This window comes from Oncorhynchus nerka, linkage group LG27 (genome assembly GCF_034236695.1).
Source record: "Oncorhynchus nerka isolate Pitt River linkage group LG27, Oner_Uvic_2.0, whole genome shotgun sequence".
Classification (NCBI taxonomy): Eukaryota; Metazoa; Chordata; class Actinopteri; order Salmoniformes; family Salmonidae; genus Oncorhynchus; species Oncorhynchus nerka.
Window position 1 is genome coordinate 61,352,311 of NC_088422.1, and position 144,179 is coordinate 61,496,489.

The window sequence follows — 144,179 nt, forward strand, 5'->3', positions numbered from 1 at the left end:
AATTAACTGTTTATAGATGTGATAGGTTAAGACATTTTAGAGTTTAATTCAGGAGATGGTAACTCTTTAAAGAACCACTCTCGTGGTGTCCCTGATCCTAATGAGTTACGTGATTAATTTAATTGGGTAACAATTAAACATAGTTAGGTAATTAGATAACAGTCTTCAGATTAATGTTAATATCAAGTCACAATGGTGAATGCGCAATCACTGGAGAATAAACTGGATGAGCTCCGTTCGAGACTCTCCTACCAATGGCACATTAACTGTAATATATTACATTTCACTGAGTCGTGGCTGAATGAGGACATAGATAATATAGAGTTGGCTGGGTTTTCCGTGCATTATCAAGACAGAACAGCAACCTCTGGTAAGATGAAGGGTGGTGGTCTGTGTCGATTTGTCAATAACAGTGCAATCTCTAAAATTAAGGAAGTCTCAAGTTTTTGCTCACCTGAGGTAAAGTACCTCATAATAAGCTGTAGACCATAATATTTATCAAGAGTTTTAATCTATTTTTCATCTATTTGTCTATTTGTCTATTTACCATCACTAACCGATGCAGGCACTAAGATCACACTCAACGAGCTGTCATAAGCGAACAGGAGAATGCTCAAGTAGAAGCGACACTCGTAGTGGGCAGGGACTTTAATACAGGGAAACTTAAATCCATTTGATCTAATTGCTACCAGCATATCACATGTGCAACCAGAGGAACACAAACTATAGACCACCTTTACTCCACACACAGAGATGCGTACAAAGCTCGCCCTCCATTGGCAAATCTGAAAAATTTCCCTCTGCAACTGGATCCTGGACTTCCTGACAGGCCGCCCCCAGGTGGTAAGGGTAGGCAACAACACAACTGCCATGCTGATCCTCAACACGGGGGCCCCTCAGAGTTGCGTGTTTAATCCCCTCCTGTACTCCCTGTTCACCCATGACTGGGTGGCCACGCACAACTCCAACACCATTATTATGTTTTCCGACGACACAACGGTGTTAGGTCTGATCACTGACAACGATGAGACGGCCTATAGGGAAGAGGTCAGAGACCTGGCAGTGTGGTGCCAGGACAACAATCTCTCCCTCAACGTCAGCAAGACAAAGGAGCTGATTGTGGACTACAGTAAAAGAAGGGTCGAGCACACCACCATTCACATTGACGGGGCTATAGTGGAGCGGGTGTCCTTGGTGTCCACATCACTAGCAAACTATCATGGTCCAAAAACACAAAGACAGTCATGAAGCGGGCACGACAACTCCTATTCCCTCTCAGGAGACTGAAAAATGTTGACATGGTTCCTCAGATCCTCAAAATGTTCAACAACTGCACCATCATGAGCATCCTGACTAATTGCATCACCGCTTGGTATGGCAACTGCAAGGCATCCAACTGCAAGGCGCTACAGAAGGTAATGCGTACGACCCATTACATCACTGGGGCCAAGCTTCCTGCTATCCAGGACCTTGGTACGAGGCGGTGTCAGAGGGAGGCCCTAAAAATTGTCAAAAACTCCAGTCACCCAACTCATAGACTGTTCTCTCTGCTACCTTGTGGCAAGTGGTACCGGAATTCCAAGTCTAGGTCCAAAAGGCTCCTTAACACCTTCTGTCCCCAAGCCATAAAACTGCTAAACAGTTAATCGAATGGCTACATGTACTATTTGCATTGACCCCCTTTTTTTTACGCTGCTGCTACTCGCTGTTTATTATCTATGCATAGTCACTTTACCCCTGCCTATATGTACATATTACCTCAATTACCTCGACTATCCTCTACCCCACACATTGACTCGATACAGGTACCCCCTTACCCCCTGTATAAAGCTTCATTGTTATACATGACTCCCCCCCCCCCCTCCAAAATGGTCTTACTTTAAAAAATAATGCATTGTTGGTTAAGGGCTTATAAGTAAATATTTCACTGTTGTATTCGGCACATGTGACAAATAAAATTGTATTTGATTTTACATTTCATAAAGGTAGGCGAGAGACCAAAGCCATTACCTCAATGTCAATGAATGAGGCACAGGGAACGAGTGGAACATGATTTATAATCCAGAGGGTTGACTGTGTGGATATGCCCGAAAAAAATTCTCTATCCAAGAACGGATGAGATGATTATAATATAGTTATGCAGTGGTCTGCATATTAACTCAGATATTACACTGTAGATTAATTAATCAAGGTTTAACGACCAGTTTACAAACGGGTTTGTCACAGACAGCATATTTTTGTTTGTTTAGGTTTAATAATCCAAAAGGCTATTCGAGACTCCATTGGTTTTTATATCAAACATAATAGAAAGCATGTTTGTTGATCCTGTAGTGTTGTGTAATAGCCATAATGTGTGAAACGCTCTAATGAATCGAACCACAATTGAGGCATCACAAAGCAATTCCCCTGTGCACAGGTGCATTCGCCATGCGTCTCCGCTATCGCATTGACATGTTTGATGGGCTAGTGTGTCTGTCTGTCTGCGTGTGTGTGTGTGTGTGTGTGTATGCGCATGCACCCCCGCGGTTAACCCCTCCCCCCAAACACCACCTCCATGTGACAAGAGAGCTGTCCGGCCCCTTTCGATTCCCATAGATCGAATTACTGGCTCTGCTCAAGCCGCAGCACAGCCCACTGCCTCTTCTCCAATCACCGGTAAGCCTCGCGCTCCCCGGGTAGGCCTACTCACCAACCTACTGTCTCACATTTTGATACATCACTCCGGAGCTATTACCTCTCATCAACCCCAACTCGATTTTTCCTTGCTATCCGAAGATGAGAGTGTACATCGCGGTGCCCTCTGCATGCTTTACCTCCTAACTCGGGCTCTAGACCCGCAGCTGGGACCAGAGAGAGAGTAACCTATCTCTTCTCTCATCATCACTCGCTTGGTGTTCTACGGACACCGGGACCGAGCCGACAGTCGACCACAATAATTGTACCGTATTTGTGTATCATTTCTCTTTCTTCGTCCTCATCCTGTCTTTCACGCTGGGCACAGACAGGGAAGGAGAGAAGAACAAGGCTTCGCAATCGCTATTTCTACCGTGGAAATACATTTGGTGGGGTTTTGTGCCCTGTCCGTATTTGGTGAACCCTGGATTTAGTGAACATGGAGACGGTGGAGAAGGAGTGCGGGGCGTTAGGTGGACTATTCCAGGCGATTGTCAATGATATGAAGGTAGGTCGGGCATCATTATGACCGAAAAATGTTTTTGTTTGTTGCCTGCATTTGTGAGCTGCTTGTTTTCACCCTCGAGGACATGGAACCGTTATTCTGTCACAGTGCGTCGAAAGGCTACCTACCTGATAGTAACTTCCCCCAGCAAGGTTTGCGCATTCTGTCGCGTCATTGCTTTGGAAATGTTGCTTTGACAGCTACTATAATTGAATCCAATTGCTCGATCACCATTGCATGTGCTTTGTGTGTGTCAGAGCGTTGGTTTACTCTGCATAGATCAGGTTAAACCTAGTGCGTGTTAGGGTAAGCATGTGCATTCGAACACGATATGGATTATAACCATATGGATAATTTATGATTGAATACATGTGCATGTATTCGGCTTTTATTATTAACACAAAATAAATGAATGTTAAGCTGTCAGATTTAACCATGCCATTTTCACATGTCCCATGCTTTTTGTTGTTGTTGTTGCGTGCCGGTAATAAAAACCGCTGTTATAAGCTCTCCCGTTTTGTAGAAAGCAGCACCATTGATTTTCTGCCAAGCTGATTTTTCTTTTAAAGAGACCGTGTGAGGTAAGCATGAGCTCCTCGAAAGCCATCACGCGTCCAGCAGTGCACACCGCTGTGCCTGTCTGAATGGCCCATGGTGTCAGTCTAACCTGCTGTATGGTCTGGCCTTCTTCTCTGGGTAGAGCAGCGATGATCCAGATGAGAAGACAGCAAGACTCCTAGCTACACCCACTGTGACTAACCAACAGATTACTTGGCATACTTAGTATGTGGACAGTCTTACTCCTTGAACAGGAAATGGTAGCGCTGACTTGGGACCAGTAACACAGCTACCGTTGTTTCCATCTCATCATCTGTGCCTTTCTTTCCACTGTGTGAGAAATCATGGGTTTGATGCTGCATCAAGGGATTTCTACGTCATCCGAGCCCCAGTCTCATGTGAATAAGGTTGGAGTAAAGCTGGTGTTCTGCGTGGTTACGGACCATCTGTATCTGTGAACATCATAGGGGTTTGAAGGAGATGGGGACACGTCAAACTGCAACCTCGGATTAACAACATCCTAAAGGAAGAACCGGTGACAACCCCCCTGCACTCATGGTTACATCTCTCTATCTTTCTCTCCCCCACATCCACCATTCTCGCTCGCTCTCTCTCTCTCTCTCTCTCTCTCTCTCTCACGCTCTCTCTCTTGTGCGCTCTCTCTCTCTCTCTCTCTCTCTCTCTCTCTCTCTCTCTCTCTCGCGCGCTCTCTCTCTCTCGCGCGCTCTCTCTCTCGCTCTCTCTCTCGCTCTCTCTCTCTCTCTCTCTCTCACGCTCTCTCTCTTGTGCGCTCTCTCTCTCTCTCTCTCTCTCTCGCAGCTCTCTCTCTCTCTCCCTCTCTCTCTCGCTCTCTCTCTCTCTCGCGCACGCGCGCTCGCTCTCTCTCTCTCGCGCTCTCTCGCTCTCTCTCTCTCTCTCTCTCTCTCGCTCTCTCTCGCTCTCTCTCTCGCGCACGCTCGCTCTCTCTCGCGCGCTCTCTCTCTCTCGTGCGCTCTCTCCATCTGACACACTCATCTCATGAATTATTTTAAGACACATTTCCCATGGTCTTCATCGGATCTCTTACACCATGATGGAAGATACTAACATACGGGTCAAATGGTCACTTCCGCAGCATCCATCCTCCATGGGTCACTAGGCGTCTCAGGTTGGCCATTGCAGTGGTCTTTAGTGGGTGTCCCCACAGCAGAGTGAGATACCACACGGTAAGATCTAAGCCACTGGCTGACTGCTGTGCTCTCATGTAACCCCAGACAACCTCATGACAACCTCATGTTGTCACTAATGACCCACCTCTCAAAGGACTGCTGTTGTTGGTGGCAGAAGAGAGGAAAACACAAACAAACATACACACACACAAATGGAGACCCGAGGATACCCTGTTGTTGGACAGGGATTGTCATTGCGAGGAGGGCCTCCGCTATTTGTGTCTTGATGGCTGGCTATGCTTGAGATGTTATTTGCACTGAGTTTAACAGTAAACTGCCGTCTCTGAACAATTATTATCCTCTCCAGCTGATATATGCCCCCATGACGGCTCAAGACAAAACATCTCTTCACTGAGCAATGAAATGCAAATATGCTGAATGATGCGCTATAGACTTAACACCTTGGGGAGCGCATGCCTTATGTGTGACGGGTCACGTTTACATACGCATGCAATTGATCCATGTCCGAGTAAAGTGTTTCAAGGATGTTTCCCCTCCCTCTCTCCCTCACTATCCCTTTGTTGCAGGGGGATTGACACCCCCATAGGGCATGCACAGTCACTTCTCATATGTGTCTCCTCTCCTAGAATCACTGGCTGTTTACCGGGCTTCCTCTTTGTTCACACCGCAGTAGACATGCCCAGTACAATAGCTGGCAACGCAACTGCACTAACGACACAGTCGACTACATGTAGGAAACCTCTTAATTGGACGGTACAGCGCAACACAGCACAGTGCCATGATGAGTGAACTGGAGGCCTCTCTTGACATTAGCATACAGTACATGAGTCAGATGTTTCACTGAAAAGGAATGCACATTACAACCACAATGACATCAAAGAGACCCCCGTCTCCCCCTCTGTTCTCCAGAGAGAGACCCCCCCCCCACACACACACACACACACCGTATGGTATAATGTGGAAGAGAGGGTGAGTAGTCCTTTGTTTGCACATCTTACTTGATGAGTGTATAGGTGGGGTGTGTGTGTGTGTGCCCCTTTTAAGGAGACACAGACGGGAATATATGTGTGTGAGGGGGCTGGCTGTCTGGCAGTGTTGGCTACAGCCCTCAGGGCTATGTCTTGTTATTACATGGTTATTATGTGTGGTGACAGAGCAAGGATGGAGAGGATTTGATTTGAAAGCACAGGGTGTCACATTCATGGTCAGCTTGTCTCTCTATAGGCTGGCCCAGTGTGTGCTGATCACACGCTCAGTGCAGTGCCAGTAGAGACAGACAGACAGAGTCAGGGGGTACCTGGGACTAGAGTGAAGACGGGAGGCAGGAGAAGTCCACGACGTGGTCTGTTTGCCAGCTGGACTGTTTACATTCTCAGGCCCCGCCACACTTCTTTCCGAGGTGTGCATACCAGTCTGTCTCAGACAGGCATGCTGCCTTCACATAACGAGACACGGCCATCTGGCTCAGAGTGTTTATGTGTGTGTGTGTGTGTGTGTGTGTGTGCACCAGAGTATTCTGGAATGATTGCCTTGTCAAGTTGCGTGTCTTTTTGACGATTCATTGTTTGTGTGTGTGTTATTGGTCATGTGGTAGTCGGATGTTTATTTTCCCTCTGATTGTCTTCTTTGTAGCATGGCTTGTGAGTGTTTGTCTATGGATAATGTTGTGTCGTCTCACCTTTGTGTCAGAGTGGCAACAACGTTAACAAACAGATGAATGTGGGATGAACCACAAAGCTTGTGCTTTCCAAAATACATGCAACGGTTTGACAGTTTCTTCCCATGACTTAGAGAATTGAAACAACCCCATACAGGCACAATGTGTGTGTGTGTGTGTGTGTGTGTGTGTGTTGCCTGGCTAACTTGGGGAGATCCCACAGCATTTCTCAGAATGCGTGTTAACTGCTGCACGTGTGATCCATTTCTGGACACTGCCTTTGGGCCGAGAGGCAGAGGACCAGAGAGGCCATCCATCCTCGTGACTCATGTGTCCGTGCTCCCCCAAAACTATCATCCCGTTTGTTTGGGGCCATTGATGCCATAACAACGTGCAGGGCCCTAGCTCTCTGAATGAGCACCTGTTCTCTTGTCTCTCGTTAGGCTCGTTAGAGACGAATCGACTGGTTTCAGATTGAGGAATCACATTGGGACAGTGCCAGTGGTTCTCAGTGCAGGCTTTGTCGGGCCTGTCAAACTCATCTCATCACATTCATTTGTTGACTGTAAAACCACTCAGCGCATTGATAAGTAAAGAACGGGGGAAAGAAAGGGTTTCAAATCACACAAAAAATTGCACCGTAAAAAAATGACCTACTGGAGGAACAAAATCCACTGTCCACTGTTCTCTCATGCAAAGGTATTTAGTGTGGTTTTCCATTCACCATACCCCTGATGTTACTATGGGGCTACTGGGTCCAGCAAAAAGGAGGATGATGCTGACCCTTATCCTCAAGTACACCCCGACCTCCAACAAGACACATCTGCATTCCTCACTGTCTCTGCATGATGGACAGCCGTCGGCGACCATCCCCACCAATGAGAGTGTGAGGATGGTGTGTTTTAACGCCACGATATACAGTATCTCGGAGTGGTGGCAGTCAGTCACACGGAGGACCTCAGTGAAGACTCCCATTTCAATTAGGCTGAGTGGTGCACCCACTGCCACTACACAAATACAACTTTGGAGACCTGGGACAACTAGACCTGGGATGGAGAGGGAGATAGTCAGTTAGAGAGGTAAGATGGATGACTAGAAGAAAGAAGGGAGATGATGGAAAGAAAGGATGAGAGAACACATGAGGTAGAATGAAAGGCACAAAGTGATACAGAAAGAGACAGGCATATAGAGCGAGAGAGAGACTGACATGGAGGAAAAAGCTGTGCCTTTTCCTATTAAGCGATTTCCATTATTCATTTCTGCAAGGCTGCAGGCTACTGTGGTAAATGGTGAAGAGGGAGATTATCCCCCCCTCCCCCCCACCTCCCTCTATCAATCATTCACACTAGCAAGTCCGATGCACTGTGTGGGTGGGGGTTATGAGATTGAACCAAACCTGCTATTTTGATCAAGTGCCTGGCTTAGCTTGACACTACTGAGACACACTGGGCAGCCCAGGCCCCAGCCAGAGACACCTATAGTCATCAGCCTCCACCGGCCATCCCTCCGTCTCTCTGGGGAGCTCCACTCACCTCCATCCTCATCTCCCATTTTTTTTTATGGCTGAAGAAACAAAAAGTAAGGAGAAATTAGTGGGAACTTTGGGTCTCACCTTTATCTGCTTGTGATGTCTGGGAAGTATAAGGTCAAGCTCAGGAGAATGTAGCAAATGCATTCACATATTTAAGAATTCAACAGAGACTATGATTAACCTTGTCCCATGGTAGAAAGGCCGGGCAGGATAGTTTTGTTTTTATTACTATGTTTGGATTGGTAAGATCCTCTTCCTCCTAGATTATGCAACACGCAATCTTTCTGTTTCATCTGACAACAACTTGCTGCCTGTATCCTGATGTCATTTGAGAGCAATGATTTGCCAACATGATGTAATGGTAACCTAAGGGAAATGTGCTTTGACTCGGATTTTTCACTTTAAAATGTAAGCCAAACAAAAACCATCGATTTCAAAGTTTAACAGACCGTACCACCACGCACAAGGACAACTCTGAACAATTTACACAGAACATTTCACAAAAACACATGTACTGAAAGCACTGTGCAGAAGTAAAGTTCAACCCTAGTTTTTTGTGACCACATTTTCCAAAAACTCCGTTAGAAGCCCAGTGCAGTCAAACATTAGATTTGTACTGTTTCATATATATATTTCCACACTAAATGGTTTGAATAATATTGTGAAAATTATGATATTTCCCTTTAAATGTAAGAGCTGTTTGAAAAGACCGCCTGACATTTCCTGTTTTGGTGGGATGGAATTTTGGCCTACCCGGTGACATCACCAGACAGTACATTTGTTAATTGACCAATAAGAAATATTGTTCTAAACCTCTGCCAATAACAACTCGTTTTCAGTTTTGCCCTCTCCACTCCCGGACAGTCCTACTGGGGACAGTCCTGTTTATTTTTGACCATTTTAATTGTTACCCAGAAGAGAGAGAGTTGGAGACAGGGAAAGTGAGAGGGATAGAGAGAGAGTTGGAGACAGGGAAAGTGAGAGGGAGTGGTTGTCCAGACTGTTTTCACAGTTTTGCTTTGACTACCAGATGACAGAAAGGGGGGGAAAACCAACAGTTATGAGCTGAACATTAAAAGTATGCCAGTGGAAGGGAGGACAGTAGCAGATGACCCAACTGTGGTTTGTGTCATTTTGTTACTTTCTTAATGACTTAATAATTCATTAACAAAACAAAATGTAATAATTAATAAACAAAGTTGGTATCAGTAAAAACACTATAACTCATTTTGTAGGTCTACCTTTACTTGTTACTTCTGTGAACTATATTATCCTCCCTCACGAGGGAGAGAAAAGAGAGAAAATATCTGAAAGATATGCAGGTTTTTGGTAATGGAATTACAAGGCACAATGTTTCTTGAAGTCACAGAAGGGGATCAGTTTCTCGTAATAACAGAGGCACGTATTTGTATCTCACAGGCACTTTGAGATTCCACATAGTATCTATCCTCCGGTAATGTAAACGTTACTGAGAAAACTCCAACCCAGTGTTTGCGTTGTTCATACCAGTAGTGGAGACGTTCTATCTTTGCTCCTGAAACTTGACATCACACTTAGTGCAGTGGAGGCTACTGAGGGGAGGACGACTCATAATAATAGCTGGAAAGGAGCTAATGGGATGGCATCAAACACATGGAACCCGAGTGTTTGATGTGTTTGACACCATCCCACAGATTCCCGCTCCAGCTACTACCGCGAGCCTGTCCTCCCCAGTTAAGGGTGCCACCAACCTCCTGTGACATAGTGAACATTTCTGTTCAAGCAAACTTGTCAGGTGCGTTGCCCGCGTCCAGCCCTCCAGCTGAACACATTTGGTCTGCTGATACGGTAAAGCCCTTGGCGGAATCTATTTTCCCGGGTCGAAGTAGCAGGAGCTCCCCTGATCTGGAGATAACGCATGGCGAGGTAGTAGACGTCGTGGTGGCTCGCGGCTGTACGCGTAGCTCTGCTTCCAATGACTTAATGAAGCTTAGCCGTATGCGTCTATTAACCCTTTGCCCTTCCCAGTCTGTGCCCTGTCCTTGTTCCGACAGCCTGTAAAGGGGCTTCCTAGTAAGCTAGGGAATCACCATTCGTTCCTTGTCTCATACAGTTGCTATAGAGGGAATGTCTACAGTATCCTTTCCAGCACATCCAAAATGGGATCTATTATATTAGCATAAAGACCTGTGAAATTAGCCTCTATTGTGTGGATGTTTTATTTCTCTTTAAAAGTCTGAATTGGCCCGATTTGAAAGAGCTGGAATTGGGCTAATCCACGGTTTATGTCATCCTCCAGAGAACAAAGGAACAAAGAGATGAAGCTGTGAGCTTTTCATTTGCTCAAGTAAATATGGTTGGTTCGCTCAACAACAGAACAGAATTCAAGTCCGCTGAGCACAGATATAGGCCAACTGGACTGTAAACTCCCTGGACAGTTCCACAGAGTCCAGCTAGCCCATCATGTAACCTACCACTGTTAACCTTTTGAGGAGTTAGCGAGAGCTGGTGGAAGGGAGAGTTAATGCGCTGCATGTCTAGGGGTAGTCAGGCATGAGATGTGTTACTATGGGGTTTTCTGTGTGCCGTCACTACTGTGAGGATGTCTTTATGTGCAGAAGAGGAAGTGTTGATGCAATAGCATGTTATCAGTGGCTGAGTGTCCTTTTGAGGAGTGGCAGCCAGCATGCCCTGGCAGAACACTGTCACTCACTCTAAAGGTTCTATTAACGTTGCAGTTATGTGATGCTACTGTTTGAATGCTTTGACTTCCAGGGACGCAAACAGCAATGTAATGTCAATGCTGCAATGTAATGTAATGTGGACCCGGAGTGGCGCAGCCGTCTAAGGCACTGCAGTGCTAGGGGCATCACTACAGACCCGGGTTCAATCCCAGGCTGTATCACAACCAGCCGTGATTGGGAGTCCCATAGGGGGGGGGGCACATTTTGGCCCAGCGTCGCCTGGGTTACGGGAGGGTATGGTTGGGGTAGAATGTCATTGTAAATAAGAATTTGTTCTTAATTAACTGACTTGCCTAGTTAAATAAAGGTAAAATCAAGATGCAGAAAGATGTGTTGTCTTCACTCTGCATCATCAGTCTGCCTCTGGATTGTTTTTCTTTCTGATTAGAGTGCACCTTTAATGGCTCTGTTTTTTCCACTTGGTTAAGCTAAAGGAAAAATAGCCTGCTCTCTTTACTTGGGAACCATTCAGGCGGCTGGATGGATGGAGAGAGGTACTTATCCCATTGTTTGTGGGTCAGGTTGCAAGTCGAGTAGGAGTGAGTGAGTGATTCATTGAGGAGGATTGGAAATAAAATATCCCCAGGCCTACAATGAACCTAATAAACAACCGTTACACTATCAGGCACCGCCAGGATCCCCTCAATTGGATTAAAATGGCCTAATATGGTGATGAGGGATGGGCTGGTGTGATTGTAATGGAGAAGAGGCGTCGCCCGCTCCGTATCTCCTATCCACAAGGCCTCTCCTGACAGACGTCAGGCTTGCAACATTGCAAGATTAGAGCACTTCAAACACAGACGGCGGACCGCAGGGAAATGCTGCTCTGATTTCGGGCCAAATTAACTGACGTCAAACACCAGGAATGAGACGTCAGATCAAAGGGCCCCCTGTCGCCCCCGTGACATCCCAGCTCCTCTGCTCCGGTCGGGTCCTGCCCATTAAATGCTCCTCTTCATCCTCTCTCTTTCCTGTCTCCCTCTCTTCCATTCTCTTTCCCTTTCCACCATATCCCCCTTTCCCTTCTCTCCTGTCTCTTTTGTCTTTTCCTCCCGCTATCTCCCTGGCTCTTATCCCCTCACCCCCTCTCTCCCTGCATGCTGGGGCTTTGGAGACGGCAGGGGGACTTGGGTGCACTTGCTCATGTAGATCTCCGACCCCCAGCTGTGCTGTGGAGTGAGGCTTATTTCAGCCTTGGACACACAGCGGTCTGATCTGCTGCTCTCAAATCCGGGCCGGAGCGTCTGACAACAAAGGCAGAGAGAGGTGCGGAGGGCTCGAAACACACTCTGCCCTGCAGGTAGAAGAGATGTTATAGTCAACATGTAACACCATGTACTCACAGGAGGTTGTTGGCAGCTTAGTTGGGGAGGACGTGTCCGTGGTAACGGCTGGAGCGGAATGGGTGGAACGGTATCAAACACATGGTTTCCACCTGTTTGATGCCGTTCCATTCACTCCGTTCCAGCCATTATTATGAACCGTCCTCCCTTCAGCAGCCTCCACTGCATTTACTACTATTTACCTCGTGGATCATTTGTGTGTGATAATGGGTGTGAACAAAGAGGAAATGACACGTAAATAGGGGGAAAGAGAGAAGAGAACTTCACAAGGTCATTTTGGGGTGCAAATATCGTGTTTGATTTGCGTTGCCATTCATTGCTTCCTTTGATATCTGCCCGGTGCCGGGGGCTGGTGGAAACAGAGGATGTGTTGCCCAATCACAGACAGTGATGACTCAGACCAGGGAACACAGACCTTTTAGCAAGAATATTCTGCTGCTCACAGGAGGTGCAATGCTGCACATAAAGTGCTTATTTTATGTCACACTCTTTGAAAAAAGGGTTCCCGTAGGAGAACCCTTTGAAGAACCATCTACACGGAACCCAAAAGGGTTCTACCTGGAACCGAAATGATTCTACTTGGAACCAAAAATGGTTCTTCAAAGGGCTCTCCTATGGGGACAGCCCAAAGAACCCTTTTAGGTTCTAGATAGCACCTCATTTTTCTAAGAGTGTAGTGCGCAAACACAGGTCTAGAGCATACAATGTTGACTTGTGTTGTATGTGAGTTGTGAGTGAAAACGGTGTCACGCTTTTCGTCCTCCTCGTCCGAGGAGGAGTAGGAGAGATCGGACCAATATGCAGCGTGGTACGTGTCCATGTTAATTTATTCAACAGAATACTAAACAAAACAACAACGGAGAATGAAACGAAACAGTTCTGAAAGGTGACATACACTAAACAGAAAACATTCACCCACAAAACACAGGTGGCAAAAGGCTACCTAAGTATGATTCTCAATCGGAGACAACGAACGACACCTGCCTCTGATTGAGAACCATACCAGGCCAAACACATAAACACAACCTAGAAAAACGAACATAGACTGCTCACCCCCAACTCACGCCCTGACCATACTAACACAAAGACAAAATAGAGGAACTAAGGTCAGAACGTGACAAACGGTCAAAGGTCCTGTCAGATGTTTGTACAGATCATGCACCAGTTGCATTGCATAATGTCCTTCTAACGTGTCCCTCTTTATGGATTTATTCCCAGTGTTCATACCCAGTGTGGGAAGACTTCAGTGCCAAGGCCACCAAACTGCACTCCCAGCTCAGGTAAGCCCCAGCCACTGTCCTGTGTCTACTAGAGCTGTGCCCGTCAATGAGATTCTCAGCCAGTGCCATTGACAACAATGTAATCCCCCTCTGTTCTGTTCTGAGGCGCCAGATCTGCTGACTATGTTTGTTTATGTTGAAATGACTGTGGTTGTGAACTGGTGCCAATCATGTGTCTGTCCTGTCTGCTCTGTCCCGCTCTGCTCTGCTCTCAGGACCACAGTGCTGGCAGCTGTGGCCTTCCTGGATGCCTTTCAGAAGGTGGCGGACATGGCCACCAACACCAGAGGTACGTGAGCTTCCAGATGTGTGTGTGTGTGTGTGTGTGTGTGTGTGTGTGAGCGAGCTCGCTCTGAGGACACGGGAGTTGATATGTGCGTGTGTGTGTGTGTGTGTGTGTGTGTGTGTGTAGTGTGAGTTCTGAATGCGTCTGTGAGTGTGGGGATGGGGGTATCCCAGCTGATTTGGGTTAATCTTTGGAGGGCAGCCTTTCCAGAGGAGGATAGAGAGACAGATTTGTGATTAGAGGATCACTCCTCCTGTTGTTGTGTGGACAGATTGTCATGCATGCATCTAGTTAAAGAAGCCACAGAATGAAGTGTGTGTGTGTGTGTGTGTGTGTGTGTGCCTGTGTGTCGGTGTTCCTTTATGTGAGTGAATAATATCAGTTCTACTTGGATACGAGTTAAGGGAACAGATCCTCTTACGTCACACTCTGTGCCGATAGGGATGTGGTTTTTTATTGACAGTCACTTGATAGGATGTTATCAGCTTTAATACATTAGTTTACTGTTTCAAAAGTTGTTTGACACCGTGCTTGAAGTTACATTCTCTGTGAACTTTGAGGAGTTTTCATCCCTGAATTAGCTGTGTTTAGGGAGCAGAGATGGAGATGAATGGAGCATCATCCCACCGGATAATGTGAAGAGGGGAGAACAAAGGCTTGGTTTATAGGACAAGAGAGAGATGTGGCAAGCGGCTGGGCAGCAGGGTTCTTTTTAGCTGGGGGCTCTGGGCATTGTTAGGAGACTGTGCTGAGCTCCTTTCAGCAGTCTTACTAGGGGGAACACTCAGGCTTGTTTTATGGCATGAGCAGAGGGACAATACAGACTGTAGGCCTTATAATGAAGCTACATTTCCTAGGGATATGGAATACTGGGCCCTATTGGGTGTGGCTCTTGTACTGAATGTGTGTGTGTGTGTGTGTGTTTATGGATGTGTGCCTGTGAGTGTGTGTGTGTGTGTGTGCGGGCGTTTGTGCGTGTTTGCCCCCCCCCCTGCGTGTGCATTTGTGTGCAAGTGTGTGTGATAATACAAGTGCGCGCATTGGTGTGTGTGAGACCCCACCAGGCGTTGACATTTTTAATGAGCTGACAGGGTTGGTTGCTTCCTGTCTGGCCTGTAAAAGCAGTGAGGGGCACATCCTAGTGATCCTACATCCTCCAGAGACCACAGGGGCCCACCTAGGGCAGGACACACACACAGACACACACCGCCGGGGACAGAGGGAGGAAGTACACTATAGTGTAGGAGAGGAGATGTAGGAAAGGAGAGAGAGAGATAGGAGGTGGTTCAAGGACACAACGAGACAGAGCAAGGTATTATGTCAGAGACCGAAGAGGAAGGAGATTGAAGATAATGTCCTTTTTTCCTCTCTCTCTTTTTGCTGTAGTAGAAGAGTGTGAGGATTCAGCAGTAATGTATGGAGTTTAGAAATCTCCGGTGCGTGTGTGTGTGTGTCTGTTATTCCTGCCACAGTCCAGTTGTGGCCGTGACTGTGGCAGATGCTAGCTGTGATTATTGGAGATTTGCGGTGGGGACCGTGGGGCACTGCTGCCCCATCGAATGTAGGTCACAGACCTGTGGGCTCCACATGGCTCATCCATGGACACACACACACACACACACACACACACACACACACACACACACACACACACACACACACACACACACACACACACACACACACACACACACACACACACACACACACACACACACACACACACACACACTTGCACAGCATCAGCAGTCAAGGCACATCTGTACAGTATGTTTATCTGCTGCGCATTCCAACACGCTGCATGAGATGTTCTCCCTGTATTGGAGGAGATATGTGGTAACTACAACATACAGTAGAGCAATCATTCTCAATGAAGTGACTCAATACGAACGCACAATTCTCCCTCTGACTGCCTCGTGTGTTCTAATAGACCTTTCCCATGAACGAAGCCAGTTCAATGGTGTCTCCTAAGTAATTGTCCCTTCTGGCCATTTAGAATATGAATGCCTGTATGTATGTGTGTGTGTGTGTGTGTGTGTGTGTGTGTGTGTGTGTGTGTGTGTGTGAGAGAGAGAGAGAGAGCTCCGTCTGTCTGTCTGTCCCAGCCCCACAGGGTGAAGCCGCTCTCTCTCTCCCATGCGCTGTTCTCAGAATACAGTACAGAACATAGAAATAGTTGGTTCTAGTTCCGTGCTACAGAACACCAGCCTCTTCTCTCAAGGAGTGGTGATGTTCTGTGGTTTTCTGTTCTAGAAAAAAAAGAAACAATCCTCAGGTCCATGTGGAGCTGTTGAGCCCAGTTCCCTGCTCCATAGCCATGCTCTTGGCCCAGCTTGAGGCAGATGCTATGCTAAACCTGATCTGGATCCCCACAGGTCCAGCTGTAACACATCTAGATGTTCTGTAGAATCGCGCGTGTGTGTGTGTGTGTGTGTGTGTGTGTGTGTGTGTGTGTGTGTGGAACTGCTCAGATCCAGTTGGAATGCATACAGGTGTTGTGTGGGGATGGCACTGGAGCGAGCCGGGGCTAACAGAGGTTGGCCTTTGGTCAGGGGCCCTATGTAGGCCTCTTCTCTGAGGAGACTGACTGTCAACTAACAGACTGCAGGATCAAACAGACTAGACTGAACCGCAGACAGGACCTAGAGGTAGGTATGGAATGAGACAGAGTCTGAATGTTGGGAGTAGAGAGCGGAGATATGGAGCGAGAGAGGGCGCTATGAGTGAAGGAAAACGTGAGTGTCAACTCCCTGACAAGGGGCAAACCAGGCTTTCATCTTGCTGGTCGGGGGCCGCTGTGGTCCGGGTTGGTGGTTTGGGGTGGGGGTGGGGGGGCATGCTTCCTGTCTCTAATAACCTGTCCTCTGCCTCTCACTGAGCAGCCTTTTACTACTCATCTTCCTCCTCATCTTCCTCCACACAGCTGCACATTTGCACATTTACTGTTACTTTTCTTCTCTCTCTCGCCCACACAGGGATTACTAATTATTTTGACTGCACATTCTCTTTTTAAAAAAATATATAATTTGCCAAACCCTCTCATTTAACATTACATTTAAGTCATTTAGCAGACGCTCTTATCCAGAGCGACTTACAAATTGGTGCTTTCACCTTATGACATCCAGTGGAACAGCCACTTTACAATAGTGCATCTAGGTCTTTTAAGGGGGGAGGGGAGAAGGATTACTTTATCCTATCCTAGGTATTCCTTAAAGAGGTGGGGTTTCAGGTGTCTCCGGAAGGTGGTGATTGACTCCGCTGTCCTGGCGTCGTGAGGAGTTTGTTCCACCATTGGGGGCCAGAGCAGCGAACAGTTTTGACTGGGCTGAGCGGGAACTGTACTTCCTCAGTGGTAGGGAGGCGAGCAGGCCAGAGGTGGATGAACGCAGTGCCCTTGTTTGGGTGTAGGGCCTGATCAGAGCCTGGAGGTACTGAGGTGCCGTTCCCCTCACAGCTCCGTAGGCAAGCACCATGGTCTTGTAGCGGATGCGAGCTTCAACTGGAAGCCAGTGGAGAGAGCGGAGGAGCGGGGTGACGTGAGAGAACTTGGGAAGGTTGAACACCAGACGGGCTGCGGCGTTCTGGATGAGTTGTAGGGGTTTAATGGCACAGGCAGGGAGCCCAGCCAACAGCGAGTTGCAGTAATCCAGACGGGAGATGACAAGTGCCTGGATTAGGACCTGCGCCGCTTCCTGTGTGAGGCAGGGTCGTACTCTGCGGATGTTGTAGAGCATGAACCTACAGGAACGGGCCACCGCCTTGATGTTATTTGAGAACGACAGGGTGTTGTCCAGGATCACACCAAGGTTCTTAGCGCTCTGGGACGAGGACACAATGGAGTTGTCAACCGTGATGGCGAGATCATGGAACGGGCAGTCCTTCCCCGGGAGGAAGAGCAGCTCCGTCTTGCCGAGGTTCAGCTTGAGGTGATGATCCGTCATCCACACTGATATGTCTGCCAGACATGCAGAGATGCGATTCGCCACCTGGTCGTCAGAAGGGGGAAAGGAGAAGATTAATTGTGTGTCGTCTGCATAGCAATGATAGGAGAGACCATGTGAGGTTATGACAGAGCCAAGTGACTTGGTGTATAGCGAGAATAGGAGAGGGCCTAGAACAGAGCCCTGGGGGACACCAGTGGTGAGAGCACGTGGTGAGGAGACGGATTCTCGCCACGCCACCTGGTAGGAGCGACCTGTCAGGTAGGACGCAATCCAAGCGTGGGCCGCGCCGGAGATGCCCAACTCGGAGAGGGTGGAGAGGAGGATCTGATGGTTCACAGTATCGAAGGCAGCCGATAGGTCTAGAAGGATGAGAGCAGAGGAGAGAGAGTTAGCTTTAGCAGTGCGGAGCGCCTCCGTGATACAGAGAAGAGCAGTCTCAGTTGAATGACTAGTCTTGAAACCTGACTGATTTGGATCAAGAAGGTCATTCTGAGAGAGATAGCGGGAGAGCTGGCCAAGGACGGCACGTTCAAGAGTTTTGGAGAGAAAAGAAAGAAGGGATACTGGTCTGTAGTTGTTGACATCGGAGGGATCGAGTGTAGGTTTTTTCAGAAGGGGTGCAACTCTCGCTCTCTTGAAGATGGGAGGGACGTAGCCAGCGGTCAGGGATGAGTTGATGAGCGAGGTGAGGTAAGGGAGAAGGTCACCGGAGATGGTCTGGAGAAGAGAGGAGGGGATAGGGTCAAGCGGGCAGGTTGTTGGGCGGCCGGCCGTCACAAGACGCGAGATGTCATCTGGAGAGAGAGGGGAGAAAGAGGTCAGAGCACAGGGTAGGGCAGTGTGAGCAGAACCAGCGGTGTCGTTTGACTTAGCAAACGAGGATCGGATGTCGTCGACCTTCTTTTCAAAATGGTTGACGAAGTCATCTGCAGAGAGGGAGGAGGGGGGAGGGGGAGGAGGATTCAAGAGGGAGGAGAAGGTGGCAAAGAGCTTCCTAGGGTTAGAGGCAGATGCTTGGAATTTAGAGTGGTAGAAAGTGGCTTTAGCAGCAGAGACAGAGGAGGAAAATGTAGAGAGGAGGGAGTGAAAGGATGCCAGGTCCGCAGGGAGGCGGGTTTTCCTCCATTTCCGCTCGGCTGCCCGGAGCCCTGTTCTGTGAGCTCGCAATGAGTCGTCGAGCCACGGAGCGGGAGGGGAGGACCGAGCCGGCCTGGAGGATAGGGGACATAGAGAGTCAAAGGATGCAGAAAGGGAGGAGAGGAGGGTTGAGGAGGCAGAATCAGGAGATAGGTTGGAGAAGGTTTGAGCAGAGGGAAGAGATGATAGGATGGAAGAGGAGAGAGTAGCGGGGGAGAGAGAGCGAAGGTTGGGACGGCGCGATACCATCCGAGTAGGGGCAGTGTGGGAAGTGTTGGATGAGAGCGAGAGGGAAAAGGATACAAGGTAGTGGTCGGAGACTTGGAGGGGAGTTGCAATGAGGTTAGTGGAGGAACAGCATCTAGTAAAGATGAGGTCGAGCGTATTGCCTGCCTTGTGAGTAGGGGGAAGGTGAGAGGGTGAGGTCAAAAGAGGAGAGGAGTGGAAAGAAGGAGGCAGAGAGGAATGAGTCAAAGGTAGACGTGGGGAGGTTAAAGTCGCCCAGAACTGTGAGAGGTGAGCCGTCCTCAGGAAAGGAGCTTATCAAGGCATCAAGCTCATTGATGAACTCTCCGAGGGAACCTGGAGGGCGATAAATGATAAGGATGTTAAGCTTGAAAGGGCTGGTAACTGTGACAGCATGGAATTCAAAGGAGGCGATAGACAGATGGGTAAGGGGAGAAAGAGAGAATGACCACTTGGGAGAGATGAGGATCCCGGTGCCACCACCCCGCTGACCAGAAGCTCTCGGGGTGTGCGAGAGCACGTGGGCGGACGAAGAGAGAGCAGTAGGAGTAGCGGTGTTGTCTGTGGTGATCCATGTTTCCGTCAGAGCCAAGAAGTCGAGGACTGGAGGGAGGCATAGGCTGAGATGAACTCTGCCTTGTTGGCCGCAGATCGGCAGTTCCAGAGGCTACCGGAGACCTGGAACTCCACGTGGGTCGTGCGCGCTGGGACCACCAGATTAGGGTGGCTGCGGCCATGCGGTGTGGAGCGTTTGTATGGTCTGTGCAGAGAGGAGAGAACAGGGATAGACAGACACATAGTTGACAGGCTAGAGAAGAGGCTACGCTAATGCAGAGGAGATTGGAATGACAAGTGGACTACACGTCTCGAATGTTCAGAAAGTTAAGCTTACGTAGCAAGAATCTAATTGACTAAAATGATTAAAATGATAGAGTACTGCTGGGGTAGGCTAGCTGCGTTGTTGACACTACCCTAATCAAGTCGTACCGTTGAGTGTGAAGTTTCTACAATGCTGCTTTTCGGGAGCTAGCTGGCTAGCTAGCAGTGTTGGTTACGTTACGTTGCGTTAGGAGAACGACAATAGCTGGCTAGCTAACCTAGAAAATCGCTCTAGACTACACAATTATCTTTGAAACAAAGACGGCTATGTAGCTAGCTACGATCAAACAAATCACACCGTTGGGACTGTAATGAAATGAAATGAAAAAGTGATACTACCTGTGGAGCGACGCGGAATGCGACCGGAATGCGAAAGTTCTATTCAGTAGACGTTGGCTGGCTATTGGCTAGCTAGGAGTGTCTCCTACGTTAAGGACGACAAAATAGCTGGCTAGCTAACCTCGGTGAATTAAGATAATCACTCTAAGACTACACACTCTAAACTACACAATTATCTTGGATACGAAGACAGCAAAGACAACTATGTAGCTATCTAATACTACACTAATCAAGTCGTTCAGTTGAGTGTGATAGTTACTACAGTGCTACGGTAGCCGGTGAACGTATGCTAGCTGGCTAGCTGCTAGGCAGATAGGAGGCGACGAAATACGATAATAACGCAATTATCACTCTAAGACTCCACACTCTAAGTTACACAATTATCTTGGTTACGAAGACAGCAAAGACAACTATGTAGCTAGCTATGTAGCTAGCTAACACTACACTAATCAAGTTGTTCAGTTGAGTGTGATAGTTACTCTCGTGGAATGATAGTTATTGAGAGCTATAATAAGTACCAGGGTGAGAGACATGTCCACTGAAAGGCTGAATTAACGATGGCCATCGTGTGTATGGCCCTTTTTCGAAGCTGATAGCCTTTTTCTGTCGGATAAAAAGTCAATTCATTTCAGAGAATACAAATAACAAAAGCTTTTTTGCCTCATATTCTGTGCTCTCTGTGTACACATTTCTCTCTCTCTCTCTCTTCAATTCGTTTCAATGATTTTTTGGGGCATGGGAAACATCTGTTTACATTGCCAAAGCCATTGAAATAAGTAATAAAAAAAAGTGAAATAAAGAATTAACAGTAAACATTACACTTACAAAAGTTCCAAAGGAATAGAGACATTTCATATTATGACTATGTACAGTGTTGTAACAATATGCAAATAGTTAAAGTACAGAAGGGAAAATAAATCAACATTTTTATTTTTATTTATTTCACCTTTATTTAACCAGGTAGGCTAGTTGAGAACAAGTTCTCATTTGCAACTGCGACCTGGCCAAGATAAAGCATAGCAGTGTGAACAGACAACACAGAGTTACACATGGAATAAACAATTAACAAGTCAATAACACAGTAGAAAAAAAATGGGCAGTCTATATACAATGTGTGCAAAAGGCATGAGGAGGTAGGCGAATAATACAATTTTGCAGATTAACACTGGGGTGATAAATGATCAGATGGTCATGTACAGGTAGAGATATTGGTGTGCAAAAGAGCAGAAAAGTAAATAAATAAATAAAAAAAACAGTATAAAAACAGTATGGGAATGAGGTAGTTGAAAATGGGTGGGCTATTTACCAATAGACTATGTACAGCTGCAGCGATCGGTTAGCTGCTCGGATAGCTGATGTTTGAAGTTGGTGAGGGAGATAAAAGTCTCCAACTTCAGCGATTTTTGCAGTTTGTTCCAGTCACAGGCAGCAGAGTACTGGAACGAAAGGCGGCCAAATGAGGTGTTGGCTTTAGGGATGATCAGTGAGATACACCTGCTGGAGCGTGTGCTACGGATGGGTGTTGCCATCGTGACCAGTGAACTGAGATAAGGCGGAGCTTTACCTAGCATGGACTTGTAGATGACCTGGAGCCAGTGGGTCTGGCGACGAATATGTAGCGAGGGCCAGCCGACTAGAGCATACAAGTCGCAGTGGTGGGTGGTATAAGGTGCTTTGGTGACAAAACGGATGGCACTATGATAGACTGCATCCAGTTTGCTGAGTAGAGTGTTGGAAGCCATTTTGTAGATGACATCGCCGAAATCGAGGATCGGTAGGATAGTCAGTTTTACTAGGGTAAGCTTGGCGGCGTGAGTGAAGGAGGCTTTGTTGCGGAATAGAAAGCCGACTCTTGATTTGATTTTCGATTGGAGATGTTTGATGTGAGTCTGGAAGGAGAGTTTGCAGTCTAGCCAGACACCTAGGTACTTATAGATGTCCACATATTCAAGGTCGGAACCATCCAGGGTGGTGATGCTAGTCGGGCATGCGGGTGCAGGCAGCGATCGGTTGAAAAGCATGCATTTGGTTTTACTCGCGTTTAAGAGCAGTTGGAGGCCACGGAAGGAGTGCTGTATGGCATTGAAGCTCGTTTGGAGGTTAGATAGCACAGTGTCCAATGACGGGCCGAAAGTATATAGAATGGTGTCGTCTGCGTAGAGGTGGATCAGGGAATCGCCCGCAGCAAGAGCAACATCATTGATATATACAGAGAAAAGAGTCGGCCCGAGAATTGAACCCTGTGGCACCCCATAGAGACTGCCAGAGGACCGGACAGCATGCCCTCCGATTTGACACACTGAACTCTGTCTGCAAAGTAATTGGTGAACCAGGCAAGGCAGTCATCCGAGAAACCGAGGCTATTGAGTCTGCCGATAAGAATATGGTGATTGACAGAGTCGAAAGCCTTGGCGAGGTCGATGAAGACGGCTGCACAGTACTGTCTTTTATCGATGGCGGTAATGATATCGTTTAGTACCTTGAGCGTGGCTGAGGTGCACCCGTGACCGGCTCGGAAACCAGATTGCACAGCGGAGAAGGTACGGTGGGATTCGAGATGGTCAGTGACCTGTTTGTTGACTTGGCTTTCGAAGACCTTAGATAGGCAGGGCAGGATGGATATAGGGGCAGGGCAGGATGGATATAGGATAAAAATGGGTTGTATTTACATTGGCGTTTGTTCTTCACTGGTTGCTCTTTTCTTGTGGCAACAGGTCACAAATCTTGCTGCTGTGATGGCACACATTTCACCTAATCAATAAGGGAGTTTTTCAAATTGGATTTATTATCAAACTCTTTGTGGGTCTGAGTAATTTGAGGGAAATATGTGTCTCTAACATGGTCATACATACATGGGAAGATGGCGCTGGAGAGCACGTATTTTACGTATTCCTAACCAATGTAGTTTTTTTGTTCGTTTCTGCGTTGTTTGTAACTTATTTTTTTTACTTATTTTGTACATAATGTTGCTGCTACCGTCTCTTATGACTGAAAATAACTTCTGGACATCAAAACTGCGATTTCTCACCACGGACTGGCAGAATATTATTTTCCTTTAACGAATGATATACTGCTTTCCCGGGATAATGCAAATAAAATAGATGACCTACGCAGAAGATTAAACTACCAACGGGACATTCAAAACTGCAATATCTTATGCTTCACGGAGTCGTGGCTGAACGACGACATTATCAACATACGGCTGGCTGGTTATACGCTGTATCGGTAGTACAGAACAGCGGCATCTGGTAAGACAAGGGGCGGCGGACTATGTATTTTTGTAAATAACAACTGGTGCACGATATCTAAGGAAGTCTTGAGGGACTGTATTGCTCGCCTGAGGTAGAGTATCTCATGATAAGCTGTAGACCACACTATCTACCTAGAGAGTTTTCCTCTTTATTTTTCGTAGCTGTCTACATATCACCACAGATTGACGCTGGCACTAAGACCGCACTGAATGAGCTGTATTGTGCCATAAGCAAACAGGAAAACAGTCACCCAGAGGCGACGCTCCAAGTGGACTTCTAATGCAGGGAAATTTAAATCAGTCTTACCAAATTTTTATCAGAATGTTAAATGTGCAACCTGAGGGAAAAAACCTCTGGACCACCTTTACTCCACACACAGAGACACGTACAAAGCTCTCCTTCACCCTCCATTTGGCAAATCTGACCATAATGCTATCCTCCTGATTCCTGCTTACAAGCTAAAATTAAAGCAGGAATAACCAGTTCAATAAAAAAGTGGTCAGATGAAGCAGATGTTAAGCTACAGGATTGTTTTTCTAACACAGACTGGAATATGCGATGGCATTGAGGAGTACACCACATCAGTCATTGGCTTCATCAATAAGTGCATCAATGATGTCATCCCCACAGTGACCATATGCACATACCCAACCCAAATTCCAGGCAACATCCGCACTGAGCTAAAGGCCAGAGCTGCCGCTATCAAGGAGCGGGACTCTAACCTGGAAGCTTATCCCGCTATGTCCTCCGACGAACCATCAAAGAGGAAAAGCGTCAATAAAGGACTAACATCGAATCGTACTACACCGGCTCTGACGCTGGTGCGATGTGGCAGGGCTTGCAAACCATTACAGACTACAAAGGGAAGCACAGCCGAGAGCTGTCCAGTGATACGAGCCTACCAGACGAGCTAAACTACTTCTATGCTTGCTTCGAGGCAAATAACACTGAAACATGCATGAGAGCACCAGGAAGACTGTGTGATCACACTCTCCGCAGCTTATGTGTGTGATACCTTTAACTTCTTGGCGCACACATCCCGTTAGCGGATTTCATTTTCGTCAACATCCGCTGAATTGCAGAGTGCCAAATTAAATTACAAAAAATATTTAATTTTCATGAAATCACAAGTGCAATATAGTAAAACACAGTTTAGCTTGTTGTTAATCCACCTGGTTTGTCAGATTAAAAAAAATCTTTACAGCAAAAGCTATCCAAGCGGTTATGTTAGGACATCTCTCTCAGCAGACCAAAACATTACATACAGCTAGCAGCAAAGTAGATTGGTCACGAAAGTCAGAAAAGCAATAAAATGAATCGCTTACCTTTGATGATCTTCGAATGTTTGCACTCACGAGACTCCCAGTTACACAATACATGTTCCTTTTGTTCCATAAAGATTATTTTTATATCCAAAATACCTCTATTTGGTTGGTGCGTTATGTTCAGTAATCCATAGGCTCGAGCGGTCATGACGGGGCAGACGAAAATTCCAAATAGTATCCGTAAAGTTCGTAGAAACATGTCAAACGTTTTTTATAATCAATCCTCAGGTTGTTTTTACAATAAATAATCGATAATATTTCAACCGGACCGTAGCTTTTTCAATAGGAGAGAGAGAGAAAATGTTGCACATGCAAAACTCTGCTGGCACCCAGCCATCCACTGACGCGATGTGATCTTTCTCGCTCATTTTTCAGAATAAAAGCCTGAAACTATGTCTAAAGACTGTTCACACCACGTGGAAGCCATAGAGAGGGGAATCTGGTTGATATCCCTTTAAATAGAGGGAAGGCATGCAATGGAACATGGAGATTTGTTTCTCTTAGGGACTTCCTTGTTGGATTTTCCTCAGGTTTTCGCCTGCAATATCAGTTCTGTTTTACTCACAGACAATATTTTGACAGTTTTGGAACCTTTAGAGTGTTTCTATCCTAACCTGCCAAGTATATGCATATTCTAGATTCTGGGCCTGAGAAATAGGCAGTTTCATTTGGGTACGTTTTTCATCCAAACATCAAAATACTGCCCCATACACACAACAGGTTAAACAGGTCAACGTTCCCAAGGCCGCAGGGCCAGATGGATTACTAGGATGTGTACTGCGAGCATGCGCTGACCAACTGGCAAGTGTCTTAACTGGCATTTTCAACCTCTCCCTGTCTGAGTCTGTAATACCAACATGTGTCAAGCAGACCACCATAGTCCCTGTGCCCAAGAACACTAAGGTAACCTGCCTAATGACTATCGACCCATAGCACTCACGTCTGTAGCCATGAAGTGCTTTGAAAGGGCTGTCATGACTCACATCAACACCATTATCCCAGAAACCCTAGATCCACTCCAATTTGCATACTGCCCTAACAGATCCACAGATGATGCAATCTCTATTGCACTCCAGCTCAGCGTTCAACACCATAGTGCCCTCAAAGCTCATCAATAAGCTAAGGACCCTCGGACTAAACACCTCCCTCTGCAACTGGATCCTGGAATTCGTGATGGGCCACCCCCAGGTAGTAAGTGTAGGTAACAACACATCTTCCACGCTGAGCCTCAACACAGGGGCCCCTCAGGGGTGTGTGCTCAGTCCCTTCATGTACTCCCTGTTCACTCATGACTGGACGGCCAGGCACGACTCCAACAACATCATTAAGTTTGCCGATGACACAACAGTGGTAGGCCTGATCACGACAACGACGAGACAGCCTATAGGGAGGAGGTCAGAGACCTGGCCGTGTGGTGCCAGGACAACAACCTCTCCCTCAACGTGATTAAGACAGAAGAGATGATTGTGGACCACAGGAAAAAGAGGACCGAGCACGCCACAATTCTCATCGACGGGGCTAGAGTGGAGCAGGTTGAGAGCTTCAAGTTCCTTGGTGTCCACATCACCAACAAACTAACATGGTCCAAGCACACCAAGACAGTCGTGAAGAGGGCACGACAAAAACTATTCCCCTCAGGAGACTGAAAATATTTGGCGTGGGTCCTTAGATCCTCAAAAGTTTCTACAGGTTGCATCACTGCCTGGTATGGCAACTGCTTGGTCTCCGACTGCAAGGCACTACAGAGGGTAGTGTGTATGGCCCAATACATCACTGGGGCCAACCTTCCTGTCATCCAGGACCTCTATACCAGATGGTGTCAGAGGAAGGCCCTAAAAATTGTCAAAGACTCCAGCCACCCTAGTCATAAACTGTTCTCTCTGCTACCGCATGGTAAGCGGTACCGGAGCGCCAAGTCTAGGTCCAAGAGGCTTCTAAACAGCTTCTACCCCCAAGCCTTGTTACTTTAAAAAAAAAAAAATATTCACATTTTTTTTATTTTATTAAACTGCATTGTTGGTTAGGGGCTCGTTCACTGTAAGGTCTACACCTGTTGTATTTGGTACATGTGACTAATACAATTTGATTTGGCAAGATGTTAGGAAGTGTAGCTCAGTTTCCACCTCATTTTGTGGGCAGTGTGAACATAGCCTGTCTTCTCTTGAGAGCCAGGTTTGCCTACGACGGCCTCTCTCAATAGCAAGGCTTTGCTCACGGAATCTGTAGATAGTCAAAGCTTTCCTGAATTTTGGGTCTCTCTCTCTCTCTCTCTTTATTTATTTATTCTTTGCCCCCACAGTTGAAGCACTAAAACCTGGGGCTATCCCAAAAGCCTCGCTACCCACAAAGATTGGCAATGTAGCCTGGTCATAAAGAGTCCACTCAGATGTGCTCAGTGCAAGATGAGCTCGTACACGACTTCATCTGGGTGTTTTACGGCCTGCTTGCATGAGTTGAATAGGAAGGCCTATAATGAACATCATAAATCTGATTCATACACGAGGGGGCAAAATGACTCCCTCTAGAAGGCAGAAAAAACATGGCTGCCAGCTCAGCAAATGGTAGCATGGAGCCTAATGGAGGGAATGAGGAGCAAAACGGTGTGTGCCTGTGTGTGGTGACCTCTAAAGAATGTTATTTGTTTTTATTTGTTTCTCCCGTTCTAATATTGGCTTGAGCGCTAAATGCAGGCTGACATTGGACAATCACTGAGCTCCTGAGTATGTAGTCAAAGACATCACATAAAATTGGAACATGTTGTGTTTCTGATTGCTTTAGCAGTTAGACATCTCTAATCCCCAAACATTTCAATGTCCAAAGCTGAGTCCCAGTGTAGCTAGGCACCATTATATCTTTCAATAGCAGCCTTATGACTGGAATGCACTTGGACTGACATGAAAATGAAGAACACATTCATTTGCAAAGAAAGGGATGATTACAAAAGGCACAGACTGGGCCTGTGCAATTTAATTTGAAGGGAGAAGGCATTTGTCTGCTGCTGTTGCTGCTGGCTCAGATCAAGACAGAGAAGGATGTTGTGTAATTGTTTCTGGGATAGAGGGAGAGAACGAGAACATTCTATTGGCTGGAGTCTAGGTCAAGAGGCGACCCTGGAGGTTGTTAGCCTGTGTTGTGTGTTGACCGGGGCATGGAGTGTGTGTGTGTGTTATCAGGCCATGTTAGAGGTCTGGTGGCCTGTTCCTTCAACACTCCCTCATTAGCCAGTGGAGTGCCGGGCGGGTGTTTGTTCTTCATGTGGGCTGCACTAGGACCAGTTAATACCACTGACATGATCACAGTTGTCCTGACTCAGCCCCTCCATGGCACCCCCCTCTAGGGAACACTCTCTCCCCTTGTGAGAGGGAGTCGATGCTGGGATCAGCAGTCTGAGGCATCGCCCTGGGCAGCTCACCCTATTAACACAACATAATTAAGATTGAGACTCAACACAACCTCGTCACGGACCCACCAGGGTTTATTGTCGCAGCGCCCGGGTAAAGAAGAAACAACACTGTGCACTCCGGGTGAGACAGCTCTCTCATACAGACTAAACAAGCCTTTGTCGTAGATTGGTAGTGTATTAGTGCACTGTGTAGTGCTGCTGTCAAGGCAGAAACACGTTTCTTTCAGCTCGTTATTTGACTCTTTTTGGGACACGTTGTAGCTATACTTTGCGCTCTTTCTCACACTGTGTTAGCAAGACAGGAGGTTGGTGGCACCTTCATTGGGGAGGACGGGCTCGTGGTAACGGCTGGAGCGGAATCGGTGGAACGGTATCAAACACATGGTTTCCGTGTGTCTGATGCCGTTCCATTTACTCCTTTCCCAGCCATTATTATGAGCCGTCCTCCCCTCCGCAGACTCCATTGGTTAGCAACTCGGAGGATAGCGAGCGCCATGTTGAGGAGAGGTGGGGGCGGGACTGGAGGGGACGTGGATATTCTTTAGAGGCCATGATGACCTCGTGATGACCTTTATGGCCTCGCAATGACCTTTGAGTCCACGTGGGTCAGACCAGACATGTCCTTGATCTAGCACATCATCCCATAGTGCCTTGGGTGGGCGTTGCCTCGGCCTGGGGGGCTAGCTGCCCCTCCATACTGTCAGCACTCTTTTACCTGGAGTAATCCTGTTTCCATGGCAAATGGATACTTCTGATTAGCATTACAGTACAGAATATGGTTCAGAGAAAGTATTGTTTTAATAGACATGCTACGATCCCCCCCAGCCTCTGGAAATGACAGAGGGCAGTAAAGGAATGAGCAAGAATCACAGGATTATAAGGAAAGACCACTGTCCTGTCCCCATAGGTCGATTGACTGTGGTTCCCGGCTTTTGTTAGGAATGATGTAACGTTTGCTGCCGTGAAAGTGCCGATGGCTGTTAAATGTGGGGGAGAACAACCGTGTGCGTGTGTTTTTAAGATGGGTGTACACCACACGATTTTGGGACTGATTTAGCTGTCCCAGACAAGTTTTTGCTATCGGAGACAAAAATCGTTGCTTACTCGGGGCGTGCGGCTGTCAACGACTCTCATTTAATGCGAGCGGATCAGAGACGCCAACCCGAGGGCTACTGATCCTGTCTTTGAGCCGTCCCGATCAGCAAAAAATCTGCAAAGCCCTTGTAGTGTGAGGTGCGCAACGACACGTTTTGAGAACGGTGATCATCAGCAATAGCAATGCTTTGCGAAACAGATCGTTCTAGCTACGTTAACAATCGAATGACATTTCGTGTGCGCACCGCTACGTTGGGAAAGACACGAAAAAGAACTAGAGGAAAGACAGTCGTTTCATGTGAGAGGCGAGGCGAGGTTGGGGGTTTTGAAAGTCGTGTAGGGGACACCCGGCTTTAGAGTGTGTGTTTTTAGTGGTCCTTTCCCGAGGAGGGACAGTCTGCATAGGTTGGTGTGATTTCAACCTCCAACGCTCCTCATAGAAAATGTCATGAAGACTGGAAGGAAGTCAAGCATTGTGGTTGCAGCGGTGGAAACATTTGGGAAACATGGGAAACATGGGAAACATTTGCCAATATGCTTTGGCGAACATTGCCAAAGCAAGTGAAATTAGATGATAAACAAAAGTGAAATAAACAATTAACAGGAATCACTGCGCTTCCAAAAGTTCCAAAAGAATAAAGACATTTCAGATGTCATATTATGCATATTTGTAATGAAGTGCAAATAGTTAAAGTACGAAAGAGAAAATAAATAAACATATATATATATATATAGGTTGTATTTACAATGGTGTTTGTTCATCACTGGTTGCCCTTTTCTTGTCGCGACAGGTCACACATCTTGCTTCTGTGATGGCACACTGTGGTATTTCACCCAATGTATTTGGGAATTTATCAAAATATGATTTGTTTTCCGAATTCTTTGTGGCTCTGTGTAATCTGTGGGAAATATGTGTCTCTAATATGGTCATACATTTGGCAGGAGGTTAGGAAGTGCAGCTCAGTTTCCACCAGGCAGTGTGCACATAGCCTGTCTTATCTTGAGAGCCAGGTCTGCCATCGGCGGCCTTTCTCAAATCAAACTTTATTTGTCACATGCGCCGAATACAGCGAGTGTAGACGTGTGTAGGCTTACTTACAAGCCCTTAACCAACAGTGTAGACCTTACAATGAACTGCTTACTTACAAGCCCTTAACCAACAGTGTAGACCTTACAATGAACTGCTTACTTACAAGCCCTTAACCAACAGTGTAGACCTTACAATGAAATGCTTACTTACAAGCCCTTAACCAACAGTGTAGACCTTACAATGAAATGCTTACTTACAAGCCCTTAACCAACAGTGTAGACCTTACAATGAAATGAACTGAACTGCTTACTTACAAGCCCTTAACCAACAGGGAACCAACAGGGGCGGCAGGGTAGCCTAGTGGTTAGAGCGTAACCGGAAGGTTGCGAGTTCAAACCCCCGAGCTGACAAGGTACAAATCTGTCGTTCTGCCCCTGAACAGCCTGTTCCCAGGCCGTCATTGAAAATAAGAATATGTTCTTAACTGACTTGCCTGGTTAAATAAATAAAATGCTTACTTACAAGCCCTTAACCAACAGTGTAGACCTTACAATGAAATGCTTACTTACAAGCCCTTAACCAACAGTGTAGACCTTACAATGAACTGCTTACTTACAAGCCATTAACCAACAGTGTAGACCTTACAATGAAATGCTTACTTACAAGCCCTTAACCAACAGTGTAGACCTTACAATGAAATGCTTACTTACAAGCCCTCAGCCAACAGTGTAGACCTTACAATGAAATGCTTACTTACAAGCCCTTAACCAACAGTGCAGTTCAAGAAGATTTAAGAAAATATTTACCAAGTACACTAAAATAAAAAGTAATAATAAAAAGTAGCACAATAAGAATAATGAGGCTATATTTAATTTTTTAAATACATTTTTATTTAACCTTTTATTTAACTAGGCAAGTCAGTTAAGAACACATTCTTATTTACAATGATGGCCTAGCAACAGTGGGATAAATGCCTTGTTCAGGGGCAGAATGACATATTTTTACCTTGTCAGCTCGGGGATCCGATCTAGTAACCTTTCGGTTACTGGCCCAACGCGCCGCTAACTACTAGGCTACCTGCCACCCCAGGGGGCACCGGCACCGAGTCAGTGTGCAGGGGTACAGGTTAGTTGAGGTAATTTGTGCATGCAGGTAGGGGTGAAGTGACTATACATAGATAGTAAACAGCAAGTAGCAGCAGTGTACAAAAAGGATCAAAGTAAATGGTCTGGTGGCGATTTTATTAAGAATTGCTCAGCAGTCTTATGGCTTGAGGATAGAAGCTGTTGAGGAGCCTTTTGGTCCTAGACTTGGCGCTCCGATACGGCTTGCCGTGCGCAAGCATCAGAAAATAGCCTATAACTTGGCTGACTGGAGTCTCTGGCAATTTTATGGGCTTTCCTCTGACACCGCCTATTATATAGGTCCTGGATGGCAGGAAGCTTGGCCACGGTGATGTACTGGGCCGTACGCACTACCCTCTGTAGCACCTTACGGTCAATAGCAAGGCTATGCTCACTGAGTCTGTCTCTCTCCCCCTCTCTCTCTCTGACCACCCGCCCCCCATCTCTGTCTGTCTCTCTCCCCTCTCTCTCTCTGACCACCCCCCCCCCCATCTCTGTCTGTCTCTCTCCCCCTCTCTCTCTCTGACCACCCCCCGCCCCCATCTCTGTCTGTCTCTCTCCCCCTCTCTCTCTCTGACCACCCGCCCCCATCTCTGTCTGTCTCTCTCCCCCTCTCTCTCTCTGACCACCACCCCCCCCCCCCCCATCTCTGTCTGTCTCTCTCCCCCTCTCTCTCTCTGACCACCACCCCCGCCCCCCCATCTCTGTCTCTTTCCCCATCTTTCTCTCTCTTCATCTACTTCACTGTCTGTTTCCCACCCTCTATATCTAATGGTATCTTGCTGAACGATTTTGACAGCACAATATGGCCAGCATGCTTGTTATAATACATGAAGCCCTGTCGGATGGGGAGGCGGGGCAAGGACTTGGCAATGGCAACTGAAACATGCATGACCAATCCTTACTCTCTCTCCTCTCTTCTCCCCTCTCTCTCTCTCTTTCTGCTTTCAATCAACCAACCAGAGAAGAGGTGGATCGCAGGCCCAGTTGCCAAGCAACAAAGCCCGAGAGTGATGGCAGAAAAATAGCTGTGTTGCCAAGTGAGAGGAGTAATTTGAGAGATGACATACAGTATTTTGGAAAGAATAGGTCGATCGTGGTGAAATGTAGAATTCTAAAGCAATATGGAATAGAGATTATGATGGTCGGTCTGAATACACGGTTCTTGATTACTGGGTGTTTATGGATAGTAACCTCCAAGGCTCCAACCTCAGTGTGTACAACCTGTATATAGCACCCTTTTTTATAGTCATAGGCTTTGGTTTAGTGCCTTTATTGATTGTCCGTTGCCTAAGAAGAGAAAGGCAGGCTGAGGCTGAGCCTGGGGGCTGGTGAGGGGAGATGTGGGAGGAGGACGTGTGGCGTGTCCCCAAACAGCTCTCTGTCTCTCTCCCGCCCTCTCCCTCTCTCTCCCTCCCAGCAGCAGTCTATTCTCATTAAGAGGAGACTTGGCCTTGGTGTGGACACTCAGTGTTCTCTGCTTCCCACATACATAGAGCTGGCCTTGTGCTGGCCGCCTGAGGGACAAAGGAGGACTGTGACACCCGGAAGTGTCCTCACAGAGCGGCCAAAGGCACGGAGGTAGGAGGGAGGGAGAGAGGGAGGGAGAGAGGGAGACAGAGAGAGAGAGAGAAATAGATGGCCATTGTGAGTGTGGCTTAATTAAAGACAATACTGTTGTTTTTGTACCACTCTCTCCAAAACAAAAGGCAATCTCAGGAAGGTGGAGATGGCCTAATTAGTATGGGGAGAGAGAGAAGACACAGAGAGAAAGAAAGAGTTGTTGTGTGTGAAGTCTGTTTTGATGCTGTGTTTTTGTCTCCCCATGTGACAGTGTGTGTGTTATAAAGCACAGCCCCTTGTCCCTGACAAGGTGACCCAGGCTGACCAGCCTTTAGACAGGGGGTGATTGGTTGTGATCCCCGGGTTGATGGAGGTTGTTGCCCTGTCTGGTTTTATATGGTTGGTGCTGTTGCTCCTCTCAGATCCACAGTTAATACGGGGCTGAAAGGGTCAAAGGCCACAACGATACTCAGGCCATGTTTATGACCAATCTTGACCTCTTTAAATTGATTGACAACCACATATTTTTGTGGGCTCCCAGAACCTTTAATTGTTTTTTTTCTGTCAACAAATGCTGAATAATGCCAAGAAAACATCATTCGGAGAAAATTTCGGATCAAGCCAATGAGGTCCTTGCAGAGAGAGACTGTATCTAGTCTGTCATACATCCAGATCAGCTTGATCAGTGGAATATAAAGTGTTCAGTGTTCAGTCATGCCTGAGGGTGCTGTGGCCCAATGTCTCAGCTCTAGCCCTGCCTAGGCCAGACCTGACCAGGCTAGCCAAGCGGCAGCTTCCCAGCCTACATTTACATTACATTTAAGTCATTTAGCAGACGCTCTTATCCAGAGCGACTTACAAATTGGTGCTTTCACCTTATGACATCCAGTGGAACAGCCACTTTACAATAGTGCATCTAGGTCTTTTAAGGGGGGAGGGGAGAAGGATTACTTTATCCTATCCTAGGTATTCCTTAAAGAGGTGGGGTTTCAGGTGTCTCCGGAAGGTGGTGATTGACTCCGCTGTCCTGGCGTCGTGAGGGAGTTTGTTCCACCATTGGGGGGCCAGAGCAGCGAACAGTTTTGACTGGGCTGAGCGGGAACTGTACTTCCTCAGTGGTAGGGAGGCGAGCAGGCCAGAGGTGGATGAACGCAGTGCCCTTGTTTGGGTGTAGGGCCTGATCAGAGCCTGGAGGTACTGAGGTGCCGTTCCCCTCACAGCTCCGTAGGCAAGCACCATGGTCTTGTAGCGGATGCGAGCTTCAACTGGAAGCCAGTGGAGAGAGCGGAGGAGCGGGGTGACGTGAGAGAACTTGGGAAGGTTGAACACCAGACGGGCTGCGGCGTTCTGGATGAGTTGTAGGGGTTTAATGGCACAGGCAGGGAGCCCAGCCAACAGCGAGTTGCAGTAATCCAGACGGGAGATGACAAGTGCCTGGATTAGGACCTGCGCCGCTTCCTGTGTGAGGCAGGGTCGTACTCTGCGGATGTTGTAGAGCATGAACCTACAGGAACGGGCCACCGCCTTGATGTTATTTGAGAACGACAGGGTGTTGTCCAGGATCACGCCAAGGTGTCAGAATCAGGAGATAGGTTGGAGAAGGTTTGAGCAGAGGGAAGAGATGATAGGATGGAAGAGGAGAGAGTAGCGGGGGAGAGAGAGCGAAGGTTGGGACGGCGCGATACCATCCGAGTAGGGGCAGTGTGGGAAGTGTTGGATGAGAGCGAGAGGGAAAAGGATACAAGGTAGTGGTCGGAGACTTGGAGGGGAGTTGCAATGAGGTTAGTGGAAGAACAGCATCTAGTAAAGATGAGGTCGAAGTCGAGGTCTCCCAGAACTGTGAGAGGTGAGCCGTCCTCAGGAAAGGAGCTTATCAAGGCATCAAGCTCATTGATGAACTCTCCGAGGGAACCTGGAGGGCGATAAATGATAAGGATGTTAAGCTTGAAAGGGCTGGTAACTGTGACAGCATGGAATTCAAAGGAGGCGATAGACAGATGGGTAAGGGGAGAAAGAGAGAATGACCACTTGGGAGAGATGAGGATCCCGGTGCCACCACCCCGCTGACCAGAAGCTCTCGGGGTGTGCGAGAGCACATGGGCGGACGAAGAGAGAGCAGTAGGAGTAGCGGTGTTGTCTGTGGTGATCCATGTTTCCGTCAGTGCCAAGAAGTCGAGGGACTGGAGGGAGGCATAGGCTGAGATGAACTCTGCCTTGTTGGCCGCAGATCGGCAGTTCCAGAGGCTACCGGAGACCTGGAACTCCACGTGGGTCGTGCGCGCTGGGACCACCAGATTAGGGTGGCCGCGGCCATGCGGTGTGGAGCCTATGTGGGTTATGGTGGCTGGCTGGACAGGGAGGAGGTAGGAGTAGGGTGTGTGTGTGTGTGCGTGTACATGGGTCCATGTGTATGTGCGTGTCTGTGCGAAGGATCAGACAGGCCAGGCCAGGACCAGGGTAATCCAGGGTATTAGGTGTTAGCAATCAGGCGTGATCTCCCAACTGCTGCTGCTACTGCTGGCTCAGCTGGTGCTATCATCACACATTTCATTAACCCTGCTCTCTCTGGCCGCCTGCACTCTGTCTGTCTGTCTGTCTGTCTGTCTGTCTGTCTGTCTGCCTGTCTGCCTGTCTGTCTGTCTGCCACACTCCCTCCGCTCCTTTCTCCCCCTCTGCCTTTCTCCCCTGCTCCTTACCTCCTGTTTCCTCGCCAATGAACCACGTCTGTAACACAAATACACTGTTTACGCCCCTCATTTTTCTCTATTTCATGTTTTACACACGTAGGCTGGGCGTTGGTTCGGAGGCGCTCCTCTCTGCCCATAAAGGGAGATTTTAGAGATGAAGGCCAGTTGTGCCTATCGTCCTTCAGCCCAGGCAGTCCCTGAGGCCTCTGGGGAAAGGGAAGGGGGACCAGACCACACTAGTACAGAGCGCTGTCCATAAACGTCTGAATATACTATAAACAGTCTGAGCGGTGCCCGATGCCAGACATATATACATTTATGGCATCAGGGGTTTCTCTTAGGTGGCCACAGAGAGAGGAAATGGTTTCTGTAAGAGGGCTGTATTTTGGGGGGTGAAGGGAGTAGTTGGTGGGTATACATACAGTATTAGATTAGATGGGTATACATACAGTATTAGATTAGGTGGGTATACATACAGTATTAGATTAGATGGGTATACATACAGTATTAGATTAGGTGGGTATACATACAGTATTAGATTAGGTGGGTATACATACAGTATTCGATTAGGTGGGTATACATACAGTATTAGATTAGATGGGTATACATACAGTATTAGATTAGGTGGGTATACATACAGTATTAGATTAGGTGGGTATACATACAGTATTAGATTAGGTGGGTATACATACACTTAGATTAGGTGGGTATACATACAGTATTAGATTAGGTGGGTATACATACAGTATTAGATTAGGTGGGTATACATGCAGTATTAGATTAGGTGGGTATACATAGAGTATTAGATTAGGTGGGTATACATACAGTATTAGATTAGGTGGGTATACATACAGTATTAGATTAGGTGGGTATACATACAGTATTAGATTAGGTGGGTATACATACAGTATTCGATTAGGTGGGTATACATACAGTATTAGATTAGGTGGGTATACATACAGTATTAGATTAGGTGGGTATACATACAGTATTAGATTAGGTGGGTATACATGCAGTATTAGATTAGGTGGGTATACATACAGTATTAGATTAGGTGGGTATACATACAGTATTAGATTAGGTGGGTATACATACAGTATTAGATTAGGTGGGTATACATACAGTATTAGATTAGGTGGGTATACATACAGTATTAGATTAGGTGGGTATACATACAGAATGAAAGAAGGCGTAGGTGTTTAGACGGGGGTACCGCCTGTTACACAGTATCTCCTTCTATAGCTCTGTCTCAGTCCCCGCTCTCTTCTCTGTCCCTAAGGACAATGTTTATAGCTGCTTGATCTCCCAAGTGGCTGTCTGTTTTTCTCTCCTCCCTCCCTCCCTCCCGCTTCTTTTTTTGTTGTTGTCAACCAACACTCCATCATCTTGGTCTCCACTCCTGCCGTCTTCACCCTATCGTTCTTCCCCTCTGTTTCCCTTTCTTATCCACCCTCCTCTCCGGTTCTCCCTCTCCCCCCCTTCCTCCCTCCTCCCCTCTGCTCGTTTTAAAGACAGCGTGGGCTCACGTCTATGTAGCTATTCCTCTGGGTGTGTTGACATAGCAACCGTGGCTGTATTTTACGATGCAGATGTAGTGGCTGGGTATACTCTGTCTCGTCTTTCTGGGAACCTTTGTTTCCATTTGTGACACAGCATTGGTCATAATATGCATTTGCTCTTTTTTTTTGTGTGCACTGTGATTCATTTTGGCTTTGTATTTTTTATTTTTTTCAGATTTAACCAAATATAGCAGTAGGCCTGTCTTGTTCTCTTGTCTCTCGTGTCCTTTCTAAGCTCTGCATACCAGTCCTTAGTCATCATTGCAGAGGGCTAATTGCAGTCTTCCTGCTCTTCATGCTCAGGTCCAGTCTGTCCTCGCTGGTCTGTGTGGAAAGAGAGCGAAGCAGACTCACAGTGTGGGGGCTTTGCTCTTACAGGGGACTGTTTGATATGTGCTGGTTGTTTGGGAGAGAGATTTTAACTTAGCTGTGGGTGTTGGTAACCCCTCTCACACCCTCAGGGCTTCAGCGGAGGAGTGGAGGAGTTGGGATGCGATACAGATTCTTCCTCCAGGGGGGCGAGGAGGCCCGGAAAGGACCTCTTTTCTCACTCCTGGTGTATTGCCATTGTCCCGCAGCGCTTTAAACGCAGAACACGAAAGGTCAGAGGGAGCTGCTGTTCTTCAGGCCTGATGAAATGATTAGACTGGTCTGGAGTGTTAAGTTGTTTCCCACAGCCTGTAGAAAGACTCTGGAGGGCAGCCAGCCAGGGGCTGCTTTAAGCAGATCTGTTCTCAGGGAAGCTGCCTGGCCCCCTGACCTATCACAGGGGAGCTGTGAGGGGGCGGAGCTATGGGTTCTATTCTGCTTGTTTGGGATGATGTTTTGGGGCCTTTCTCTCTGACTGCTGGATGTTCTGGTGGGAACTGTTACTAAAGCGCCTGCTCTCTCTCTGAGGGGAGTCAGCTGGAATCTGCTCCTGCTTGACTTACAGTTCCTCTGTCTACAATTTTCTAGTTCATTTTCTCATTCCTCTCTCTCTCTCTATCTCTCATCTCTCATCTCTGCTCTGCCGAGAACAGCCGCTCCCTGTCAATGTGTGACAGGAAGAGTGCTGGAGACCCTAACCCAAACGTCCGTTCTGTCTCCCGTCATCTTCCCATAATTCCCCAGTGCCCCTGCCACAGTGTGGCATGACGCATGCTGGATGCCTGAGGTGACACCAAGGGTCGCGAGGTCATGGGCCTACAGAGACCTACACAGAGGACACAGGACGAAGAAACTATCCAGGAAACCAGCAATTATTCGCTCTCCAGGGGATGATACAGCACGGCTTTGTTTACGCGTTTTGCTCATGTGTACGATAGTCCAGGTTGGGATTGTTTTGATAATTCACTCCCTACGCACTCTCTCTGAAAACACGTGTGTATGATACAGAGGAAAAAGTGCAATGATGTCTCAATGCAGTCTTCGATCAAGCTCTGTGATCCAGCCGTACGCTGTGACGGTGAAACGAGACGCGGCTTGTGTGCGTCGACAGTGGAAGTGATGTGTCAAAGATGTGCCTGTGAGTGTGGAAGCGAATGGATAGTTGGACTGAAAGTGTTAGTATTGCTCCTTGCCCCATGTAAGAGCTTCTTTACACTCCGGCTGAGCCTGTCCCTGGCCAGGCATACATCCTGTATTATGCCACTGTGTTATCCCAGAGGTTATTTTAGGCTTTGGGGTTAGGTTTAAGGTTTAAGGTTAGGGTTACAATTAGGGTTAGATTTAAGGATAGGGTTAGAAGTTAAGGTTAGGTTAAGGTGTAGGGTTAGGGAAAATTTGAATAGGAATACATTTTTCGGTCCCCACAAGGATAGTAAAACAAGCGTGTGTGTGTGTCTGTGGAGGGGGCGGTGCATCACGCCTGGAAGCTGCTCTCGTGCTCCTGCTGGGCAGATGGCATGTTACCATAGGAACCATCTGTACAGGGCGTAGTAATGTGTGTGTGTTTATGTGCGTGTGCAAGCATGTGGATGTGATGTACAGTGGGGCAAAAAAGTATTTAGTCAGCCACCAATTGTGCAAGTTCTCCCACTTAAAAATATGAGAGATTGGCCTGTAATTTTCATCATAGGTACACTTCAACTATGACAGACAAAACGAGAAAATCGTTTTACAAATCACATTGTATGATTTTTCATGAATTTATTTGCAAATTATGGTGGAAAATAAGTATTTGGTCACCTACAAACAAGCAAGATTTCTGGCTCTCACAAACCTGTAACTTCTTCTTTAAGAGGCTCCTCTGTCCACCACTCGTTACCTGTATTAATGGCACCTGTTTGAACTTGTTATCAATATAAAAGACACCTGTCCACAACCTCAAACAGTCACACTCCAAACTCCACTATGGCCAAGACCAAAGGACACCAGAAACAAAATTGTAGACCTGCACCAGGCTGGGAAGACTGAATCTGCAATAGGTAAGCAGCTTGGTTTGAAGAAATAAACTGTGGGAGCGATTATTAGGAAATGGAAGACATACAAGACCCCTGATAATCTCCCTCAATCTGGGGCTCCATGCAAGATCTCACCCCGTGGGGTCAAAATGATCACAAGAACAGTGAGCAAAAATCCCAGAACCACACGGGGGGACCTAGTGAATGACCTGCAGAGAGCTGGGACCAAAGTAACAAAGCCTACCATCAGCAATGGCATTGAAGATGAAACGTGGCTGGGTCTTTCAGCATGACAATGATTCCAAACACACCGCCCGGGCAACGAATGAGTGGCTTCGTAAGAAGCATTTCAAGGTCCTGGAGTGGCCTAGCCAGTCTCCAGATCTCAACCCCATAGAAAATCTTTGGAGGGAGTTGAAAGTCTGTGTTGCCCAACAACAGCCCCAAAACATCACTGCTCTAGAGGAGATCTGCATGGAGGAATGGGCCAAAATACCAGCAACAGTGTGTGAAAACTTTGAAGACTTACAGAAAACATTTGACCTCTGTCATTGCCAACAAAGGGTATATAACAAAGTATTGAGATAAACTTTTGTTATTGACCAAATACTTATTTTCCACCATAATTTGCAAATAAATAAATAAAAACTCCTACAATGTGATTTTCTGGATTTTTTTTCTCATTTTGTCTGTCGTAGTTGAAGTGTACCTGATGAAAATTACAGGCCTCTCTCATCTTTTTAAGTGGGAGAACTTGCACAATTGTTGGCTGACTAAATACTTTTTCCCCCCACTGTAGGTGAACACGTACGTTCTGCCATCCATGAATGCAACACGCTACCTGTATTTAACATCCAGAGCGAAGGTTTGCCATAAACTGTATTTTTCTTTGTTATTATGTTGTCTCGAGCGTAAGCTAACTATTCCCCTTGTTGAACACGCCTTAGGCTACAGCTTTCTGCCTCCGTCGGTTTTTGTTTCCCACCCAACATTGCATTTCTGAAACGTTTTTGCACTTCAGTCCCTGTCCTGTCGCATAAAGCACCATGTGAATGTGATATGCAGCATGTTTGTCCCCAGCCCCTTTTCTGCTCCTACAGAGAGCTCGTCCTGCTGGCTTCACACCACAGACTAGGTTAGCATTGATTGAGTGGCATTAGCCAGGTAATACAAGTGTTCCCTCCCTCTTGCACCGCCAGAGGCTTGTGCCTCTCTCTGTGAAGGGCCATAGAGAACAGTTTTGACACTCTCCTCTGAGCTGTCTACATATGTAATACTTGCCTGCAGATTGTCACCCTGGAAGCACGTGTTAAAACTCAGGGGGTGGGGGGGCTGTTTATGTAATGTAGATGTTAGCTTTTAGGGTGAATGACCACTGTTTGAGCTTGATGTACCCGTTATCCTTTATTAAGTAACTTTGAGTCCGCTGATTTGAGGCCCTTCATGTGACTAGATTGGCTCACATTGGCTCTGCTCTGCTCAGCGTACACAGAACCACCCCACTGGATAAAAACAGGTTAAATCAACATTGTTTCCACGTCATTTCAACCCCAAAAATCAATGTTATGATGTTGAGTCAACGTGGAAAGCTTATATCATCAACACAAGGGCATTTCGTCTTTTTTTCACCCAACCTTTAACCTAAATCCAATGATATGGTGAAATGTCTTGTTGATTTCAGGTTAGTTGAAAACTTAACCAATTGTAAATCAAAACTAGACGTTGAACTGACGTCTGTGCCCAGTGGGAAGTCTATTCTCACAGGTCTGATTATTTCAGAGCCATTCTTATGGGGCCAGCGGGTTGTCATTCTTTTCCACAAGGTCAGCACTGCTCTTGTCCAGGTGGTCTGGTCTCAGACAGACGTTTCCACATTTCCCCCTGAGCAGCAACCCGGGAATCCTAGTGTAAATCAAGTTCAAGGCCTGGATTATCTGGAGAGACGAAAGCAGGAAAACCCTCTTCCTGTTGGAGGGTTTTCTCCCCACCCACCCAACCTCGGGGACCTTGACAGGAGAAGATAGGAGAGGAGAAGATAGGAGAGGGGTAGAGTGGAGAGGAGTAGAGAGGAGGGGAGAGGAGGGGAGAGGAGTAGAGAGGAGGGGAGGGGAGAGGAGAGGAGTAGAGAGGAGGGGAGAGGAGAGGAGTAGAGAGGAGAGGAGTAGAGAGGAGAGGGGCAGAGAAGAGAAGAGAGGAGTAGGAGGTAGGGCAGTGATGGGTGGAGATGCATCAAAGTAGCGGGACTAGAACTGCTGATCTGTACAGGAAGTGGACAGGCTAATAATCAGTCCCATCAGCTTCCCCTCAGAGCAGAGCGGCTTATGTGTCTGGACTGTCTATCTTGTGTGGCATTGCAGTATGGATACTGAGACCAAACCCATCAGACCAGGTCCTACTAAACATTAGCGTGATCCTTGGAGTAAAAATATACCTTCCTGGTAATATAGGTGTAATTGATCGGAAAACATGTGCGCAGGAATGGTTGGCACAGTGAACACGTGAAGTAAGATACTATTTGAGTTGGGTAGTGGTAACAGTGGTATTTAAGGATTTGGTACTACTGGCTATAGTTCCCAGTACTGACTACTGAATATAACTCTCCTGCTCTAGTTAGTATTGTGTACCCCACTAACTAAGTGGTGACGGGCCCAGTGTCCTTCACAGTTGTGGGGTGACCTTCTCAGCTTGTAAATCCGGAAGGAGTGTGTTGAGTATGTGCTTAGTCACAGCAGGCACACACACACACTCAAACATACACATTCACAAACTATATACACACTCCGAGTGGAGTGTATAAACGCAGTTGCTCACAATATCTAGCCCACACACAGGCTATATTATCTTGCCACTGTTAGACACTGGCGAATCACTTAGTGTACTTGTCACGGCAGTGAGTGTCTCAGTGTTACTTAGAGATCATGTGTTGTCTGGAGCCAGAGCAGCGCGTACAGTTAAATCATTACACAGTGTCCTGGGGCCAACACTCACATTGAACTGTGTTCACTAACGTCAGACATCAGAGATGTAAAGAAAAGGGTCTAGTTTACAGGGGAAACAAGGTTTTAAAATCATTTCAGCGTTGTTAAGACTGCTTTACTGATGTGGAATTAGTTTGGAATGATGAAAAGTGGGAATAAAAGGGAGAGGAAGAAGTACACTGTGGTAAGAGAGATTGAGATGGATCTGTATTTACTTGGTCATTTCTTTGACATTAAAGGCGGGGGAAAACAGTAAAGTCCCCCTCCTATCATGGGAGTGGGTGAGTTTCAGGGGAAGTATTGTTTGGGAAACATTTCAGCAGCATTGTGGAGGCGATAGGATCAGCAGCCTGTGGGTTTGGTGCTTTCTTTGGGCTGGAGATAGTGAGATCACGTCCTGTGGGCCTTGTTTATGTAGCCTACTGTACACGCACAGGGCCTCCACCGCTCTAGCCATGAAGTCAGCGGCTTTCCATAAATACCGTAGCAACCATCCATGACGAGAGACGCAGAGAGAGAGAGAATGCGAGGGTGTGAGCTAGTGAGTCCTGTTGATCGTTCTGTAGTCGCTGTCAGGGGAAAAGCTTTCCTCTTACTTTCTTCTCTTTATCCTTCTTCTTTTCTGGTTGTAATGAATAGCCCACCTGGTTGGTCAGTGGCAGTGTTGGGGTATTTTTAGCAGTAATACTGTCCCCTGCCAGGAACTTCCTTTTAGAGTAAATATGGAGGGTATTTAGTCCAGTCTTCTCCCAATCCTCCCTCAGACCCAGGAGACGCTTTAAATGCTCTTTAATCAAACCCAGAGAATGTCATGCTTTCTTATTATCCTCCCTGCCGATAGGTCCACGGATCGAAGGATGTTGGGAATGCACCAATGGACTTCCTCTGCTCTTGGTTTTTTAACGTTGCTCGCTCTTTGAAGTGATGGCCGCCAGCCAAGCGGCCTCCACTGCCCTCCGTATTGTGTTCAGCTGCCCGGCAGGTATCCTCTCTGACACACTTCAGGGGAACTGTGGGGAGCTGTGCTGCTCTGGACGTGTGAACAGGGCATGTTTGGTCAGGGAGCCAATGATGTGTCTTCATTAGTCAGCCTTCCTTAAGCCACGGTGTGACCAGATCATCGTCTGACCTTTAACCCCTGACCCCACAGTGTCAGTCGTGTTGTCTTCCTCTCTGTCAGCTAGAGAAATAAAAAACACTGAGGCAATCATCTCTCCAGGGTGAGGGTACAGCTTGGTTAGGAAACAAGGGTCTGACTCTACAGTGACTATAACCTGTTTCCCATCGACCGGCTTTCTCCTAAGAGAAACCATGCTCTAATCAGCATTCTGCTTCCACAGTTTTGGTTTGGGTGAGATGAGCTTTTGGGGGGAGCATTTGTTTTGCCTCTGCGGAAATGGCCTTCCAATGAACTGGCATCCATTAGATGGCCTTCCAATGAACTGGCATCCATTAGATGGCCTTCCTCTGAATACACAAGTACTTGTGGACTGATAGTGGAGTGTAGGCCTATCACTTTGTTAGTGAGCAGGCTATGTATGTCAACCCATCTTGGACTTGTATGTAGTATTGGTTGGCCATGTCTAGGCCTGTTCTCTTCCCCTTCACCTATCAAAAGCACCATCAATATTTCATGTGTGAGATGCTTTTGGCTCAGAGTGATTCAGAGAGAGTAGAGCTCTGACCCACTTACAGCCTGGTCCCTGGTAGAGACTCTGCTCTCTCCAGCCAGGCCTGGCAGCTATTTCATCCCAAGGTTTGGGGCCTTTTGGGTGGGTGGTCAACAGGGGATGTAGCCCTACTTCTTCCCCCATACTGAGTCCTCTGGCTGGGTGGGGGGTTAGCAACACGTGTTGTATCCCCACTGTAGATTCCTGTCCTGTTAATGATGTCTGTTTTGTGAGGGACTGATGGTCCGTGTCCTGGTAATTAGACTGTGTGGGTGGAGCTGGTGCCCAGCATCTCAATTGATAGTGATCTCAGGACAGGCATCTAGGCCACTGTCCTCATCACGCAGGGTGGGACGTGGGTCTACTAGATAGGGGTGTAATGCCACATCTCAGTTCGGTCCGCACTGTGAACCCGATTAAATACCTATAAAAAAAAATGTTTTACAAAAATAAACATGCTGAGTTGTATGCCATTGCCTCTTGAGTAAATCTGAGCTGAAAAAATGTTGTAGGCTTTTCTGTTAAAACAACTAGAGCCTATATGCACGTTGTAATCCAAATTTGAATCTTAACTGGCGCATTTCATCTTATCCTTTTGTGAGGAGCAGCTGGGAACTAGTTCTGTACGATGGCGAGTGGTAGGGTCGATAAACCAGAATAGGTGGATCCTCCATCATGTTTCAAATCCCCAGTTTGGCTGAAGATTTTGGTTTCACAGTAGATTACAATGGGGATGGACAGAGAGTTGTGGATAGAACATTAACAGTATGTGGCCACTACTTAATGAGAATAGCCAATGCAGGCGCGTGTAGCTTGTTGTTGTCGGCCAATCACAAGTCATCAACGGGGTACTACAGTCATGGAGCCTCCATGGGGGGCAAAGCAAGTTAGGAGATTATCTACAGTCATGGAGCCTCCATGGGGGGCAAAGCAAGTTAGGAGATTATCTACAGTCATGGCCAAATGTTTTGAGAATGACACAAATATACATTTTCACAAAGTCTGCTTCCTCAGTGTCTTTAGATATTTTTGTCAGATGTTACTATGGAATAGTGAAGTATAATTACAAGCATTTCATAAGTGTCAAAGGCTTTTATTGACAAGTACATGAAGTTGATGCAAAGAGTCAATATTTGCAGTGTTGACTCTTCTTTTTCAAGACCTCTGCAATCCGCCCTGGCATGCTGTCAATTAACTTCTGGGCCACATCCTGACTGAAGGCAGCCCAATCTTGCATAATCAATGCTTGGAGTTTGTCAGAATTTGTGGGGTTTTGTTTGTCCACCCGCCTCTTGAGGATTGACCACAAGTTCTCAATGGAATTAAGGTCTGGGGAGTTTCCTGTCCATGGACCCAAAATATCAATGTTTTGTTCCCCGAGCCACTTAGTTATCACTTTTACCTTATGGCAAGGGGCTCCATCATAATGGAAAAGGCCTTGTTCGTCACCAAACTGTTCCTGGATGGTTGGGAGAAGTTGTAATTTGTGTTGTTTAATGGTTTAGGGACTCCTGAGAAAACCAGCAAACCAGGCTGTCATCTTCTGAAACAGTGGATGTAAAGAATCTAGCTAGCTAAAGCATTTACTGCAAATTGAATGAACAATAGCTTTATTTTTGTAGAAACTGACCGATACGACCGTTCAATCTAAAGGAGCAGATGTCATTTTCAGGAGACGTCAATACAGCACAGAAAGCTGAACACCAGACTGGTATTGTGGTTGTTCATTAGGTGATGGGATATATGCAATGATACCTGCACCATCTATAATCTGCAAAGACTCCCTCACTATTTTTGACAGACATATTGTGTTCTTTCATCCTTCTGTTAAAAAAAGCTAACTGTTATGAAATATGATTATATATCAACTATGAAACAAGTATGACGTGGCCTGCTTGTGAGTTGCCATGAAAGAAAGTTAGATTAATTTGACTGAAAATGGCGAGAACAGGCGTTCGTAGCTAAATGCTTTTGGTTAGCTTGAGAATAATAATTGCATGATTTATCATTCTACGGTATGTATGTACAGTGGGGCAAAAAAAGTATTTAGTCAGCCACCAATTGTGCAAGTTCTCCCACTTAAAAACATGAGAGAGGCCTGTAATTTTCATCATAGGTACACTTCAACTATGACAGGCAAAACGAGAAAAAAAAATATTGTAGGATTTTTAATTAATTAATTTGCAAATGATGGTGGAAAATAAGTATTTGGTCACCTACAAACAAGCAAAATTTCTGGCTCTCACAGACCTGTAACTTCTTCTTTAAGAGGCTCCTCTGTCTTCCACTCCATTACCTGTATTAATGGCACCTGTTTGAACTTGTTATCAGTATAAAAGACACCTGTCCACAACCTCAAACAGTCACACAAACAGTCACTCCAAACTCCACTATGGCCAAGACCAAAGACACCAGAAACAAAGGACACCAGAAACAAAATTGTAGACCTGCACCAGGCTGGGAAGACTGAATCTGCAATAGGTAAGCAGCTTGGTTTGAAGAAATCAACTGTGGGAGCAATTCTTAGGAAATGGAAGACATACAAGTCCACTGATAATCTCCCTCGATCTGGGGCTCCACGCAAGATCTCACCCCGTGGGGTCAAAATTATCACAAGAACGGTGAGCAAAAATCCCAGAAACCACACGTGGGGACCTAGTGAATGACCTGCAGAGAGCTGGGACCAAAGTAACAAAGCCTACCATCAGTAGCACACTACGCCGCCAGGGATTCCTGCAGTGTTAATACCAACACATGCTCTACACTTTCTTCACAATCCCCCCCCCCCCCCCCCCGCCCAGCGACAGCCCCGAAACCTGAAGGATCTGGAGGTCTGTATGGAGGAGTGGGCCAAAATCCCTGCTGCAGTGTGTGCAAACCTGGTCAAGAACTACAGGAAACTTATGATCTCTGTAATTGCAAACAAAGGTTTCTGTACCAAATATTAAGTTATGCTTTTCTGATGTATCAAATACTTATGTCATGCAATAAAATGCAAATTAATTACTTAAAAATCATACAATGTGATTTTCTGGATTTTTGTTTTAGATTCCGTCTCTCACAGTTGAAGTGTACCTATGATAAAAATTACAGACCTCTACATGCTTTGTAAGTAGGAAAACCTGCATAATCGGCAGTGTATCAAATACTTGTTCTCCCCACTGTAACTGTATCATCTGCATATAGATGTGGTTGCATCCCATTTCCCAAATTATTAATACAAATTGGGAACAACACAGGAGCTAAAATGGAACCCTGGGGCACACTTCTATTAATCTCAAGAAAGCTATACTTGTGATTGTCAGTGTATATACACATCGTGTTCTGTCAGAAAGATAGTTCCTGAACCAATTTACTGCTCCTTCACAGAGACCAATGTTTCTGAGTCTAGCTAGCAACAATTCAAGGTCAACTGAATTAAAGCCCTTTGATAAATCCCTGCTAATGTCCCTGCTAATAATAATAATGTTTATTTTAGCACCTTATCTCAAACTCAGGGTAACTTTACGTCATAAAAAGCCTGGATAAGTAACGTTACACAAGTTCATGAAAACAACACATGCAACATTTCTCAAATATATATTATTTTTGGAATTGCATCTCTGCTTCTATGGTTGTAAATACAATTGCTAGCCACTCTAATACCTTCCACAAGATAGCTGCTGCATGGCTACAGGTCTTCCCTAACCCTGCAAAACGCAAGCAACCAACTGTTTCGACGATGCCACTGCCTCTCACGATTACCCAAGCCGTCTGTTTTGGTCTGTTGACACTGACTGGGCTCAAACAAATCTCTGCTCTCAGGAAAGTCTGCATGTCGGTTGCTTTATGTTTTCTAGGTTCTTTGGCATCAACACCCACGGAGAGAACGAAGTAGTTAACAATGTCTGTGTAGCTAAGGTCAGGCCATCGCTGTCATGTCAGCTACCCTTTCCGTTAGCTTAGACAGATGTGGAGTTGTCATTGCTTGTTAAATAATATATTTTTGTGCAAATGAATCTGAACTTTTACCTGCTAGCTACTACAACTATATATCTCCTGGCTCCATTGTAACCAAAGCTTAACTGGAAAACAGGAACCGCCTTCTGCTATGAATGACAAGAAAGGTCATAGTTCATGAAAGTGTTGAGTAGAATAACACCTAAGAATATGCTTTTACTGTACAGTTTAAACTCATGACCTCTACATGGCTCAGAGAGTTCCTGTCACGGTAGTCTGGTTGACACCTAACTTGAAGTCCTCCATGCTATTGTCGCAGTACACCCAGAATGTAAAATTAACCCCGACACACAGGAGGATGCCTTGGAGACGCCAGTCTATATATATTCAAACTTACATGAGTAACCAGTCACGGCTGTGTGAACTGACCTAGGACCAGATGCTAAGACAGAGGCTCCTCCTGTTCTCTGCTCATTCTTCAGCTACTGATTGACCTAGGGTCAGTAGCTGAAGCTTAACATTCTGGGTGTCCCATGTCACCCTGACTACGTTCTCAGCCTGCTCTCCATTCCTAGAACACAGCCCATTCCATGCTATGCCATTCCATCTCCATTTAAATAGAGTGCACATTCCCAGCTCTCCACTGGCTTTTAGTAATTGAATAGTACAGATCAGAGGGTAGGACTTGCTGGCCTGCTATTCAGCACAGACAGACCTGGCCTTGGTAGTCCACTACTGGTGCTGTGTATTCAATCTAACGTGAAATTCTTGGTCTCGTGTTTTATCAGTGAAGTTAGACATTACCCATCCATTTAGCACATAATGTTCTGAGAACCATAAGTTTGTTAGAGCTTGGTGTGGTTGTCCTATGGTTGCCCTATGGTTATTTTGCATACAACTGTCCCACAACTTTTTGGGAATGGTGCCGGATAGTTGCTTGGCTCGGCTTCTCTGTCCCTGGATTTAGTCTACTGCGCCTCTAGGACGAAGCTAGCATGTTTTGTGTTACACGTACAAAGCTGTTTATTTTAGTCTATTTGAACAGACTCCACATTTCAAAGGGGGAAAAAAGCTCTCTTTAAGATCACATGAACACATTTAACAAGATAGACGACAGAGTTTTGTTGATGCTGAGAAAATAATGTATTTAAGTGGTAATGCCCTCGAAGCCGGTACTTGGAGGATATATTGACACAGGTGCTGTTAAACCTTGCCAATACATCCTCCAAACACCGGCTTCAGGGGCATTATCACTTTATCACAGCAGGGTTACCAACATATTCAATTAAGGATTGACATATTTTCATAAACCTTATTTTGATGAATGTATTCACACTATTTCATCCTTCCACAAGAGGATATAGTCCCGGCACAGATCTAGGGTTGCTACCCAAGCCGGCTAATCGTTCGTTCTATCGGTTCGGTTGCCAGAGACACGACGCGGCCATTCAGTCTTTTGTTCTGTGTCTATGGAGGCTACCCATTTCGTTTGTTCTAAATGTTCCATTGCCATACTGGGTGGCAACGTTCTTATCCCTTCCTTGCTAGCTAGCCAACTACGGCTAACTTACAGTTATGTCAAACAGTGAAGCCAAAATACCAACAGCAGTTGGTAGAACACGAGAAGCAACTATCTGGCACAATTCCCAAAAAGTTGTGGGAAGGTTGTATGGAAAATAACCATAGGATTAATATGCTCTCACCAAGCTCTAACAAAACATATGGTTCTGAGAACATTATGAGCTAGCTGGGTACTGTGAAACTATCTCATCATTGTAGTGATTCCATTCACACTCTATTATTTATGCTTCAAGGATACTGCATGTATGCAGTGAGTCTGTGTTCCCTGTGCAAGTTGCGCAGGTCTGTGTAAGGTCTGCTGCAGTGTCAATCATTCTTTAATTTCCACGCTGCGGTGCTACTAGTGATTTTCTGCATTTTGTCCATCCTCCATTTTCTGCTGCATTGTGTGTGGTTCAGGCTGTATCCTATCTACTGCAGTACAGGAACATGTTATCCATGTTTCAGTATCCTGCGTCGCAGTATGCATGAATCCAGTCTGGTGTGTAATGACGGTGGTGCTGTGTTTTTGGGCCGAGGCTCACAGGCGGCTCAAAGGCATGGACACACGCTGGGATAGGAATCCAGACCTTCATAAATAATTCTGTTTTATGTTTTGCTGCTGCAGACTCTCTCGCTCGCTTTTTCGGTCATGCTCTCTCTATCTCTCTCTGTCTCGTGTTCTCTGTCTCTCTCACTTTATCTCTATTTATTTATCTGTCTACTCCCCCCCTCTCTCTCTTTTTCTCTTCCCTCTCACATTGTTGCTGTGTCGTGGGCTGATCTCTCTCTGCCGCAGACGGCTGTAACCCTGGCAACCACAGTCGCACCTGCCATGGCGATACCCTCCTCTCCTCATTATCCCACTCAAGCCCAAAAGCTCTGTCATCCCTCCTCTCTGTCTCCCCTCCTCCTCCACTTCCCTTCACCCCTTTCCCATCTTCTTAATTTCCCATTGTGCCCCACTCTGCCCCTCTGGATGGGGTTCTGGGCGAGAGGTGTGTCCATATGTACCAGCCACTAGCAAGACATGCCATGCCCGTGTCTCCGTCTTCTCTATGGGAGACTGACTATCTAAACAACATTGTGCCCATTTGAAACATGACCCACGGAATGCTGTACTAGAGTAGTATGGAAGTGCAGGGACCTGTCTCTCCAGGGGCAGGCAGTGTGTTTTCTCCAGGGGCAGGCAGTGTGTTCTCTCCAGGGGCAGGCAGTGTGTTCTCTCCAGGGGCAGGCCGTGTGTTTTCTCCAGGGGCAGGCAGTGTGGTCTCTCCAGGGGCAGGCAGTGTGTTCTCTCCAGGGGCAGGCAGTGTGTTTTCTCCAGGGGCAGGCAGTGTGTTTTCTCCAAGGGCAGGCAGTGTGTTCTCTCCAGGGGCAGGCAGTGTGTTCTCTCCAGGGGCAGGCAGTGTGTTCTCTCCAGGGGCAGGCAGTGTGTTTTCTCCAGGGGCAGGCAGTGTGTTTTCTCCAGGGGCAGGCAGTGTGTTCTCTCCAGGGGCAGGCAGTGTGGTCTCTCCAGGAGCAGGCAGTGTGTTTTCTCCAGGGGCAGGCAGTGTGGTCTCTCCAGGGGCAGGCAGTGTGTTTTCTCCAGGGGCAGGCAGTGTGGTCTCTCCAGGGGCAGGCAGTGTGTTCTCTCCAGGGGCAGGCAATGTGTTTTCTCCAAGGGCAGGCAGTGTGTTCTCTCCAGGGGCAGGCAGTGTGTTTTCTCCAGGGGCAGGCAGTGTGTTCTCTCCAGGGGCAGGCAGTGTGGTCTCTCCAGGAGCAGGCAGTGTGTTTTCTCCAGGGGCAGGCAGTGTGTTTTCTCCAGGGGCAGGCAGTGTGTTTTCTCCAGGGGCAGGCAGTGTGTTTTCTCCAGGGGCATGCAGTGTGTTCTCTCCAGGGGCAGGCAGTGTGGTCTCTCCAGGAGCAGGCAGTGTGTTTTCTCCAGGGGCAGGCAGTGTGGTCTCTCCAGGGGCAGGCAGTGTGTTTTCTCCAGGGGCAGGCAGTGTGGTCTCTCCAGGGGCAGGCAGTGTGTTTTCTCCAGGGGCAGGCAGTGTGGTCTCTCCAGGGGCAGGCAGTGTGGTCTCTACAGGGGCAGGCAGTGTGTTCTCTCCAGGGGCAGGCAGTGTGTTCTCTCCAGGGACAGGCAGTGTGGTCTCTCCAGGGGCAGGCAGTGTGTTTTCTCCAGGGGCAGGCAGTGTGTTCTCTCCAGGGGTAGGCAGTGTGGACTCTCCAGGGGCAGGCAGTGTGTTTTCTCCAGGGGCAGGCAGTGTGTTTTCTCCAGGGGCAGGCAGTGTGTTTTCTCCAGGGGCAGGCAGTGTGTTCTCTCCAGGGGCAGGCAGTGTGTTTTCTCCAGGGGCAGGCAGTGTGTTTTCTCCAGGGGCAGGCAGTGTGTTTTCTCCAGGGGCAGGCAGTGTGTTCTCTCCAGGGGCAGGCAGTGTGTTTTCTCCAGGGGCAGGCAGTGTGTTCTCTCCAGGAGCAGGCAGTGTGTTTTCTCCAGGGGCAGGCAGTGTGTTTTCTCCAGGGGCAGGCAGTGTGTTTCCTCCGGGGCAGGCAGTGTGTTTTCTCCAGGGGCAGGCAGTGTGTTTTCTCCAGGGGCAGGCAGTGTGTTCTCTCCAGGGGCAGGCAGCGTGTTTTCTCCAGGGACAGGCAGCGTGTTTTCTCCAGCGGCAGGCAGTGTGCGATTTATGGCACAGATACAAAATATACAAAAGTATGTGGACACCCCTTCGTTGCTGACAGCTGTATAATATTGAGCACACAGCCATGCAATCACCATAGACAATCATTGGCAGTAGAATGGCCTTACTGAAGAGCTCAGTGACTTTCAACGTGGCACTGTCATAGGATGCCACCCTTCCAACAAGTCAGTTCATCAAATATCTGCCCTGCTAGAGCTGCCCCGGTCAACGGTAAGTGCTGTTATTGTGAAGTGGAAACGTCTAGGAGCAACAACGGCTCAACTGCGAAGTGGTAGGCCACACAAGCTCACAGAACAGGACTGCCGAGTGATGAAACGCATCACGCAGTGGCGTATTTAGGTATAAGCGACATGGGTAGCCGTCCAGGGCGGCATCTTGCGGGGGGCGGCAAGGGGCGTCCACACAAAACAATTTAAAATGGTGACATTTGCGCGATCATTTTTTTATTGCTCATTTGCACATCCCGTCAATGATATCATGTCACCGTGTGGGACTGTGGGTCAATTAACCTTGTTGGAGTGGGTGCCCTGATTCTAGTTTGTGAGCTAGGCAGGCTACTGCCTGGGAAGGTCTCCCACTCAGAAGTACGAGATGGGGAGGGGGGTGGGGGTAAGTTGACCTCAGGTCTCCCCACTGGAAGCCTGAGGTAGAGGGAGTGGGGGAAACTATCAAATAGCGCACCTCTAACTTTGTACAGTATGAATGCAATTTGTAAAATCAGTCACAATACGAAATGCTACCAAATAACCACATTTCATTCAATATACTGTGAATATATAGCTTCACAGACATATTGTTGCATTTTTTTCTGTTTTTTGCGAAATCGTTTAGAATAATTAAAAACCAGTCTGCACACCACCAAGCTGAATTGGTTTTAGTCTTGACTCTTGGTTGACAGTGTTGGGGGAAGGGTAATGTATTGATGCTCGAGATCCAAATCAACAGAAATGTGTTTATATTTGTCTTTGTTACTACTTTTTGTATATATTTTTATATTTATATATTTTTAATTGTTATGATTATTTATTTCTGTTGTTCCAAATGTCTGAATAAAATTACAGTTAGTGCAGAATGGTGCTTTTTTGTTGTTGCAGGGGGGCTGGCTGCTGAAGGTGGGGGTTCGCCCAGGGAGCCATACAAGCTAGAACCGCCACTAAGCACGTGGCATGTAAAAATCGTCTGTCCTCGGTTGCAACACTCACTACCGAGTTCCAAACTGGAAGTAACGTCAGCACAGTAACTGTTTGTCGGGAGCTTAAGGATATAGGTTTCCATGGTCGAGCAGCCGTACACACAAGCCTAAGATCACCATGTGCCGGCTGGAGGGGTGTAAAGCTCGCCGCCATTGGACTCTGGAGCAGTGGAAACACGTTCTCGTTCACATTCTCACAATCTGGCAGTCCAAAGGACGAATCTGTGTTTGGCGGATGCCAGGAGAACGCTAACTGCACCAATGGATAGTGGCAACTGTAAAGTTGGTAGAGGAGGAATAATGGTCTGGGGCTGTTTTTCAGGGTTTGGGCTACACCCCTTGTTTCCAGTGAAGGGGAGATCTTAACCCTACAGCATACGATGACATTCTACACGATTCTGTGCTTCCAATTTTGTGGCAACAGTTTAGGGAATGCCCTTTCCTGTTTTAGCATGACAATGCCCCCGTGCACAAAGTGAGGTCCATACAGAAATGTTTTTTTTTGAGATCGATGTGGAAGAACTTGACTGGCCTGCACAGAGTCCTGACCTCAACCCCATCGAACAACTTTGGGATGAATTGGAACGCTGACTGCGAGCCAGACCTAATCACCCAAAGTCAGTACCCAACCTCACTAATGCTCTTGGCTGAATGGAGGAGGATGAGTGGAGGCTGTTATAGCAGCAAATGGGGACCAACTCCACATTAATGCCCATGATTTTGGTATGAGATGTTCGACGAGCACACACTTTTAGTCATGTACTGTATGTTCTAATCTTATGTTTACACATCTCGTCTCCTCATCTGTCCATCTCTTTGATCTAGTCCAATGCCTCAAGACTATGGACTTTTTAAATGTGGGCCATTGTGGGTATTACCGATCATGATCTGTTTGTGTACATTTTAGCTCAGATTGACCAGGGATTAAAAGGATATACAGTACAGTATGGTGGATGTAGGGATGAGGAAGGTGCTTAGTCTATTGTATGTGTAAGCAGTTTTATGGAAATATGTATCTGTCTGTGCATTGCAAGACTCTTCAGCTGCACCATCGAGAGCATCCTGACTGGTTGCATCACTGCCTGGTATGGCAACTGTTCAGCCTTTGACCACAAGGCACTACAGAGGGTAGTGCGACCGGCCCAGTACATCACTGGGCCCAAGCTACCTGCCATCCAGGACCTCTATACCCGGCAGTGTCAGAGGAAGGCCATAAAATGTGTCAAAGACTCCAGCCACATGTGTCAAAGAACCTATTTTACACTGCTGCTACTCTCTGTTATCATCTATGCATAGTCACTTTAATAACTCTACCGACATGTACATATTACCTCAACTAACCGGTGCCCCCACACATTGACTCTGTACCGGTACCCCCCTGTATATAGTCTCGCAAAAATAACAAAAATATTGTTATTTTACTGCTGCTCTTTAATTACTTGTTACTTTTATTTCTTATTGTTATCTGTATTTTTTTAAGCTGCATTGTTGGTTAAGGGCTCGTAAGTAAGCATTTCACTGTAAGGTGAAACCTGTTGTATTCGGCACATGTGACTAACACAATTTGATTTGGCAGGATGTTAGGAAGTGTAGCTCAGTTTCCACCTCATTTTGTGGACAGTGTGAACATAGCCTGTCTTCTCTTGAGAGCCAGGTCTGCCTACGGCGGCCTCGCTCAATAGCAAGGCTATGCTCACTGAATCTGTAGATAGTCAAAGCTTTCCTTAAGCATTTCACTGTTGTGTTCGGCACATGTGACTAATAACATTTGATTTGATTTGAAGATACGAGTGTGCGTCGCACGTTTGTGTGTGTGTGTGTTTATGTCCGCTCACTATCCCCTTGCGGGTGAGTTGGCTCCAGTCCGTGGGCCAGTCATGTCAGCTTTGTGATTGTTCAAACAGGGAGTGGCCAGTCTGCTCTGCCCTGCCTTGGTGCTATGTTTGGACTGCTGAAAGTGGGACACTGCTTTGTCTGACCAGACCACCATTGTCAAATTTCAATGTCTGGATCAAAGTGGGTAAGTCCGCTGCTGCGCACATCCATGCATGTGGGTACAATGTGGTGTATGTGTCTGTATTGGTCCTCGTGTGTGCGCGCGCGTGTGTGTGTGTGTGTGTGTGTTGAGGCTATGCTGGCAGGGCATCCGGGATGCTCAGTCACTTGCGTTAAAGCTGATGTGAGTCTTGGTGAAGCCCTGATGAAGCCGTGTGGGCCTCAGAGGGGTATTGTGGGATATTTTGGGCCTGTGAACTATGCCAGACTGTTATTGACAGATAGACAGACTGAGCAGCCAGGATTCCACTGGGACATGCCTAGCCAACAATAAGGGACAGATATGCACTTTGTCTGACCGAGACCCCACACAAATACAAATACACAAAAACACACACACACAAACTAGGTGATGGAGGTACTGTAACGGTTTTCTTCCCCTGAAGGAGAGGAGGAGCAACATGCAGCGTGGTTAGTGTTCAACATCTTTAATAAAGACGATAACCGAGAACACTACAAAAATACAAAACAATGAATGTGAAAACCGAAACAGTCCTGTGTGGTGAAACAGACACAGACACGGAAACAATCCCCCACAAAACAACAGTGAAACCCAGGCTACCTAAGTATGATTCTCAATCAGAGACAACTAACGACACCTGCCTCTGATTGAGAACCATCCTAGGCCGAACACAGAAAAACAACCTAGACACACAAAACATAGAATGCCCACCCAACTCACGTCCTGACCAACTAAAACAAACAATTAACACAATAACTAGGGTCAGAACGTGACAGGTACAGATTGCCTCGGCTGCTGGGTCATAATTCCTGTGATTTCCTTATTCCCACGTTGAGGGTTTAGAGATTCATAATGCGTTTAGTAATGTATACATTATGAGGCAGCTGTCTGCATTTCTAAATCTGTCAGTGTGTACAAGCATGAGTGTAATGTATCTGGTGTGCGTACTTCCGTGCATGCATGTGTGCAGTGGAGGAAAAAGTACCCAACTGGCATACTTGAGTAAAAGTAAAAAAATACCTTAATAGAAAATGACTCAAGTAAAAGTAAAAGTCACCCAGTAAAATACTACTTGAGTAAAAGTCTAAAAGTATTTGGTTTAAAATATACTTAAGTATCAAAAGTAGAAGTATTTCAAATTCCTTATATTAAACAAATCAGATGGCGCCATTTTCTTTTTTTAAATTGTATTTATGGAAAACCATGGACACACTCCAACGTTCAGACATCATTTACAAACAAAGCGTGTGTGTTTAGTGAGTCCACCAGATCAGAGGCAGTAGGGATGACCAGGGATGTTCGGTTAAGCATTTTGGGTGTCAAGGAAAATGTATGGAGTAAAAGTACAATATCTTATTAAGGAATGTAGTGAAGTAAAAGTAATCAAAAATTTAAACAGTAAGGTAACCTAAAGATAACCCAAAAAATGACTTAAGTACTATGCGTGCGTGCGTGTGTGTGTGTGTGCGCTTGTGTGTGCGTGTGTAGGGTCTCCCAGCAGGATTGTAACTCATAAAACAGGACTATTAAAAGTCTCCTAATCCTCCAGAGGCAGGCTGGGTATAATTAGTACCAGAGCAGAGCGACCCAACTCTCTCATTCATTAATGCCCTCCAAATGGTATTTACCTCTCTCTCTCTCTCTCTCTCACTCTTTCACACACACACACACACACACACACACTCTCTCGCTCCTAAGATACAGGAAGTAACAGGAGGTACAGTGGATGAGTCCGTCAGCTGATTCCTTTGGGGAGATCACAGGTGTGAATGTGTGTATCAAGCATGTGTATGTTTTCTAATTGTGTGTGTGTGTGGATGCAGTAGAGCGAGGGAAAGGGGCTGACGAATCCCTCTGCAGATTTCATCTCCCCGTTGCCATGGAGATGCTCTGGTAGGAAGGCCACAAAGCCTGAGGCACAGAGAAAAGGGGAATGCTCGTGTGAGTCAGAGAGAGAGGAAGAGAGCGAGAGAGAGAGAGAAAGTGGTGATGGTGGACTATTTTTACTGGGCAGAAAGTCTAAAGAGGCTCATTGATATTCTCTGGGAAAGGAAAGCAGCCCTTGCTGGGTGTGTTAGTGGTAAACAGGCCTGCTAGAGGATCTCTTTCTATCCTCTCTCTCTCTCTCTCTCAGTGAAGGGGTTTGTTCAGGGGTGATGGGACATGCACACCGCTTTCGAACCCGCTGCACTAGCCCCTCATTCTGGGGAAATCAGCCATTCCTTCTCTCCAATTTCACCCTCTTTACCTGCTCCCCATAACCATTGGACAACCAACCCTGTAAATATCAAAATAAACACCTGAAACCACATCACTCCCTCCTGGACAGCCCTAGTGTGAATTGATAGGACTATATGGGGGAGGAAATAGGCTGTGTAGAACTCTCCCATGACCGTATGTGTGAAAGCCTTCCTACTCTGTGAAGTCTTAGCCCAGTGGAGGGAGAGGTGGGCTTGGTGAAAATGCTTAGGACCAGTGAGTCTGGCCCAGATGTGTGCGCTAAAGAGCTATTTTCTGCCCATGCGGTAATCACTAAATTATGAATGTTGAGTTTATGATACAGTATGCTGCAGTCACGGCATGGGTGTGCAGGTGTGTGTGTATGATTTTACTATCCTTGTATGTGTGCTTGTGTGATTAGCACTTAAGTAGAGTGTGCTGTGAGTGAGCGCTCATGCAGTCTGTGTGTGTCAGTGTGTGTTACGTATGTTTGTATGTTGGTGTGTGCGCTTGGTATGTATTTGTGTGTGTGTGTGTGTGTGACCTATTTTCTCCATCTCTCTCTCTCTCTCTCTCTGTCATACCAGAAAGGCCTATTGGGGTGTACTGTCAGCAGCAGTGTGTGTGTCCCTATAGAGCTGTGCAGACGTTGACTGGGTTAGTGTGCCCAACGAGGGGAGGAGGGCTGACACAAGGGAAGGATCAGTCACAATGACAGGCTGGGCCATCTTAACATTTAACATTTAAGTCATTTAGCAGACGCTCTTATCCTGATCTGATCTGTCACGCACACTTCTCCTTGATGGGATAAAGGTAGAGCCTGAAATAAGACTCTGCATCATATCCAGGATGACAGCTGACAGCATTTGAACTACTTTGCAAGTATAAATACAAACAGACAATCATAATACCAGTCAAGAATATTTCATTCCCAGTTTATGCTACAAAACCAACTTCATGAGAGGTTTTAAAAATAGGTTCTATTTGACTCAGCATTCCATGATGTACACTAAGGCATTGTTGGCTGAATAGATGGATGCAGTTCAATGCATGATTAATACATTTCTTGGAAATACAAAAAATATCAGGTTGAAAATCACAGCTGGCCTGGTACATAGTTTACTGCCTCCTTTCAGGATGCACTGTTTCAGTTTCAATGACTCAATATTTTGGACAAAAATGGACTAAGGCTGGGAATGTCAATACAATCAAACTAGAAAGGGCAATGATCACAAGTCAGTCATAACGTGGCTAATATGCTAGCATATCTATTTATGTAGCAAGCTAAAAACACAGAGGCTAACGTTAGCTAGATAGCTGCTAGGAGGACATCGATGGAGGAGTGGGTGACTGACTTTTTCCCCTCGTATCATTTTTCGGTCACTACACAACTAGAGATGCAGGTGTCATTTGGTTAACTAGCAAGAGTTGTGAATCACCTTGTTAGCTAGCTAGCTATGCTAAACTACTGTTATACATTTAGTACGTCTCTTGTGTTCGTAAATTCACTCTGGCTAGCTATCTACTCCGTTTTTTAGAGCACTCTTTTCTAAGTGTAGAATTTACGAATGCGCAACACCCGTTGGATATGACCGGTGTCGGTATACGTAGGCAAAAAAACTAATAGTTAATCATGAACTCGCTATATAACATGATTAACGACCTAATCAGCTCTGCTAGGCAGAGTAAAATGGTTAGTGAGGAGTTCTCTCATTTGTATCTGGAAGGAGCTAGCAAGCTAGCCAACTTTAGTCAGTTAGCTTGGGGCTTGGTTGGGATAAGCAAACATTGGTAGGGAAGCTGCAGAAGGACAAAGCAGGCTATTCCCCATCGTTTACCAGTGCAATTTTGACTGTCAACTTGCTGAAAAAGGTTTACTCTGGCTATCATTAGTTGTTGATCTCGTTGTGATTGATATGCATATAGGGAAAGAGCCTACCCTTTTATGGTTGTTTGATCAATAGGACTGTAAAGTTCCCAAATGTAAGAGGACTCCTGTGGTATTTATCTACATATGTGGGGAAATACAATCAAGTGTATTTTGGCTTTTGCCGAATGCGTTCTAGTTATCTAACATCACACTGTTGCAACTACCTGTAAACACACAATCCAGTTCAAAGTGAATGATGGCAGGCCCTTGTGGCAAATGGATGTTTGCATATAGGCCTACAGTAGCTCTGATTGGCTATGGATTAGAGGTCGACCGAATTCGATTTTTCAACACCGATACCGATTATTGGAGGACCAAAAAAGCCAATACCGATTAATCGGCCGATTTGTATATATATATATTTGTAATAATGACAATTACAAAAATACTGAATGAACACTTTTATTTTAACTTAATACATCAATAAAAATCTATTTAGTCTCAAACAAATAATGAAACATGTTCAATTTGGTTTAAATAATGCAAAAACAAAGTGTTGGAGAAGAAAGTAAAAGTGCAATATTTGCCTTATAAAACAGCTAACGTTTAAGTTCCTTGCTCAGAACCTGAGAACATATGAAAGCCGGTAGTTCCTTTTAGCATGAGTCTTCAATATTCCCAGGTAAGAAGTTTTAGGTTGTAGTTCGCTACGAGTCAGGCAGCCCAAACTGCTGCATATACCCGGACTCTGCTTGCACAGAACGCAAGAGAAGTGACACAATTTCCCTAGTTAAAAGAAATCCATGCTAGCAGGCAATATTAACTAAATATGCAGGTTTAAAAATATATACATGTGTATTGATTTTAAGAAAGGCATTGATGTTTATGGTTAGGTACACATGTCATGTTCGTCGTAAAGATGAGACCAAGGTGCAGCGTGAGTAGAGTTCCACATGTTTTTAATAAAACCGAAACTCAGCAAAACAAAACAAACAAGCACAAACGAACCGTGATGCTATACGAATAGTGCAGACAGGCAACTAAACATAGAACAAGATCCCACAAACACCAAAGGGAAATGTGATCCCCAATCAGAGACAACGATAAACAGCTGTCTCTGATTGGGAACCATATCAGGCCAACATAGAATTGCAAAAACCCCTAGACCTACAAAACCCTAGACAATACAAAACCAGCGTACCCACCCTAGTCACACCCTGACCTAACCAAAATATAAAGAAAACAGAGATATCTCAGGTCAGGGCGTGACAACACATTGGTGCAACGACAGTGCTTTTTTTTCAGGAATGCGCTTGTTAAATCATCACCAGTTTGGCAAAGTAGGCTGTGATTCGATGATAAATGAACAGGTACCGCATCGATTATATGCAATGCAGGACAAGCTAGATAAACGAGTAATATCATCAACCATGTGTAGTGATTATGTTAAGATTGATTGTTTTTATAAGATACGTTTAATGCTAGCTAGCACCTTACCTTGGCTCCCTGCTGCAGTCGCATAACAGGTAGTCAGCCTGCCACGCAGTCTCCTCGTGGAGTGCAATGTAATCGGTCATAATCAGTGTCCAAAAATGCCGATTACCGATTGTTATAAAAACTTGAAATCCGCCCTAATCGGCCATTCCGATTAATCGGTCAACCTCTACTATGGATCACCGGTTTACGTAGACTATGGTCCTGGACGAGACAGTTTTATTTGCGGTGTCTATTAACTGTCCAAATGCACGCCCGCTTTCCCACTCTTAATTGCTATAGAATTGTCACAACTGTCTTAGAATACAGTTGAAGTCGGAAGTTTACATACACCTTAGCCAAATACTTTTAAACTCAGTTTTTCACAATTCCTGACATTTAACCTGTTGCTTCTACTCGGGACGCTTGCGTCCCAACTAGAGCTCTGGAAATGCAAATGCGCTACGCTAAATGCTAATAGTATTAGTTAAAACTCAAAAGTTCATTAAAATACACATGCAGGGTATCGAATTAAAGCTACACTCGTTGTGAATCCAGGCAACAAGTCAGATTTTTAAAATGCTTTTCGGCGAAAGCATGAGAAGCTATTATCTGATAGCATGCAACACCCCAAAAGACCCACAGGGGACATAAACAAAATAATTAGCATTTCGGCGTTACACAAACCGCACAATAAAATAGAAAACATTCATTACCTTTCACCATCTTCTTTGTTGGCACTCCTAGATGTCCCATAAACACTATTTGGGTCTTTATTTCGATTAAATCGGTCCATATAAAGCCTAGATATCGTTATATGTAGACTGTGTGATAAATGAAAAAAACATCGTTTCAAAACGTAACGTCATTTTTTAAAATTCAAAAAGTCGACGATAAACTTTCACAAAACACTTCGAAATACGTTTGTAATGCAACTTTAGGTATTAGTAAACGTTAATAAGCGATAAAATTCATCAGGAGGCGATGTAAAGATCATTAGCTGTCCGTCTGGAAAAATGTCCGGCTAGAAACTCAACGAAAATATCCGGTCCTAGACCGGAGGAGATACGGTGTCCTGTATGTGTTTGACCAAGAAAAAACTCGAAGGGAAATGACAAGACTCTAGACACCGTGTGGAAGCTGTAGGTACTGCAACCTCAGTCAATTAATTGTGGTTCACGTTTATCAATGGGTTCAAGTAGCGCATGGATATATTTTCCCATTTTCAGTGATCAGTTTTTCCTGTGCTTTTCGATGTAAATGCCGTTCTGGTAAAGCCACAGCAGTGATTTCTATCCACACAGACTAAGCAAATGCATATACTATATTCCTGGCATGAGTAGCAGGGCGCTGAAATGTTGCGCGATTTTTAACAGAATGTTCAAAAAAGTAGAGGGTCGACTTAAGAGGTTAATCCTAGTAAGAATTCCCTGTCTTAGGTCAGTTAGGATCACCACTTTATTTTAAGAATGTGGAATGTCAGAATAATAGTAGAGAGAATGATTTATTTCAGCTTTTATTTATTTAATCACATTTCCAGTGGGTCAGAAGTTTACATACACTTAATTAGTAATTGGTAGCATTGCCTTTAAATTGTTTAACTTGGGTCAAACGTTTCGGGTAGTCTTCCACAAGCTTCCCACAATAGGTTGGGTGAATTTTGGCCCATTCCTCCTGACAGAGCTGGTGAAACTGAGTCAGGTTTGTAGGCCTCCTTGCTTGTACACACTTTTTCAGTTCTGCCCACAAATTTTCTATAGGATTGAGGTCAGGGCTTTGTGATGGCCACTCCAATACCTTGACTTTTGTTGTCTTTTGCCACAACTTTGGAAGTATGCTTGGGGTCATTGTCCAGTTGGAAGACCCATTTGCGACCAAGCTTTAACTTCCTGACTGATGTCTTGAGATGTTGCTTCAATATATCCACATAATTGTCCTACCTCATGACGCCATCTATTTTGTGAAGTGCACCAGTCCCTCCTGCAGCAAAGCACCCTCACAGCATGATGCTGCCACCCCCGTGCTTCACGGTTGGGATGGTCTCCTTCTGCTTGCAAGCCTCCAACGTTTTTCCTCCAAACATAACTATGGTCATTATGGCCCAACAGTTATATTTTTGTTTCATCAGACCAGAGGACATTTCTCCAAAAAGTACGATCTTTGTCCCCATGTGCAGTTGCAAACCGTAGTCTGGCATTTTTATGGCAGTTTTAGAGCAGTGGCTTCTTCCTTGCTGAGCGGCCTTTCAGGTTATGTAGATATAGTACTCGTTTTACTGTGGAGATACAGTGGGGCAAAAAAGTATTTAGTCAGCCAATTGTGTAAGTTCTCCCACTTAAAAAGATGAGAGAGGCCTGTAATTTTCATCATAGGTACACTTCACCTATGACAGACAAAACTGTAGATACTTTTGTACCGGTTTCCTCCAGCATCTTCACAAGGTCCTTTACTGTTGTTCTGGCATTGATTTGCACTTTTCGCACCAAAGTACGTTTATCTCTAGGAGACAAAACGCGTCTCCTTCCTGAGCGGTATGACGGCTGGTGTTAATACTTGCGTGTTAATACTTGCGTACTATTGTTTGTACAGATGAATGTGGTTCCTTCAGATGTTTGGATGAACCAGACTTGTTGGAGGTCTACAATTTTTTTCTGAGGTCTTGGCTGATTTCTTTTGATTTTCCCATGATGTCAAGCAATGATGCACTCAGTTTGAAGGTAGGCCTTGAAATACATCCACAGGTACACCTCCAATTGATTCAAATGATGTCAATCGGCCTAACAGATGTTTCTAAATCATGACATAATTTTCTGTTATTTTCCAAGCTGTTTAAAGGCACAGTCAACTTAGTGTATGTAAACTTCTGACCCACTGTAATTGTGATACAGTGAATTATAAGTGAAATAATCTGTCTGTAATCAATTGTTGGAAAAATGACTTGTGTCATGCACTAAGTAGATGTCCTAACCGACTTGCCAAAACTATAGTTTGTTAACAAGAAATTTGTGGAGTGGTTGAAAAACGAGTTTTAATGACTCCAACCTAAGTGTATGTAAACTTCCGACTTCAACTGTATGTAATTTTCAAACATTCTAAGAATTTATGAAAACGTGATAATGACCGCTTGTCATAAAAAATGAAAAATAAAGTGTCATTCTTCCTGGGGGTGTACAGTGCAGTGCGTTCGGAAAGTGTTCAGACCACTTTACTTTTCCACATTTTGTTACGTTACAGCCTTATTCTAAAATTGATTAAATCATTTGTTTTCCTCATCAATCTACACACAATACACCATAATGCCAAAAGTGCTTCGACACAGTACTGAGTAAAGGGTCTGAATACTTATGTAAATTTGATATTTCCGTTTTTTTCTGTTTTTAGTACATTTGCAAAAAAAAAATCTAAAAAGTGAAGGGGTCTGAATACTTTCTGAATGCACTGTGTATGAACAGATTTTAAGAGTTGATAAGAGAGTTGATAAGAGTTGATGTTGCTAAAATGCTGTCAGTTCCACTTTAAGTTTCTGCTCAGGCATTATAATGTTCAGTAAGTGTGTGCTATCAGTTGTCCTAGAGGTGGTTTTCTTCTCGGCACAGTCCCAGTGTCCCTGTTCCCAAATGGAGCGCTTGAAGCTATATTCTGGTCAGATGCTCTGAGTGTTGTGACTTGCACGTGAAGAGTACCATGAAGGAATACTGCGGCGGAGGTATGCCCGAGTTCAATATTAGCTGTGGGCCTACTGCTTTGCCCGAAAGCCTCATTGACAGCTATTCATTTCCAGGAGCACCATAAAGAGTCATGGGATAGCATGTGAAACCACAGCCGGCCACCTTGTGACAGAGCAGAAAATGGCTGGATGATGTTTGTGACTGAGGAAATAGAGGAAGGGAGGGGGAGGAAGAGGTGAAAGAGAGACACCCTGTGATATAAACAATCCAGCACTGTTAAAGCAACAGGCTAATAATCCTTTGCCAAACTGATACTCTGATACGGATGTGAATGTAGGCTTATCCTCAAACAGTACACTCTTTAGAGTGACTCGTGTTAGATAGGTACTATTATATTAGGTAGAGAGGCGTGGAAGTCAAAAGAATGTTCTGCCGGTGTGACCTCAGCAACAGACAGACCCACCCGCAGTCACGGTGGAGAGCCAGGTCTGTGCTGTCATGGCAACCAGCAGCACGGTCAGTTTGAGAGGGTGGTGATTGATTTGGAAAGGGAACGAAGGCAGGGAACGAGGGTTCTGTGGGTTCTATTCAAGGCTCTACTTTTTTCTGACTGTCTCTCCAGTGAGAGGAATGGGAAAAACACTGTTCTTGTGCATCAACCACACAATCCTATCTGCATTGCCGTCCTCACACTGAACCCACCTGCCAGAAAGGCCTAATTGGGCTTTAAGCTAGTGAACAGTATTAGGATCTTGCCGGGCAACTGGCAGAGTTTATCCACTTAGGTTATTTCCTAAAGTTCATCAACAGTGCAGACGAAATGAAAACGAGGGTCTCTACAGTTTTTCATTTGTTTTCTCACCGTCTCTCAAAGACTGATGAGTAGGAACATTTCACACAGTGGACAGGATAGTGTGTATAGCTAACCCGCCAGTGTGTCTGGGCGTTTTACTCGTGGGCACACTCAGACAAAACTGGCACCACATATAATTTTATTTTTTTATTTGACCTTTATTTAACCAGGTAGGCTAGTTGAGAACAAGTTCTCATTTACAACTGCGACCTGGCCAAGATAAAGCATAGCAGTGTGAACAGACAACAACACAGAGTTACACATGGAGTAAACAATAAACAAGTCAATAACACAGTAGAAAAAGAGAGTCTATATACATTGTGTGCAAAAGGCATGAGGAGGTAGGCAAATAATTTTGCAGATTAACACTGGAGTGATAAATGATCAGATGATCATGTGCAGGTAGAGATACTGTTGTGCAAAAGAGCAGAAAAGTAAATAAATAAAAACAGTATGGGGATGAGGTAGGTAAATTGGGTGGGCTATTTACCGATGGACTATGTACAGCTGCAGCGATCGGTTAGCTGCTCAGATAGTAATGCAGCCTCCCAGGCAGGTCAGTGACCCCTCCCTTGTCCCAGAGTGGAAGAATGGCAGAAAGGTAGAGCGAGGGAGTATAGTAAATAGAGGAATATCACATGGGGCGTCCCCTCCTTTCCCCTTCAGGAGAGAGAAGAGGAGGGGGGAGGAGGGTGGGGCGTCCCCTCCTTTTACCTTCAGGAGAGAGAAGAGGAAGGGGGAGGAGGGTGGGACACTTCTTCTAAATGCAATCGCTGTGTTACATTTATTTTTAACGTTACAGGTTGCGTTCACTAGGCTATACTAGGAGTCGGCACTCCAAAATTAGCATTATGGATCCTCTATCTTGGAGTCGACAGAAACCCAAATTTACCACATAAATATTCCCTTACCTTTGCTGTTCTTCCATCAGAAGACCTGGAAGGGATTATACTTACCAAAACAGCGTTTAGTTTTCAAGTCTGTGTCTTTCGGTTCTCAAAAAGGACACATTTCGGGCGAAATGTAGCCAAAATTCAAGTGGATGCACACCAAAACGTCGAAATTACATATTATATGTCGAGTAAACTAGTCAAACTATGTTCATAATTCAGCTTTAACATGTTATAAAGGTGCACAGAAATCGTGAGGACGAACAGAAACACACACGTCGTTTAATCGATCCTGAGGAAAAGACATCACCCGACCAGAGCGCGCATAAGCGTACCCTTTTTTTTCGCGTGACCGAGACCTTTCGGCCCGCTCAAACTCTCGTGAGCGCGCGATTCTCACAATGAGAAGCCCCATTGAAAGCAGGCTTCGCGCTGAACACGTACAGACTGTTCCCAGAGCTGTAACTGTTTGGGAAGTGCGTATACGATGACGTCAAAGTTGGGCCAACTTTTTCCATGACAAGAGAGACTTTGGGAGAATGCATGCCCTGAGACTTCTGCTTTACATAGAGACAAAATTTAGACGATTTTAGAAGCTTTAGAGTGTTTTCTATTCGATAATATTTTTTATATGCATATATAAGCAACTTTTGACAAAAATGTATCCTGTTTTATATGGGTACCCAATTCCTCCAGAAGGGGCAGTAAACAGGGCTAGCCTTAACAGGTTGTTAATGACACCTTTACTGTCCACACACACACACACCACGCATGCACGCACACACACGCTACTTTCGATCTGTGAGTCTTTTGGGTGCATGTTAAGGTTTGCATGTGAAATAGATGCAGTAGGAACTTAGTAGGCCACATGCTTTATGGCAGTGGGATATGGACCTGCTCAATTCATGAATCCTTCTCCACGCCGCCACTCAGCCCTGTCCGTGTGTGTTTTGATCTACTGCTCTCCACCCAGTGACTTCATCAGGGCATTAATAAAGCTCCATAAATATGCAGTGCAGACCGGCTTGGCCTCCTCTCCCCCATGTGTTAACTGAACACGTCTTGTGCTGTGTTGCTCTGTGCTTCACCTACCATTGGGGACAAGTTACAGTGTTTATGAGACCTGAGAATTGTCTGCGTTAGTGAGCGTTTTGGACTGGCGGTGGTGTATTATATCAGATGGTGTGTGTGTGTGTGTGTGTGTGTGTGTGTGTGTGTGTGTGTGTGTGTGTGTGTGTGTAGTATGTTTGGAGTGGTTGCATACTGCAGTATTTTACAGGAAGCTGTGAATGTGGGGGGCTGTCTGTGTGTTGGGGCAGTGGGTTGGGCAGAGACTACCATCAGTGGCTGAGTTGGTTGTCTGCTTCCGCGGTCGGCTCACATGCCTTATCTCCAGGAAATACACTTGAGGAGATCTTGGAAACCACTTGCAGCTGTCCCACAGAACAGATGAAAAGACCGGGTCAGGAATCAGGATGTACGATTAGCAACTGCGATTTCACATTCACACACTTTCCTACTGCTATGGAGAACACGTGGCTGGAGGTCTGATGTGTGGATGTCTGTGTAGTATTGACTCCTGTTGAGTCCTATTGCTGTTTGTTTAGGCCTGAGTGTTGATTCCACAGGTCAGAGTCTGCAGGGGCGTGTGGATGTTAGCTGTTAGCACCACGGTGTGTGTTTGAACAGCTGCCACTCCACTCCCTCTCGGTGGAGACTTGGCCTATTCTATCTTATCTGCAAGGAAGTACTCAAGGCTGTCATGACCCCGACTTTCCCTCTTTGATAAATCAGGAAAAAAGAAAAGAAGTCACATCCTCTACTTCTACCGTTAGATAGCCTTATTGGGGAGAGGGGGGGGGGCAGGCTGAATTGTATTAGCACCCTAAAGGTGCCTGCAGCCCGACAGGGTAGGGTGCAAGAGATGGAGGGAACACTAATGACTGATCACTCCATTCCTGTCTGTCATTCTCCGTGTTACCTTCTCTGTCACCCCGCTCTATCGCTCTTTCCCTTTACCTGTGCCTCCCTCTTTCTCCCACTCCCTCTCACATCCACCCAATGCACCCGCTTCTTGCTCTCTCTTTCTCTCCCTCCCCCTTTCTCTCTATCATATCAACCTGTTCCCTCACCATGGTGTTGGTGACTAAATGTCATGGGAAAAATCAATATGTGCTGGCTTCCCGTGGGTTCCTTGTGGGAGGGGAGTGTTGCAGGGAGGAGGGTTACAGGCAGGGAAGCTAACAGTAAACACAGACTGGCTGTGCTGTGCTGTGCTGTCCTGTGCTGGGGCAGGAGCAGATGGGGACGACAGCAGACTACACAGAGGAGAGGAGCTCCTTTCAGGATTAGGTCACTGGCTGTCTCTCTATGATGGGATGACCTATAGCTGAACAGGGTATAGTGACTGAGCTACAGGCTGCCCATACTTTACAAATACAGTGTGTGGGAGGGGGGGGGGGGGCACTTAAATCCTCACAGACTGTCAGATTAAACTTGCTTAATTTTACTCCCGTTCTTCACCCTTCTAAGACAAGCATGCACAGACATAGGTGCACACACAAATAGCTACACACATAGCTAGACATACGCTGGCCTAATTTGTTGCCCAGATGTGAGCCTGGAGTTTTTTCTCCCTCCTCATCTTGTTGTTGATCTCTTGCGGATGTTGTTACGAGAGAGAGAGAGGAAGTTAATAAGAATATAAAACAGGAAGGGAATATATTAAAAGGAGCGAACACACACACACACGCTGTTACACTCTCTCCCCAGCAGTCAGCTCATTAGAATGTGTGAGGAGATCCCTCTCAGCACTGCCTCTCTCTCTCTCTCTCTCTCTCTCTCTCTCTCTCTCTCCTGTCTCTCTTTCTTTCTCTCTCCCTTTCTCTCACTCTTTCACTGCATCTCACTTGCTCCCCTCTCTCATTTTGCCACTATGTATGCATCTCTCTCCCCCAGTCTCTTTCTCTCTCTCCTGCACTCTCTTTCTCTCTCCCCCAGACTCTTTCTCTCTCTCCTGCACTCTCTCAATTTTCAATTTCAAGGTACTTTATTGGCATGACATTAGACATTATTTCAAAGTGAGGTTAGAAAAGGCCCCCTCTCATTCCGTATGTGTGTGTGCGTGCTGTGTGTTGGGGTGTGTGGGGGGGAGGGAGTGTTGCCCTGGGCTGGATTAATGAATGGTTGCTGGGTAATTATGAATACAGCTTCTCTGTATCTTAACAGTGTGTTTTCACACTGGCCTTTTAGTCTCTCTCTCTCTCTCTCTCTCTCTCTCTCTCTCTCTCTGTCTCTGTCTCTTTCTCTGTGTTACTGTGCAGTAGTCAATGACTTGACTGTAGGCATCCAAGTGAAGGATGGGCCAGCAATACAGAAGGCTGACTGTCACAAATGAACAAGTACCCCCCTTCTCATTTAACACTCTCTGTGTGTAATCAATGTGTATACATTTATATACGAGGAGCCCGTCTCTCCCACCAGTCCTATAGGTATGACTTCACCAAGATTAGGCCAAGGTCAAAGGAGCCCCAGATCTCTCATTATGAAATGTGTCAGGTTGATGGCTGTAACGGTGGGGATGGGGTGGCCCCGGGGCCAGGGGGCTGGATGCTCGAATTGGATCCTCCTGTCTCTCAGCTCAGGTCACACTCACACACGGTGTCAATGAGCCACTGGGAGACAGGAAGTAGTAATATGACGATATTAGGTTCAGGTGAAGGAGCTGGCTTTCTCTGCACTTATCTGAGGTGGAAGGTTCTGCTTGTCCAACAGGAGTAATCAGATGTAGTTGGGGTAATACCTCTCCCTAATCCTCCCACTCGGGCACGGGTAGGGTTAGGGGTGTAGTCCGAGCCACCCCCAGGTAGAGAGAGAGAGGGGTGTGGATAGGGTGGTGTATAAGCCCCTTGTGTCGTGTCCAGCAATCTGGATTCAGGGCTCTAGAGTCCCCAATCTTTAGTTACCAGTCAGCAGAGTGGAAAGTAGCTAGGCTCAGGAGAAGGAGGCTGGTTGTAAATCCTCTATATCGCCCCCTGTTGATCCTCCCTGTTAAACCCCTAATACCCTGTCTGTCTTTGTCTCTCTCCCATTCTGATCATGACAGGGTCATACCTCTGAGATTAAACCTTGATGTAAGAGGTTATCAGGCTAAGAGACTGTGTGCTTTAGATACTCGAACTCCAGATGTGTCTCTTCCTACTCGCATGTTAACATAATATCGATCCTGTTGCCTAGTCACTTTACCCTTACTATATGTACATAGCTATCTCAATTACCTCGCACCCCTGCACATCGACTCGGTTCTGCTATTCCCTGTATATAGCCAAGTTATTTTTACTCATTATTTATATATATATATATATATATATATTGTTTAGCTTTAACTCTGCGTTGTTGGAAAAGGACCCGTAAGTAAGCATGTTAGTCTAGTTGTTTAGGAAGCATGTGACAAATAACAGTTTGGTCCATAACATACTCTCAGAGGCTCTTTGTAAGCCAGTAACACCACTGGTGTAAAACTGTAGTGTTGCTCGGCTCACCTTTGGAAGCAAGTGAAGTGGCACACTCAGATTCACGGGTCAGCTTCTTCCCAAGGGAACTTTCTCGGCTATAAATAGCCTGATGTTTATCAGAGCTACAGGTTACTCACTCAGTCTCACGCACACCCTACACATACTGTACACTACACTACACACACACACACTCCGTAGGCCTCTAAAAAGGCTCTCCTTAATATCTTTATTTGGACTAGGGCAAGAGTGTGTATATTACCTCCAGGTTGCTGCTGTCTGTTGGAGTGAATATTAAAACAGACCTCAGTGGGCAGTCTGTTTGGTGGTCTGTCTGGCTTGTCGGTCTGCAGTATACATTACGCTGACTGGACGTTTTCCAAATGTTTCCCTAACCACCTCTGTGTTGTGATCTCTTTCAGGCGCCACCAGAGACATTGGATCAGCTCTTACCAGGATGTGCATGCGCCATCGCAGCATCGAGGCCAAACTGCGCCATTTCACCAAGTAAGTCCCGCTCTCTTACGCAGGCATCCTCCTATAGGCCTAGCTCTGTCCCTGCCATCACTCCATTAGTGGGGATTGGTCCCAAGAACTGTCAATCACTGCTCTGTGTAAACCATATCTTTGACGATGGTAGCCAACAGTAATGAGTAGTAGCTGTCATCCCATCCATGTTCCTTGGCTGACCTTCTGATAGTCTGTGGTAAGCTTTGGACAAACTGTGACTGTTGATTTTGTCCAGAGGCTACAACAGTATTGACATGAGAATATGTGGTAGGCTTACATTTACATTTAGGTCATTTAGCAGACACTCTTATCCAGAGAGACTAACAGAGAGACTAACAGGACCAGAGAGACTAACAGGACCAATTAGGGTTGCTCAAGGGCACATCGGTTGGAGTGGTCATCCCCAAAGCCAACACCTCCTTTGGCCGCCTTTCCTTCCAGTTTTCTGCTGCCAGTGACTGGAACGAATTGCAAAAATCACTGAAGGTGGAGACTTACATTTCCCTCACTAACTTTAAACATCAGCTATCTGAGCAGCTAACTGATCGCTGCAGCTGTACATAGTCCATCTGTAAATAGCCCACCCAATCTACCTACCTCATCCCCATATTGTTTTTATTTACTTTGCTGCTCTTTTGCACACCAGTATCACTACTTACACACCATCTGCTCATCTATCACTCCAGTGTTAATCTGCTAAATTGTAATTACTTTGCTACTATGGCCTATTTATTACCATACCTCCTCATGCCATTTGCACACACTGTATATAGACTTTCTTTTTGTTCTCTATTGTGTTATTGACTGTACGCTTGCTTATTCCATGTAACTCTGTGTTGTTGTTTCTGTTGCACTGCTTTGCTTTATCTTGGCCAGGTCGCAGTTGTAAATGAGAACTTGTTCTCAACTAGTTTACCTGGTTAAATAAAGGTGAAATGAAAAAAATAGAAATCGCTAGATTTTTCACCTAGTCGGCTCTGTGATTTGAATCAGCGACCTTTCGGTTACTGGTCCAACACTCTTAACTGCTATGTTACGCCAGGACAGCGGAGTCAATCACCACCTTCCGGAGACACCTGAAACCCCACCTCTTTCAGGAATACCTAGGATAGGATAAAGTAATCCTTCTCACCCCCCCCCCCCCTTAAAAGATTTAGATGCACTATTGTAAAGTGGCTGTTCCACTGGATGTCTTAAGGTGAACGCACCAATTTGTAAGTCGCTCTGGATAAGAGCGTCTGCTAAATGACTTAAATGTAAAATGTAAATGTAAATGTTACCTGCTGCCCAGACTCTCTTCATGCTAGAAGAGTGAATTCACACGTGTCATCCTCCACTGAGTGAGGTACCAGTCATGGGTTTTCCATGTAAGTCTATCCCAGTGTTTGGGTCGGGTCCGTGGTAATGTGGAAATAGCAGGGCAGAATACTTGTGCATGTGGGATTTAGACACAAGATCACCTCAGACGGGTTATTCTACACATTATCTAGACTGGAACCTTCACCCCCTAAAATGTATGATGCCGACAGGAGACGGAGGGAGGAGAAAACCGAATGTGAGGACGAACACGCTCCATTTCCCCCTCCTCCGCTCCACTCCTCCATCTTCTCCCCCTCCCTCCCTCCCCTCTCCCCCGAATCCCAAGCACCTCATTATAGGACATCTGTAGACTATTCTCTCAGACACTTAGGCTAAATGAATGGCACCACCGGCAGCAGCCTACTCTGTTCTAGACCACACAGTAAACCTCAAAGAAAGGAATCCATTCTATTTAGTTTGTAGTCTCTAATGACTTTTCCAAATCAGAGGCTATTACCATGATGATGATAATGATGATGGTGGTGTCTGTGGTGATGAGCATGATGATGACCAAGATGATGATGATAATGATGATGGTAATGATGGTGTCTGTGATGATGATGATGATGGTGGTGTCTTGTTGGGGTGTTTACATTCCTTACAAAGCATTTCTGGGAACAAAAGTTTCCTCACCCTGTGGTGGCACATCAAAACCGATCTCCTAACCCGTTTACATTGCACCACACTATAAACAGGGATGAAGCACACATCAGCTCTGTGCTGTCAGTCTGTGAGTGGTCGCCTTGGGAGGCTGCAGTTTCCACACTCCACCATGGGACTCCCAGCTCGTCCTGTAGTGACGGCGGTGTGCAGATGTGCAACATACCACAAATAGTGAAGTGGGACGAACCACGAAGGAAAATGTATATAACCGCTTTCCCTTTCCAAAGATCTTATATCTTAGAGCTTATATTTTCCATGGTTCGTAAGAAAACATATCATTTTTAGAGTTCATCATGGCAAAGATCCACGTGTTCCATATGATGTATATGCATATGCATATAATAATAATATAATGCATATGATTCCAACTCATCCAGAACGCCGCAGCCCGTCTGGTGTTCAACCTTCCCAAGTTCTCTCACGTCACCCCGCTCCTCCGCTCTCTCCACTGGCTTCCAGTTGAAGCTCGCATCCGCTACAAGACCATGGTGCTTGCCTACGGAGCTGTGAGGGGAACGGCACCTCAGTACCTCCAGGCTCTGATCAGGCCCTACACCCAAACAAGGGCACTGCGTTCATCCACCTCTGGCCTGCTCGCCTCCCTACCACTGAGGAAGTACAGTTCCCGCGCAGCCCAGTCAAAACTGTTCGCTGCTCTGGCCCCCCAATGGTGGAACAAACTCCCTCACGACGCCAGGACAGCGGAGTCAATCACCACCTTCCGGAGACACCTGAAACCCCACCTCTTTCAGGAATACCTAGGATAGGATAAAGTAATCCTTCTCACCCCCCCCCCCCCCCCCTTAAAAGATTTAGATGCACTATTGTAAAGTGGCTGTTCCACTGGATGTCTTAAGGTGAACGCACCAATTTGTAAGTCGCTCTGGATAAGAGCGTCTGCTAAATGACTTAAATGTAAATGTAAATGTAAATGATGTGTACCAGATGAAGCCAAATTGTTACATTTAAATGGAAAAGAAAATCATTGTAGCCTCCCGAGTGACGCAGCGGTCTAAGGCACTGCATCACAGTGCCTGAGGCGTCACTACAGACCTGAGCTCGATCCCTGGCTGTGTCACAACCCGGCCGCGACCGGGAGTCCCATAGGGCGGCGCACAATTTTCCCAGCGTCGTCCGGGTTAGGGAGGGTTTGGCTGGGTGGGGCTTTACTTGGCTCATTGCGCTCTAGCGACTCCTTGTGATGGGCCGGGCGCCTGCAGGCTGACTGCGGTCATCAGTTGAACAGTGTTTCCTCCGACACATTGGTGCAGCTGGCTTCCTTGTTAAGCGGGCGGGTGTAAAGTCGCGCTGTTTGGCGTGTCATGTTTCGAACGACTCATGACTCCGCCCTTCACCTCTCCCGAGCCTGTTTGTCAGTTGCAGCGATGAGACAAGATCGTAATTGGATATCACGAAATTGGGGAGAAAAAGCAGGTTAAGTACAAACATTAATTTTTTTTTTTTTTAAAGTAAATCATTATTATAACCGTTAATTAACACACCCATTGTACCTCGCTCTTTCTCTTTCCCTCTGTCCTCCCAGTGCTCTGATGGAGAGCTTGATCACTCCTCTCCAGGACAGGATTGAGGATTGGAAGAAGACCGCCAACCAGCTGGACAAGGACCATGCCAAAGGTGAACAATAATAATAATGATAACAATGATACATGATAACAAACAATTGTCGTGCCAGAACGCTCACCACACATCGGCGAGCATGGTGGAGAGGTGAGGAGTGATATATGCCAAGTAGGAATGAGGGGGGATGACTAGGTGGCCATGATGAAAACATCATGATGGAGGTGAGACACACACAGGGTACCTCATATCATATTCCCCTCTGTCTCCTGGGCCAATATGGATGACGTTCTGTACCCGCTCTCTCCTCCAGAGTACAAGAGATCTCGCCATGAGATCAAGAAGAAGTCCTCAGACACCATGAAACTGCAAAAGAAGGCCCGGAAAGGTAGGCTGCTCCGCTTCTCTCTCACTCTCTCCGACTGATAGCTAGCATGGCTGAACACTCCTAAACTGCCATCTCCTGCTATCCAGTGCTCTGAAATCACAGCAGGTTTCACATTTTGTTTGGGCTGTATAACTATAGGTTAACCCGGACATTCTCTGTAATGTAACAGTCTCAGCTGTGTCTCCCCTTCAGCATGATTTTACAGTAGTAGTAGTAGTGCTGAAAATGTCAAGGTCAAATCTTCAAGGTGAGATCCTTTGCCAAGGCATTATAGCTGGTTGACGATTACAGTTTGGTCTTTAAAAGGGCCTCAAATCGCCTCAAATCACTCGAGTGAGGGGTGAAATGAGGGAAGCTGCAGTGAGGGAGAACATAGCTCCACTCCCTGTTAGTGAAGACTAAGGTTATAGAGCAACACTCTCCCCTGGTGGTCAGGATGATAATGACAGGCCTTCCCTCATTCGCGATGATGCAGTTCACTCTGATCCAGCAGCCAATAAATACCGTTGTCTATTTAAGGCTATTTCTAGACAGTTGCCAGGCAGATGCAATAACCTAAAATGATCAACTGAGGTGTCTTTCATCTTAAAACCGGTGGAACATTGATGTTTGGGTTGCTTTACCAGGCTGAATTGTTTTTGATTTTGGCAACAGTGATTTTGCTCTAACCGTGCGCACTTTGGCCGTGAACTGAGCTGTGACGGCTTCCTTGTACTAACCCTAACGATGAGCTCAACGATCTCTGCTCTCTCTCCTTTACCTCTGTCACCCCTCTGACCCCCTGTATGTCCCCCAAATCCTCCTCTCAACCCATCTTTGTTGTCCCTTCCTCGTTCTATTTTTCTCTCCCTCCTCTCTCCCTCTCTCTTTCTCGCTCTCTCTCTGTCTGCGGTTGATTTCCCTTCTGTAGAAATCCAGGGTAAGTATGTGGTTCTCGTCCCACAACACTGCTATGCTATGCTACAGATCTTCTTCTTGACATGTATTCTGTCTAGAGGGGTTTTCCCATGCCCCCAAAAAATACAATTGGGAGATAGTGAAAAGCTAAGTGATTTACATCACTGTAATACATTTGGCCTGACTCACTCATCTTCAGCTAGTTAGGCCTAGTAGCTGTAACCTTTAAAAGTCTGTCTACTTTCTGAGGCCTCTGGGAATGCTGTCCTGTGACCTTTGTGACTCCTGCATGACTTGTTGTTCTAAAGCTCTTTCTGCTCACAGCGCTGGTTGCTGTTGACTAAGGTTCCCCTCTATCTTCTCTATCATGGCCGTCTCTGATACTACTCCCTGCTGCATGACTTAACAAGACATTACAAGACAAGACATTTTCCATGATTACTTCTGTAGATGTCAGTCTGTTTAGTGTCTGTATGCATTTATGTTTAGCTCATGTAGATACAGTACCAGTGTAGAGTTTGTAGATCATTCTGTCCTGTGTCCATGGTGTCTGTCATTGGCTTGGGGGACTGAGAAGGGAGGGATGAGAGTGGAGAGATTTATCCCTTCAAGCCCAGACACACCATACAGTTCTAATCATTTCTTTCTCTCCTCCTCTCTCTTTTATGTCACACTTTGGTTTTTCCTTGTGACCTCTCTGTTACCCTCTTCTCCTCCTTTTGTCCTCCCTTATCCCGCTACCTGCATTCTCTCTACATACCCAATCCCCCACTCCCTGAATACTATGCCCCTGCCCTCTGTTTCCCTTTCCCTGCTCCTTGTCCCTGTCCCCTGTGCTCTTCCTCCTGGCTCAACAGGCCGAGGGGACCTGCAGCCCCAGCTGGATAGTGCCATGCATGATGTGAATGACATGTACCTGCTGATGGAGGAGACAGAGAAGCAGGCGGTGCGCAGAGCTCTGGTGGAGGAGAGGGGACGCTTCTGCACCTTCATCGGCTTCCTGCAGCCTGTAGTGGTAAGACGGGGGGGGGCAGGAGCTGTATGGGGAGGGGGAACACCAGGGAGCTGGGGTGAGACATGGGGCCAATCCCTAATCGTCCCTTAAGCCCTACGCTTTATGCACTTGTGGTGATCTGAGAGGATTTGATTGGTATAAGCAATATGGTAAAACTTCCAGTCAATAAGCCACCAGCTAAAATATGTTGACATTGCCCTCTAGTGTTGAGTCAAAGCTGAACAGTTGCAGTCATTCACATAAGGCCAGTGCTATTGCCATATATAATAACACTGACTGAAATGAGTCTCGTTGTTTTGACCAGAATGGAGAGATTGCCATGCTGGGAGAGATCACTCACCTTCAGGCCATTATTGATGACCTCACTGTGCTGACCACTGATCCCCACAAACTGCCCCCCGCCAGCGAGCAGGTACCAACACTCTCTTCTAATATATTTGTATTATTTTTAGCCTAGTATTTTAGTATAATGCTCCATATCTCAGTCCCACCGTCTAGACAGAGGTCATTAGATGCTAGATGGAACAGTGCTTGTGTGATAGAGTGAAATGTGCCATAACAAGAATAGCATCATAATGTGCACCAGCAAGCAATATGCTATTCATTTATCCGAATGTGATAATATGACCAGTGTGCTCTATTGATGTCTGTTTGTTAGATTAGTAATGCGTAGGAGTTCCTATAAGGGAAGCATGCAGTTTACCAGCTCGCTCATTACAACTGAAGCTAATGCTACACGTCCATGTGAATCATTCTCATATTCCCCCCCTTTCAGGCAAAAAAAGCGTAACTGAATTGTTTCCAGCAGCACAGTTACAGTCACCAACTCTCTGGTTAACACGAAAACTGCCTAACCAGCTCTGCTAGGGCGAGTAAAATGGTCATAGGGGTCTCGTTTATGTCTGGAAGTAGCTAGAAAGCTAGCCAATATTAGCTTGGGTGCTTGACTGCTGTTGTAAGGCCAGAACGCTCAAATCAACCCTACTCCTCGGCCCGAACGTCCAGTGTGCGCTCCGAGAGCGAAGCGGTCTGAATTTACACACTGACAATCTGACAACGCTCTGAATTTATGAGTGTCACGTTGTACAGCGCCATATTTTCTGCTCCATCCTAACGGAAACCCAGAGGGTTTTTCGTTTTCATGGAATAGAAACACCATAATATGAATCAAATGAATTAACTTCTTCCGCTAGCGTCCCACCTCGACAACTTCCGGTGAAATTGCAGAGAACCAAATTCAAATGACAGAAATCGTAATATTACACAGTCATGAAAATACAAGTGTCATACATAATTTAAAAGCTAAACTAATCCAGCCACTTTGTCAAATTTCTAAAAGGCTTTACGGCGAAAGCACACCATGCGATTATCTAAGGACAGCGCCCCGCATTACATACATTTTCCAACCAAGCAGAGGTGTCAGGAAAGTCAGAAATAGCGATAAAATAAATCACTTACCTTTGAAGATCTTCATCTGGCAGCAATCACAAGGATCCCAGCTACATAACAAATGGTCCTTTTGTTCGATAAAGTCCTTCTTTATATCCCAAAAAAGTCAGTTTCATTGGCGAGCTTGACTCAGTAATCCACCGGTTTCCCTCGTTCAAAATGCATACAAATGAATACCGTAAATTACCAATAATCTTCTTCCAAACATATCAAACAACATTCCTAATCAATCCTCAGGTACCCTAACATGTAAATAAACTATCAAATGTAAGACGGAGAATACCGGAGACCATTACCGGAGATAAATAAGGAAGTGCACGCCCTCACTGGAAAGCGCAACAAACACTACAGCCAAAATGGGAGCCACTTTGAAAAACGACAAATCCGAGCTCATTTTTCAAAAAACAAGCCTGAAACTCTTTCTAAAGACTGCTGACATCTAGGAACTGCAATCTGGGAGGTCTTCCTTTTATATTCCCATTCCCAGCCATTGGAATAAGTGGGTTTTCACCTGCCATATCAGTTCTGTTATACTCACAGACATTATTTTAACAGTTTTGGAAACTATCTAATACTACCAATTATATGCATATCCTAGCTTCTGGCAGTAAACAGGCAGTTTACTTTGGGCACCTCATTCATCCAAACTTCCGAAATACTGCCCCCTAGCCCGAAGAAGTCAATCAAGTACCAGTCAAAAGTTTGGACACAGCTACTCATTCCAGGATTTGTCTATATTTAGACTATTTTCTACATTGTAGAATAATAGTGAATCAATCCAATTTTAATCAAATGTATTTATAAAGCCCTTCTTACATCAGCTGATGTCACAAAGTGCTGTACAGAAACCCAGCCTAAAACCCCAAACAGCAAGCAATGCAGGTGTAGAAGCACGGTGGCTAGGAAAAACTCCCTTGAAAGGCCAGAACCTAGGAAGAAACCTAGAAAGGAACCAGGTTATGAAGGGTGGCCAGTCCTCTTCTGGCTGTGCCGGGTGGAGATTATAACAGAACATGACCAAGATGTTCAAATGTTCATAGATGACCAGCAGGGTCAAATAATAATAATCACAGTGGTTGTAGAGTGTGCAACAGGTCAGCACCTCAGGAATAAATGTCAGTTGGCTTTTCATAGCCGATTGAGATTATCTCTACCACTCCTGCTGTCTCTAGAGAGTTGAAAACAGCAGGTCTGGGACAGTAGTACGTCCGGTGAACAGGTCAGAGTTCCATAGCCGCAGGCAGAACAGTTGAAACTGGAGCACCAGCATGACCAGGTGGACTGGGGACAGCAATGAGTCATCATGCCAGGTAGTCCTGAGGCATATGTCCTAGGGCTCAGGTCCTCCGAGAGAGAGAAAGAAAGAAAGAAAGAAAGAAAGAAAGAAAGAAAGAAAGAAAGAAAGAAAGAAAGAAAGAAAGAAAGAGGGAATTAGAGAGAGAATACTTCAATTCACACAGGACACCGGATAAGACAGGCGGTATACTCCAGATATAACAGACTGACCCTAGCCCCCGACACAAACTATTGCAGCATAAATACTGGAGGCTGAGACAGGAGAGGTCGGGAGACATTGTGGCCCTGTCCGACGATACCCTCGGACAGGGCCAAGCAGGCAGGATATAACCCCACCTACTCTGCCAAAGCACAGCCCCCACACCACTATAGGGATATCTCCAACCACCAACTTACCATCCTGAGACAAGGCCGAGTATAGCCCACAAAGATCTCCCCCACGGCACAACTCAGGGGGTGCAGCCAACCCGGACAGAAAGATCACGTCAGTGACTCAACCCACTCAAGTGACGCACCCCTCCTAGGGATGGAATGGAAGAGCACCAGTAAGCCAGTGACTCAGCCCCTGTAATAGGGTTTGAGGCAGAGAATCCCAGTGGAGAGAGGGGAACCGGCCAGCCAGAGACAGCAAGAGCGGTTCGTTGATCCAGTGCCTTTCTGTTAACCTTCACACTCCTGGGCCAGACTACACTCAATCATAGGACCTACTGAAGAGATGAGTCTTCGATAAAGACTTAAAGGTTGAGACTGAGTCTGCGACTCTCACATGGATAGGCAGACCATTCCATTAAAATGGAGCTCTATAGGAGAAAGCTCTGCCTCCAGCTGTTTGCTTAGGATTTCTATGGACAATAAGGAGGCCTGCGTCTTGTGACCGTAGCGTACGTGTAGGTATGTACGGCAGGACCAAATCGGAAAGATAGGTAGGAGCAAGCCCATGTAATGCTTTGTAGGTTAGCAGTAAAACCTTGAATCAGCCCTTGTGAAGACATCACAACTATGAAATAACACATATGGATTCAGTTAAGAACTCATTCTTATTTACAAGGACAGCCTACCGTCTCCCACGTGCCTGCAATATGGAAGACTATCAAATGCTTCTCAAAGTTGCCCTCTGGTGGTGAAACTAGCAATAACTTGCATTAACAGAAAGAAAAAAATGGCTGACAAATAGATAAAGTGCCACAGAATGCTGCGTTATCCATCAAGGTGTGCCGCAGTATGACGCAACTTTTAAAGGATGAACCACTGTATAACACTTATATGGTGCCAATTGGATTGACTCTCTCTCTCTCTCTCTCCCAGGTGATCAAAGACCTGAAGGGTTCAGACTACAGCTGGTCCTACCAGACCCCTCCCTCCTCCCCCAGCAGTTCTGGCTCCAGGAAGAGCAGCATGTGCAGGTACGGACCGGAGGGAGACAGGACACATGGACTAGAAATACAGACATTTGTATTGACATGGATTCATTTGATTTGACCAACGAAGGGGGATTCTTTGTTTTTGTTCTGAGCCTAGGTGTGTGGATGACGTGTTGTAGGCTATGCGAGTGTGAACATGCAGTATGTCTGACAATGAAAGTGACAGAGAAAGTGTGTCAGTGAGAGGTGCCGTTCAGATAAGTGTCGTATCTTAGGGGGAAAAAAGGCGCCCCTGCATGTCTGCGCACGTCTGTCTGCTGAGCGTCTGTCTGCTGGTCCATATGTCTGTTACGTCATCTGTCCTCGCAGAGTTTAATCACAAATGGCACCATATGACATGCAACACTCAGAGCACTAAACATTTTTTCCCCCGTATTTTTTCACTTAGTGGTGAAAATTCCAACTTTATTTCAACTTAAAACAGACTTGTTTGATGATAACAAATAGCACATGACATGTATATTACAATGTTGTGGAGTGTTTTTCAAAATAATCCCTGTTTCCATGTGTGATGAAGTAGGACACTTGTTAGGTCTGAAGTGGTGTCCTCTGTTCTGAACAAGTATCTCTCAGGCTTGTCACGGCAGTGCTCTGATGTGGTGACATGGTCTATGAGTCTGTGTGTTTATGTGTGCGTGTCGCTTGTGTCACTGTCTGGGAGGCCATGTCTTTGGGCATGCCAGCTACCCTACCCTGTACCCTGTGTGTCTAATCTACCCATGCTTGGTTCTCACATGTCCTCACACTCTCTTAACTTGTCTTTTCCATGTTTCCTCTTCCTCTCCCTCCCCAACCCTCTACCTCTGACCCCCCTCCACACTCCACATGTCTATCCCCATCCCTGTATGTGTGTGCATGTCTTCTGTATTTGCACGGCCTCTTTCTCTTCCTGTGTGTTTGGCTTCTCTACTCTCTGTGCCTCTTTCCCTCCTATTCTGGTTGGGTTCCCTTATTTCACTGCTGCTGCTCTACTTTCAACTCCAACTTGGAAATGTCCTCATCTTAACCTCTGCCCATCATATAAACTACCTGTCTCTTATATGAACTCTACCCATCATATAAACTACCTGTCTCTTATATGAACTCTACCCATCATATAAACTACCTGTCTCTCTTATATGAACTCTAACCATCATATAAACTACCCGTCTCTCTCATATGAACTCTACCCATCATATAAACTACCCATCATATAAACTACCCGTCTCTCATATGAACTCTACCCATCATATAAACTACCTGTCTCTCTTATATGAACTCTACCCATCATATAAACTACCTGTCTCTCATATGAACTCTACCCATCATATAAACTACCTGTCTCTCTTATATGAACTCTACCCATCATATAAACTACCCGTCTCTCTCATATGAACTTTACCCATCATATAAACTACCCATCATATAAACTACCAATCTCTCTTATATGAACTCTACCCATCATATAAACTACCCGTCTCTCTCATATGAACTCTACCCATCATATAAACTACCCGTCTCTCTCATATGAACTTTACCCATCATATAAACTACCCATCATATAAACTACCCGTCTCTCATATGAACTCTACCCATCATATAAACTACCTGTCTCTCTCATATGAACTCTACCCATCATATAAACTACCCGTCTCTCTCATATGAACTCTACCCATCATATAAACTACCCGTCTCTCTCATATGAACTCTACCCATCATATAAACTACCTGTCTCTCTCATATGAACTCTACCCATCATATAAACTACCTGTCTCTCTCATATGAACTCTACCCATCATATAAACTACCCGTCTGTCTTATATGAACTCTACCCATCATATACACTACCTGTCTCTCTCATATGAACTCTACCCATCATATACACTACCCGTCTCTCTCATATGAACTCTACCCATCATATAAACTACCCGTCTCTCTCATATGAACTCTACCCATCATATAAACTACCCGTCTCTCTCATATAAACTCTACCCATCATATAAATTACCTGTCTCTCTTACATGAATTCTACCCATCATATAAACTACCCGTCTCTCTCATATGAACTCTACCCATCATATAAACTACCTGTCTCTCTTACATGAATTCTACCCATCATATAAACTACCCGTCTCTCTCATATGAACTCTACCCATCATATAAACTACCTGTCTCTCTTACATGAATTCTACTCATCATATAAACTACCCGTCTCTCATATGAACTCTACCCATCATATAAACTACCCGTCTCTCTCATATGAACTCTACCCATCATATAAACTACCTGTCTCTCTTACATGAATTCTACCCATCATATAAACTACCCGTCTCTCTCATATGAACTCTACCCATCATATAAACTACCTGTCTCTCTTACATGAATTCTACCCATCATATAAACTACCCGTCTCTCTCATATGAACTCTACCCATCATATAAACTTACCTGTCTCTCTTACATGAATTCTACCCATCATATAAACTACCCGTCCCTCTCATATGAACTCTACCCATCATATAAACTACCCGTCTCTCTCATATGAACTCTACCCATCATATAAACTACTCGTCTCTCTCATATGAACTCTACCCATCATATAAACTACCTGTCTCTCTCATATGAACTCTACCCATCATATAAACTACCCGTCTCTCTCATATGAACTCTACCCATCATATAAACTACCTGTCTCTCTCATATGAACTCTACCCATCATATAAACTACCTGTCTCTCTCATATGAACTCTACCCATCATATAAACTACCCGTCTCTCTCATATGAACTCTACCCATCATATAAACTACCCGTCTCTCTCATATGAACTCTGCCCATCATATAAACTACCCATATTATAAACTACCCGTCTTTCTCATATGAACTCTACCCATCATATAAACTACCCGTCTCTCTCATATGAACTCTGCCCATCATATAAACTACCCATCATATAAACTACCCGTCTCTCTCATATGAACTCTACCCATCATATAAACTACCTGTCTCTCTCATATGAACTCTACCCATCATATACACTACCTGTCTCCCTCATATGAACTCTGCCCATCATATACACTACCTGTCTCTCTCATATGAACTCTACCCATCATATAAACTACCTGTCTCTCTCATATGAACTCTGCCCATCATATAAACTACCTGTCTCTCTCATATGAACTCTACCCATCATATACACTACCTGTCTCTCTCATATGAACTCTGCCCATCATATACACTACCTGTCTCTCTCATATGAACTCTACCCATCATATAAACTACCCGTCTGTCTTATATGTACTCTGCCCATCATATAAACTACCCATCATATAAACTACCCGTCTCTCTCATATGAACTCTGCCCATCATATAAACTACCCATCATATAAACTACCCGTCTCTCTCATATGAACTCTACCCATCATATAAACTACCCGTCTCTCTCATATGAACTCTACCCATCATATAAACTACCCATCATATAAACTACCCGTCTCTCTCATATGAACTCTACCCATCATATACACTACCTGTCTCTCTCATATGAACTCTACCCATCATATAAACTACCTGTCTCTCTCATATGAACTCTACCCATCATATACACTACCTGTCTCTCTCATATGAACTCTACCCATCATATACACTACCTGTCTCTCTCATATGAACTCTACCCATCATATACACTACCTGTCTCTCTCATATGAACTCTGCCCATCGCTTGCTCTGCTCCTCTGGCCCATTCTTCACTGTACCTCGCTACCCTTTTTAATTTCAATTCATCACTCTCTCCCATATCCATTACTACACGTCCTCATTCAATCTCACACCTTCTCCACCTCTTGCTTCATAAATGTGGTTTATATGATATCACCTTCCCTTAAATAATTCCCTTCACCCTGCCTGACCCTCTTCCCTGCCCCCTCACCACCCTGTAACCCTGGCCCCACCCCACTGCAGCAGTGTGAACAGCGCCCACAGTAGCGCCTCCCGCTCCTCCGGAGGCTCTCAGACTCACTCACCCAGTTCGTCCTATCGCTACCGCAGCCTGGCCCACCCGCCACCGGGGAACGCTCACCGCCTCAGCAGCGTCTCTTCCCACGACTCAGGCTTCATATCGCAGGACGCCAACGTCTACTCCAAGCCTCCCTCGCCCATGCCCTCTGACATCACCAGCCAGGTATGACTCCCGTCACAGATGTCGCTGCAGTGCTGAACCGTAGTTCCGCCTCCTCCTCGGTATTATTTCCTCTACTCTTCTGCCCGACGTCTCTTGGTTTTGCGTTCATTCCATCTCTTTTTTTGACCTCTATTTCCCACTGCAGAAGTCGTCAAGCTCTGCATCCTCAGAGGCATCCGAGACCTGCCAGTCAGTCAGTGAGTGCAGCTCTCCCACAACGGTAAGTACAACAGTGACCTCGCACTCCTGTCCTATCGTGTGCAAACATATTGGAATATATGATCCGCATAGCCATGCTCGTTTTAGTCATCTGTGTATTGCATACTGTAATGTCGTGCTGTATATGTGTATGAGAGAAGCTGGTAAAACTGACCGGCAGGATGGTCACCCTAAGTATGTGTTCTTCATCAGCCCAGGTCAACCTGTGGTCACATGCTCTGTCACCGCTGATCTCTGGTCTTTGCCCTCTTTTCTTCTGCTACTCATACCGTTTGTGTATGCGTGTGTTTTGGAGTGCACATGCACATACTTTTTGTGCATGTACAGTATGTCTCTGTGACCCAGAGGTCACATCACAAAGGCTCCTCCCATAAGCCTTTGGCGTTGATGGACGCTCTGACGATCACGGTCTTGTCTCTCCGTTCCGCAGTTTGGCTCGTCCTTCGCTACCTTCCGCCCTGCTCTCTCTCACACTGGCTCCATCAGGCCTCTCTCTGTCATACTTCCTGCGTCCCCACCCTATAACTACTCCCCTGGATCCAACACTACCTCTCCCACATCAAAGGTTCCTTGCTGGAAGGTTTGTTTTCATCTGTACACTTTTCTTTGCCGTTTTTTGGTTAGTTTTTTGTTTTTCTATTTTAATTTGTGCTTCTTGAGTTAACGCTTATTCACCAGGTTTTTCTTTTCATTTCACCATCTGCTTAACTCATTCATGACTTCGTTACTTTGCTCCATAACCTGTGTGCCTTTTCTGTTGTAGTTGGCCATCAGTCTCACCCCCCTGGTTTCAAATCTCCTGTGTGGTGATTTGCTAAACTGAGCAGGCCATGGGTGCCACCCATTTCACCTTTCGAAGTCTCACAAACTCAAAAGGCTTCAAACCAATAAACCCACTCATCAATTTGACCCAATACCAAACACTCACACACGATGAGGAATCCCCCCCCGAACTACCCCCACACTGTACCCAGATGAAAGGCGTCAAACTGCTGGATAGTGGACGGGTCTCTCTCAATGGAGAGTTCGCTCTGTTGCTTTTCACTGCTTCTTATTAATCACACCCACCTCTTCAGGATTGGTCCAAGGCAGGTTCTTATGAGCAGCCATTGGCTGCCACGCTTCAGCGGAGAAAGGAGCCCCTGGATAGGCTGAAGGAGAGCGAGGCATCCCCGGGCTCCCAGGGATATGCTGGTGCTCACCCAGACGATGTCCAGAGGTCCCGAATGACCCCCGCCACCATCGCTGCCAAGGTAACAGAGAAAATGCAGATTTACCTCGCAATGGTGTGAATACAAGACACTGCTATAACACAACTGTTGGATTTTAACCCCGGATTGGAGTTTGGTGGTTATAGTCTGTCCATTGTGATTGGTAGTGGTCCTGTGCTCCTACCATGTGATATGTGTTTGCTAAGGCTATTGACTGCGATACGGTTAGATCCTTAGTCATCATCCTTATCATGTGTTAGTCCACTAGTCCCGTGTAGCTCTGTTGGTAGAGCATTCGATTCCCACGGTGGGACCAGTACGAAAAAAAATATGAAAATGTATACACTCACTACTGTAAGTCGCATTGGATAAGAATGTCTGCTTAATGACTAAAAACAAGGTGTTGTCGCTTCCTCCCAGCACGGCGAAGAGGTGTCTCCAGCAGCCAGTGACCTGGCCATGGTCCTGACCCGTGGTCTCAGCATGGAGCAGCAGAAGAGCAACAGGGACTCCTTGCAGTACTCTAGTGGCTACAGCACCCAGACCACCACGCCCTCCTGCTCCGAGGACACTATCCCCTCTCAGGGTACCACTCTGACAAGTACACTCGTAGAGTAAACACCTATACATACAGAAGTCCACCTCACGTACATTAACCAACAGAGAATGCACTCGCTGTCCTCTCTCAAGGAAACCGTCCCCAACAGCATAATACATGCAATACTCATCCTCTGAATAACACACCACACCCCTCTATCTCTCTCCCTTTCCCCCAGGGTCGGATTATGACTGCTACTCTGTGAATGGAGATGCTGAAGGTGAGGCGTCAACTGACTTTGACAAGTCCTCCACCATCCCCCGCCACAGCAACATCGGCCAGAACTACCGACGCATGATCCAGACCAAGAGGCCGGCCAGCACCGCTGGTCTGCCAAGTGGGGCCCAGGGCGGAGTGCTTGGAGGGGGAGGGGGCATTGGGACCCCTGGGACTGCCACCATCCGCCGAACCCCATCCACCAAGCCGGGTGTGAGGCGCACCCTGTCCAACGCGGGCCCCATCCCCATCCGCCCGCCCATAGTGCCAGTGAAGACACCCACGGTGCCTGATGCTCCTGGGGGGTACCCCGGGCCTCCGGTACGTGTGGGCAGTGAGGAGTGTGTGTTCTACGTGGCGGATGACTCCTCCCCCAACGCTTTGGAGTATGTGAAGGCCTCTCCCAAGCGTCTGAGCCTGCCCAACACAGCGTGGGGGTCTGGGGGAGCGATGGAGATGAGTGTGTATGTCCAGCACGGCTCTGAGGAGGACCAGATGATAGCCGCTAACCGCCACAGCCTGGTGGAGAAGATAGGAGAGCTGGTGGCCAGTGCCCATGCCCTTGGGGAGGGACAGTTCCCCTTCCCCAACCTCCCTGATGACCCACCGCCTGGCCCGGCCCCCCAGCACGACCCCCAGGCCCCCGGGTCAGGCACCGACGTGCTGGTGTCCATCCGCAGGGGCGTGCGGCTCCGCAAGACCATCTCCAACGACAGGTCAGCGCCCAGGATTTTGTGATGGCGCACAACGGAGCGGAGGGAGCGCAGCCTGCACCCACCGAGGTGCCCCAACCACTACATACAGTACTGACTCTGTAGTAAAGAAGTAAATATGACAACAGAAGATTACAAAAAAAAAAAGTTGAATTAGAAGTAAATGATAAATAACAATAATAATGCTGATAATGAAAAAGTAAATAATGAATAATAATGACAGGCTCTGGCCACTATAACTCTATCGTGTCTGGGCGCATGTTTGTTTAATTAGCCCCACCATCACCACGGGATCCTCAGACTGTATATAGAGACGCTGTCTGGACTGGACTGACTGCTGTGAGAGAGAGGGACTGTTTATAGGGACCTGGACTTCCAGCCACCCTCTCCACCTCCTCCCACATCCCCCCACTCCTCACCCAACCTCTTACACCCCCCCCCCCCATTCTAGAGTAAAGCAGAGGGAAGCAGGTGGCAGAGAGACAGGTGAAAAGTGGGGTAAATGGGGCTCCATCGCTCCCTCTCACTTTGGCTCAGGTCACAAGGCTCTGACGACACACTGTTAGCTTTAAACCATGGCCAACAGTGTGCGCGTGTGCGCGTGTGTGCGTGTAAGAGGTGGGCAGAGTTCTGCTGCAGGTCAGCTGGTTGTATTTGAGAGTGGGGCTTCTCTCCTCTGTGTCGTTTTGTTGTTACCCTCACACTGGGCACACACTGGCTAAATCAACGTTGTTTCCACGTAATTTGAATGAAATTACATTGCACCAACGTGGAACAGACGTTGAATTGACGTCTGTGCCCAGTGGACTGTTTTTATTGCGACATTTGATTTCCTGTTACCACTGTATGAGAAACGACAAAATGAAGCCAGGCGTATATATTTTCTAAATCCAGAGACAACATGTGAATAGGAAATGGAGCAATAAATGCGTTTTATTTTCTGCTTGCGGAGTGGAGGAGAAACAGAAGCTGTTATCGTAGGTTTGGGTTCTCTTTTTTAACTTTCAGGCAATCATCAGGCATGCTCAAGTACACATGACAGTTGCTGTCTAACTTTGGCCCTGGACTTTTCTCACGTCCTTGCCTGATGTGTTAAAAAAAACAAAAAAAAAACATGGAAAACTGAAGCACTTTGAAGGTTAATTTCTAGTGTGACCACTAGGGGTCAGTGTGGTCACACTCTGTGATGAGACGAGGGTGCTGGGGGAGTGAGACAGTGGGTTGCCATGCGGTGTGCTGAATGCGTGCCACGGACCAGTGAGCGACGCAGTTCAATTGGGGAGAGAAAAGGATGATCGAAAAAGGAAGTGATTAAGAAAGGTGGGAAATGGGAACGGAAGGATACTGGATTGGGGGAATGGTTATGTACAATGGGTCCGTGCTGAAAAATGTTGAATTCCAAAAACTGATTTATAATGTAGATCAAAACATATATGTAAAGAGGGGGATGGTAAGCTGCTGTACTTGTCATCACATGTTGTGAGTCTCAAACATGAGATCCATAGCTAATTTGAACCTTGTGCAGCCTTACGCGGGAGCTGGCTTTGCTAAGGACATTCGAATGAAAGAGTGACTATAGCCAGGGAGAAACAGTGAGGATGATGTAAGGGGTTGCCAGATTGGGAGGAAGAAGGGGAGTATTTATGTTTACAGAGTTAGCTGGAAGAGAGTTGATGCAGCGGAGAGAGATGGAATGAGTATTTCACTGCCTGTTCATACAGTAAGCTCGAGTTAAGAGTCAGACGCACAGGAGGAAGTCAAGACTAGAAACTGTATGAAAATAGAGTAACCTTTTCATAAAATTATGTTGCCATATTTTTTTGCAATAACGTTATGCTGTAGTCTTGCTTTTATCAATAAAAAAATCAATAATAATAATCTCCAGAGAACAGTATATCACAGTGACATAGGTTCTGAGCAGACAGAGAGAGCATTATTCTGACCGTTGTACTGTAGGGTAGTGATGAACTTCATGGGTTAGTCCAATGCTCCCTAGCAGTGACTGTGGATGTCCTCCCCTTGACAACAATGGCCATTACAAAATGTATCTAAATGCTTTAATGATTTATTTTGCCTAAATAGAGCACTGTTTTAGAAATGCCTGTGGCTGTTGTAAAGCGAGAATCTGCTTTGAGAAGGTGAGAGAAACACCTGCTATCGCTCATCTGCCGGAGAGAACTTTTCTCATGAACTCAGAAATAGTAGTTCAGTGAGGGGCTGAAGAGGGTACGTGTGTGTGGGAGTAGGTGAGTGTTTGTGTGACACGGCAGGGTGGGGTGGGGCGGAGGAAGGGGAGGGACCAGCAGTGTGGGTGGAGGTGGCCAGCAGCCCAGGGTGGAAGTGACCTCCCCTGCCACAGTGCATTCTGGACCAGAGGATGCTCATCCAGAGAATTTCTGCAAAGCACAGGTCATAACGATGTATATGTGTATATATACATGCATATACTGTATAAGAAGGTGAACACTTAATTGTGCAAGTCAAATCGCTAGAATTTTTAAAAAGGAGTTTAACTCAACATTATTTCGCATTACTGAATTAAAAAAGGCAAATGTCAAATGTACAGTGTATGACAGCAATATGGGAGTGTGTTTATTAGCCAATTTAACAATACAACTTCTTATCTAACAAAAAGGTAAACATGTTTACTGTCTTTTTAAAATGTGCAGATGTAACTCTGGCAATTATTCTGTTCCAATTTCTTGTCATGCTCGGATTACTCTGCTTCATTCTGATTGTGTGCGATGCTCCTTACCGTTCCCGAGACCCCAACTATGTAACCGTCACTTCTATCGGAGCATTAGAGAGAGAGAGAAAGACAGGATGTGACACAGAGACAAGACAGGGTGAGTGAGACAGGGCTGTTGGCGAGTGTGTGTTAGGCTGAGACTGAGAGGACCCCTACAGGGAAAACTACAGGGATGTCAGTCTCAGTTGTGTCTCTCTGTCTGGGATGAGGTGACACTCTCCCAAGACCCCATGGTGGATGACTAGCAGTCACCTCACTCCCTCACACTCCCACAGCTGGGCTGTCTCTGGGTCCAGACTCTCTTTCCCTCTTTCCTCACTATCACTTGGTTCTCGCCATCCTCCCGCTGGGCACAGACGTCAGTCTAGTTTTGATTTACATTTGGTTGGGTTGTCATCTAACAAGAATTCAATATGAAATCCCCCCCCACCCAAAATATTGCAATGTCATTGGATTAGGGTTGAAAGTTGGGTGAAAACAAGACGGAAGGCACTTGCGTTGATGACTTCTTGCAGATTCAATTAGTTTTCCGCGTCGATTAAACGTCATCACTTAGATTGAAATGGGTTGAAATGACGTGGAAACAACGTTGATTCAACTAGATTTTGCCCAGTGGGCTACCCCCACTTATACTCAATGAATGAACTTGTTGCTTTTAAACCTCTTATCCACCCATCCACCACAACCCCAACTCCAACTAACAACTCACTCCATAGGCTGCCTCAGCATCAGCTCTTAAACCAGAGCCAAATCCAAACCCCCCAGTGGGACTTTGACTGAAGCACTTACCCACTGGGTGCTAATGCAAGGACAGGGAATAACCATGTGGTCACAATTAAAAGCTAGCTTCACATTTGAAAGAACAACACTTCCTTGAGAACAAGATGTGATGTCTCATGCTGGCTGGATTATAGCTCATGAAATCATTTTAATTAAGCCTTAACTTCACTCTAAGTGAGTGTTAATTTGCGATAAGTGCCCATTTGACTTATGTCGCTCTCAAACCGGGAGAGTTGTTGTTTTTTGTCTGTGTATCCTGTGGTGCTAGCCACGGCTGGCGTGTCCATGGCGTTAGTGCTGTCGTTGTGGGGAATGGAGCAAACGGGTTAATGGGAGTGTTTAGGCGTAATATGCTCTTCTCTTCATATTGAGAGAAGGTGACACAGTGCTGTCTAGAGATGTATTTGTCGCTTCTTTGTCTCTGCCGGAGAGCCTCGGTCGCAAATTCCACTTATTTAAATAGCCTTTTGAATACACTTACATGGATCTCTTTCACAATCTCAATAGAGGAAATGTGCTTTCATTGCCTTTTGAGTTTCACTGTGTGCGATTTAATACCTTTCCCCCCCGCTAAGCTATGTAGAAATAACAATGGAAGTCATTCATAATGTAGGATACAGGATATGTAACAGGAGTCTATGGGTCTCATTGGTCTCCCATGATGCCTTGCCTAACACCCTTAGTCCTGGATAAGAGCTTGGTTAATCAGCCTTATTACTGTTAAGAACGTTTAGAAAGAGTGCATGACTGTCAGGAAAACCTCTGGACTATAGTCATTCTGGCCAACATAGACCGTAACACTGTATGCCTTTATAGTTTTTAGGCTGGTGTTAATGTGCCACCAGTAGACACATAGCCGCACTGTGACCTTGCAAATCGCTTTGCGCCGTTATAAGGTGGCCAAACAGCCCGAAGCCCTTTTCCTTTAATTAGCTTATAATTAACTATGTTCAAGCATATGTGAGGGCAGAGACGGAGTCAGGCTGGGCAGCTATGGGGTGTAGGTCCTGTATGGAGATTATACTGTACGTGGTCTAGGAGTAGTTTGTTTACATGGTCTACAGGCGTTGCGTCGGTGTGTCTTCGTGCTCGTGAAGTCTGCCCTGGCGTAGGTTGAGGATCTCTGACACTGATGGAGAAACAGAGACTCTCGACACAAGGTGGCTTCACGCCCACTCTCCCACCCACACACAGCCTGTCCCCGTCTATTTAAAAAGGCCAATAAAGTCACCCCACAACGATGTCACCATCCGTTAACTCAACGCTGTCAGCTCCTGAGATGTAGTCAGGCAGGGAGGAGGTGACTTCCAGGTGCCATGGTAACAGACCTGAATTTCTTATCACTTGTGGATTCTCTGTGGTTTCTTCTCTCTTTTCCCCTTCCTCTTCCCAAAGCCCAATCCAATATGAAAGCTAAACCACTGCGTCTATGAACTTGACCGTCGCCACCGTTTTGAACGAAGTCCTTATTTTCATTACAGTATTGTGAAGAGATATGATGTGTGCATATGTTTTTGTACAAAAAAAAACCCTCCCTCCAACGGAGTCACGTAACGCTACAGGTGCTGTTGTCTGTCTTCTACTTTCTCTCCTTCTCTTCTTCTTTAATTTATTGTGCCCTTTTTTTCCAAGGCTGTTTTGCCTCTGTTGCTGATGACAAGTTGTTCTTTTTGTAATATTAATCCTTTTCATTTTTGTTAACTTTAGTCACTGCTAATGTAACAAAACGCACTGTGATGATTCCAGTATTAATAAAAGTTGTACTTAAACTGTGCATGGGTTTGAGAGACAAGAGTCCTTCATTTGGCGTTTTAAAATGTGTTTTAGTGGCACTGACAGCTCTCCGTGTTAAGCTAGAGGGTGAGAGTTGATACTTGTAGGTGGAGCCAAGCGTTTGTTCCGTGTTTGGTTGACAGGGGGCGCCAGAGATCTGCTAGGACCAACACTGAGGACGCTTTTAAGAACTCGGCAAGACAGATTCTGAATCCAGGAGGGGGATTGTCTGCCGGTAGCGCCAATTGATGCGTGTATCTCACCCAAAACTTCAATTAAGTTCAGCAGTAAGTCTAGCCTCCTGTGCCAACCCTGCGCTCGATGTAGCTTGACATTTCAGATTGACCAGACGGACAGAATACTGAAGTGTTGGTCTGTCTGGTTTATTTGGTCTATATATGTCACCCTAGTGTTACTGCTAGGAGATCAGGCAGAAGTCCGCCCTGGACTCCACACAACGGGTTAGTGACGTCAGTACACGGAAAACCTGTCTGTCCTCATTAAAACCACTGACGGAACAAGGACGAATTCCCTTTACTTAATGTCATCTCGCCAGCCACAATTTAAACCACACAAAGGAAACTTTAATTAAAAAGAAGTGGGGCACAATTAAGCTGAGAACGCCTGACGTTGAAATTCATGGGGACTTGGGGGCCTCCGTCTGATTGAGACTGTATGGGTAAGGCAGGGGGTTTAATTTCTGCTGTTCTCTGCTTCCCGTTTTGCTGAAGCTAATTAAATGTTTAAAGGTACAAGTTGAGCTCCACTAATAGCAAGCTGGTGGAGGAGATATATGAATGAGGTATTTTGTTTTTGTAGTTGAAGACCATGAGCGGGGTAGTAATTGCGGGGTGTAGGGTGGGATGCTTTATTGCAAGTAGGCCTAGACTACCTCCTCATCCGAACCTCATCCGAACCCATATTACTCCTCCCTCTAGTGTGTTTAAGCGAGCATCCCACCACACTCTTTAGAATGATCTGTTGGGGTGCGTCTCAATAGTCTAGCAGTATCTTCTCATCTCCTTTACCTGTTTTGCAATGACCTAAAAGACACGAGGATAGGTGAAACAAATTTGACGGAAGACTGCCAACGGGTTTGCTTTCCCTTGGGCGTGTCTTTCAGAATGGTAGTGATGGAGGACTTGAGAAGAGGAAAGGAAGCCACTTTTTTTGGACGATTGAGATGCTTCTTTCTCATGAGGGCACCATTATATCTTACAGACTCCGTCACCTCAAACTAATGTCTATTTGGGAAGGCTGTATCAGGACAATTCAGAGTTGTGAAATCAACGCTGCATTTGTGGAAATAGATTATATGCCACAAAATGTTTTAAAATGTTACAACTACTGTACATTCAAAGTTAGTTCGAGAGAACAGCCTTTAAAAAAAAAAAATATGACCAGACTCCAAACTTACGTCTAGCCTACTACGTCAAGTCCACAACTTGGGGAACTTATCAGAGCAATTCAGAGTTGTGAAATCAATGCTGCATTGTGTCATGCTTATTAATAATACACCCCACATCCTGCATCTACAACATCTAGTCACATGTTGATGTCTTTCATAAGCAAACCTGATCAAGCGAGACACTTTATTGCTCACCTATTTTGTTAATCAGAAGAACAGCAGAAGATGAACTTAAGTCATATGCTATATTGCCAACTGGGAGGGCAACGGCATTGAGAAATGCTATTTTTAACTTCAAAGGATAGTGTTCCTACTTTGGATCAATGTCTCGTAAGTACAGAGCAATAAAAACAGCTTCTTACTTGAGATAGTAGTTTAGATGTCTCGTCTTGTAGGCATACGCATACCTAACCTCTCCACACAGTTGCAACGTGAAAAATGACTCTGAGCTCCAGACAGACATTGACAATGTCATAAACCAGATAACAATATAGTATCTCTTCATAATAACACCCTGCCCTACAGGCGGCTCTGGCAATGGAATGATAAAGAGGCATAATTAAACTCCCAGTTTCTCTTAGTGGTTTGCTCTCGGTGCTCTCTAAGTTGTTGTCAGTTCTTTCAGTGCCTGCCTGTCTCTCTGATGTGGAAGGCAGTTTCATCTGTACAGTATGTATCTCACATTGTCCATTAAAGCCCCCCCCCAGCCCCTTTTGAGACACATACACACAGATACTTTTATCATCCTGATAAAATGAATAACAACTGCACCAGCGACGAGGCCACAGAATGACATGGTGGTTTGGGACTTATTATAATGATTCAGGAGGAAAGCATGTACACTGCCATTCAAAAGTTTGGGGTCACTTAGGAATTTCCTTGTTTTTGAAAGAAAAGCTTTTTTTTTGTCCATTAAAATGACATCAAATTGATCAGAAATACAGTGTAGACATTGTTAATGTTGTAAATTACTATTGTCGCTGGAAATGGCTGATCTTTAATGGAATATCTACATAGGCGTACAGAAGCCCATTATCAGCCACCACAAATGGTAGCTTCATTAAATAGTACCCGCAAAACACCAGTCTCAACGTCTACAGTGAAGAGGTGACTCTGGGATGCTGGCCTTCTAGGCAGAGTTCCTCTGTCCAGTGTCTGTGTTCTTTTGCCTATCTTAATCTTTTCTTTTTCTTGACCAGTCTGAGATATGTCTTTTTCTTTGCAACTCTGCCTGGAAGGCCAGCATCCCGGAGCCGCCTCTTCACTGTTGACGTTGAGACTGGTGTTTTGCGGGCACTATTTAATGAAGCTGCCAGATGAGGACTTGTGAGGCGCCTGTTGTGCACCGGGGCATCCCACTCCTCTTTCTATTCTGGTTAGGGCCAGTGTGCGCTGTTCTGTGAAGGGAGTACTACACAGTGTTGTACAAGATCTTCAGTTTCTTGGCAATTTCTCGTATGGAATAGCTTTCATTTCTCAGAACAAAAATGGGCTGACGAGATTCAGAAGAAAGTTCTTTGTTTCTGGTCATTTTGAGCCTGTAATCGATGATCCAGATACTCAGCTAGTCTAAAGAAGGCCAGTTTTATTGCTTCTTTAAACAGGACAACATTTTGTAGCTGTGTTAACATAATTGCAAAAGGGTTTTCTAATGTTCAATTAGCCTTTAAAATTATAAACTTGGATTAGCTAACAAAATGTGCCATTGTGATGGTTGCTGAAACAAGGACATTTCTAAGTGGACCCAAACTTTTGAACGGTTGTGTACACATTATTGAGGAAGAAGAGAGAGAGAAAGCAAGGTTGAGAGATGAAAGGAAACCTTGAGTGTGGAAATCAGAAAAGATGACAGAAGAATGTCAGCCACTTTTCTGCCTTTTTTGTTTGTCACAACACAGTTGTCATGCTAGCAGAGATTGGTGGCTGTTTGCCCTGCAAGTCTTTAAAATATTAAGAAGAAGAGAAAAAAAAGCAATATATTGGCTCACTGCGAAACTAAGCAATACGCCTTATCTTACTGAAAGTCTCGAGGAGAAGATGGGAGAGAGCAAGAAGAAATGGTGTGCACTGTGCACATCGGCTGTGCAATCACATGGAGAGTAACTGAATTGTATAGGGAGAGAATGTAGGCCAGTGTTTGAAAGGTAGAGCGGTTTAGACACGGATTAGAAGTAGAGAGAAAAGAGAGAGGCAGAGGTATAGAAAGGTTGTGTTCAGTGAGACAGCGGAGGAAGCCCCCGGGGCTAAGCTACGGCTGCCAGTCTGAAGACAGAGAAATGAGTGCGCTGACATCCCATCATCACCTTCATCTCTTTGCTTTGCTGGCTGCAGCTGTCGTGAGGCTCGGAATGGGGGAAAAAAACGGTTTTGTGTCTTTGGAAAAAAAGAGGCCTCCTCACTGGATATAGTTGTGAGAATGGACCGCTCCTCTAATACAATAATACCCTTGCTCTGTGTCTGGTGAGTGTGGAGGAGGTGGACATCTCTTTTTCAAGTCGCTCTCTGTGCGTGTGTGAATCTGACCTCTTGTCACACTATCTTATCGAGAGCAATGCCTTGGAAGGAAGTCATCGTCAGCTGGTCAGATCTCTCAGGTGTGACTTGCCACCACCTCAGGACTGAGCAGTCAAAACATCTCTCTTCTAACCTCTCCCTATTGTCCACAGGCAATGCACTCGTATTCAACCTTATCCTCTCTTTCTCGCCTTGCTACACAATTCCATCCTTTCTTGTCAACGTCTCTGTCTCTCTCTCTCTCTGTATCTCTCTTGCTCGATCTTTCTTTGCCGTCTCGCTTCCTTTCATTCCGTCTCTCTTCCACAGTGTTTGTTCTCCTTCTCCTCCCTTCATCAGTCCCAGCCTACATGGTTTCATGTGCATCTCTTGTTTTCAGATAAACAGCTTGGCCGGTCTGACTGCTAGCACAGCGGCACACAGCAGCCTGCCTCTAATTAATTGCAGCTAATGAGTAGCAGTATTTGCATATCAATACTCCCTCCCTGTCCTGTCCACACCACGCCGTGTGTCCCTGGTCACTATGCAGCTAGTGCAGCTCACCTCTCAGTGAGGAAGAGAAACCTCAGTGATGTGACACCCAAGCGCCTTTAATTAGGTTATGCAACTAATGAGGTGAAATTCCTCTTGAACTCTTCTATTCCATTCCTGTGCTCATTTTCTTTGTTTGGTTGGCTCAGCATTGGTTTTGACTACACTGGTTGGCTCAGCATTGGTTTTGACTACACATGGGCTTTTAATATTCCTTGAAACATTGATTTCACATAGTGTACGCTACATTGGCAATGTGATGCCGTCTCCCTCGTGGAGAACCCACTGTCAGTAGCACCGAGCCAAGGCTGCAAGGGAGCAGCTGATCAGCCGGCCGTGATCTCTGTCTATGAGTGCTTTTCTGCTCTATACCCTAGCCTTGGGGTTAATGGTCGAGTGTAGCCAGAGCTGCTGTTACAGTGCGATTATGAGATGAGCAGATCTGAGGCCTCAGCCTCTTTAAAGCTGACGAGCAGTGGGAGGCCTCTTATTGGATGAGAAAAGTCTCAGTGAATGCTGAGAGACTGAGGCCAACGGGCTCTCATTGCCCTCTTGAGGAATGTAGGGTGTTTCTGGAGTGACATTGCTTTTTTCCACTGATATCTATCAAAACAGGAGAAAGGACTGCCAAGCCACTCTACAGAGGCTGACCTCTTGTCTGGCAGAGGTATAGGACCTGTCATTCATTTAGTTCTGTTTTTCTGGGAGAAAATCATGAAAAACAGACTTAATTAGCCTCTTATTAATTGCGACTTATCCTAGACTTGTTTTCTGTGAGTGTCCTTAAGAAGTGTTTATTTGGGCCCGGTTTACTTTTCAAGGAGGTAACGTGGCTAATTGGAATTCTATTGAAGTTGTGTACACTGCAATTATGTGTCGTTTTTTCAGTCTCAGAAGTGTGAAAGTTGCCATCTCCAATTACAGACTTGAGATAAAATGAGATGCAATAATAACAGTAAAACGACCATTGAAACCGAAGTGGGAAGACATTTAGAATGGTTGCACACATTTTAGTCCAGCAGCAACCAGCTGCGGAGCTTGAGCTGGAGAAATCCCCGCTCAAAAAAGGCTTTGTATACTGTGCGCCGGTGACAGTTGGATAAATAAGATACGTGATGACTAACGAAAATACACATAGGCCAATTTAACCTACAGCCCAATAAGTATGACAGTCAAATGTTTTTTCATCTTTCATTTTATCTGGTATTTCCATCAATGATTAAAAAGCGTTATTTTGCAACGGTATTTTTATTCTCCCAGTCATTTTGGCCGCCAACAGTTCTGATGAGAACTATTATAGGGTAATGTGAATTGTCATAGCTACATTCTTCTCTACCACAGATTCCCACCAGGTTTCAGACTTCAGGATGGGGAAATGCTTACAACAAAGAAACAGATGAAGGCAGAGTTGTCGATTTCCATTGTTACTTATAATGTTAAAAAGGAAGCAAAAGGACAATCTGTTCTTCTAATTTAACTATCTAGGTGACTACTCACCAACACTAGAATAGTTATTTTTATGTTATAGCGTAGGCCTATATATTTGTTGAATCCAATTAATCCAATTCTAAATCTAACAATAAAAATCCTTGTAATTTTGTAAAAATATTAGGTATTTTTACATGTTGCAAATTAAGTTGACTTTTAAGCCGGGTGTACCCTACACGGCTTTCAAAATCCTAACCTTGCTGAGCCTCTCACATTAAACGGTCGTCTTTCCTGTAGTTTTCTGGTCTTGCCAACGTAGCGGTGCGCACACGAAACGATGTTTCACACACGGGGTCACACACTACAAGATTCTTCACTTGTTGGTGAGGATTGTTGATACCACGCTGTCTCGCGAATAACATGGATATGATGATGTCTTTAGGTTGTTAACATAGCTAGAACGAGCTCAAAGCAGCCTCATAAATGCTTTCAGTCAGACATTCACGCTTGCCATGCAGAGTTAAAATGTCGAGCCAAGATGTTGAATTGAATAACATTCAATAACATTCAAAGCTTGCAAACTTCAGAGCTGTAACGATTTGATGCTTTGGTTAAAAGCGAGTACAAATGTATACTGTCGTGGAAATTCTAATGGAAAGGAAGAGAACAACATTAAAAACGACTACTTTTTATCATTGGATTTACAAATCTCGAGCTGGTTAAAAATCCACTCAACAGTGAAGAGTTAAGAGCCCAACAAACAAGAGTTGGGTTTCAGCCTTTATAGGAAAATACAACGTCTGTCTGCGTGGCAGTTTAGCAGGTATGTGAGATCATGGTGGGAACATAGCTGGTGGTATCACCAGTTTTGTTCCTTCCTTTCTGTTGATAGAATTGTCGCTGCTGCTCAAGCTAGCCTCTGTTCTCTTCATATCTCCACACAGCTGTGCCCTTGAAAGCTATGAAAAGAACAGGACGGGCCAAACACTGTGGTCAGTCTCAGAGGCTCTTTGTCTTTGGCAGCGTGACCAGGTTACTCAGAAACCAGATGAAAAACACTGGCTTCTTCTTACATGAGTAAAACAGACAGTGGAAATGTACAGGTTATAAGGCTCATGTGCATAACAAAGTTTGTAATTTTGCCACTATAATACTAGTAGTAGTCATCGCTCCTGCTGGAGAGCACACATTCTGGGTGATGCGAAACAACGTCATCATCTCACTGGCTTCTTCTCTGGCGAGGTCTCATTGGCTATTGCTGATCACCGTACTCAAAAAGTATCGTTGCACATCTCACACTACAAGAGCATTGCAGATTTTGTGCCGATAAAATCAAACGTTTGAAAATATCGGGGCGGGAGAAGCTCATCTTTTGTTTGTAGGTATTTTCACTTGGAAACGAGTAGCAAGTACTTATATAGAAATTGATCATAGGTTGCTTCACAGTTCCACTTGACTTTAGATAGCTAAATCCTGTGTTACAACTAGCGACTACCTTGTACTTATGCAGACATTACAGATATGCACTCTGTTACATTAGTGTGTTGATATTCTCCCTCGGGGGGCATTTTCTGTAGCTGACTATTAGATTGTCAGGATGGGTAGCATACTTTGTAGGTACACAATAATTACAAGTAACTACCCCTCAAGATATGCTTAACTTCTTCGAGATAGGGGGCGCTCTTTTACTTTTTGGATAAAAAACGTTCCCGTTTTAAACAAGATATTTTGTCACGAAAAGATACTCGACTATGCATGTAATTGACAGCTTTGGAAAGAAAAAACTCTGACGTTTCCAAAACTGCAAAGATCTTATCAGTGAGTGCCCCAGAACTAATGCTACAGGCGAAACCAAGATGAAATTTCATACAGGAAATGCCCCAGATTCTGAAGGCGCTGTGTTCCAATGTCTCCTTATATGGCTGTGAATGCGCCAGGAATGAGCCTGCCCTTTCTGTCGTTTCTCCAAGGTGTCTGCAGCATTGTGACGTATTTGTAGGCATATCATTGGAAGATTGACATTTAGCAGGTGTCCGCCCGGTGTCCTGTGTCGAAATTATTGCGTAATCTCTAGGTCCATGCGCGTTCCATTTCTTCAGAAGACAAAGGCAACTGCCACGAAGGATTTATCATCGATAGATATGTGAAAAACACCTTGAGGGTTGATTCTAAACATCGTTTGCCATGTTTCTGTCGATATTATGGAGTTAATTTGGAAAACAAGTTCGCGTTTTTATGACTTAATCAATAGCTATCAATACTGTTACACAAATGCTTGTTTTGCTATGGTTGAGAAGCATATTTTTGAAAATCTGAGATGACAGTGTTGTTAACAAAAGGCTAAGCTTGAGAGCTAGCATATTGATTTCATTTCATTTGCGATTTTCATGAATAGTTAACGTTGTGTTATGCTAATGAGCTTGCGGATAGATTTACACATTCCTGGATACAGGTTTTTTTCTTAGCTAAACGTGACGCAGAAAATGGAGCGATTTGTCCTAAACAAATAATCTTTCAGGAAAAACTGAACATTTGCTATCTAAGAGTCTCCTCATTGAAAACATCTGAAGTTCTTCAAAGGTAAATTATTTTATTTGAATGCTTTTCTGGTTTTTGTGAAAATGTTGCCTGCTGAATGCTAACGCTAAATGCTACGCTAAATGCTACGCTAGCTATCAATACTGTTACACAAATGCTTGTCTTGCTATGGTTGAGAAGCATATTTTGAAAATCTGAGATGACAGTGTTGTTAACAAAAGGCTACGCTTGAGAGCTAGCGTATTGATTTCATTTCATTTGCGATTTTCATGAATAGTTAACGTTGCGTTATGGTAATGAGTTTGAGGCTGTAGTCACGATCCCGGATCCGGGATGGCTCGATGCAAGAAGTTACATTTTAACTAGCTAAATCCTGTGTAACACCTAGTAATTACAATATGCGTATGCACTCTGGTGTACTAGTGTGTTTATATTGTCTCACTTGGATGGTACTTCTAGAACAGGTATTCCCCCAGGGATATGTGCAATGTCGTCGGGGGTATGCCAAATAAAAATGTGATTCACATGTATTTTTTTGGTGTTAATAAAAAAAAATCACATTTTCAAACAGTCCATTTATATTTTCGAAAGGGGTTGTACATTTGGGTGAGTTTTTTTCCCTCGCTTGAGTAGCCTCGTTTCTGTCACGTGTGCTCCTTCTCCGGCCTCTAGGTCACCAGGCTGCTCGTTATGGCGCACACCTGTCACCATCGTTACGCGCATCAGCGCATTATGACACTCACCTGGACTCCATCACCTCCTTGATTACCTGCCCTATACATGTCACTCGCTTTGGTTCCTTTCCCAGGACGCATTGTTTCTGTGTTATGTCTGTGCGTTGTTTGGGTTTTCTTGTTTTGTATTGTGTTACGTTTATTTATTAAAACACTCACTCCCTGAACTTGCTTCGCGACTCTCAGTGCACATCGTTACAGTTTCACTGCCAAAAATAAAATTAAACCATCTAGTGTTAAGCGAAATAACAACACAATGTCAAATAAAGGAAGCTTAGTCAAATAATTAACATCCAATCACATTAACTGTCTCGCGGGAATTCCACTAACGGTCCGTACGTAGCCAAATGTAGCTGCTGCTCATTCCGTTTGCTAGAAAATGGATAAATGCTACTACCAGCAGTACTGAACCTGTCAACGACACAAGTTGTTCTGCTTCCACGAGCACATCCAATGCTAGCGTCTACATTTGTTGTTAGCCCAGCTAGCATGGACACTGACAATTCCTGTAACATTTCTGTTACGTTTATGGGGGGTCAATTAAGGAAGACATCCTCTTCTGCAAACCACTGGAAACAGGACTAGAGGAGACTATATTTTTGAAGTACTGGACAGATTTGTGAAATCAAATGGAATTTGGTGGTCAAGATGTGATGGTATCTGTACTGATGGTGCAAAAGCCATGACAGGTAGACATAGTGGAGTGGCAATGCACGTGCAATCAGTTGCTCTCGACGCCACTTGGGTACACTGCAGCATCCACCAAGAGGCTCTTGCTGCCAAAGGAATGCCTGACAGCTTGAAAGACATTTTGGACTCCCGAACTCTCATGTTTTTTCTGCACTATGCAATATGGGCAGAGACCATGTAACGCTTTTACAACATACAGAAAGAATTGCTCTGATTATCAAGGGGCGAAGTATTGACACGTTTTTTAAAATTGAGAGACGAGCTGAAAGTTTTCTTTACTGACCATAATTTTCCCTTGTCTGACCACTTGCATGATGATGAGTTTCTCACACGACTGGCCTATCTGGGTGCTGTTTTTTCTCACCTGAATGATCTGAATCTAGGATTACAGGGACTCTACGCAACTATATTCAGTGTGCGGGAGAAAATTGAGGCTATGATTAAGAAGTTGGACCTCTTCTCTGTCTGCACAACACACAGGTCTTTCCATCATGGTATGATTTGTTTGTGTGCAAATGAAGCTTACAGACAATGTCAAATGTGATATAGCAAAGCACCTGAGTGAGTTTGGTGAGCAATTCCGCAGGTACTTTTCCCGAAACAGATGACACAAACAACTGGTTTCGTTATCCCTTTCATGCCCTGCCTCCAGTCCACTTACCGATATCTGAAGAGAGCCCCATCGAAATTGCAACCAGCGGTTCTGTAAAAATTGAATTTAATCAGAAGCCATTTCCAGATTTCTGGATTGTGCGGCACTCAAGAGTATCCTGCCTTGGCAAGTCACTCTGTTAAGACACTGATGCCCTTTGCAAACACGTACCTATGTGAGAGTGGATTCCCGGCCCTCACTAGCATGAAAACTAAATACAGGCAAAGACTGTGTGTGGAAAATGATATAAGACTGAGACTCTCTTCAATACAACCCAACATTGCAGAGTTATGTGCATACTTTCAAGCACACCCTACTCATTAACTTCTTATGGCTGGGGGGCAGTATTGAGTAGCTTGGATGAATAAGTTGCCCAAAATAAACGGCCTGCTCCTCAGTCTCAGTTGCTAATATATGCATATTATTATTGGTATTGGATAGAAAACACTCTAAAGTTTCCAAAACTGTCAAAATATTGTCCGTGAGTATAACAGAACTGATATTGCAGGCGAAACCATGAGGAAAATCAAACCAGGAAGTGGCTTCTATTTTGAAAACTCCATGTTCCATAGCCTGCCTTTGCTCCATTTAAAGGGATATCAACCAGATTCCTTTTCCTATCGCTTCCTCAAGGTGTCAGGCTTTTATTTTGAAAAATGAGCAAGAAAGATAACATCGCGTCATTGTATGGCCGGGTGCCAGCAGCATTTTGTATGCATAACAGAGTTTGGGCTGCCATTGCCTTTCCCTTTCCTACTGAAAAAGACAGTTGCGGTTGATATATTATCGATTTATATATTTTAAAAACAACCTGAGGATTCATTATAAAAAACGTTTGACATGTTTCTGTGGACATTACGGATACTATTTGGAATTTGTCTGTGTTGTCGTGACGGTTCTTTCCTGTGGATTTCTGAACATAACGCGCCAAACAAACGGAGGTATTTTGGATATAAAAATAATCTTTATGGAACAAAAGGAACATTTATTGTGTAACTGGGAGTCTCGTGAGTGAAAACATCTGAAGATCATCAAAGGTAAACGATAATTTGATTGCTTTTCTGATTTTCATGACCTATTTACTTGATGCTAGGTGTACATAATGTTTTGTCGAGCGATCGATAAACTTACACAAACGTTTGGATTGCTTTCGCTGTAAAGCATATTTTCAAAATCTGACACGACAGGTGGATTAACAAAAGGCTAAGCTGTGTTTTTCTATATTGCACTTGTGATTTCATGAATATAAATATTTTTAGTAATATTATTTGAATGTGGCGCTATGCAATTCAGCGGTTGTTGATGACAATTATCCCGTTAACGGGATGGCAGCCATAAGAAGTTTTTAACCTATGGTGAGTTATTCACAATTTTCAATTAACAAATAAGGTTTTATATGTAAGATGGTTAAATAAATAGCAAAATCATTGATTATTATTATATTATTATTTGTGCCCTGGTCCTATAAGAGCTCTTTGTCACTTCCCACGAGCCGGGTTGTGACAAAAACTCTTAAAAGACTTACAATGATGGCAAAAAAACAACATATGAGAGTGCACTGACCCTGGTGCTAGAGGGGGTACCCAGCTGGAGGTTGAATGTTTGAAGGGGTACGGGACTATAAAAAAGTTTGGGAACCACTGGTCTACAAGCTTTCAAATTAGGGCCAGGTTGTCAGGATGGGTGTGTACTAATGTACACTTTAATTACAAGTATGTAAGAGACACATCATTTGAAGAGAGAGACACATCATTTGACCTCGCTAAATCCTATGTAACACCTTGTAATTGCATTATACTTATGCAGATTTGACATGTAACTCTGCAACCACCCACCTGAGCATGACACCCGTACGGAAGAACCCAGTCAGTGAGGTTGACCCACATATTTTTTTGTAAACTCAACCCAGATGGTACCTTTTTTGGGGGGCAGGTGCTAGCAACAACATTGTGTGTAAATGTTGAAGTGTGCATTCACAGGTAGGTAATCTTGGGACACCCAGTGGATCTGTCCACAAGAGCTTACAACCTTGTGATAGTTATTACTGAATCGGACGCAGCTGAGAAGAAACGAAACACTAAATTGGAGAATTCAGTGGAAACTTGCCCATTTGTAACAAACATGGTTGTTGTTAGACATCTGTAATTACATTTACATTTACATTTAAGTCATTTAGCAGACGCTCTTATCCAGAGCGACTTACAATTACATATTGCAATTACCACCTGTTGTGGTAATTGCAACATTGTTATTACAATGTAACTGAATTATTACGATTAACTACCATGCTTGTTACAGTGTAATTACACATGTAATTGCACTGTAATAAGGACTCCTTACCGTTAAGCGTTACCGAAACGCCTTCAAGGTATCATTTCCTGAACCTAAAGTTAATGGAGGATATGTCTCTGAATTTAAACTGCAGCGCAAGTCTCTGAATGCTTAACTTTAAGGGCACCCAAACAACTCTATAATCAACCATTTGATGGAAATCTCAGTAGAATATCCCATATCTGTGATAGTTGTGATAGCAACTGTTATGCTTTGAACAACTCATTTTAAATCATAGCTGCTCTTTTTTTCTAAATCTTTTTTTCATTTTCCATGCTTTGCCTCATCGCCTGTTATTTTTCTGTTTTGGGAAAAGCTTTGAAAAGATATCATCCCATCCGATCCGTCACTCTGATAGGGAGCAGACTGCTAGGATAATTGTTACCACGGTAATGAGAAGCCATGCTCAGACAAGATAGGGAACTTTATTAACAGTTGCCATGAAAATGTGCTATTTATTAGCCTCAAATGGCCACAAATAATGTGTTGAAATAGTGAAATGATATTGAGAAGCTGATAGAGAATGAGTCATGTTTTCACTGACAGTTTGCTCTGTTTTATTCATGGTATTTCATTGTTTCATGAGGAGTGACAGCTTGTGATTAATTACAATTAATTGGGAGAAAGTTCAACTTGGTAAGACCTCATTAAGTTTAGTTGAAGTGTGTACAATGGAGCCAGAGATGCAATCAGCATCATCCCCCTTTACAGTCTCATCATTCTTATACTCTTTCCCCAGCCGGAAACTTCGTATAATAATCGTGCTCCTATTTTCTTTCCTCCCCTTTATCCTTTTTCTCCTCCTTGTTTTCTCTCTGCTCTCACCTGCTTGCCTTATTTCGCTCCACCCACCCCATCCCTCTCTTTTCCTCTTCCCTTTTCCTCTCCGCCTACTCTCTTTGGTGCAAAGCCCTCCATGCCACTTTAGAGCAGCCTCCGTTGATCTTTTTAATCTTCTTATCCAATTTGCATATTCTCGCTGTAATTTTATTCAACACATTTCTCCCAGGTTGCATTTAAATAATACAAATCCATTTCTATATTTGTCAACTGTGAGATTATATTATATTTATGAATATAATTGAATAGATTCCAGCCCTTGGAAGATGGAGCCAGAAGGCATTGGAACAAGAGAAACATCTGGAGTCCCACTTTTCAACTCTTTATTAAATCAGTCTGTTCAAAAGAGGGCAGCCCCATCTCAGACCCAAAGTTAAACTCTTCAGCCCTTGTCGACCGCTGCCTCTACTACTACTAACGGGGTCACATTCACAATTAATGAGAGACTGTACAATCATGCTCTCTGATTTGATCATGCTAATCATAAAGGTGATAAATCAATCAAAGTGCTGTAACCTATTTCAGATGAAAATGTCAGTAAAATGGGAAGGAATCTGACAGAGAGAAGAGAGAATAATATCTGTGAAGTTGAAAGCGTGGCCTTTGGAAACCGATAACAGACTTGTGCTCTTTGACACAGTGCGATGCTTAATACTGGAGTAACTCCTCCATTACTTTGAATCCTGTATTACTTACTCTTCACGGGTGGAACTTTTTATGGCTTAGTGACGCATGGAATCCATAGATTGAAAAACTTCATCTGGTACAGACTTTTAAAGTCTAAGCTGAATTATCAGGCCATCATTACCCTCTCACACTGAGTCAGAGACCCCAATCTATAGCAGCAAACCCCCCCCCCCCCCACCCTTCCTTCATATAGCCAAGATCACAGCAATACTGCAGTACCTTCTAGCCTGACACACAACTCTCCTATAAAGTCCGCCCCCTCCCACCGCGGGCTCACTTTATTGAGTGAATGATCAAGGGACTGTCGTTATGATGAGCTAGTAATTCTCCTCAGTTTCATTGATTTGTGTGATTGGTTACTCATCTTCATGTAAGAAAAGGAATCTTCACCAAAGCAAGGTAGATGTGTCTTTGACCAGAGATTGAGGATTAGGTTACAGTTTAAATGGCAGAGATAGCTGTCATCTAAGTAAAGGAAGCTGTTTGATTCATGATATAGATTAAAAATGTATTTTTATTCAATAAGACAGGCCAGAATGGATCACATCATACAGTATAGGCCTAGTGCCCCACATTAACAAATAGTACAGTTTACTATAGAATACGACAGTACTTACTATAGAATTATATAGTATACTGTAGTATACTGTAGAATACTATATCACACACTGTAGAGTCCTTCAATCATGTGTAGTACTTACTATATAATGCTGTAGTATACTGTAAAATACTACAGTACTATTTCAGTTTTTTATTTTTAATGCATTTGCAAACATTTCTAAAAACCTGTTTTCACGTTGTCATTATGGGGTATTGTGGATAGATTGATGAGGAAACAAATTAAATTAATATATTTTAGAATAAGGCTGTAACTTAACAAAATGTAGAAAAAGTCAAGGGGTCTGAATACTTTCCGAATCAAATCAAAATCAAATCAAATTTTATTTGTCACATGCCTCGAAATTCTTACTTACAAGCCCTTAACCAACAATGCAATTTTAAGAAAATACCTAAAAAATGTAAGAGATAAAAGTAACAAATAATTAAAGAGCAGCAGTAAAATAACAATAGTGAGGCTATATACAGTATATACAGCTATATACAGTGTTGAGGTAATTGAGGTAATATGTACATGTACACTACTGCTCAAACATTTGGGGTCACTTAGAAATGTCCTTGTTTTTGAAATAATTATTTTTTTTAAATGTCCTTTAAAAATGTCATAAAATTGATCAGGATTAATCATGCTAGTCGTCTTGATTACTTACTTGTGCCATTCCCTCTGGCACCAAAAGTTTAAAAAGTGTTGATAGGGGACAGAATGCTGTCGAATCATCACATAATTGGCATATATGTTACTCTTACAGAATTTCCACGTGGGCGAGGAAATTGGACATTTTATCAAAGCCTACTGAATGATAACTTGTTTACAACTAGGACAGAAGAATTTAAAACAGACTTTTTCCAACATAGCATATACAGTATATACAGCAGATCCCCTTATTGAATGGGACACTTTTAAATGTGCATTTAGAGGCCATGCAATTCAGTACTCATCTCTAAAACAAAATTAATTTCGGTCAAAAGAGTCCATATTAACAAAGGAAATTGACGGACTAACAGTACAGATTGAAAGCAATAAAAACGGCACCATAGAGGCACAGAGTAAGTTAGAGGAAAAACAAAATGAAATGGAGGAACTTATTCAAGAAAGATCCAGTGTAATATATTATAAAAATAAGCGAACTAGATGGAATATTGGGAAAAATGCACCAAATTATTATCATATGATCTTCAACATAGAAATGCTACCAAAAAAAGTATTGAAACTTATTATAAATGATGGATTCACGCATGATTCACAGAACGATATTTTGAAAGAGGAAGTAAAGTACTTTAAGAATATGTTTTCGTTTCAGTCTCCTCCATCTCCACTAACCGAAGCTATAAGTATGGATTTCTTTCCTATTAATAATGTAAAATTAACATCTGAACAGAAAGACTCATGTGAAAGCCGAATTACAGAGAAGGAACTTCTTGATGCAATTAAATCCTTTAAATCCAGGAACACTCCAGGACTGGATGGCATACCAGTGGAAGTATACCAAACTTTTTTTTATATACTCAGAGGATCATTATTAGCATGTTTTAACCACTATAAACGATAGATTATCGGACACGCAACAAGAAGGTCTGGTTTCATTATTACTGAAACAGGATCCAAGTGGTATACAGTTGAAGACGGAAGTTTACATACACCTTAGCCAAAAACATTTAAACTCAGTTTTGCACAATTCCTGACATTTAATCTGAGTAAAAATTCCATGTCTTAGGTCAGTTAGGATCACCACTTTATTTTAAGGATGTGAAATGTCAGAATAATACTAGAGAGAATTATTTATTTCAGCTTTCATTTCTTTCATCACATTCCCAGTGGGTCAGAAGTTTACATGCACTCAATTAGTATTTGGTAGCATTGCCTTTAAATTGTTTAACTTGGGTCAAATGTTTCAGGTAGTCTTCCACAAACTTCCCACAATAAGTTGGGTGAATTTTGGACCATTCCTCCTGACATAACTGGTGTAACTGAGTCAGGTTTGTTGACCTCCTTGCTCGCACACACTTTTTCAGTTCTGCCCACACATTTTCTATGGGATTGAGGTCAGGGCTTTGTGATGGCCACTCCAATACCTTGGATTTGTTGTCCTTAAGCCATTTTGCCACAACTTTGGAAGTATGCTTGGGGTCATTATCCATTTGGAAGACCCATTTGCGACCAAGCTTTAACTTCCTGACTGATGCCTTGAGATGTTGCTTCAATATATCCACATAATTTTCCATTCTCATGGTGACATCTTTTTTTGTGAAGTGCATCAGTCCCTCCTGCAGCAAAGCACAACCACAACATGATGCTGCCACCCCTGTGCTTCATGGTTGGGATGGTCTTCTTCTGCTTGCAAGCCTCCCCCTTTTTCCTCCAAACATAATGATGTGTCCAAAAATGTCCAAAAAGTTTCATCAGACCAGAGGACATTTCTCCAAAAAGTACAATCTTTGTCCCCATGTGTAGTTGCAAACCCTAGCCTGGCTTTTTTATGTCGGTTTTGGAGCAGTGGCTTCTTCCTGGCTGAGCGGCCATTCAGGTTATGTCGATATAGGACTCATTTTATTGTGGATATAGATAGGATGCTCTCGAAGGTGCAGCTGTAAAACCTTTTGAGGATCTTTTTATTTATTTTATTTTACCTTTATTTAACCAGGCAGGTCAGTTAAGAACACATTCTTATTTTCAATGACGGCCTGGGAACAGTGGGTTAACTGCCTGTTCAGGGGCAGAACGACAGATTTGTACCTTGTCAGCTCGGGGGTTTGAACTCGCAACTTTCCGGTTACTAGTCCAACGCTCTAACCACTAGGCTATGCTGCCGCCCCTGAGGACCCATGCCAAATCTTTTCAGTCTCTTGAGGGGGAATAGGTTTTGTCGTGCCCTCTTCACAACTGACTTGGTGTGCTTGGACCATGTTAGTTTGTTGGTGATGTCTCCAACAAGGAACTTGAAGCTCTCAACCTGCTCCACTACAGCCCCGTCAATGAGAATGGGGGTGTGCTCGGTCCTCCCTTTCCTTCAGTCCACAATCATCTCCTTTATCTTGATCATGTTGAGGGAGAGGTTGTTGCACCACAGTGTTTTGTACACTCATTGAATATGCCTAGAATGATGCTTTGTTAATGTCAGCATTGTCTTGTAACGTTATGCATTGTATGTGATTTCATACATTTTACAGTGTAATTAAATATCTACCATTGATATAAGCAATTCTCAGACCAATTCTTACTCATTGTCGAATGCTTACGTGCATATTTTCATTATCTTTATGGAGTCAGATAACATTTCAATTTGAACCAGTTAGCTTGGGTGCTTGCCTGCCGTTGAGGCCAGAACGCATGGATCAACCCTACTCCTCGGCCAGGGCGTCCAGTGTGCGTTCTGAACATTCCATGTGTCCTATCTGTGCTTGGAGTGAAAATATATATAATAAGCTAGCAGTGTTATTAAAAGTACTCTTGTAACATTCAGTGACATTTTTAAGGAAGCTATACAAAAACCTCAAAACAACCTATCATTTTAATTATCAGAGTTTTATTAAAAACCTCCCAGGAAAACCTTTAGGCAACCATAGTAAAACATTTTCAGAACCTCCCTGCAACCTAAAAATGGAAGTTCCCATATTGTGTTCCCTACTGATTATAAAAAGAGCAGAAGCTCTGAACTATCCGTTCAGACCCAAGTCCTACCTACCAGTGACGGTCAGTGCCATTTAAGGTGATTTAGTATCTCTCCAGGGGGTTTCCTGACAGAGAAAGCCTCCACTTCTATGTCAAAGATAAGAAAAGAAAACACTATGGTAAATACTACAGTAATGTCCGCAAAAAGACTACAGTAAATATTACAGTACAGTACAGTCCGCAAAACACTACATTAATTACTAATGTATATACAGTTATTTTACTACAATATTTATACTATAGTTAACTGTAAATATTACAGTATACTACAGTAAATACTACAGTATTCACTGCAGTGTTTTTGCAGACTTCAGTGAATACTGTCTGCAAAAACACTACTGTGAGTAATAAAGTATTTTTTCATGTAGGTGTAGTAGCTGACCAGTAAGCCTGTGGTCTGCAGTGACTTCTTTATAACAGGGTGAATATGCAATGGGGAAGAGGATTGTAGTTTCCTTCTGACCACACTTAGTCGGTACAGTTAAAGTGCAAATGACTCTGTTGTTAATGGTACAGGGATAACCTGTCAAATCTGTAATGCAGAGATCATAACATGAACGAAGCCATTTCCTGTCTCCCCTCTGCTCAGAGGACAGCCCAGTCAGATAGGCATGGGCTTATTACTACCACATCACTACTGCTGGCAGACGTTGGTCAGACAGGCTGCTGGAACATATCACACATGAGAGGGCGATTACACCGCCTTGATACGCCAGTGACCCTGAAAGTATGCGGGCCTCGGTCACACAGCCAGTGGACCCCGTTCCTCTGCCGTTCGCTGCTCAGTATAGTGGTGCGGAAACATCACGCAGACTCACACAGAGCTGGATCCACAGTGATGCCCAGGTTCAGGTCAAACACCTCTGACAAAATGTCTGGAGAAATAGAACGAGCTCAGCCACAACTCACTATGCTGTGCACATGACAATTGACTCTCTAGTTCATTCTGTGGCCTGCAGTTATGGTGCCATGGGATAATGATGAAATGTGCAAGGTCGTGAGGAAAGTGCCTGTATGGACACATGCATTTAAAAATATACATTTTTACCCTTTCTGGTGCTTCAGTCTTGCTCGTTTGATCGTGAACACTTGAAGCTATGGTGTTGTATGGACCTCTTGGGTTGGAGAATGTAGCCTGGAGGAGTTGGTGGTTGAGACACTGCATTATGAAAGAGAGATCTGGAGAGAGGAGAATACCTGGTGGGGGGGGATCCTCCTCTTTCCTTTCTATACGCACTGACCAAAGTGATATCAGGCTGTTTGAATTTCAACAGCAGGAAGAGCAGCCCAATTCCCAGAGCCAGCGCACTAGAGGGACATGGGAATCCAAGGAGAAAGACTGGGAAGGAAGACCAAGGAGAGACTACTGATATGAAAGGTACGGCAAAGCATGGGTGGGTTGAAAGATGCAAGAAGAGACGGTACAAAATCTGGCAGTGTAGTGAGCAAGGACAGATGTATGGAATGGCGGAGGGAGGAGTACGGATGGAGGGAGGATGGTAGAGATGGGGAGGGAGGGAAGGGGTGTATATTTTCTGTCAGATGTGATGAAATGGAATTCAACGCCTCATTCTGTCGCCTCATTCTATCTGAGACTGTTTGATTGTTGGGTTATTACATGCAGAGCTTCCTTCACTTCTGGTGACAGGGGATTCAACACAGATGTCGAAGAATGAAAATGTTATGCTTGTGTGTTGTGTTGGTGTGTGTGTGTATGTGTGTGGGTGGGTGTGCGCCCGCATCTGTGTGTATTTCTATTTGTACGAGAGCTTTTGTGAAGCTCTGAGGTTTGGCTCCAGCATGCCTCAGTGCTTGGACATTTTTTTAAACAGTCTAATCTCTCTGATTTTACAATGTGTCACACAAAGGAGCAGTCGGCTAGTCAGTGTAGCACTGAGAATGGTGGGGGGTGGTTGTGTCTGTGTGCTCACGGGCATCTGTATGTGTGTGCCTGCAGGCTGTGTGGTCTGTGTTTTGGTGTGGTGTGTGAGAGAGTGTGTATGTGGCGTGTATATAATCCTTTAAGGCAGGGCCCCCCTGTTGTAGGTGCCTGGTTGTTTTTCATATTTTTAGGAACTCAGTCTCAACTTACTGTTGAGAGTTAGAAAAGTAGAATAGACAAGGTGAAATTTCAAAATGTGGTCAGTCACTGACAGTCACTCAATTAGTCTGTGTCAGCTAACATTTTTTAGATTGGTAAATTCATCTAGCCAGCTATCTAAATTTATAGCAATCATGGTCGAATTACCCAATGGGTGGCCCCCATGAATTCTCACTCAGATATCAGATAAAAAATGGCAGGAAATGAACTCTAAAATGTCAATGTTTTCTCTATGCTTTCAAGAGGGGGACCAATACAATGTTTCACTTAGGGCTCCCAGAAGGCTAGGGCCGGCTCTGACTGCATGGGTGGGTACGTAGACCCGCGAGCCACTGCAGCCACTCATGATCAGTTCAGTTACTGCGTTTCATATTACTGTGTGTTTTAGATTGTACACACACACTATCTTTAAAAGGGAGCCACGGGGACTGTGAGCGGGTTCAACGTGATCACAGAGCTGAGGGGCTGAAGGCACACACGTGTGAAGCCATTCCAGTGCTCATTTCCAGAGTGAGTCAGTGTGTGTCTGCCTCAAAGACCATGCGAGTACACTAACTCAGCACGCTTCAGCAGCCACAACACACACCAGCTCACATCTAAACCTTGGACATACTGTGTGTGTGTGTGTGTGTGTCCAGCGCACTAATGCCCCACTTTGTTCCTTCAAAGAGTGTTTATTAAAGGTGTCGGTGGTAAGTTGCATAAAGGAGCAGGCTGTGCATTATCATAATAGTAATTAATATGACAGTATGTTTATCGGCTCTATTTATGTTCCCTTTTGATCCATACAGACTCATCTTCAGAGAGACCTATGGATGAAATAAATTATTCAACAATACTTCTGACGTTTAGTTCTGCACTATTTACATATCACAAGTGCGCTTTGATGTTCAGTGCACAGATGTGATGCTCACTCATAGTCTCGTCAGCAAATAGGGAATCTGTTTACAGTGAGGGAGAGAGACAGAGAGTGAGGGAGAGTGAGATGGATAGAGAGAGAGAGAGAGAGAGAGAGAGAGAGAGAGGGGGATAGAGAGAGAGGGGGGGTAGTGAGGGATAGAGAGAGAGGGGGGAGAAAAAGAGAGAGGGGGGAGGATAGTGAGGGATAGAGAGAGAGAGAGAGGGGGGTGGGAGGATAGTGAGGGATAGAGAGAGAGAGGGGGGTAGTGAGGGATAGAGAGAGGGGGAGAGTGGGGGTGGGAGGATAGTGAGGGATAGAGAGAGAGGGGGGTGGGAGGATAGTGAGGGATAGAGAGAGAGAGAGGGGATGGGAGGATAGTGAGGGATAGAGAGAGAGAGAGGGGTGGGAGGATAGTGAGGGATAGAGAGAGAGAGAGGGGGTGGGAGGATAGTGAGGGATAGAGAGAGAGAGGGGGTGGGAGGATAGTGAGGGATAGAGAGAGAGAGAGGGGTGGGAGGATAGTGAGGGATAGAGAGAGAGAGAGGGGTGGGAGGATAGTGAGGGATAGAGAGAGAGAGTAGGGGTGGGAGGATAGTGAGGGATAGAGAGAGAGAGTAGGGGTGGGAGGATAGTGAGGGATAGAGAGAGAGGGGGGGGAGGAGGATAGTGAGGGATAGAGAGAGAGAGAGAGGTACAGAGAGAGATAGATGACTATGATAAATAGACATGCAGGGTGGTTGCTCGTTGGCTTCCTGGCAGTGTTTGAGCCGGGTTGATAATGATGACCTCCGGCGGTGGATCAGAACCTCACTGGAGGCAGCAGTGGTAAAGAGGTTAGAGGGTGGAAGGACGAGGCCTGGAGAGGGAGGGAGAACTCTGAGTGTGTTTGCCGTTCCAACCGGCAGGCAGGCAGGCTCCGGCAGGCTCTACAGCGGCAGCATGCTAATGGTCCACGGGCCTGCCTAATTGGGCTAACTAGAGAACAGATGCTCCCCAGAGCTGGAGACCCCAACTAAAGGTCCCGGTTGCTTCCTTGGCCATAGTAACCCCCATATTCAACCGCCATCCAGCCATCCAGTCCAACTCTCCACCCCAATTTATCACAGATCACGATGTGTGCATCTCTCTTACTCGCTCCTCTGTATTTGGGATGGGTGTTTATCAGTGGAGGCTGCTGACGGGAGGACGGCCCATAGTAATGGCTGGAATAAAGTCCAAGGAATGGTATCAAACACAACCATGTGTTTGATTCCCTTCCATTGACTCTATTCCAGCCATTATTATGAGCCGTCCTCCCGTCAGCAGCCTCCACTGGTGTTTATGCCTGTAGTTTGCTATGCAAAGCAGAGGTAGGTGACCTTGTCTAGACCTTCTTATCACAGTGGCTCACTGTGTCCCCTCGTCCTTGGGTTTAATTGGATGTGTCTATGAGGTTTCTATCTGACAGGGCACACAACGAGAACAAAACACCCACTAAATACCTCTCTTCTTCTCCTTCCTAGTCTACTCTCCTCTCAGCTACCTCGGCCTCGACTGTAAATAGTAAGTACTGTTACATCCATGCAACAACCAAAATCGTGATCAGGGTGAAACGGTTCAACGGATGACATTGAAATGAAGAGTGTGTGAATCGTCTAATTATTCCGAATGTTCAATTCATCAGAAGTTTAGAATCTGCTTCCATTTGTCAGCAGAATCAGCACCACATTCCACAGTTTTTTTCCAATTAAACAGTCAACACAAAAAACTTGGAAGTTAATCAATACGCCATCATTGACACAATGGAAAAAACAAACTATTTATTATTTGAATGTTGAAATAGCATGGGCGACTGAGAAAAACAAATTGGTACAATTTAAGACCAAGTGGCAAACAAAAACGCAGGGGCTAGGGATGGGGGTGTGAGCATGTGGGTCTGGGCAGATGAGATGTAGACATTGTTTGTATGTGTCTGTAAGTCGTCGTTCGGTATGTACAGTACCAGCCAAAACCTTGAACACACCTACTCATTCAGGGTGTTTTTCTTCATGTTTCTATTTCCTACTTTGTAGAATAATAGTGAAGACATCAAAACTATGAAATAAAACACATGGGGTCATGTAGAAAACCCAACAACGGTTCAACAAATTGGATTATTCAAAGTTGCCACCCTTTGCCTTGATGACAGCTTTGCACAGTTTTGGCATTCTCTCAACCAGCTTCATGAGGAATGTTTTTCCAACAGTCTTGAAGGAGTTCCCAAATATGCTGAGAAATTGTTGGCTGCTTTTCCTTGCAGCACTCCATTACTCTCCTTCTTGGTCAAATAGCCCTTACACAGCCTGGAGGTGTGTTGGGTCATTGTCCTGTTGAAAAGCAAGTGATAGTCCACTAAGCGCAAACCAGATGGGATGGCGTATCACTGCAGAATGCTGTGGTAGCCATGCTGGTTAAGTGTGCCTTGAATTCTAAATAAATCACTGACAGTGTCACGAGCAAAGCACCCCCACACCATCACCCCTCCTCCTCCATGCTTCACGTTGAGAACCACACATGCGGAGATCATCTGTTCACATACTTTGCCTCTCTTAAAGACACAGTAGTTGGAACCAAAAACATCAAATTTGGACTCATCAGACCAAAGGAAAGATTTCCACCAGTCTAATGTCCATTGCTTGTGTTTCTTGTACCAAGCAAGTCTCTCCTTCTTATTGGTGTCCTTTAGTAGTGGTGACTTTGCAGCAATTCGACCATTAAGGCCTGATTCACGTATGTCCCCTCTGAAAAGTTGATGTTGAGATGTGTCTTTTACTTGAACTCTGTGAAGCATTAATTTGGGCTGTAATTTCTGAGGCTGGTAACTCTAATGAACTTACCCTCTACAGCAGAGGTAACTCTGGGTCTTCCTTTCCTGCGGCAGTCCTCATGAGAGCCAGTTTCATCATAGCGCTTGATGGTTTTTACGACTGCACTTGAAGTAACTTTCAAAGGCTATCTTCTGTACACCACCCCTTCCTTTTCACAACACAACTGATTGCCTCAAACACATTAAGAAGGAAAAAATTCCACAAATGAACTTTTAACAAGGCACACCTGTTGAAATGCAATCCAGGTGACTACCTCATAAACTGGTTGAGAGAATGCCAAGAATGTGCAAAGCTGTCATCAAGGCAAAGGGTGGGTACTTCGAAGAATCTCAAATATAAAATATATTATATAGTAAAATAGTACAAATAAAGAAAAACCCTGGAATGAATAGGTGTGTCCAAAGTATTGACTGGTACTGTATACATTATATTTTTTTGCTTTTGGAATGTAAAAAAATTAATAAAAGTACAAATGTTATATTATAAAAAAATAGGTAAAAACAGACTGACCTCAAATATGCAAATTTTGAAATGTGCAAATCTCTCCTTGAGTTAAGCGTGTCTGTGTTCAAAGAGATTTCTCTTTGATAGAAGTCAAATGAGGAATCAAAAACCGAGCCAAAGCTTTTCTCTGGGTTAATAAAGTTCAACTACTCTATTGTGGTTTTGTTATCTGGCCTCTGATTGATATTGGATATATTCCATTGAGTATGGTTTGTAATACAAAGCTTAGTTCATTTCTCTCTCGGGGCTACATTTTTAGATGTTTGCAGAATGCGCCCCTGGCCGTGTCCTTGTGCGATACACTCTCAGAGAAAGCCAAAGTTGAAGAAAGAGTTGCTGAGTTGGTTAGATGGAGCCACTTCGATCAAATTAATGTCGAGCTTTTCTCTTTCACGCTATGTATTTTCTACTAATTACATCAACTATTGTTTCATGACAGAGAGAGAGTTATTGTAGATCTGCACATAGATAAAACATAGTGGGCAACAACAACAAAAAGGACATAGTGCCCATTACAATGCATAGAGTTCTCCTGTGAGAAGTTCTCACCACAAGTCCCTCCATCCTCACTTTATCATAGAACTGTAAAAGTGCTGTAATTGGACCTCATGCCCCCTTTATATATACGTATCACAGAGAAGATTAGATTAATGTACGTAATGCAGATACAAAACGGTGAAAGCTTCCGTTCTGTTAAGAGAAGCCCTGTTACTTTATGTCATCATGAGATGGGTTCTTTGTGACTAAATGAGATTTCAGGCATGCCTTAAAGCAAGGATGTCAAACTCATTCCATGGTGGGCCCAGTCACTAGTGTCTTTTGACCTAGACAACCAGGTGAGGGGAGTTCCTTACTAATCAATGACCATCAGTCAAGTACAAGGGAGGAGCGAAAACCTGCAGACACTCGGCCCTCCGTGGAATGAGTTTGACACAGGATCGGGGTTTCTAAGATAACCATTCAAGATCCAGCTCCTGACTCTACTCACGTCGGGTATTTACAGAGACGTGCGCCTTCTACTGAGATCATTAATTTAAGCTGTTTATTTCTGAGTCTATGCGTCACAGACGTACGTGTGTGTTTTGTGTTTGATGATTGATGTGCATATGCACCAACTCAGCAGAAACTAGGAGTGAAGATTAGAGAAAAGTGGAGATTCAGCATTACGTGGATAGGGTTGGTACTCACATAAATCACAGTAAGTCAAATTCTACACACACAAGCCCCTGCCCCCATCTCCACCCCCGTCACACTCACACACACACAGACACAAGCTTGCTGATGCGCTGACCTCACATTCATTTCATTACATATCGAAAAATCTTCCTGATCTGTTTGTGTGTTTTATTCTAAAATCAGACATACTGCAGGTGTTAGACACACCTGGCTGAATTAACCCATTTTGCCACTAACACTGTAAGTACACATGAAAGGCTCCAGATACTTGGACAGAAGTACACTACCATCAATTATAATCTAAATAGTTGAAATGGGTCAAATAACGCTAATAGGACTGAACCCAGTTTTGCTCACGTTTGATGCATGTGTGTTTAGCCTAATTCTGTGGCACTGATGTTCTGCGTGTCGTAGCCATTTCTCATCAGCATTGTACATTATGAGAGGTTATGTACGATTTGTAATTGTATTTATGAAGACATTGCGTGCTGCTTTTAGTTGATTTATGATGAATCAAATTTAATTCTGTGTTTGGTTTTTGACAGTCATTTTTAAAGGCCAGCGCTGTAAAAAACATGATTTACCTGTGTTGTGTGTGTATATATATATATATATAAACTTTTGAACGGTAGTGTGTATATATATATATACACTATCGTTCAAAAGTTTGGGGTCACTTAGAAATGTCCTGTTTTTTTTAAGAAAAGCAAATAGTTTGTCCATTTGTCCATCAAATTGATCAGAAATACAGTGTAGACATTCCCCCTCAGGAGACTGAAAAGTTGCATCACTGCCTGGTATGGCAACTGATCACAGAGCTGAGGGGCTGAAGGCAACCGCAAGGCACTACAGAGGGTAGTGCGTACGGCCCAGTACATCACTGGGGCCAAGCCACCCAGGACCTCTATACCAGGCAGTGTCAGAGGAAGGCCCTAAAAATTGTCAAAGATTCCAGCTACTCTAGTCATAAACTGTTCTCTGTGCTGCCGCACGGCAAGTGGTACCGGAGCGCCAAATCTAGGTCCAAAAGGCATCTAAACAGCTTTTACCCCCAAGCCTCCATAAGATTCCTGAACATCTAATCAAATGGCAACCCAGGCTAATCAAATGGCTACCCCCCCATCATGCTGTTGCTACTCTCTGTTATTATCTATGCATAGTCACTTTAATAACTCTATCTACACTACCGTTCAAAGTCTGGGGTCACTTAGAAATGTCCTTGTTTTTGGAAGAAAAGCACATTTGTGGTCCATTAAAATAACGTAAAATTGATCAGAAAGACAGTGTAGACATCGTTAATGTTGTAAATGACTATTGTAGCTGGAGAAGGCAGCTTTTTTATGGAATATCTACATAGGCGTACAGAGGCCCATTATCAGCAACCTTCACTCCTGTGTTCCAATGGAACGTTTTGTTAGCTAATCCAAGTTTATCATTTTAAAGGCTAATTGATCATTAGAAAACCCTTTTGCAATTATGTGAGCACAGCTGAAAACTGTTGTTCTGATTAAAGAAGCAATACAACTGTCCTTCTTTAGATTAGTTGAGTATCTGGAGCATCAGCATTTGTGGGTTCGATTACAGGCTCAAAATGACCAGAAACAAATAATTTTCTTCTGAAACTCGTCAGTCTATTCTTGTTCTGATAAATGAAGGCTATCCCATACGAGAAATTGCGAATAAACTGAAGATCTTGTACAACACTGTGTACTACTCCCTTCACAGAACAGCTCAAACTGTCTCTAACCAGAATAGAAAGAGGAGTGGGAGGCCCCGGTGCACAACTGAGCAAGAGGACAAGTACATTAGAGTGTCTAGTTTGAGACAGATACCTCATCTGGCAGCTTCATTAAATAGTACCCGCAAATCACCAGTCTCAATGTCAACAGTGAAGAGCCGACTCTGGGATGTTGGCCTTCTAAGCAGAGTTGCAAAGAAAATCCATCTCAGACTGGCCAACAAAAAGAAAAGATTAAGATGGGCAAAAGAACACAGACACTGGACAGAGGAAGATTGGAAAAAAAGTGTTATGGACAGACTAATCTAAGTTTGAGGTGTTTGGATCACAAAGAAGAACATTTGTGAGATGCAAAAAAAATGCAAAGATGCTGGAGAAGTGGTTGATGCCATCTGTCAAGCATGGTGGAGGCAAAGTGATGGTCTGGGTGTGCTTTGGTAGTGGTAAAGTGGGAGAGTTGTACAGGGTGAAAGGGATCTTGAAGAAGGAAGGCCATCACTCCATTTTGCAACGCCATGCCATACCCTGTGGACGGCACTTAATTGGAGCCAATTTCCTCCTACAACAGGACTATGACCCAAAGCACAGCTCCAAACTACGCAATAACTATTTAGGGAAGAAGCAGTCAGCTGGTATTATGTCTATAATAGAGTGGCTAGCACAGTCACCGGCTCTCAACCCTATTGAGCTGTTGTGGGAGTAGCTTGACCGTATGGTACATAAGAAGTTCCCATCAAGCCAGTCCAACTTGTGGGATGTTCTTCAGGAAGCATGGGGTGAAATCTCTTCATATTACCTCAACAAATTGACAACCAGAATGCCAAAGGTCTGCAAGGCAGTAATTCCTGCAAATGGAGGATTCTTTGAAGGACAGAGTTATAATTTAAATTTAAAAATCATTATTTATAACCTTGTCAATGTCTTGACTATATTTACTATTCATTTTGCAACTAATTTCAGGTATGTGTTCATGGGGAACAAAGACATTTCTAAGTTACCCCAAAACTTTTGAACGGTAGTATATATACAGTGGCAAAACAAAGTATGTGAATCCTTTGGAATTACCTGGATTTCTGCATAAATTGGTCATCAAATTTGATCTGATCTTCATCTAAGTCACAACAATTAACAAACATAGTGTGCTTAAACTAATAACACACAAAATATTGTATTTTTCTTGTCTATATTGAATACATCATTTAAACATTCACAGTGTAGGTTGGAAAAAGTATGTGAACCCCTAGGCTAATGACTTCACAAGAAGCATTGCCTGATGTGAACCATGCCTCAAACAAAAGAGATCTCAGAAGACCTAAGATTAAGAATTGTTCACTGCATATGGCTGGAAAGGGTTACAAAAGTATCTCTAAAAGCCTTGATGTTCATCAGTCCACGGTATGAAAAATGGTCTGAGAAAGTTCAGCACTGTTGCTACTCTCCATAGGAGTGTCCGTCCAAGAAAGATGACTACAAGAGCACAGCGCAGATTGCTCAATGAGGTTAAGAAGAATCCTAGAGTGTCAGCTAAGGACTTACAGAAATCTCTGGAACATGGTAACATCTCTGTTGACGAGTCTACGATACGTAAAATACTATACATAGCTGTCATCAAGGCAAAGGGTGGCTACTATGAAGAATGTCAAATACAAAATATATTTAGATTTGTTTAACACTTTTTTTGGTTACTACATGATTCCATATCTGTTATTTCATGCGATAGCAGATAGAACAGTCTATAGCTTAGGTGGCTGGATTCTGTATTTTTTGGGCCTTCCTCTGACACCGCCTGGTGTTAGAGGTCCTGGATGGCAGGTAGCTCGGCCCCAGTGATGTACTAGGCTGTACTCACCACCCTCTGTAGCGCCTTGCGATTGCCATACCAAGTGGTGATGCAGCCAGTCAAGCTGCTCTCAATGGTGCAGCTGTAGAACTTGTGACGATCCGAGGGCCCATGCCAAATATTTTCAGCCTCCAGAGGGGGATGAAGCGCTATCGTGCTCTCTTCACAACTATGTGGGTGTGTGTGGACCATGTTAGTTCCTTAGTAATGTGGACACAGAGGAACTTCAAGCTCTTGACCTGCTCCCCTACAGCCCAATCGATATGGGTGGTGTGTTCGCCCCTCCGTTTCCTGTAGCCCACTATCAGCTCCTTTGTCTTGCTAACGTTGATGGAGAGGTTGTGTGTGTGTGTGTGTGTGTGTGTGTGTGTGTGTGTGTGTGTGTGTGTGTGTGTGTGTGTGTATATATATATATATATATATATATATATATATATATATACAATATATATATGGAACCACACTCCCGGGTCTCTGACCTCCTCCCTATAGGTTGCCTCATCATCTTCGGTGATCAGTCATACCACTGTTGTGTCATCAGGGAACTTGATGATGGTGTTGGAGTCGTGCGGGGCCACACAGTTATCAGTGAACTTTGGTTCCCATCCTGTCAATAACTCCTCCCTGGCTTATTCATTCCTTTTCATGTCAAACAACAATGTATTCAAGGTTATGCCACTATATTATGACTGTAGAATTAGAATAATCATACTATTTCCATGATTCCTACAGTTCACCAATTCACTAGGTCTAGATGTTTGCCCATGTCATGCAGCCCCGCGTGGCACAGTGTGGAAATGATAACAAAGGTGCAATATATTTAAGTTGGATTGAACAGTATAAAACAATCAGAATGGATAAATACCTATTGAAATCACTTACAACGTATGTGTTGCCACCCTAGTGTCATGAACTACTCATAAAGCAGATTTAGTACTTTTATTGGGACTATAGATAAAACACTGTCAAATACCGTCATACTGTCATAAATGTGAAAAATACTGTGATATGATATTTTTGCCGTATCACTCAGCCCTAGAGCTGTTTGAAAAGACCGCCTGCAACTTCAGCCTGTTTTGGTGGGATGGAGCTTTGGTGGGATGGAGCTTTTCGGGACATTACCAGGCAGTAAATTAGTTAATGGACCAATGCGAAAGAGAGTTCCAAACCTCTCTGCCAACAGACAGCTGGTTTCGGTTATCCCCACTCAGACTATTCCCAGACATTCATAGCAAAATCCTTGCTTGAGATATTGCTCTTTGCTAAGAGGCTATATGTGTTTATTTTTGAACATTTTAATGGAAACCAATCACAGGAAAGTACTTAACTTAATAGTTACCCAGAAATGACTTGATATTGAGATAAAAACGGCTGCATTGGACCTTTAATGAAACCCCGCCCTGTTTTCAGCTTCAGTTATTTTGAACTCTCCTGTGTGTAATGTGATTGGGTGATTGGGTCCTGTACGTGATGTACTGAATTAAGATGAATGACGGTATGTGGAAGGCAAACCTCTCTTCCTCTCTGGGACCATTCGTTTGATTGCCTTCAATTGTGTAACTCGTTTCTCTGAAAGTATCTGCGGGGATATGAGAGGAAATGGTTGTAACATCTCAGTGAAACCATATTTCTCCTTTGCCATGTAAGGGCCGAGTTAAGACACTGCTGCATTTCTCTACGCTCCCAATCAAAACTACGTTTTATTTTTTATTCCACACGGCTTTCATCTCAGGCCATTTGATAGGCCTTGATTATTCTCTCTGCTGAGGTTCCATCTCTGTCAATCCTGCCATCTTGCTCTCTTGTCTGTGATACAGTGAAGAACAGAGGGAGAAGAAAATGCTGAAAGGGCTTGGTCAGAGGAAGACAGAAAAGAGGAAGAGAGGAGAGGAGGAGAAGTTGCAACATTCAGGCATCTACTTGATGGATTTAGTGAAGAAGTATGGACAGATTACTGACGTGATACAAAGTATCTAATCCTTGATGTGTTTACTGGTAGTAAAAACATTGCATGTTAGCTGCCAGCTGGAAACCTAACTAGGTTTAATTTATTTATTTGATTGATCGACAAGGCAAATAAAATAAACAAAATGTAATCTGAAGCAGAACATACAATGTCTTTCATATTTTTTAAAAACTTATTAGATACAATAGATTCAGGGACCTGTTAAGTCATTCTGACCTGTTGAAATAATAATATCTGGTAAAACAGGTTAGGGAGGAGAAAACAGGGTAGGTAGGAGAAAATAACAGGTCCAACCAATTCAAATGTCCTAAATGAGCCCTGGTTTATAGGAAAGGTACTCTTTTTTAGAAAGTATGTCTTCTTCTTCATACCTGATCTGTTCTCATCCTCCTAGTGCAGGACATGTCATTTCCATAGAGTGTTTCATTCAGATATGGGGTGTGCATTTGGCAGCAGGATTTCAAAGATTAGCTTTAGGGCTGAATCTTTGGTTGTGTAAATGTTATTTGGTAGTGTTGGGTGAAACTGTAGCCGAAGAACTTCTCTCTCGGCGTAACCTGCTCTGTTTCCAGATGACAACCCAAGGGAAACATCTCAACTGCATCTTTTCGTCAAATTCCCTGCATCTACACCACCTTGTAAACACTTTCTATCACCTCTTATAAACCTGGGCATAAATGCTCAAGTCAAAATCAAATTAAGTCAACGTTCATTCGTCACATGTGCCCGAATACAGCAGGTGTAGATCATACAGTGAAATGCTTACTTACAAGCCATTAACCAAAAGTGCAGTTTTTAAGGTAAACAATAGATAAGCACCGGTTAGTCGGGCTATTTGAGGAAATATGAACACGTGGGTTTGGTTAAGGTGACTATGCATAGATCATAAACATAGAGGATCAGCAGCACACAAAAGGGGTTGGCGGGACACACACACACACACACACAATGCATAGTAGGCATTTGTAGGCATTTGATTAGCTGTTCAGGTCCTAGACTTGGCGCTCCGGTACCGCTTGCCATGCGGTTGCAGAGAGAACAGTTTATGACTGGGGTGGCTGGAGTCTTTGACTATTTTTAGGGCCTTCCTCTGACATCGCCTGGTATAGAGGTCCTGTATGGCAGGCAGTTTAGCCCCAGAAATGTATTGGGCCGTACGCACTACCCTCTAAAGTGCAGTGCGGTTGGAGGCTGACCAGTTGCCGTACCAGGCAGTTATGCAACCAGTGAGGATGTTCTCAATGTTGCAGCTGTAGAACCTTTTGAGGATCTGAGGACCCATGCCAAATCTTTTTAGTTTCCTGAGGGCGAATAGGCTTTGTCGTGCCCTCTTCACAACTGTCTTGGTGTGTTTGGACCATTCTAGTTTGTTGGTGATGTGGACGCCAAGGAACTTAAAGCTCTCAACCTGCTCCACTACAGCCCCGTCAATGAGAATGGGGATGTGCTTGGTCCTCCTTTTCCTGTAGTCCACAATCATTTTCTTTCTCTTTATTGCATTAAGGGATAGGTTGTTATTCTGGCACCACCCGGCCAGGTCTCTGACCTCCTCCCTATAGGCTGTCTCGTCATTGTCAGTGATCAACCCTACCATTGTTGTGTCGTCTGCAAACTTAATGATGTTGTTGGAGTCGTGCCTTTCCATGCAGTCGTGGGTGAACAGGGAGTACAGGAGGGGACTGAGTACACACCCCTGAGGGGCTCCAGTGTTGAGGATCAGCGTAGCAGATGTGTTGTTACCTACCCTTTCCACCTGGGGGCGGCCCGTCAGGAAGTCCAGGATCCAGTTGCAGAAGGAGGTGTTTAGTCCCAGGATCCTTTGCTTAGTGATGAGCTTTGAGGGCACTATGGTGTTGAAAGCTGAGCTGTAGTCAATGAATAGCGTTCGCACGTAGGTGTTCCTTTTGTCCAGGTGGGAAAGGGCAGTGTGGAGTGCAATAGAGATTGCATCATCTCACAATGTCAGTTTAAGCTCATAGGCAATCGCTAAGTGCAATTGACATCTCCCTCAGGCACTTCATGGAGCAGCCTGTTAATTTCAAACTAAACACGACCGAGACACATTAATTGGATGTGCTCTACCGCTGGTAGAGAACAGGTAGAGGTAACAGAACAGCTAGCTAGCAACCTGCAGATCCACAGTCCCCTCCTGCCTGCCTCCTCTTGCTGTGCATTCAGAGTGGAACTGACATGCAATCCCTGAATACACTCTTGTATTGATTCACTGTTTGGAGGTGGTGGATTGCGGGGGAGGGCAGGCGGCTGGGAGGGAGGGAGACGTTTTCCCCTAGTCTGCTCTCGGTGCGTGACAGTCCTAATGCATATGGACTGCTCTTCTAAAGGGGGAAGTTTAAAAAAGAAAACAGACTTGTGAATAATGCAGGAGAGCTGTATGTGTATACACCACAGGGAATGAGCTCGACCACCGGGAGGGTCCCTGTCTCTCTGTCTATCCGTCTCTCTGTCTCTCTCCACACACTCCGGAGGTGCACTGGGTGTTTTTGAGATGTTACCATGGTAATTAAGATCCTTGGGCAGAACGATGGAGGACTCCGTATTGAATGTTGATTAGGGTTCATGGCGATGCCGGGTTTCAGGCAGACACAGCTGTGAACAAGGGTCTCACAGAGGTGGTCAGCCAAGTAATATATCCTGTAGGCCATTATTGATCCCATCAACCATTATGTAGTTTAACAGTAGATTACACATACATTTAGGGGGTCAAAGGTTTAGCATTAATTTATCATAGCAGTAATCCAAGCAATCACAAATACTTCTGGATTGATCACTCAAATCCTGAATGTTCATCTTCTGCCTCTCCTTCACTCTCTGTCACTAAATAAGCCCAGCTATTGTGATCCCCCATGAGGAGTGACCTGACTCTAAATCCAGCGTGTGTTACCACATCAATGAGAGCTAGAGATTGCTTTCTGTAATCTGTCATTTTTCAGCAGATGTATTATATTTTTTCAATGGGTCAGCTCAAAGAACACCAATGGAATTTTGCAGACCAGATGTAATTGTAGGTCCTGTCTTAAACTCTGTCACTTGGGGCTGCATGGTTAATTGCCCCAAAACACAAATGACAATGATTTAATGGCAAGGCACCACATCCTAATAGGGTCATGTTTTCCCCCTTAATTATATCATAATTAACTTTTACCAGTTGAATATAGACACCAATATAATAATTCTTTGTATTTCAACATTTCAGAAATATTGTTTTAAAATATGCATATACTGCCAATACATTTTGTCTGGTCACTGGATCACGAGAACATAACTATTTTGGTTCCATTTTTCCACTAGGACTGGACTTGTATAGAGCAGATTGTGGATATTGAACTTTTTTCATCTTTCTATCTGTAAAATACTAAAGACATACTTAACTGCATGTGTGGTGCATATTTCCAAAGAACATGTTATCTACAATCAAAATCATAATATTTAGCACTTATTAACTTTTTTTTACAAAGCAGGGGCTTGTGTAATCTTCTTGGGTTTACTGGCCATTTTATGTTTATGGATAGTTTCTCTTTGAGGCTCTTTAGACCCTTTGTATCCTAGATGTCAGAAACATTTTCTAAAAGGAGTACAAAGTCCTTAGAAGAGGTGTCCAAAAACAAGTGTAAAATACACACACTAGAAAATACAGATAACCGACCTCGACATCTCTTTATTTTTTAGTTGCAATGACTCAATGAACAACACGTTGGGTGTGGCCTAGACTCAATCAGATTGTAACGTCTGCTTCCAACTCACACCCTCAAATACCTAGATCCCCTGAACACAGCTCACTTTCCAGCCCACTTTCCAGCTCACACTCTCAAACACCTAGATCCCCTGAACGCAGCTCACTCTCCAGATCCTAATCGCCTGAATTCTAATCACCTGTTCTCACACCTGTATGTCATTATCACACACTATTTAGTTCAGTTCTTTGCAACCCATCACTGTGAGGTATTGTTTGTTTTGTGTGGACTACAGAGAAACAATGCCGCGCAAATTGAAACTCATTAAAAAAAATAATGAGAATTTCCATCATACTAATTGAGGTGTAGATTACATCTTATATTACAGTGTTCCAACTTGTAAACAAGGCTGCATTAGATTTATTTTAATGCAACTCCGTGCAGTCAATGACAATGTCCGCTTTAGGTATTGAATTTGACAGCTCTAATGCAGTTCCACCTCCGAAGTCACCGCCTGTCACGTGTGCTCCCTCTCCGGCCTCTAGGTCACCAGGCTGCTCGTTATGGCGCACGCCTGTCACCATTGTTACGCGCAACTGCACGTCATCAGACTCACCTGGACCTCCATCACTTCCCTGATTACCTTTCCTACACATGTCACTCCCTCCGGTTCCTTCCCCAGGCGTCATGGTTTCTGTGTCATGTCTGTGTGCTATTAGTGTTGCTTATTTTGTATTATGTTGTGTTTATTTATTAAAGCACTCACTCCCTGAACTTGCTTCCCGACTCGCAGCGCACATCGTTACACCGCCCAAAACAACCGCTATGCGGGATGTCGGCTAAAGCGGATCTGAATGAAGTCTCAGCCCTTCGTCTATCTCAGCTCAGATGTGCTGTTGGTGGCAACTTCTCTTCTGGTTCTAGTATCATCCTTGATCATGGTGGGTGATTGATTGTGTTAGGTACAGTACATTAGTACACCTCTTTTAAAATATTGGCAAGAGATTGAAATTGTGAAACGTCTATTATCCTTTAATGTAGATAATCACTTGAGTCTTGCAGAATTATGTCCTTGCAAGGGCCCGGGAGAGAATGAGTGATATATACTGTATATATAGAGAGAAAGAAGGGAGATATTCTCAGCCTCGTAATTGAAATGGACTTCTGAGACTTAAGGCTCTAAGTGAAGTTACAAAGCCAGAAAATAAAGATGAAGCCTTCATTTAATCTCACTTGAAATGAGATGTGTAGCTGCTCTCTTCCCTCTAGTGAGGTTGTTTGTTTGCTGTATGGTATAACCACTGGTGGAAAAAGTACCCAATTGTCGTAATTGAGTAAAAGTAAAGATATATTCATAGAAAAAGACTCAAGTAAAAGTGAAAGTCACCCAGTAAAATACTACTTGAATAAAAGTCTAAAAGTATTTGGTTTTAAATATACTTAAGTATCAAAAGTAAATCTAATTGATCAAATGTACTTACTATAATTATCAAAAGTAAAAGTATAAATCATTTCAAATTCCTTATATTAAGCAGAACCAGACGGGCACCATTTTCTTGTTTTTTTACATTTACGGATCGCCAGGGGCACACTCCAACACTCAGACATCATTTACAAACGAAACATTTGTGTTTATTGAGTCCGCCAAATCAGAGGCAGTAGTGATGGCCAGGGATGCTCTCTTTATAAGTGCTTGAATTGGACCATTTTCCTGTCCTGCTAAGCATTCAAAATGGAACGACTACTTTTAGATGTCAGGGAAAATGTATGGGGTAAAAAGTGCATTATTTTCCTTAGGAAAGTAGTGATGTAAAAGTTACAAAAATAAAAATAGTAAAGTACAGATAACAAAAAAAACTACTTAAGTAGTACTTGAAAGTATGTTTACTTAAGTACTTTACACCACTGGGTTTAACCTACATGTTTCCTATAATCACTTTCACAGTGACCACTCATGAAAGTGATTAGTCATCTTAGAATTGCTCCTTCAACTGATCACTATCCAAAATATCTTATGATTGTAGAGATTTTTAGGGGAGCTCTGTACCTCATTCAAACATGAATTCCTTCATTTTGCTCCAACAACCTATTTGTTGTACATTCTTTGATTTCCAATTATGTGGTTCCAGTTTATCGGACTCAAAGCGGCACTCTTCACATGGTTAATCTCTCTCCAGTCGAGGAGTTGGAGAAAATGGCCCTTTATACTCGACACATAAGGAAAGAGAACAGGGGAAATATTCCTGGATCGAATCTCAGAGTAGTGTTGAGTTGGGCAAGAGATCAAAGAAGCCTGTCCGGCAAGCTGCAGCAAAGAGCGAGAGAGAGAAAGAGAGAGAGGGGGGACGACGACGACCCACTAAGAAGTAGAGTAGGGGAGTGGTGGAGCGGGTTCCTCAGATTAACTGATCCTCCGTTCCACTACGCCAACTACAATGGAGGGAAGAGGACAAAAAGAAGGATAATAGAAATCCAATTGTTGAAAATGCTGAGCAGTTCAAGACTGGTGGAGAGGGCAATTAATTTGGCATTAACCCCTCTTGCTACCAACATCTTTCCCTGTTATCCGACCTTCGCTACAGCCCCTAAGTCTGACTCTTCTCCCCCGATGGCCCTTTGGTGCCTACGGAATGAAAAGAGAGAGGGAGACCAATCTAGTACTCACAACATGCACATGTTGCTCTGAGATTCTGCGTTTTCTCTGACCCCTTGCCCTGTTAACCTGTCTGTCTGGCACCCTAAAGCTGTTGCTGCCTCTCCAGTGAGACCCTCAATAATTAATCAAGGGAACAGACACACACAGGCAGACACACAAACACACTGGTAGCACGTCAGTGGAGTTCTTGTTTTACTCCAGAGGTTCTTGAGGTTTTCGGTTGCCCCGGGCCTATTTTTAATGCCGAGATAGAGAGCGAGTTAGCCAGCATGGGAGAGAAGGAGGGGATATAAAGGAGAAACGGCTATGTTTAATTCATAATAGTTTGTTTGTACTCGTTCACTGCCTTGTCTGCTTGCGTTTAACCTATATGTCCATGCATTTATATTTACATATACTTTATACATATCCCTATATGAATATGCTTCTGTTACACAAGATACACTATATATACAAAAGTATTTGGACACCCCTTCAAATTAGTAGATTTGGCTATTTCAGCCACACCCTTAGCGAACAGGTGTACACAATTGAACACACAGCCATGCAAACTCCGTAGACCAACATCGTCAGTAAAAAGGCCTTAACGAAGAGCTCAGGGACTTTCAACGTGGCACCGTTATAGAATGTCACCTTTCCAACATGTCAGTTCATCAAATATCCGACCTGTTAGAGCTGCCCCGGTCAACTGTAAGTGCTGTTATTGTGAAGTGGAAACTTCTAGGAGTAACAAAGGTTCAGCCGCGAAGTGGTAGGCCACACAAGCTCACAGAACGGGACCGCCGAGTTCCAAACTGCCTCTGGAAGCAACCTCAGCACAAGAAATGTTCACCGGGAGCTTCATGGAAGGGGTTTCCATGGCCGAGCAGCCTCACACAAGCCTAAGATCACCATTTGCAATGCCAAGCGGCGGCTGCAGTGGTGTAAATCTCGCCGCCATTGGACTCTGAAGCAGTGGAAACGCGTTCTCTGGAGTGATGAATCACACTTCACCATCTGGCAGTCCAACGGACGAGTCTGGGTTTGGCAGATGCCAGGAGAATGCTACCTTCCCCCAATGCATAGTACCAACTGTAACGTTTGGAAAAATGGTCTGGGGCTGTTTTTTAAGGTTCGGACTAGGCCCCTTAGTTCCAGTGAAGGGAAATCTTTTTGGAAACAGTTTGTGGAAGGCCCTTCCTTTCCTGTTTCAATAAGACAATGCCCCCATGCACAAAGCGAGGTGCATACAGAAATGATTTGCGGAGATCGGTGTGGAAGAACTTGACTTGCCTGCACAGAGCCTTCCCAGGAGAGTGGAAGCTGCTATAGCAGCAAAGGGGTGACCAACTCTATATTAATGCCATGATTTTGGAATGAGATGTTCGACGAGCAGGTCATGTAATGTACTTTGACATGTACATCAGGGAAGCGTAGCTCCCCTGCTGTGACACCTCTCTCTTTTTGCGCTTGGCTAACAGTCCTGCGAATTGCTGGAACGTCATCAACGCACTGCTGGTCCGCCCAACTCTATGGGGCCTTTATGCTTTATTCAACCAGTAAACAATGGAGGAGAAACATCTCCTCTCCTTTACCAAACTACTGTCTGCTATGATACTTTAGAGACAGGAGGGAGACCAAAGGACAGGGAGGATCTGTGGGGAGGGACACAAAGAGGTGTTTTGGCCAATGCAGTTTGTCTTCCTCAGCAGGTGGGCTCTCTCCCTCGCAGGAAGACTGCTCTGTCCTGCGCTCTCACTGTCACAGGTCCACAGAAACACAGATGAAAACACAGCCGTCTGGAGCCCATGGTTAGCAGCTATGTGATCTACATCCTACACCCTTCCCTTATGTTCGATTCGGCCTACACCATTTATGTCCCGGGTCAATTTGACCTATAAAGTAAGTACATCAAGATCATAAATACCTGATTTTATACTCACAAAATGTATTTTCCAGTATCTGAGAAGGTCCTCTTTCATATTTCCCCCTTTGAGTTGATACACCCAACTGTTCAAAATGTAGAGCCAAATGTTTGATTACTGTGCCAAAGTTGCAAATCAATGAAATTATTACATTTTATGAAATTTTTAGCTCATTTTTAGCCAAACTTCAGATCGTTGTCCCTCGGCCTCTGAACATCACAGGGAAAACATACTTATATCCTTGTGAGCATCATGGGTATATCTTTACAGCATGTCATACCATTTGTCTGTAGCACAAAGGTCAAGGTAAAGGTCAAATGAACTTAAAATTGACTTCAGATCAGTTTTGCTCAACCTCTGACCATCATAGGGACATCATACTTCTACAGTGCCTTCAGAAAATATTCATACCCCTCGACTTATTGCACATTTTATTTTGTTACAGCTTGAATTATCAAAGGGATTAAATATGCTTTTTGTTTCTCACCCATCTTCACACAATACCTCAATGACAAAATTAAACTTGTTAATTTATTGAAAATGAAATACAGAAATATGTCATTTACATAAGTATTCACACCCCCGAGTGTTAGAATCACCTTTGGCAGCGATGACAGCTGTGAGTCTTTTTGGGTAAATCTCTTAAAGCTTTGAACACCTAGATTGTACAATATTCTTCTTTAAATCTTCAAGCTCTGTCAAGTTGGTTGTTGATCATTGCTAGACAGCCATTTTCAAGTCTTGCCGTAGTTTTTCAAGCCAAGTCAAAACTATAACTATGCCACAAGGTCACATAATTGGTTTTAGGCTTTTGTCCTGCTGAGAGGTGAATTTGTCTCACAGTGTCTGTTGGAAATCAGACTGAACCAGATTTTCCTCTAGGATTTTGCCTGTGATTAGCTCTATTCCATTTCTTATAATCCCCTAAACTCCCTAGTCCTTGCCAATTACAAGCATACCCATAACAAGATGCAGCCACCACCACTCTTGAAAATATGAAGAGTGGTGCTCAGTGATGTGTTGGATTTGCCTCAAACGTTACATTTTTGCAGTTTTACTTGAGTGCCTTATGGCAAACGGGATGCATGTTTTGGAATATTTATATTCTGTACAGGCTTCCTTCTTTCCACTCTGTCATTTAGGTTAGTATTGTGGAGTAACAACAAAGTTGTTGATCCATCCTCAGTTTTCTCCTATTACAGCCATTAAACTCTGTAACTGTTTTAAAGTCAACATTGGCCTCATGGTGAAATCCCAGAGCGGTTCCTTCCTCTCCGGAAGGAAAGACGCCTGTATCTTTGTAGTGACTGGATGTATTGATACACCATCCGAAGTGTAATTAATAACTTCACCATGCTCAAAGGGGTATTCGGTATCTGCTTTTTAATTTTTTACCCATCTACCAATAAGTGCCCTTATTTGTGAGGCATTGGAAAACCTCCCAGGTCTTTGTGGTTGAATCTATATTTGAAATTCACTGCTCAACTGAGGGACTTTACAGATAATTGTACGTGTGGGGTACAGAGATGAGAGTCATACAAAAATCATGTTAAACACTATTGCAGCCCATGCAACTTATTTGACTTAATAAGCACATTGTTACTACTGAACTTATTAAGGCTTGCCATAACAAATACTTATTGACTCATTTTTTTATTAATTTGTACACATTTCTACAAATTTAAATCCACAATGACATTATGGATTATTGTGTCTAGGCCAGTCACTCAAAATCTCTATTTAATCTATTTTAAATTCAGGCTGTAACACAAAATGAGGAAAAAGTCAAGGGGTGTGAATACTTTCTGAAGGCACTGTATATATTTGATCAGCAAAGTTGCACCAGTCCTGTGTATAAATCAGCTTGTTTCTAAGGACACACCTTTTTTAAATTATATATGTGCTTTGGCGAAGTGTGTGGGGTTATATCCTGCCTATTTGGCCCTGTCCGGGGGTATCATCGGATGGGGCCACAGTGTCTCCTGACCCCTCCTGTCTCAGCCTCCAGTATTTATGCTGCAGTAGTTTATGTGTCGGGGGGCTAGGGTCAGTCTGTTATATCTAGAGTATTTCTCCTGTCTTATCCGGTGTCCTGTGTGAATTTAAGTATGCTCTCTCTAATTCTTTCTTTCTTTCTTTCTTTCTCTCTCTCTCTCAGAGGACCTGAGCCCTAGGACCATGCCTCAGGACTACCTGACAGTCCTTGCTGTCCCCAGTCCACCTGGCCGTGCTGCTGCTCCAGTTTCAACTGTTCTGCCTGCGGCTATGGAAACCTGACCTGTTCACCCTCGACAACCTCTGTGATTATTATTATTTGACCATGTTGGTCATTTATGAACATCTTGGCTATGTTCTGTTATAATCTCCACCCGGCACAGCCAGAAGAGGACTGGCCACCCTTCATAGCCTGGTTCCTCTCTAGGTTTCTTCCTAGGTTTTGGCCTTTCTAGGGAGTTTTTCCTAGCCACCGTGCTTCTACACCTGCATTGCTTGCTGTTTGGGGTTTTAGGCTGGGTTTCTGTACAGCACTTTGAGATATCAGCTGATGTAACAAGGGCTATATAAATACATTTGATTTGATATAGGTCAAGGTCAAATTGCAGGGGTGAAATTGACCCAGAACATCATGGATGTCACTATTCCAGTACAGAGTGTAATAATAAAAATATAACATAAAACATTTTGAGATCCATACTTAGGAAAGTAGGGTCATGGTGGAAAAATGACGTAAAATAGTATTTTAGTGATTTCAAACTGACCCAGAACACAAGCGAAGGGTTTAATCCCCGGATGGATAATCTTCCCCATCCTAGTCATTTACCTTTACATCCTTCCTGTAATGATTAGACATGCCAACTGTTCTTAGCATGCACATTTACACAATTCCAGCGAAGATGTACTTTCCATTATCCAGGTGTTTATTTACATAAATGAGCGCCATTTGGATAAACACCTAGACTGTGACAGGGACCTATCCCGCTGCCCTCTCCTTGTCATTGATGCACAGCTGAGGACACACACGCAGATGGCAGAGAGAGATGGCCTGTGTTTCTGGTTCTTCGTGTAGGCTACCACAGCTCACATGCCATGATTATATTTATCATCCCAGCTACTATGTGTCCTTCTCAGCGCCAACAGGGAGATTTTCCTACATCATTACAACCCAAAGTACTACCTTCCACTTTAATCCCCTCCCAAAACAGGATTATTTGGGACTCTGGCCAACATATTAACTCTTGATTTATCCCGTCATTTAGTCAGACTAACGTTGTTACGCTGATCAAATTCCCCAGCAGGAAAATGCCTCAGAATAAAACCATTTTCATCCCCAAAGATGGTGACGTCTTCATGAGGATAGCAAGAAAAATATTTGATGCCTTAGTTATGAAACTGAACTTGGTTTTAATGCGCTGCAGCTAACAGATAGCAACAGACGTGGAGGACATATAGCACATCTAGCAATACGTTTCTTTTTTCAAACTTGGCTGAGAATTGAAATATCGTGTTTTGATATAGAATTTAGCTCAACTTTCAAGCGGCAGAGCTGCATAAATGCTAATGGACCTGAATCGCAGCGGCAGCCGTCAAATGTACTGTGTCTGAACGCACTACAATGCTGCACATGATAGACCGCATTTAAATGACAAACGGTGGATGGATTGAGAAAATAGTGTTATTCCACATTACTTTTACCTGTTTTTCATTTACATCTTAAGACCCATGTCTGTCTGTAAGTGGGGGGGGGCTCTGGATAGCATGCACAGAGCCTGAATCTGTCTAGGCTGTGGGGAGCAAGAGGGAGGAGAGCAGTGGAAGATGGGTTTATCGAGCTCTCTCAGCTGTCTTGCGTTGTGCATCTACGTTTGATTAACATAGAGATTGGATGTGGCTGCGGATGCCTTCAGGTGAGGCTGCGTTGGAATCAAAGCTCAGCTCCTCTTTATCTGTGTGTACCACCTGGTTGGAAGCAGCACAGCGGTTTCAGTACGGCTGGCTGTTTGCCCGACAGGGAAGATCTGCAGGGGCCGATGGCAGACACCTTTCCTCAGGAGACAGTGCAGGAGGAAAGAGAGAAGGAGAGCGGGAACAGATTGACGACCTAATAGAGAGAGAAGGTCAGGGAGGCAAACGGAGTGGAGGAGAAAGACATGAGAAAGATAGCTAGCCAAGCGTGTGTGGCAGAGATGAGAGAAATAGAGATGAGAGTGTAAAAGAGAGTGATAGTGGAAGATATATATTTTTTCCCCAATGATTTTCTTCAATGATTTTCAGTGATTTTCTTTTATTGGTAAAAGTTCTGGTCTTGTGACCAATCAGACAGCTACACACAATGTGTGTGTTGGTGTGTGTCTGTGAGTCAACACACAAACTAGAGAGCCTGCAACCAATGGTCTGACTGATTGAGATGACTGCCAAAATGAGTGGACACGAAACCAACCATTTAAGTATATTTCAATAGATTTCACAAAATGTAATTTCGGGCACATGACATTAATAATTGTGGGATCGAGAGCTCACGATAAACATGACAGTGCGAGATGAGTAGAAAGGGTTGAAATCGTGTTAATGCTCTGACAAGAGGTAAACAGACAATTAGAATGTGTGTGTGTGATGAGAAACAGCATGTTGTTGTTCCTGAGGTTTTGTTTGCATATACTGTAGTATAGCCTACATACAGTGCAGGTATACTGTGTATACTGTACATTGTGTGTTACAATATATATTCTTGGGGAGAGGGGACTTGACACATTTTCCTTATTATTACTAGAATCACATATGAGCAATCCCTGTTTAAGGACAAGGAAGCATGTGCATACACACAAGTAACAACAACTACTCTGACTCTGTGTGTGCTCACTCTCATATTCTAATCAGAGTGGGGCTTATTGTTGTTATTGCAGCTGCTGAGGGGTTTACTTTTCACTCTTCCTTTCTTGAAAAGGTGGGGCAGAGCCACCCCTCAGCTGCCCAAAACAACACAGAGGTCACCGCTAAGCCCTCCTGGGTCAAGGGTCAGCTAACTCCCCTAATGAATTGAAGATGTGACTATGAGGTTGGCTGAGGGGACAGCTTTGATATTAGTCCTGGAGTGCCTCCATCCCCATCCCCTGGCTGACTGCAAAGATCTGGTAGTGTCATAAATTGATTGTAGTGTGAGTGCAATTTCGGCAGAATGAGAGCAAGCCGTGGAGCTTCTAATCAGGGTTGGCGTCTAACTTTGTGTCATGGGAGCTGGGAGTGTAATTCAATGACAACAGTGCTCTTTGACATGGAGATGCAATACCATGGAGAAGAAATAAACAAGCTAGGATCCCAGACCAAGGCCTGCATTATAATGACCTCTGTCGACACAGCCCACACTGTATAAGACTAGGAAAAACACGTCTAAACCGCAGCGAGTTATGCACAGAATGATAAGTTTCACGACACACAAATACTGTGAAATGTGAACAGAATGATGCAGTCAGATGAGTGAACCCATGGTCCACAACGGAATTCAGTTCAATGTATATCAATTGATTGCTGTGTATCCTGTACAATTTTGATTGGTATTGAACATGGTGCCGGAAATCTGAATGTAAATCTGCCCAACGACTTGCTTTTTTTGTAAGCACACATATCATTATACAGTTGTTCCACCTGTCAAAAAATGAAAGGGTTTCTGTGTGGTTTCTTATTGTCATTATATAGGCTTGTGAATGTTGATTTAGTGAATGGAGGTTTATGCACATCAATGTCAGCTGCAAGGTTGTTCAACGATACACAGACAGTGGTAAAGGTTTATTTAATATATATAATATAACAAATGTTGCTAACAAAACACTTAGTTATTTGCACATACAGTTAACTACGAGAGCATCCTTATCTTAGCCGTTTATTGATTGTAAAGAGAACACACTCCTTTCACATTCAATGGACCATAAATTATAATATCGACATAAAAACATTCTTATCCACAGAATCATACTCGTCCGGAACTCTTTTACATTGCAGCCTTGGAAGAGAAATTTGCTCATTTTGTAGACAAACAATACATAATTAGAGTATTCATACACACAGCTGCCTCGACGTTCAGGATAACTCTGCTCGCTAGGTCAAGGTTATCCTGAGGCCTGAAAGTGTGCTATTCCATGTTTACATTAGCACCTGCTCCTCATCTCAGCTCTAAAATGCTATTCCTCCAGGTCAGTTTCAGACCTTCCACTGGAGCCTACCTGTATCTGCCTGAAGGATAATGAGCATAACCACTAGTTCGACAATAAACCAACTCCTCTGCACCTATAACTTTGACTTATTTGAAGGGGAGTTACAGGGGTGGCTGTAGCTAATAGGGGAGTAAGCCAATAATAGTTTCATAGTTTCCTCGTCAGACAAATGTTCCTATTAGTCCGTGCAATTTCCGTAAGAGATGTTCCATGCAGCTAAATAAGAATTTCTGATTATCCAATTAGTTTATGAACGCAACATTGGTTCTACAGCTTGGAGGGTTCCGCATCATTCACGAGTTCTCTGACGTCTCACCTATGGCCACTTCCAGCCCAAGCCTACAGTAAGTAGTTCATTATCCAGGAGTGCCACTATTCTCATTGCACAGTGAGAGTTTGGCGAGACAGCTCGGCTCTGTGACTCAGTGTTCTGAAGAGTGTTTACATAGGACTGCTGCAGACTGCTATAAACACTGCTCCCCCCCCTCCCTCCCAGGTGTGAATATGAATATGCACAAATGAAATTGAGGATAATGAAAGCAGGAAAGTGAGAGTGCCTGCCAACAAGTGATTATGTCTCACTCTCTCAGCTAATCTGCATTTTTTTCCATAACAGACAAATAAGAACAGAAAAGCAGACCTCATTGTCGTCTAATGGTGATGGCGTGGAGTCAGTTGTCTTTTGTGTGATTTCCATTCCAGGTGCACTCTGGTTATGTGCAGCAACAGTACAGTGTTCTGACTGTGGCTCTGATTCACTGGCTGAATGACAGAAGAACCTGAATGCCATTTAGAAGCAGAGCCACATCTCAGTTTCTGTCAAGTGAAAGACTGGGTTAGATATTACATAAGACGATATGTTATGCAAGTGACCCTGGATAAAAGCATCAGCCAGGAGCAGAGAGGAATAATAGTACCCATGGTGGAACTTGATTAATAAAATCAAATAAACGGTGACAGTAAATGTATTTAACCTAAAACTTACCTTGACTTGGAAAGAGCTGCTGTGTTGGATAGCCTTAGCCAGCTAGCTCACATAAATAGCATTTCTCTCTGAGTCAGGTTGTTGAGTAGGCTAAATTAGCTGCATTAGCTAGCTAAAGTAAATGAAAGTTAAACTAAGAAGAAGAAAAAATACAATGAAATATAGCGCTCTCTCTCCCTTACTCTCAAGCTCTGCTGCTTCACCTTATTTTTTAAAGAAAAACTGTTCAACTATTGTATTTCTCTTTCTTTGAGTAAACTATTCAACACACTTCATTCACTGCAATGCTAGCTAGCTGTAGCTTAGCTTTCAGTACTAGATTCTTTTTCTGATCCTTTGACTGGATGGACAACATGTCAGTTCATACTGCAAGAGCTCCTATAGGTTGGAGGACGTCCTCCGGAAGTCGTGTGTAAGTCTGTAAGTCTATGGGAGGGGTGAGAATTGGACTCAAAATAGCCGTCCTCCGGCTATACCATAGTGCTACGCTAGAGGGTATTGTTGAGGCTACTGTAGACCTTCATTGCAAAACAGTGTGTTTTAATCAGTTATTTGGTGATGTGAATATATTTAGTATAGTTTTATCTAAAAAGGATAACTTTTTAAAAATGTTTCACTATTTTTATTTGTATGAAATTCACTGAGTAGGACGGTCCACCCCTTCCTCCTCTGAAGAGCCTTCACGGGTGTGTGTGTGCATGTTGTGAGTTTGTGTGTGTGTCCTTGCCCACAGTGCCCGGCCACTGGGGTTTAGCACACTGCTGACAGCCTTACATATGATTGCTAAGTCAAGAAGAGCCTCAGCCACAGACATCAAACTGTTTCTCTCTTCTGTGGAGCCTGCAGTCCTCTTCCTCCCTCTGCTTTAAAAAGCTAATTTGGTAAAAGTCCTGTCTGCTGCTGCCACGGCTGCTTTTTTTCTGGGCTAACAAGAGAACATTTCACAGGCTTTGCAGATGACTTTCTCCCTTTTCTCCCATTTCCCTCAACAAAGAGATTAGAAGATTATCCCACTCTTAAAGCCAGCTTGTCTAGACTGAACAGGGGGGAGGAAGGTGGGTGGATGAGGTAAGATTAGGGTAGCTTTAAAAATAAGAACTCCTCATGTGTTGGGGGAGAAAGATGGGGCGTGTACTTACCTCCTCGGGTCGAGAAAAGAAAATACAGGCAGACTATAAAGTCGGGGCCAGTCTGAAAGCAACATGCAGGCAGACACAGAAGAGAGAGATGATTCAGTCCACTGCTCACTGGGCCATTGTCACTGTCACAATGGCGGTAAAACTGCAAAGTCATGCACTACTGAAGCCCAAACCCGCTGTCTCCCTTCCTCTTTCCCTCCTACCCCCACTATATCTTTCTCTATCGCTACTCGTGTGTCCCTATAGGAATTCCTAGGTACAACCAATCAAACGCAGATCAGACATCAATAGAGCACACAGATCGTTTTTTTAAAACATTTTGAAAAATGAATAGCATATTACATATTATGATTCTGTATTATTGTTAAGGCACTTTAATTCCCGATAACATCACCATTGACCTTAAGTTGTCCATCACCATTGACCTCCTGTCTCAGCCTCCAGTATTTATGCTGCAGTAGTTTATGTGTCGGGGGGCTAGGGTCAGTTTGTTATATCTGGAGTACTTCTCCTGTCCTATTCGGTGTCCTGTGTGAATCTAAGTGTGCGTTCTCTAATTCTCTCCTTCTCTCTTTCTTTCTCTCTCTCGGAGGACCTGAGCCCTAGGACCATGCCCCAGGACTACCTGACATGATGACTCCTTGCTGTCCCCAGTCCACCTGGCCATGCTGCTGCTCCAGTTTCAACTGACCTGAGCCCTAGGACCATGTCCCAGGACTACCTGACATGATGACTCCTTGCTGTCCCCAGTCCACCTGGCCATGCTGCTGCTCCAGTTTCAACTGTTCTGCCTTACTATTATTCGACCATGCTGGTCATTTATGAACATTTGAACATCTTGGCCATGTTCTGTTATAATCTCCACCCGGCACAGCCAGAAGAGGACTGGCCACCCCACATATGCTCTCTCTAATTATCTCTTTCTTTCTCTCTCTCGGAGGACCTGAGCCCTAGGACCATGCCCCAGGACTACCTGACATGATGACTCCTTGCTGTCCCCAGTCCACCTGACTGTGCTGCTGCTCCAGTTTCAACTCTTCTGCCTTATTATTATTCGACCATGCTGGTCATTTATGAACATTTGAACATCTTGGCCATGTTCTGTTATAATCTCCACCCGGCACAGCCAGAAGAGGACTGGCCACCCCACATAGCCTGGTTCCTCTCTAGGTTTCTTCCTAGGTTTTGGCCTTTCTAGGGAGTTTTTCCTAGCCACCGTGCTTCTACACCTGCATTGCTTGCTGTTTGGGGTTTTAGGCTGGGTTTCTGTACAGCACTTTGAGATATCAGCTAATGTACAAAGGGCTATATAAATAAATTTGATTTGATTTGATTCACATTCTTAAATTGACATTCTTTGTATTGTTCTTTTGAAAGTATTTGACCTTATATGCCTCTTTTAAACATGATTTTGTCTTCTGGGTCTTTAGATATTCTTACGTCTTGTATGGCTCTTAAAACATCAGCAGGAACTCTTTCTTTTTTTTTCTCTCATAGCAACAAACTATTGTATACCCGAGGTAGTGCTCAACTGTATCTAAGTCCATGAGCTTCTTTGTTTCTGTACATAAGTCCATGATCACTTTCAGATTATTTGCTCACTAAACAGTCTATTTCTGTATTAGCCAGTGCTCGTCTCTTTTTTGTTGTTGAACAGGAGTTGTCCATAAGGCCATTGCT

At 44.6% G+C, this 144,179-nt stretch overlaps 1 protein-coding gene across 4 annotated transcripts; it reads left to right on the forward strand.

Moving 5' to 3' along the window:
* The first annotated feature begins 2,627 nt into the window (after positions 1 to 2,627).
* On the forward strand, positions 2,628 to 94,205 carry LOC115134086 (protein MTSS 2-like). Of its 4 annotated transcripts, none has more exons than XM_065011864.1 (15): positions 2,628 to 3,181; positions 13,378 to 13,439; positions 13,655 to 13,728; positions 71,636 to 71,720; positions 75,289 to 75,380; positions 75,637 to 75,711; positions 77,466 to 77,623; positions 77,928 to 78,035; positions 81,674 to 81,771; positions 85,726 to 85,945; positions 86,091 to 86,165; positions 86,595 to 86,744; positions 87,241 to 87,417; positions 87,796 to 87,961; positions 88,152 to 94,205. In XM_065011864.1, the coding sequence occupies exons 1-15, from the start codon at positions 3,113 to 3,115 to the stop codon at positions 88,925 to 88,927; spliced, it is 2,385 nt and encodes a 794-aa protein (XP_064867936.1). In that variant the 5' UTR covers positions 2,628 to 3,112; the 3' UTR covers positions 88,928 to 94,205. The 4 variants fall into 4 exon arrangements, with proteins under 4 accessions (XP_064867936.1, XP_064867937.1, XP_064867938.1 ...); XM_065011865.1 differs by having other exon boundaries at positions 85,813 to 85,945; XM_065011866.1 differs by lacking the exon at positions 86,595 to 86,744 and having other exon boundaries at positions 2,629 to 3,181.
* The last annotated feature ends 49,974 nt before the right edge of the window (positions 94,206 to 144,179 follow it).

Excerpts from the sequence above, each read along its gene's own strand:
- LOC115134086 (XM_065011864.1), top strand. The coding sequence starts at position 3,113 with ATGGAGACGGTGGAGAAGGAGTGCGGGGCGTTAGGTGGACTATTCCAG. Across the intron at positions 85,946-86,090 it reads CCTCTGACATCACCAGCCAG|AAGTCGTCAAGCTCTGCATC; the intron begins GTATGACTCCCG and ends TTCCCACTGCAG. Across the intron at positions 87,418-87,795 it reads CCGCCACCATCGCTGCCAAG|CACGGCGAAGAGGTGTCTCC; the intron begins GTAACAGAGAAA and ends GCTTCCTCCCAG.